The sequence below is a fragment of the Conger conger genome, chromosome 17, assembly GCF_963514075.1.
Source record: "Conger conger chromosome 17, fConCon1.1, whole genome shotgun sequence".
In the NCBI taxonomy this organism is placed as follows: domain Eukaryota; kingdom Metazoa; phylum Chordata; class Actinopteri; order Anguilliformes; family Congridae; genus Conger; species Conger conger.
Genome location: NC_083776.1, coordinates 15428362 through 15566616, shown reverse-complemented (window position 1 = coordinate 15566616; position 138255 = coordinate 15428362). Strand labels below are relative to the sequence as shown.

General features: G+C 41.7%; 2 protein-coding genes and 1 pseudogene across 2 annotated transcripts; all 3 read left to right on the top strand.

The window, feature by feature from the left end:
- Positions 1-25621: 25621 nt before the first annotated feature.
- Positions 25622-41851, top strand: LOC133116474 (deoxynucleoside triphosphate triphosphohydrolase SAMHD1-like). The gene is made up of 14 exons (XM_061226077.1): positions 25622-25916; positions 27664-27824; positions 28084-28199; positions 30657-30727; positions 30913-31068; positions 31412-31512; positions 34019-34127; positions 35046-35137; positions 35253-35368; positions 36576-36715; positions 36924-37016; positions 39162-39266; positions 39427-39535; positions 40095-41851. Exons 1-14 carry the CDS (start codon positions 25902-25904, stop codon positions 40136-40138), a joined length of 1428 nt encoding a protein of 475 aa, XP_061082061.1. The 5' UTR covers positions 25622-25901; the 3' UTR covers positions 40139-41851.
- Positions 41852-78821: 36970 nt separating this feature from the next.
- LOC133116926 (deoxynucleoside triphosphate triphosphohydrolase SAMHD1-like) lies at positions 78822-92494 on the top strand. Its single transcript, XM_061226940.1, has 13 exons — positions 78822-78836; positions 80512-80672; positions 81130-81245; positions 83713-83783; positions 83949-84104; positions 84448-84548; positions 87077-87185; positions 88443-88534; positions 88650-88765; positions 89451-89590; positions 89799-89891; positions 92100-92204; positions 92366-92494. Exons 1-13 carry the CDS (start codon positions 78822-78824, stop codon positions 92492-92494), a joined length of 1404 nt encoding a protein of 467 aa, XP_061082924.1.
- Positions 92495-100756: 8262 nt separating this feature from the next.
- LOC133116925 (deoxynucleoside triphosphate triphosphohydrolase SAMHD1-like) lies at positions 100757-131826 on the top strand (annotated as a pseudogene).
- The last annotated feature ends 6429 nt before the right edge of the window (positions 131827-138255 follow it).

The following is a 138255-nucleotide window of genomic DNA, read 5'->3' as shown; positions in this document are numbered from 1 at the left end:
TTTATGTAGTTGAAAGAGTGTCGGGATTTCCACCCGTCTGTTTATTGCGAGTCAAGGCAGCCGCTTTCATTCATTCATTGAACGTGCGCTGTGCTGTAAATACATGGAAACCTTATTGCGTAGCCAAGTAGCCTAAATGGAGTTAATTATTAATTTTGCCTGATTTACTTTTTATTAAATTTGTAGGCTGGAATGCCGCGCGGCAACAATTGTGTTTAAATGTATACTGCTTCAGCCTTTGGCAAGCTACTCAGAAGGGGGCGGCAAGCGACTGGTAGCTTGAGAGCAACGTGTTGGAGACCCATGGTGTAGGACAATGACCTTTCATTGGCAACAGTATTAAACCAACCAACAACATAAAATATTAAGAAGAGCTCTTTTATTTCATTGAGTTAAATCAAAACAATGTCTTCTAGTGCTCATGGACTGATAGCCCTACTGGTAGGCAATATTACCCCGGCTTGTATTTGGGGGCCGGCCTTTATTTGTCCGAATCGACCACGCCCCCGGCTATTATCCGAGGCCCAGCTTCAAATAGAATCCCGGACAAAATTTGAGGATTTACGGTATTCACGTGACTATCTAATCAGTCAATGGTGTGGCAGCAGCGCAGTGCATACAGTCATGTAGATACGGGTCAGGAGCTTCAGTTAATTTTCACATCAACCATCAGAATGGGGAATGGCAGAAATGTGATCTAAGTGACTTTGACCGTGGAATTAATAATTGTTGGTGGCAAACAGGGTGGTTTGAGTATCTTGTTAATGAGAGACGCCTTGTTAATGAGAGACATCAGAGGAGAATGACTTGTTCCACACAACAGTGGTATGCAGAAGAACATCTCTGAACACTCATCATAACTTTAAGTGAATAGGTCACAGCAGTAGAAGTCTAAACAATAAGTCTAATAAATACCTAAAAGTGCTCACTGGGTGTATATTGTGATTAGTCATATACTTTATGATGTGATTAATACATGGACGAGCTGGAGTAGTATTATCTGTGTTTAAGGATTGTTATTTGTTCCCCATGAAATGGCCATGATGAGGAGGTGATGTAAAACATTTTAAATAAGCTTCCGTTATGCTGTTACGCCAGGGCAAATTTATGTTCTAGTTTCTCTCAAATAATTGCAAGTTAATTATACATATTCCATATTCTGCTAGTTTAACAAGTTATCATGGTGTGTAACATCTTATATAGACTGTGCTGGGGCTCCTAGGCAGGGATAGAAGTGGAAATTATTTTTATGGGGGGAAATGGGGGGAGGGTATGATCATGGTGATTGGAGTACCATCATCAGTGGTAAGATTGTGGTCAGAGAACGGCACGGTTTTGTGGCCCCTGTAATCCCCATTTATCCTGTAATCCAGGATAAGTGGGGTGGATGAGGGCCTCTGGAGTCGACGAGGGCAGCATTCATGTTCTTTTTTACAGTGACAAACAAACACCAACATGGTGCATAAACAGTAGACCTGGGGGCTCATGATCAGTGCAGACTTTGGCGCCATGAGCCATGAGGAGTTTTATTTCCACTCACCTGCCAGGATGGTATTGTAGGATCCATCTTCTGCTTCAACACCTGCTGAGGAATGAAGAAAGCTAGTCAGATACAGAGCCACAAGCTCACAGAACAACACCTGCTGAGGAATGAAGAAAGCTAGTCACATACAGAGCTACAAGCTCACAGAACAACACCTGATAAGGAATGAAGAAAGCTAGTCAGATACAGAGCCACAAGCTCACAGAACAACACCTGCCGAGGAATGAAGAAGGCTAGTTGGATACAGGGCCACGAGCTCACAGAACATGAACTCAACTGAGGATGGAGGAATTTGGAATTTCAAGAGCCAGCTTCAAGAGCTGGGGTAGTCGATAGCCTAGTGGGTAAGATCCTTGACTGGGACCAGGAAGGTTTGGATAGAAGCTCAATAATAAACAAAACTAAAAATCACTAGCATTTGGCAAACAGTCCTCAGGCATAAAACCACTGATATTTCTCCCAAAAGAGAATGCTTTACTTCCCCCTTTTTCAGCACTAGCCGCCACTACATAGGCTAGGCCTACTGTATATATTAAATGTTACACAATTTTATGATATTTGTTATTCAGCCATTCATCTAATTGCATGATCGATCATCAAAAAGGCATTGGAAACAGGGTGAGTAATGATCTGTTTAGGTTACTGAATGCTTTTTGGTAAATACGATTGATATAGCCTACATTTAAGAACATTTAAATTCATTAAAGGGATTAACAATCAAAACATCCTAAGCAACACAATTATTTCATATCTACTGCTTATCAGGCAGGTTTGAAGCTCATTTCATACCTTGGAACCCTGATGACTTAAAGCTGAATCTAGTCCCACCCCCCAATTGCCATAGAGATCCATTCAAAATTTAGTAAACAACTTGGATAATAATCCATACTATATTTTATGTTCAAGCTATTTCAATACATGTATTCTCATATTTCAATGTTTTTTAATGAGGAATTCATGTCATTCCATCCCATTCCAGTCAGCATGGGAAAAGCCAAATAACTGTCAATTAAGAAGAGACAGATGGCAATTAGCCATCACAAGTCACAATTATAAGGTGCCCCTGCAAAATTCATGAGTGCCTCTGCAAAAAACATCCATTGTATTTGACAGGTATGAGGTGCTTCTCCTTGTATGCATTCCGTTTTGTTGCCAAAAATGTTGATGGTTCACTATGCGGCCTCATACAGGCATAACAGTTTTTTTCATAGATCAATCAATGTCTGAATTATCTGTTACACATATCTATTGCAATTATTCAGACACCTGCAGAGTTGAGGAAATGAGATTGCAATTCCTCAAAACAGCCACCAGATGGTGATGGAAATTGCATTTTGAACTTGAGTTTTGGTCTGTTGGGCGCATCCTATCTTGAACTGTAATATTACAGGTTTCTGAGAGTTCTGAGAGCTGGCCTTCAAATAGCTTGTCTCTAGATCCATACCCTCTGCTTCTGACTGTCACAGGCATCAGCATTACCCCCCCCCCCCCCCTCAGTAACCCCCCTGCCCCTCCAAAACAGAAAATGAAGTGATAGAATGACACAATATAGTGCCATTAGACTGAGATGAGCTAAATTAAGTAAAATTGTATTGCCAAAATAGGTCTAAACTTTGTTTGATTTTATTTACAAAAAATGTTAGGGGTGCCAACCTTATACCTGTGATTTTCAGAAAACATGAGATTCAGAAAACATGAGAGCAAATGCATTGAAATAAAAGGATATAGCTTTCCCCAACATAAGATATAGATAATCTTCTGTGTTGCTATGGAATCCCCGCCCTGCACGCATATGTGCAGCTCCGGTGTCATGGTTTTAACTGCCTACTTCAGGAAATTCCAGTATTTACCTCTCTAGACCTTGAGAGGGTGTGCCGGCCAGGTTCAGCAGGAAAAATTACCTCCCGCATGTGGAATGCCGATTGCAGTGAGCTGCGTGAAGAGCGATTTAAGTCTCTTCCTGGCACTGCTCTGAGTTTTGGTGTTTCATTTTGACACGTATAGAGATCTAGAGGTCGAATGATAGAGAGTTTTTGGAGGACTGCATTGCTTTTAGCCTTGAGAAGCATTCAGTTTAGAAATTAGTTAAGAGGTATTTATATCTTATATATATATATATATCTTGTTTCTCTTGGGTTGGTTGGTTCCCGTGGACCTTCCCTATTTTTGGTGCTTAGGTCCGCTTCTTTTTAGAGGAGCGAGTGGCAGAGTTCGCCACTAAGGTTTAGCACGTTTGAGACTGCCATTCAGAAATCTATTTTTTTTCTTCCTGACCGTTGTAGTTCAGGTCAGAGTTTTGGTTGGCCGGGGAGTTTGGTTCCCTTTTTCTGTTATTTTTTTCACACAGAAGTTGCCCGCTTCTTTGGGCATTCTGAATGGGTGGCCACTGAAAAGACAGCTCACAACCTGCACTTACCCTCCTTGCCTACCCCTGAAAGACTAGGATTCTTGTCGTCTGCCACAATTTTCCCCCATTTTGTCCCCATTTGTTTAGAAAAAAGACAGTATTTTGTGCACTACGTCTGCTTTGTCTGTGCCATGCCTCTGTAGTCCTGCAGTACAGTGGTGGAGAATGCAAGTAAATTACAGTTGATTGGGCTAAGCAGGGGCCAATCCCATCATACTGCTTCTTGATAAACACAAGGTCCTCTGGCAGAAATGAGCAATGTTAGCTTAAGGGTGTGGCTCAAGGGCAGTTGTGGCAGTTGTGGCAGTTGTCATGTTTCTTATACTTGTTACCATACAATGCAAAGAAGCTGGTTGAGCAGCATGCCTCCAACAGCCCTGGTGACATTAGATTAGATTCAACTTTGTCAATGCCTTCTAAGGCAATGAAATGCGTCCTTTGTATGAATGCATTACAGTAAGGGCGCAGCAGATATACCAACAGGAAGAAGGATTATACAGCGTTTAAAAAGCCGGTGGGAAGACTTTATGAATTTGTTCTGCATTCAAATGTTTTGGTGAAAATGTATTGAACAATACTATGGTAGGCAATGAGAACAAAATCATTCCCACAATTACATTGGCGGCGACATTGGCTCAGGTGGTGAGAGCAGTCGTCTGGCAGTTGGAGGGTTGCCGGTTCAATTCACATCTAACCCCCAAATGCTCCTGATGAGCTGGTTGGTGCCTTGCATGGCAGCCAATCGCCGTTGATGAATGACTGGGTGAATGAGAAAGCTTCAATTGTACGGCGCTTTGGATAAAGGCGCTATATAAATGCCAACCATTTATCATTTACATTGGGGTAAATGTACGGCTAATAAACAGAAACACTGAAAACGTAATTTTTTTACTTTTGCATAGCATGAATGCATGTTTGAAGGCTCATTCCATGATTGTTGATGCTAAACAATTTGTTTGAACTGGTTTGAAGCCACATTATTCCGCAATATTACTTCTGATGGTCAGCTGTCCCAGTATTTAAGGTCACACGTATGGGTGCAGAGAGCAGTGTCACAGTGTTAAACACGATGGCACGACAGAAGGAGCTCTCTGAGATTGTTCATAGTGTAAGGCGGAAATTATTAAAATCTGGCATTGTCACTCAGCTTGCTGGCTTCCTCTGGTACGGTGGAAATATGTGGCTGTAAAGTAATTTAACCCCAGGAGCATACACCATTAGCCCCCATCGTCTCTGCACCCATACGGGCAGGAGCCTGTGGGGGAAAAACTCATGCATTGTTCCGAAAACAGCTGTCTTCCTGAACCCCCATAAATCCCCCTCCTATCAGGGAGCGGCATCCTTTACGGCACGGGAAGGTTTCAGAAAGCACGGCCTGTTCTCTTCGACCCCCCTTCCTTACTCCCTCCCTCTCACATCTCCCTCATTCCTCAGTTTCCCTGAAAGTATGCATAAAGCATCAAATGTTTCATGACAAAGTCAGTTTACATAATATTCATGTTTGGTATTATTCTGATTGTTTCAGTGCGACTGGTGCAATGATTTCATTTCTGCAACAGCAAACCTTGGATATCATAACCAACCAGGAACCAAGGAGAAACTGTGTGGAGCTCTGCCCCAGTGAAAGACATGTGCCTCAACCCCCCTGATCAGATCACGTTTCCTGGGAGGCCTGGCTCCAAATTCCAAATGGTTATAAAACGCCAGATGGTTCATTGGTTCATTGCGGACCCATTTTTAGGGTCAAGAACAAAGGCCTGGATTTTGGATTTAAGGAGACCAAACCAACCAATCGGGGAGGATGCAATCAGACTCCCGTGCACACCGTGCACGTCACTTCTATGTACAGGGTGTCTGTAGCCAGACTCCCGTATGTAGCTTTTATTACCAGGTATGACTTTTAAAAGACTGTCATTTGGTTTCCTTTCTAATGCTTTTATATTTTATTTGGAACTAGTGTGTAATTACGTATGTAACCTGCCTGGTAAAATAAATTGTTGAAACTTGATCTGTGTGGTTTCGCTTACTGATACTCAATGTTACACAGGGAATGCTTGGTTACCCCCTCGAGTTGGTCTAGGGAGGATGTAAATTCACGCTTAATGTGTCACGGCGTATCGCACCCGTGGACCTCTGATGGTAAATCACTTGCCTCCGTGTGGTCGTGCATTCATGTCGAGAACAGCCGTAGCTAGTTGGTCTTTTGGGTCCCTAGGCTGTAAACAGATATACCCAAAAGTAACTATTCCTGCGACCTCTGTAATGACTGCAGATAGAGGACTGTTCAGAAGAGTAAATCTCAGTACAGGATTCCTATAGCGAGCAAGTCAAAATTATGAATAAGACATCTACCAAAGGTAGATAACTAATCTAAATTATTATTCTAAATGGAGTCAGATATAACGAAGGTGAATGCATTGGCCCTATTGTGGAGATTCTTGGTCAGCCCGGACCAGTAAAGAGCGGAAGGCAGAGTGGCACTACAGTCTTTGTATCGTGGTTTATTTATTGGCTGAACTAGACTCTCCGCATAGGGGCCACTAATATTTAACCCTACTAATATTCTTTCAGCAACACCAGAAGGACAAGCATGCTGATACCTTCAGCCCTTGCTAAATTCCGTCGTTGGGTTAGCGTGGGGTTTTACAAGGAGGAGGAGGAGTAGGAGGAGAACAAAGAAACATTAACAAAAAAAAAGCACTCATCCAAACTGTCTAAAACCCTTAAAGACATTCACCCCGCATCTCTCTGCCGCGTCTGCCCCTTACCTGCTTCTTTTAAGCACAGCCTAATCAGGACAAACATGAAACCGCTGCGTCACGCCCCCAAACCCGGTAGATGCCACATCACACACGCATGGATACCTGTGCACGCCAAGCCCCAATTAGTTCTCTGGCACATTCGGCACAGCTGTCAGGTTCCTGACACTACAGATCCCTGTAGATGCCAGGGAGGCTAAGAGGATGGAGTGGTTGACCATGTCAAACACTGCAGAGAGGTCAAGAAGGATCAGGAAAGAGGAGAGGGAGGTTGCTCGTGCAGCCTGAAGGGACTCATTGACGGAGAGGAGTGGGGTCTCTGTCGAGTGGCCAGGTCTGAAGCCGGACTGCTGGGGGTCCAGCTGGGGGTAACCTATTTTAACAGTTTGGAAATGTTCAATTAATAGCATTTTTAAGACAGTCGTGAATGAAGCATTAAACATAAAAATTATGCATTGAAAAATAAAAGCAGGGTATAATTTGGTAGCTCTTAATAGTGTCACAGTAAGTATATTTTTGAGTGTGGGTCAAGAGCTTATAGCACAGAGTAGCAGTGTGTGCTAGTTGTCAAGAAGGTGAGTTTGTAACCAAATGATTAGATTCCTTAAAATCCTATCATTGAAAATTGGCATCTAGCTGTGTAAATTGGGTGGATCCACTGGGTGGAGTCCATGCAATGGGTCGGTACACCAGCAAGCCGGTATATCATGGATAATCCAATATGATGTCAAAGTCACAGGCAAAGGGTTGATAACACATGGGCAGTCCAAACAAAAACAGAATCCGTAAACAAAAACCGAGAAGCCAAACAGGGCCGAAAAACTTTTGGTAAAATCAGTACAGAAGGATAAATCTTGAGCTGGAGGTCTAAGGCAAAACAGGCCGTAATGGCAATAAATCAGAAATAAGAGAGTATGGTCAGGACACATAACAATCTGGCAACGAAAGACAGAAACAAAGGGAGTTTAATACATGGACATAACAAGCATGATAACCAGGAAGTTAGTGGAATGACAGGAGACAGAAAGGAAATACATATAAGGACTGGGAAGGCGGAGACACGAAATAAAGCACAATTCTGACGCATTCAGAATCCTGTCCAGTCGAAACAGCCCTGTTGGTGCTGGGTGCGGTCATCTATCCAGACGTCGTCAAATCTGTGTCCGTGTCTGAGCCATAACATGCATCTTCTGTCAGGTTGAAACGGAACACTAATTAGCCTACACTGTCTGTTGATTTGCATCTCTTTCCTTATTGAAGTTGGAGGATAATGTAGTCACGTTATTGCTTGATTTTGTTGCTATCTTTAAATGTTGAAAAAAGTCTGCTATAAGGAGGGTCATCTTCCCTATTGTAATATATTTTATTATTCTTTGGGTTTTATTTTTCCCCAATTGTTATAGTATATATTTTTATTTTTATAGTGACAGTTCTTATCCCCTCTTTCATCCCTCTTGCTGTGGTCAGGACATGACCCTTTTTCCCACACGTTCGATGGAATGTTCATCACAAAAGCACGCCCGGGTTTGGGATGGAAGGTATTTTTCAACTTCTACTCTTTTGTGTCCTGTTCTTTTGTTGCCTATATTTTTGCTTTTACATTATTCTACAAACCACACAATGCGTATCGGTTCATGCTGGTGCTTATGCTTATGCTTATCCTTAATGCTGTCTGTCATGTCTGTCTGTCTGTCTGTGCGTGCTCTAGCATGAGACTGCATCTGTGCAAATGTTAGATCACCTGATCGTGGTAAACGGTCTGGAGCCAGTGATGACGCATCATGGGCTGGTGCTGCCTGAGGATTTGATGTTTATTAAGGAACAGATTGCTGGACCCCTGCGTCTCTACAACCCGGGGCGGCCTGTAGCGTAGTGGTTAAGGTAAATGACTGGGATAAGATCCACACAGCCATTGAACCCTTGAGCAAGGCCCTTGACCCTGCATTGCACCAGGGGAGGATTGTCTCCTGCTTAGTCTAATCAACTGTACGTCGCTCTGGATAAGAGCGTCTGCCAAATGCCGATAATGTAATGTAACCCAAACACACAGGCCTGCTCTGTATTCTTACAAATCTCTTCTCTAGGGGCTTTTTCTGTGCTAGGATCCAAATATTTTTCTTACTTTCTCATCTCTGCAGTGGCCATATGAAGGAAGACAGCAAGAAAAATCCTTCTTGTATGAGATTGGAACAGTGGAATTGATGTGGACAAGTTTGATTATCTTGCTAGGTGAGTGATTTGGGTGGAAGTGCACTTCATGGAAATTCTGGGGCTGATATCAATATCTTCTCATACGCGAGGCTGATTTCCTGCAACAAAGTTCCCACCTTCTGCACAACAAGAAAGATATAGTGGTGCTCGAAAAGGTTCAAAGAAGGGCAACCAGATAGACATCAGAAAGATTCAAGATGCTTAATCTCTTTAAGATTGGTAAAGGGAGACTTATGGGTGTAATAAGGATCCATTACTCAGACTTCATGTGGACTAATAAGGAAAGCTAGATCATGAGACTTAGGGGTGATTTGATTGAGGCTTTTACATTTCTTAAAGGGATTAACTAAGTGAAGTGCAGACAATTATTCAGGAGTTTGGTTAGCAGAACGAGGGGGCATATTTGGAAATTAGAAAATAATAAAAAAATAATAATAATTCACACAGAGAGTATGTGGAATAGCTTGCCAGGACATAGTGTAGTGGAGCCAGAAACACAGGGTTTTGAAGGCCAGGATTTATAAATAGATACTATTTAGTGGGACTATTTTCTGGCAGTCTGGAGTTGCTTGTGAAATTACAATGATTGGACTACTCATATCATCATACTCCATCATACACATTCCCCCCATTTTAAAAGACCTAAAGTAATTGGACAGTTGGCTTCTCTGCTTTTTCTGATTACTTGTGTGTTCAATCACTTCCTTAGTGCAGGTATAAGAAATCGGCCAGTATCTAGTCCTGATTCTAGGATTGCCATTGGAGTGACCATGAGGACCAGAGTTAATGAGCCAGCATGCGTGGCCACCATGCATGCCCAAATGGTAACACCGCCACCACCATGTTTCACAGATGAGGGGTTTGCTTTGGATCGTGGGCAGATGGTGGCCACTTTTGGCCTACTCCCTTTTTGCCATCATACTGTTACAAGTCAATCTTGATCTTATCTTTCCAAAATACCTTTTTCCAGAACGCTGCAGCCTCCTTTAGGTTCTTATTAGGAATCTGTAATCTGGCCATCTTGTTTTTGCTGCTTACTAATGGTTTGCATCTTGCAGTGTGGCCTATTTCTGTTTGTGATATCTTCTGCAGACAATAGTCACATCCACACCTGCCTGATGAAGAGTGTTTCTGACCTGCTAGACAGGTGTTTGCGGTTTTTCTTTATTTGGTCATCAACTGTAGACCTCTTTCTTCTTTGGCAGCTCCTTTTACTGAGCTCACCAGTTCTTAATTATGTTCCAAGTAGTTTATTTTGGTAAGCCTAATATATCTCTGATGGGCTTTTCCTATTTCTCAGCCTCATAATTGCTTCTTTGACTGTCAACTGTCACTGAAAACTCTGGTCCTCATGTTGGCAAATTCCAATGACAGACTCCAAAGGCAATCCAAAGCCTATAATCAAGACTTGATACTGAAATCTTTCTTATACCTGCACTAAGGAAGCGATTGAATACACCTATCACATCAGAACAGCTGAGAAGCCAACTGTCCAATTACTTTTGGTCTCCTAAAATGGGGGGACTATGTATAAAAAAGGATGCAATTCCTATATGGATGGCCTGATGATGTACTTACAGTACCTTCAAATTGAAGGTGACAGTCTGTATTTTAATCTCATTTTATTAATTATTTCATTTTAAATCCAATGTGCTGCAGAGCCAAAAGAAAATCAATTGTGCCACTGTCCAAATACTTACAGACCTCACTCTACATAGTTTATTCTTGGTGGGTCTCTGAGAAATAATTCAAAAAGTACTTGCTGTGTTTTACCAAAAATATAGCTTAAAACTAAATGAGTATTAAGCTTTAATCAGTTCATAACTATTCGACGATGATGTTATTGTTCATCCCCAATTTAGATAATTTTTTATTCATATGGAACTAGTACTTTTTGTTCCTGTGAATTTTTGGGTTTTGCTTCAGAAACTGCATTTTTAATGTCACACCAAGTTTTCAATGGAGTTGAGGATTGAGCTGGCTACTCCATTACCTCAATCATTTTTGTCTGGAACCAAGATGTTGCTCACTCACTCATGTGTTTTGGGTTGTTGTCTTGTTGAAACACCCATTTCTGAAGTACTGTCGATGACCACTAGACCAGAAAATAACAATTTTACTCTCATCAGTCCACAGAATGTTACGCCATTTCCCTTTGGGCCAATCGATGTGTTCCTTGGCTAATTTTTACCGATTCTGCACATGCGGTTTTTTCAACAATGGTGCCTTACGGGCGGCTTCTTGCTGATAGCTTAGCTTCGATCATACGTCTTCTGACTAACAGCACTTGTAATTCTAGATCATCTTTGATCTTTCTGGAACTGATGAATGGCTGAATCTTCGTCATTCTGACTACACTTCGATCAGTTTTAACAGTAGTTGCTCATTTTCTTCCACGTGTTTTGGGTTTTTGTTACCATTTTAAAGCATTTGAGATCATTTTAGCTGAGCATCCTATAATTTGCTGCACTTCTTTATACGTTTTCCCCTCTCTTTTTAATTAAATGATGTTGGTCCTCCGAACAATGTTTCTTTGCAATTCAGAAGGAAATATACTTTATAACAATGCGCGAAACATTTTCTTCCCTTCTTCCTTCATAAAGGACAATTAATGACATCTGTTTTTATTTAAATCCACACTGCTATTATTTTGAACACGCCCCTTTCAATGAATGTGTCAATTACTCAGAACAAGCAGTGTGACAGTTTGCCAGTTACTGATAAATTCTATTAAATTTTTTTAACCAATATCCAATTTCCATAATCTTTACAAACTTCTCTTTTTGTCATTAGAGACTCCTATTACCTGGGCATGCAAAATAGCTTCGACCGCCAACGCTTCCTGAAGTTTTTACGTGTGTGTAAGGCGGGCGGAATGAAGCACATCTGCCCTAGAGACAAGGTACTGGTGCCACCGTGCAGAGACCAGGACCCCACACACCACATTGTGAAATGGAATCTATTGTATCTGGAATAAATGTGTAAGCCTCACACGAACCCAACGACAGAATTTATCGAGGGTGAAGGTATCTGTGTGCATGTCCTTCTGATCTGAATGGGGTTAGTAGGGTTAAATGTTAATGGTTAATGACTAGATCAGCCAATAAATAAACCAAGTTACAAAAACAGTAGTACCACTCTGCCCTCCGCTTTCTACTGGTCTGGGAATCTCCATAATAGGGCCAATAAATCTACCTTTGTATTTATTATCTGACTCCATTTTAATAATAATTCAGATTAGTTATCTAGCTTTAGTAGATTTCTTATTTATTTATTTAGACTTGATCGCGCCGTCACCCAGTGCAAGGAACCTCGGCGTGGTGATGGACAGCAGACTGTCCCTTTCCGAGAACATTGCGGCGGTGACCCGGTCTTGCAGGTTCTTCCTATACAACATACGGAGAATCCGCCCCTTTCTCACCCCCTACTCGACCCAGCTCCTGGTCCAAGCGATGGTTCTGTCCCGCCTGGACTACTGCAATTCCCTCTTGGCTGGCCTCCCAGCGTCCGCCATCAGACCCCTCCAACTCATCCAGAATGCAGCAGCTCGTCTGGTCTTCAACCTTCCCAAATACTCACACGTCACCCCCCTGCTTACTTCCCTCCACTGGCTGCCTGTCATGGCTCGCATCAAATTCAAAACATTGGTGCTAGCCTTCCAAGCAGTTAAAGGGTCTTCCCCAGCTTATCTGCAAAAAATCATCAGACCCTACACCCCTGCCAGACCTCTTCGTTCAGCCTCCACAGGCCGCTTGGCACCTCCCCCTCTCAGAACCTCCACCTCACGCTCACGACTACTGTCTGTTCTGGCTCCACGGTGGTGGAACGATCTCCCCGTTGAGGTCAGAACTATAGAATCTCTCCCCACCTTCAAGCGCAAGCTGAAGACACACCTCTTCAAGCAGCACCTCTCCCCATCCCTCCCTACCTCCCTGTGAACCTTAATTGTTGTCTCTGTGACTTGATTTGTGTATCGGTATTTTTAGTTGGTTAGGTAAGCAGTGTTTGGATAGTTAACTTTGGTGACTTTTGCTCTGTTGTTTGTTTGTTTGTCTGTTCAAAAAAAAAAAAAAAAAAAAAAAAGGCCCTTGTCCTTATCTTTGTTGTACAGGTAGCAGTTGAAATTGTACTTACCTCTAGGGTCTTTCAGCGAACTTATCCCTGGTTATGGGTATGCACTTTGTTGTACGTCGCTCTGGATAAGAGCGTCTGCCAAATGCCAATAATGTAATGTAATGTAATGATCGCTTAAGGAATCCTGTACCATAACAGACTCCTTGAACAGTCCTCTGCATGCCTCACAAGCTGGCTAGATATCTACAGTCATTACAGAGGTCGCAGGAATAACTGCTATTGGGTGTAGCCGATGGCGGCTCAGGGACCCAAGAAGACCAACATTAGCTATGACTGTTCTGGACATGAATGAACTGACAAGCGGAGGCGATTGATTTACTGTCAGAGGTCTACAGGTGCAATATGCCATGATACATTAAGCGTAAATTTGCAATCTCCCTAGACCAACTCTAGGGAGTAACCAACAATGTATTTTACCAGGCAGGTTACTTACTTAATCACATTCAATTCCAAATTAAATATAAATAAAAGTTTTACAAGAGAAACCAACTTGCAGAGTCTTAAGAGTCATACCTGACAAAGGCTATATGCACTATGGGGGTCTGGCTATAGACACCACAACAAAAATCAACATGCATTATGTGCATGGGAGTCTGACTACATTCTCCAGTATATAAAAACTACACTAAATAGTGTTTTCATTTTACTGTGGAAAAAACCTAAAGGTGCTGAAGAAGTTAATATGAAGAGGTGAAGAAATGGCTAAACATAAGAATGCTCAAGGAATATGCCCACACATGAAATACTGTAATTATGGCTGACCCATATGCTCTTTGCATGTGAGGGCATTCACCAATACCTGTACCAATACCTGTCCATTCACCAATGTAACTGAAAACAATTACAACATTGAGTAATCCAGCAATAATGTACATTGTAAAAAAATGTTATACCATGTCAATGTGAATGGGAGGCATGACAAGTGTGTTCTATAATATTTTAACTTTGAAGCAAAATTCAAATTCTTTCCAAGTATCAGAACAACAATGCTACAATACATGCTTTTATAACCTCAAAATGTATTTAATCTCTGAGATATTTTTTTTTTTTTAAGTCCTATAGTTTTTTGTTTTTTTATATATATTGTTGGTCACTGTTCTTGGCAGTGTTATTTTTACAGAGACTGAAAATATATAGAGTCAATTCCTTATTCCTTATAGTCTCCGTTTCATGCTAATAACACTATTTTCCCTCCGGAGGCCAGAGACACCTTGTGGTGTCACAAAGGAATTTGTGGCTGCAAATGATAGTCTGTGGTCTGTGGACGGGGTCTGTAGTGTAGTGGTCAAGGTAGATGACTAGGACCTGCAAGGTCGGTGGTTCGATCCCTGTATCTGTGTCCAAATCCATGAATGCATCTTTGTAAACTTTGAAGATCAATGCATTTTTGAAGCAGCCTTAATTAGGCAACATAAATTGTATTGGTCGACGCTTGACAAGGCTGTATTAGGGATGTGAATCATGTATTAGGGATGTGAATCATATAACAGTCATTTAGTTTAATGCAGTAGAATAATTGCATCCCTCACTGACATTTTGTCACTCGTTTAGGATCAGCTTGGCCTGGAGCTGATGGAGAGCTGAGATGATGATGAAGATGAAGGTGGTAGTCTGAGGGGGAATCTTATTTACATATATATTTATTTGTGTTTTATGGGGAATAGTGCCTTGACTGCAAAAGTAAAACTCTTCTATATAGCAGGTGGTGGTGTTCAGATGGGAGATGGCTGTTCATAAACTAAACGGAAGATTATAAAGAAAATGTACTAAGCGACATATGACGCATTCTGCCCAGGAAACATGTGCCGTATGTATCAAACTGCCTCACGGGGCTAGAACCGCAGTACGCATGTGAGCTAGGTGACTCACCTCAAGCTGCGCTTATGTTAGTGCGTATGCATTCAATGGTGGATGGTGGATCCCGCCAATAAAGGGAGGAGATATTATACGTGTGGCTGATTATGTATTCCATTGAATTTACAAAAATTCACGCAAATTAGCGAATTGTACCTGAAATTTCTCCACCTCTAAAGAGCAGGCGTAGACTGAGACACAAGACAGAAACACAGACATAGGCTGCGAAGATATACTGAAATAATCTTCACAGCAAGAACACTATTTCAACCCCCAGAGCAAGAAATCACCAAACAGATTATTAATAGTAAATATTATTTAATGATGTCAGCCAAGCAATAATTAAGGCTGGGTGTTTGTCACAGAAAATATTTACAAAATAATTTATTAAATTAAGCAATATCTCATGCAAAGCAATTGGAAGCGACTGGAATAACGTGCTCAACTGTAGTGACAGTAACTGAAGTAAAAAAAAACAATGTTAATCACAGAAAGAACGTGTGTTTGTTTGGATTAGTTATCCTCGAAAACAATCGCGGAGAAGAAACTGGGAATTAAAGGGACCGCCAACAAAATAGAAAATCACCTGTGACTTCTATGATCAACACTAAATACGTGTTTTAACTGTGCGGTTTAAGATCTGCCTATTTTGCTAAATTCGGTTCCTAGGCAGTCCCGTTCACTGATTACGTAATGAGCTGTTGCTCATTTGTGTGTAATTTTGTTTTGTTTTTAAATCATTGTAATTCACAAAAACAGCAATATACTTTTTTTTTTTGAAACATTCAACTCACTCTCACAATTTTTTTGTCAGAGTGTAGGCTCCTAAAAAGGTAAAGGTTCTTTTCTACATATAGCTTTAAACTTTAAATTCTGCTAATAGGATAGTAAGCAATCCTTAAGAACATTATGTGTCGGCATCTTGAGATAAGAATAACTTAATTAATTTCAGCTAAAATCTGGTTTACATTTTGTGCATTTGGAGTGACCGTAATGTGGTGTTTTTGGTGTGTTTTTATTTTATTTATATATTCATTCTTTTATTCTTGTCCTCCTTGCTTTGAGGTCTGATTCATTGTTCTCATGTGGTTCTCATGCAGTTGATACTGATGTCCATCTAGGTTGAGATCCACAATAAGCTATGGTCAGCACTTGATTTTCCATGCTTGAAAACAAAGCTCCCTGAGATTTTTATTTAGAAAACCATGAGAATAAGAACTTTGTTGGGAGGCATCATTATCACACTTTCATGTATGTCTCAGTCTGTATTGACTCTGATGTACATGTAACTGCAGCTGGGAAATAAATAAAATTACACTGATTTAGATTAGACTGTCGCCTGTATTTTTATGTTTTTTCACTGTAAAACCCCACAGCTAACCCAATGACGGAATTTAGCGGGGGCCGAAGGGGGTTTTGCGTGATTGTCCTTCTGGCGTTGCTGGGAGAACATTAGTTGGGTTAATTATTATCCTCCGTACAAGAACAGAGCACAATTATATTTAAGAATATACTGGGTCCGTTGCCATGGGTCGGATATGGATTGACCTGCCCCATATCCCGCTTATAGCTGGCCAGAAACGGATCAGTACAATTCTTAATATTCTCCGTTCTCAAACGGGGTCGTATTGTACGCTTAGTGGTTACTATAGTTTTACTCGTTTATCTGACTCCATTTAAAATATAATTTAGAAATTTGGGTTTGCAACTTACACGGACCTCGGGAGTGATTACATTCGACTTGTACCTGCCCCACCATTACTCAATAGATGCTCCCGGGATTAGCATTACTGCTGAAATCTCAGTTCGGTGGAGAACTCAGAGGCTGAGGGTCCAATCAACACAATACATGCAAACCTGCCATGATATTTGCGAGCCCAGGTCGGCGTAGCATTGTCTGGGCTCCTTAGAGCTAATTTGGCAGGAACCAACGCCAACGTAACGCCCATGGGTTCCCTTCGCACCAGATTACAAGAGCCTTGCGTCGCCCGACCCTTTAAGGGACAGAAATTGCTGGCCTCACAACTTAGAACTATCACAGGTGTACCGCCCCGCCGATCGGTCGGTCTTTGGCCACCATTTCCCCCTGAGTATTTCAGTTGTAATTTAGGCTGAAAAGGTACAAGATGAATTAGAGTCATGGAGATCACGCAAGTTACAAGCAAAATAGTTTATTCGCAGACAGGTAGGGTATTAGCTTTAGAATATCACAATCAAGTATAAAATACACAAATTAAGAATAGAGATAGAGTAAATAATCATACCTAGCCTGCTTGGACTACACACAAACACAGAGTATAGAATATGCCGTATGGAAAGTCGAATACGATCTTCCTGATACTTACATACATGTACAATATGCTGTGTGGGAAGTCGAATACGATCTTCCACTGCTACACATACATACATACATACATACCCAAGACATGTTGTGTGGGAAGTCGAATACGATCTTCCCAGATTGGTCTGTCTCCCTTGCTTTTATGCCAAATCATACGTTTGGAACCAGGCGGCAGTGCCGTAAATCAACCTGGAGGGGTGGTCAAATCTGGAATTTAGACCCCCACCGTTGGGGGTTGTTGAGTAGGGAAAATGAGATGATTACCAAGAGAGGACGTGTAGGTTTTCCCTTGGGATACTGAAACTATAGTTTATTAAATTCCATTTGGTATGAAATGTATCTCATCCGATTCCTTGATTTTATCAGATCACATCCATACCAAACAGATTACCCTTAAGTTTTATTATGTTGCAGTTATCATGAACCTTCCCTCCTGATTATCCATTTTACATGCAATTCCTGTTACCATTACATAAGACTTAATGCAATAATACAAGGATCACATGGGCAATGTTTTCAAGGTGTGACCGGGTCTATTTACTATCTTAATAGCAGTTTTGAATATTTAATCTAAGAGAGCAGTCACCGGTGTAATGACAGCAGTGCCCAAATGAGGGCACTGTGGCATTGTCCGGAGTCTTCCCCCTTGGAAGTGACCAGGTATGGGGTCACAGGGAGGTCACCAATGTTCGGGAGGATTCTTTTCCCATGACCCAACTGGCCTTGGACCACTCATACATCTTAACTCCCCAACAGGTAGTCTAAACAACATTGGAACCCCAGCTCTCAGGCCCCTCACACATGGCAGCCCTTCCTGACTTTAACCACCATGCTACAGGCCGCCCCATCATATCTATGAATGCTGCAGTTGGGAGTTTTCATGATAACTGCATTATGCTGTAAATATGTTTTTGTGCCTCTCATGGTAATATACCTTTTGGATAAACCTGATTTGGGTGAACGAAAGGAAAGGAGACATCCCAGACTGTTTGGTTTCTTCTCCTTATCTCCGAAATCCAGGCCTTGACCCTAAAAGTGAGTCACCCATCTATAATTTACAGCCAGGCCCACCAGGCAGGGGGCTAAAACACATGGCTTCTACAGAGACAACTTTTGCCCAGTTTCCCCTCGGCTCCTGAATGGTTGTGATATCAAAGGTAGATTGTTACAAAAACTAGACCATTACACCAGTCGCACTGAACCAATCAGAATAACACCAAACATCACTATATTCTGACCTGGGATTATCATGAAACATCTTTATGCCCTCTCCAGTACTCCTGTACTCAAATCCTGTAGGAATGTGAGAAAAGGGGGGCCCCCAGGGCCTAAGAAGGTGCCTCTAAGAATCGTTCTCTAGCTCTCCCCCACAGGCATGTGTGCCAACGGTGGGGGCTAACAATGTATGCTCCAGGAGAGGGAAGTCAGCAAGCTGACCAGCGCATGAGACCAAATGTTACTTATGACTGGCTTACATCACTTTCATTGAATGCCTGACTGCTGTTTGGTTACACTCAGTTGTCTCTTTCACCATTACTAGACCTTGATATTATTTTAGCAGTTCAGCTTTCCCAGATTTCTAAAGTATTGTACCCTTGGTGTATTAAGGTTTCATAATTATTGGTAATCATTTACTATTTATAACAGCACAGAGTATTTTCCTGAAATGTTCACAAGGTTACGGAACACGTTTCTCTTTCCATACTTCACCACCTGGACCCTCCCTCCCGCTCCAGTTCCAGTTGGCGGTCTGTGTGTGCACTAGTTTTGTATATACATACGAACTTATAAGGTGTGGAACTTACTTCACTGCTATAACTGGACTTTGGCTATCACATGTACACATTGACAGCATCAAATGAGTACGTTTCCAATGTGTTTCTGTGCACGTGTAGGCTACTTTTTTGTATCTAAACAGTCGTGTTAGTTGGTATGGTTGAACGCTAATGTTTAAGCGTATGTGCCTGATGCCGTTTAAGTGCGGTAAAGTTCAATATTCGATTTTCGGACTTAATAGCTCTTCAACAAAACACTGTGCACAGTGCTCAAAATAACTGTTTGTTCATCAATGGAGCCCAGAGAATGCGGCACAACGCTTTTTTCATCGCACTTTTAATACAACAATATATTTCGTCAATAGCTTCAAAATGACAATGGTAACACATTCCAGAACAACTGCGTTATGACGTGGGACCGTACAACATTGAGGCATAACATTTCAGTTACCCATAAGGCACATTATTTATTTTTAACAGTATTTATATGTTCGCAACGAATTGTAATTTTTAGGCCATCTGAAAAGTGCTTTGTTGTCTGAAAAATGGTTATCAAGTAAAATAATAAAATAATCCACAGGGAACCACAGGGCTGAGAGTGTTCAGACAATGTATTTAGGATCAAGAGGATTCCCCCAGGAGTTCATGTTTGAGTTTTTACAGATATTTCAAGTATTATATAAATATTTCAATAGCTTAAAGGTCACATAACCAATTGACTCCAAACCAATGCCAATTAATTCAACTATTAATGCTACGTAGGGTACACCCCTTTATATTGTCAGTCTGTGTGTCTTTATGTTTTATTTAAAGGGAAATAATAGTATTTCAGCAAGCTGATTGGTTGGCTTCATAATAGCAGCCACAAGTTTCAAACACCCACAACCTTTTGAAGTAAAGCATCTTGTGTAACCCCAACTGAAAGCAAATGCTTTCAGGCATTGTCTTGCTGGTTGACGGCTTGCCTATTCTCATCTTATCTCCAAATGTCGGTGGAAGGTTGGTGGTTCAAGCCCCAGTATAGCCACAACAAGACCAGTGCAGCTGTTGGGCCTTTGAGCAAGGCCCCTAACTTAGTTTACCCCCCTGCTTAGTCTAATCAGCTGTAAGTCGCTTCGCATAAAAGTGTCAGCTAAATGACGGCAAACGTCAAATTTCCTTTGCAACCCAAATCTTGATTGATCTGCACTGCAGGAGACAGGTATGCCTGACATACTGCAGAATATCAGCCAGTGAGGGGATGATGATGATGATGATGATGATGATTGATGATGATGATGATGATGATGATGATGATGATGATGATTTCAAAAACAGGCATCACTTGACATTTGTCAGGAAATAAATCACAAAACAAAAAATATCGTACTACAAAGTCACAGACATTACATCTGTTGGTCATGTTTTTGGCACCCTTTGTCCCTCATGAATTTCCATTGCCAACACTGTGGTAGTGGGGCAGCAGTGTCTCCCACTGTCTGCACAGTGTGTGTGTGTGTGTGTGTGTGTGTATGTGGATGCCTCACTGTCTGCACAGTGCATTTGTGTGTGTGTGTGTGTGTGTGTGTGTGTGTGTGTGTGTGTGTGTGTTTGTATGTACTCAGTGAGCACTTTATTAGGTAGACCTGTACACCAGCTAAATGCATAAAAGCATGCTGATGTGGTCAAGAGGTTCAGCTGTTTTTCAGACCAAATGTCAGAATGGGGGAGAAATTTAATCTAAGGTGACTTTTTGACTTTTGACAATGATTGTTGGTGCCAGACAGGGTGGTTTGAATATCTGAGGAACTTCTGATCTACTGGGATTTTCACACATAACAGTCTCTAGACTTTGCAGCGAATGGAGCGAAAAACTAAAAATATGCAATGAGCAGCAGTTCTGCAGGCAAAAATGCCTTGTTAATTAGAGAGGTCAATGGAGAAGGGCCAAAGCTGACAGGAAGATGACAGTTACGCAAATAACAAAACATTACAACAGTTGTATGCAGAAGAACATCTGTGAACACACAACGTGTCAAACCTCTAAGTGGATAGGCTGCAGCAGCAGAAAAATAAAGTAATACCTAATAAAGTGCTCACTGAGTGTATATGTCTCACTGTTTGCACAATTGTGTGTGTGTGTGTGTGTGTGTGTTGCATTTTTGTAGGTGTCAAAAGAGCCATCCCAATGCCTCACATATGAGTGGAAGGAGTTATATGCTTGAACACTTGACATTTTCTGAAGTTAATATATCGCAATGTTAAATTAATTTTAGAATGTTCTGTTTTCTTTGTGCTATGGATCGAGGCACAGGTTGAGTCTCTAGCTTAGACCTGGCGCGGACACGCCATTTAAATGAAGTACTCCTTGTTGCCGTCATCCATGGAACCTTCCAGTCCTGGATCTCTCTTCAGTGCGGTGTCAGGAGTCTCTGCGCGCTCTGTGCCTTTGGCTTCGTTGGTGCGGTAGGTTCCCTTGCGCTGGTGTATGTAACAGAGGAGCATGATGGCCAGGCAGATCAGCACCAGGATCACCACGGCGATCCCCCCTGGGGAGGGTGAGGTCACAATTCAGGCTCAACATTGAACAGAACTGGAGGAACAGCCACTTCAGTCGACTGCTGATTTATATAACCTGCTCAATATATACACTCACCAAGCACTTTATTAGGAACATTTTTACTTTATTATACCTACTTATTCACATGACTATCTAATCAGACAATTGTGTGGCAGCAGTGCAATGCATACAGTCATGTAGATACGGGTCAGGAGCTTCAGCTAATGTTCACATCAACCATCAGAATGGGGAAAAAATGTGATCTAAGTGACTTTGACCATGGAATGAATAATTGTTGGTGGCAGACAGGGTGGTTTGAGTATCTTGTTAATGAGAGACGCCTTGTTAATGAGAGACGGCAGAGGAGAATGACCAGACTGGTTACACAAATTACAACAGTGGTATGCAGAAGAACATCTCTGAACACTCATCATAACTTTAAGTGAATAGGTCACAGCAGTAGAAGTCTAAAAAATAAGTCTAATAAATACCTAAAAGTGCTCACTGAGTGTATATTGTGATTAGTCATATACTTTATGAGGTGATTAATACACAGACGAGCTGGAGTAGTATTATCTGTGTGTAAGGATTGTTATTTGTTCCCCATGAAATGGCCATGATGAGGAGGTGATGTAAAACATTTTAAATAAGCTTCCGTTATGCTGTAACTGCTACGCCAGGGCAAATTTATGTTCTAGTTTCTCTCAAATAATTGCAAGATAATTATACATATTCCATATTCTGCTAGTTTAACAAGTTATCATGGTGTGTAACATCTTATATAGACTGTGCTGGGGCTCCTAGGCAGGGATAGAAGTGGAAATTATTTTTATGGGGGAAAATGGGGGGAGGGTATGATCATGGTGATTGGAGTACCATCATCAGTGGTAAGATTGTGGTCAGAGAACGGCATGGTTTTGTGGCCCCTGTAATCCCCATTTATCCTGTAATCCAGGATAAGTGGGGTAGATGAGGGCCTCTGGAGTCGACGAGGGCAGCATTCATGTTCTTTTTTACAGTGACAAACAAACACCAACATGGTGCATAAACAGTAGACCTGGGGGCTCATGATCAGTGCAGACTTTGGCGCCATGAGCCATGAGGAGTTTTATTTCCACTCACCTGCCAGGATGGTATTGTAGGATCCATCTTCTGCTTCAACACCTGCTGAGGAATGAAGAAAGCTAGTCAGGTACAGAGCCACAAGCTCACAGAACAACACCTGCTGAGGAATGAAGAAAGCTAGTCACATACAGAGCTACAAGCTCACAGAACAACACCTGATAAGGAATGAAGAAAGCTAGTCAGATACAGAGCCACAAGCTCACAGAACAACACCTGCCGAGGAATGAAGAAGGCTAGTTGGATACAGAGCCACGAGCTCACAGAACATGAACTCAACTGAGGATGGAGGAATTTGGAATTTCAAGAGCCAGCTTCAAGAGCTGGGGTAGCCTATAGCCTAGTGGGTAAGATCCTTGACTGGGACCAGGAAGGTTTGGATAGAAGCTAAATAATAAACAAAACTAAAAATCACTAGCATTTGGCAAACAGTCCTCAGGCATAAAACCACTGATATTTCTCCCAAAAGAGAATGCTTTACTTCCCCCTTTTTCAGCACTAGCCGCCACTACATAGGCTAGGCCTACTGTATATATTAAATGTTACACAATTTTATGATATTTGTTATTCAGTCATTCATCTAATTGCATGATCGATCATCAAAAAGGCATTGGAAACAGGGTGAATAATGATCTGTTTAGGTTACTGAATGCTTTTTGGTAAATACGATTGATATAGCCTACATTTAAGAACATTTAAATTCATTAAAGGGATTAACAATCAAAACATCCTAAGCAACACAATTATTTCATATCTACTGCATATCAGGCAGGTTTGAAGCTCATTTCATACCTTGGAACCCTGATGACTTAAAGCTAAATCTAGTCCCACCCCCCAATTGCCATAGAGATCCATTCAAAATTTAGTAAACAACTCGGATAATAATCCATACTATATTTTATGTTCAAGCTATTTCAATACATGTATTCTCATGTTTCAATGTTTTTTAATGAGGAATTCATGTCATTCCATCCCATTCCAGTCAGCATGGGAAAAGCCAAATAACTGTCAATTAAGAAGAGACAGATGGCAATTAGCCATCACAAGTCACAATTATAAGGTGCCCCTGCAAAATTCATGAGTGCCTCTGCAAAAAACATCCATTGTATTTGACAGGTATGAGGTGCTTCTCCTTGTATGCATTCCGTTTTGTTGCCAAAAATGTTGATGGTTCACTATGTGGCCTCATACAGGCATAACAGTTTTTTTCATAGATCAATCATTGTCTGAATTATCTGTTACACATATCTATTGCAATTATTCAGACACCTGCAGAGTTGAGGAAATGAGATTGCAATTCCTCAAAACAGCCACCAGATGGTGATGGAAATTGCATTTTGAACTTGAGTTTTGGTCTGTTGGGGCACATCCTATCTTGAACTGTAATATTACAGGTTTCTGAGAGTTCTGAGAGCTGGCCTTCAAATAGCTTGTCTCTAGATCCATACCCTCTGCTTCTGACTGTCACAGGCATCAGCATTACCCCCCCCCCCCCCCCTCAGTAACCCCCCCGCCCCTCCAAAACAGAAAATGAAGTGATAGAATGACACAATATAGTGCCATTAGACTGAGATGAGCTAAATTAAGTAAAATTGTATTGCCAAAATAGGTCTTCACTTTGTTTGATTTTATTTACAAAAAATGTTAGGGGTGCCAACCTTATACCTGTGATTTTCAGAAAACATGAGATTCAGAAAACATGAGAGCAAATGCATTGAAATAAAAGGATATAGCTTTCCCCAACATAAGATATAGATAATCTTCTGTGTTGCTATGGAATCCCCGCCCTGCACGCATATGTGCAGCTCCGGTGTGATGGTTTTAACTGCCTACCTCAGGAAATTCCAGTATTTACCTCTCTAGACCTCGAGAGGGTGTGCCGGCCAGGTTCAGCAGGAAAAATTACCTCCCGCATGTGGAATGCCGATTGCAGTCAGCTGAGTGAAGAGCGATTTAAATCTCTTCCTGGCACTGCTCTGAGTTTTGGTGTTTCATTTTGACACGTATAGAGATCTAGAGGTCGAATGATAGAGAGTTTTTGGAGGACTGCATTGCTTTTAGCCTTGAGAAGCATTCAGTTTAGAAATTAGTTAAGAGGTATAGGGACCTATCTTGTTTCTCTTGGGTTGGTTGGTTCCCGTGGACCTTCCCTATTTTTGGTGCTTAGGTCCGCTTCTGTTTAGAGGAGTGAGTGGCAGAGTTCGCCACTAAGGTTTAGCACGTTTGAGACTGCCATTCAGAAATCTCGTTTTTTTATTTCCTGACCGTTGTAGTTCAGGTCAGAGTTTTGGTTGGCCGGGGAGTTTGGTTCCCTTTTTCTGTTATTTTTTTCACACAGAAGTCGCCCACTTCTTTGGGCATTCTGAATGGGTGGCCACTGAAAAGACAGCTCACAACCTGCACTTACCCTCCTTGCCTACCCCTGAAAGACTAGGATTCTTGTCGTCTGCCACAATTTTCCCCCATTTTGTCCCCATTTGTTTAGAAAAAAGACAGTATTTTGTGCACTGTGTCTGCTTTGTCTGTGCCATGCCTCTGTAGTCCTGCAGTACAGTGGTGGAGAATGCAAGTAAATTACAGTTGATTGGGCTAAGCAGGGGCCAATCCCATCATACTGCTTCTTGATAAACACAAGGTCCTCTGGCAGAAATGAGCAATGTTAGCTTAAGGGTGTGGCTCAAGGGCAGTTGCGGCAGTTGTGGCAGTTGTCATGTTCCTTATACTTGTTACCATACAATGCAAATAAGCTGGTTGAGCAGCATGCCTCCAACAGCCCTGGTGACATTAGGTTAGATTCAACTTTGTCAATGGCTTCTAAGGCAATGAAATGCATCCTTTATATGAATGCATTACAGTAAGGGTGCAGCAGATATATGTAGCCTATTTATAGCCCATATGCAAATAAATTCATCTATAGCCACAGAAGCTCCTACCCAGGGGCATCACAGGAGCGAGATCCTCCCACCCTGGTATGAGGTAACCACTGGAAAGCTTGAGTTGACAAGGGACGCAGCATCTTTCGACGGTTACTCACCAGTCGACCAACAGGAAGACGGATTACACAGCATTTATAAAGCCGGTGGGAAGACTTTATTCATTCGACAAGACTTGTTCTACAAAACCCAAGCATTGGATTTGGCTGCCACAGACAAAGTCGTGTTGCTGTATGTGAATTAGTTAGTTAGCTTCTGCATTCCTTGGCAATCGACAATCAAGATGCAAGACAACAAGGTAAAACTGCACTTTTTGCTCAAATGAGCAGACATTTAATACACAAGAGAGGAGAGTGATTGTTTATTGTGTTTGAAATGGTTCAAATGTACAGTAATGTGCAGTGATGATTATACACCACCACGTTTGTCTAAAATGGGTCCTAATATATTACTTCTTCAAAATGTTTTGGTGAAAATGTATTGAACAATACTATTGTAGGCAATGAGAACAAAAAAATAAATTCCCACAGTTACTTTGGTGGTGACATTGGCTCAGGTGGTAAGGGCAGTTGTCTGGCAGTCGGAGGGTTACCGGTTCGATTCCCACCTTGGGAGGGTCGAAGTGTCCTTGAGCAAGACACCTAACCCCCAAATGCTCCTGACAAGCTGGTTGGTGCCTTGCATGGCTGCCAATCGCTGTTGGTGTATGACTGGGTGAATGAGAAAGTTTCAATTGTACAGCGCTTTGGATAAAGGCGTTATATAAATGCCAACCATTTACCATTTACATTGGGGTAAAAGTACGGCTAATAAACAGAAACACTGAAAATGTAATTTTCTTTTTAATTTTTTTTTTTAAAAATTAGAAAATTAAAAAAAAAAAAATCCATTTTTTTACTTTTGCGTAGCATGAATGCATGTTTGAAGGCTCATTCCATGATTGTTGATGCTAAACAACTTGTTTAAACTGGCTTGAAGCAACATTATTCTGCAATCTTACTTCTGATGGTCAGCTGTCCCTGTATTTAAGGTAACACAAACTTTGAGCAGTGTCACAGTGTTAAACACGATGGCACGACGGAAGGAGCTCTCTGAGATTGTTCGTAGCCGCATTGTAGCCTTACATGATGCCGGTTGGTGACTTGATGAAACAAATCATCTGGTGACATAAAAGTTATGACGTGGCCCCCAGTCAAGACCTTAATCCGATTGAGCAAATCTGGGATTTGCTGGATACCAAGATAAATACATCTGTTGTAACATCGAAAGAATCTCTTATCAATTAATTTCAAACCATATGGAATGGTTTAACAAGGGAAGAAATATAAAAAATATGTGAACGATTAAATGCAAAGCAAGGGTAAATGCAAGGGTTTTGGCCACACTAGACTATTTTTTGTTTTCACAATATATTGTTATCTGTTTACTTGTTTTCATCTACATGAACCAATATTACATTAAATAAATACTTGAATAGTACTTGGTTTATGATTTATCTTCATTGTGTTAAGTGTATAATCATCACTACACACTACTGTATTCATGACCTTCTACAGCACTACTTGTGTGTTACCCTTTCTCTATATTTGCTGTATGTACAGTGTTGTGCAAAAGTCTTATGCACTTGTAAAAAAACATCTGTAAAGCGAAGATGGTTTCAGAATAATGAAATTAAAAGTTGAAAAATTTATAGAAAAATGTATTATAAAGAGTAGTAAACAGTTAAACTAAATCAATATTTATTTTTACCACCAATAACCTTAAAACCCACATCAAATCTCTAAGGTAAACTGTCTTCTCAGAAAATTGGCTGGTAGGTTGTTTTGAGCAACCATTTAATCTTTTGGATAATTAATGTTTGTCTCAAATTTGTTATTTTCTACTGACAAACTAATGTAGAAAACAAGAAAATAAATTAGACTTTTTTTTTAATCTAGGCTTTTGCACACTACTGTATTTCATGCCAATAAAGCAAACTCAAGTTGAACTCAATATGGATTGGTCTTCAGCATTTTCCTTTGCTCTGATTCCTCACATCCTTATAGGTATTCAATGACCCTATCCACGGCTGTATTGAATTGCACCCTTTGCTGGTGAGCATTATTGACACACCTCAGTTCCAGCGTCTGCGCCACCTCAAGCAGCTGGGAGCCACAGACTTTGTCTATCCAGGAGCCTGCCACACCCGCTTTGAACACTCTATTGGGTACGTCATGTTCCCTTTAAAAGGGCTCAAGTGCCATTTAGGTCTTGCATGGCAAAGGTTTTTATTACCCTAACCAATTTTAACATTTTATTATTTCGGAAATGTTCAATTAATAGCATTTTTACAACAGTCGTGAATGAAGCATGAAACATAACAATTATGCATTGAAAAATAAAAGTAGGGTTTGATTTGGCTCTGGGTATCCACTTACCAAATAATGTCCTGTAAACAATGTAAAAGAATGTGGTCTTTCTGGCAGGGTGTGCTACCTGGCAGGAGAACTGATGAATGCCCTGAAACAGCGCCAGCCTGAGCTGAATATTACTGAGAACGACATACTGTGTGTCCAGATAGCAGGACTGTGCCATGACCTTGGTATGTTTCACAGCCCCTCCATCAATACATCTTCCTCTTACCCTAAACAGTTGGTATTGTCAGGGACCAGAACAGTAACCCAGTAGTGAAAACACAGGAGTAAGCTTTCAAGTCTTAATTTTCTTTGCAGCAGAGTAAACAGGCAAAGGTCGATAGCCAGCAAAAGGTAGCAACAGAGAACAGGCAGTTTGTAAACGAGAGTCCATGCAATGGGTTGGTACACCAGCAAACCGATATATCAGGGATAATCCAATACGAAGTCAAAGTCACAGGCAAAGGGTTGATAACACACCGGCAGTCCAAACAAAAACAGAATCCCGAAACAAAAACCGAGAAGCCAAACAGGGCCGAAAAACCTCAGAAGGATAAATCTAGAGCTGGAGGTCTAAGACAAAACAGGCCGTAATGGCAATCAATCAGAAACAAGAGAGTATGGTCAGGACACAAAACAATCTGGCAACAATCTGGGAGTTTAATACATGGACATAACAAGCATGATAACGAGGAACAGGTGAGTCGAATGATAGGAGACAGAAAGGAAGTACACATAAGGACTGGAAAGGCGGAGACACAAAATAAAACACAGATGAAATGAATGAATGAATGGAACAACCAGGAAACAGACTATGGTAAATACAGAGGGAATGAATACACGGAAAAGCTAACAACTAACAACAAAAACTGACAATGAAAAACATAGAACCTGACAGGTATTGGCTTTAGCCATAAGTAAATATAATGCAAGTCAGTTGCCCTCACCAGTACAGGGAATGTACTACAATACAATTCTGTTATTGTCCCTTGAAGGGCAATTTGCAGAAAGGTTTAAAAGAACACAGAACACACAAGTTAAAAGAACACTTAAAATGACAGCCGTAAGGGAGTCAACAAAACATACACTCACCAAGCACTTTATTAGGAACATTGTTACTTTATTACACCTACATACTCATGCGATTATCTGATCAGCCAATTGTGTGGCAGCAATGCAATGCATATTATCATGTAGACATGGATCATGAGCTTCAGGTAATGTTCACATCAACCATCAGAATGGTAAAAAATGTGATCTAAATGACTTTGACTGTGGAATTGTTGGTGGCAGTCAGGGTGGTTTGAGTATCTCAGAAACTGCTGATCTCCTTGGATTTTCACACACACTAGTCTCTAGAGTTTGCAAAGAATGGTGCAAAAAAATTATAATCCAGTGACCAGTTCTGCAGACATAAATGCCTTGTTAATGAGAGGATTGCCAGACTGGTCAAAGCTGACAGGAAGGTGACAGTAATGCAAATAACCACACATTATAACAGTGGTATGCAGAAGAGCATCTCTGAACACACAGCACTAAGTGAATAGGCTACAGCAGGAGAAGTCTAAAAAATAAGTCTAATAAATACCGTATAAAGTTCTCGGTGAGTGTAGACCTATAGCCATGAAGTGAATAAACTAAATATGTACCAGTTCTCAAAGTTAATATTAAGTTTATATAATATGTAGGGTGCATTATCAGGTTGAAATAAATAAAAAGTATGATTACTTGTGCTTGTTCGGCAGATTAATGGTTCTCTTGTACTTGAGCTTGGGTACCCTGAATCCACGCCAAGTTGGAAGGACCTCAAACTTACTGTTCACCACATTCTCAATTTTCATCTCCTGCAGCCCAACCATAGTTTTCATTCCATTCCAAGCCAATCTCAAATTTGATCCAAGCCTACCCTCAATTTTTTCCTTATACATTTATGATTTCTCTTTCGGCAGCCTCATCATTGGGATGCTCTTTGGTCAATAAACCCTCCTGTGACTTATTAACCTAAGGCTTATTGTTGGGATAAATCTTCACTAGTTTTGAAGAAATCACAGCATTCTCCCAAACAAACGACCCTGTTGGTGCTGGGTGCGGTCATCTGTCCAGACGTCCTCAAATCTGTGTCCGTGTCTGAGCCCTAACATGCATCTTCTGTCAGGTTGAAACGGAACACTAATTCGCCTACACTGTCTGTTGATTTGCATCTCTTTCCTTATCGAAGTTGGAGGATAATGTAGTCACGTTATTGGTTGATTTTGTTGCTATCTTTAACCCCTTCCCCGGCGGAGACGAGTATATACGTTTTTACCGAATGTGTTTTTTTCAGTCACGGACGAGTCTAAACACTTTTATTTTCAAAATAAAATTTCAACCACAAAAATGGGAAAAAAATGAAATACATAATCAGCATAAAAAATACTATATTAAATATAATAAAATGAAAATCATCTGAAAATGACAGGTTTTTTCCAAAATAATTGGCGGGGAAAGGGGTTAAAAGTTGAAAAAAGTCTGCTATAAGGAGGGTCATCTTCCCTATTGTAATATATTTTATTATTCTTTGGTTTTTATTTTTCCCCAATTGTTATAGTATATATTTTTATAGTGACAGTTCTTATCCCCTCTTTCATCCCTCTTGCTGTGGTCAGGACATGGCCCTTTTTCCCACATGTTTGATGGAATGTTCATCCCAAGAGCACGCCCGGGTTTGGGATGGGAGGTATTTTTCAACTTCTTCTCTTTTGTGTCCTGTTCTTTTGTTGCCTGTATTTTTGCTTTTACATTACTCTATAAACCACACAATGCGTATCGGTTCATGCTGGTGCTTATGCTTATGCTTATCCTTAATGCTGTCTGTCTGTCTGTCTGTCTGTCTGTCTGTCTGTCTGTCTGTGCGTGCTCTAGCATGAGACTGCATCTGTGAAAATGTTAGATCACCTGATCGAGGTAAACGGTCTGGAGCCAGTGATGACGCGTCATGGGCTGAACCTGCCTGAGGATTTGGCGTTTATTAAGGAACAGATCGGCGGACCCCTGACGAACCCTTTTGCTCCCGACCAGGTGCGTCTCTACGATAACCTGGGGTGGCCTGTAGGGTAGTGGTTAAGGTAAATGACTGGGATAGGCAAGGTTGGTGGTTCTAATCCCAGTCTAGCCACCATAAGATCCACACAGCCAGTGGACCCTTGATCAAGGCCCTTGACCCTGCATTGCTCCAGGGGAGGATTGTCTCCTGCTTCGTCTAATCAACTGTACGTCGCTCTGGATAAGAGCGCCTGCCAAATGCCGAAAATGTAATGTAACCCAAACACACAGGCCTGCTCTCTATTCTTACATATCTCTTCTCTAGTGGCTTTTTGTGTGCTAGGTTCCAAATATTGTTCTTACTTTCTCATCTCTGCAGTGGCCATATCAAGGAAGACAGCAAGAAAAATATTTCTTGTATGAGATTGTGGCCAACAACAACAATGGAATTGATGTGGACAAGTTCGATTATCTTGCTAGGTGAGTGATTTGGATGGAAGTGCACTTTATGGAAATTCTGGGGCTGATATCAATATCTTCTCATACGCAAGGCTGATTTCCTGCAACAAAGCTCCCACCTTCTGCACTACAAGAAAGATATAGTGGTGCTCGAAAAGGTTCAAAGAAGGGCAACCAGATTGACTTAAATAAAGATTGACATCAGAAAGATTCAAGATGCTTAATCTCTTTAAGATTGGTGAAAGGAGACTTAGGGGTGTAATAAGGAACCATTACTCAGACTTATAAGGAAAGCTAGATCATGAGACTTAGGGGTGATTTGATTGAGGCTTTTACATTTCTTAAAGGGATTAACTAAGTGAAGTACAGGCAATTATTCAGGAGTTTGGTTAGCAGAATGAGGGGGCATAATTGGAAATTAGAAAATAATTTGAAAAAAAAAAAAAATTCACACAGAGAGTGTTTGGAATAGCTTGCCACGACATAGTGTAGTGGAGCCAGAAACACAGGGTTTTGAAGGCCAGGATTTATAAATAGATACTATTTTGTGGTACTATTTACTGGCAGTCTGGAGTTGCTTGTGAAATTACAATGATTGGACTACTCATATCATCATACTCCATCATACACATTCCCCCCATTTTAAAAGATCAAAAGTACAGTTGGCTTCTCCGCTTTTTCTGATTACTTGTGTGTTCAATCACTTCCTTAGTGCAGGTATAAGAAATCGGCCAGTATCTAGTCCTGATTCTAGGATTGCCATTGGAATGACCATGAGGACCAGAGTTAATGAGCCAGCACGCGTGGCAGCCATGCATGCACAAATGGTAACACTACCATGTTTCACAGATGAAGGGGTTTGCTTTGGATCGTGGGCAGATGGTGGCCACTTTTGGCCTACTCCCTTTTTGCCATCACACTGTTACAAGTCAATCTTGATCTTATCTTTCCAAAATACCTTTTTCCAGAACTCTGCAGCCTCCTTTAGGTTCTTATTAGGAATCTGTAATCTGGCCATCTTGTTTTTGCTGCTTACTAATGGTTTGCATCTTGCAGTGTGGCCTATTTCTGTTTGTGATATCTTCTGCAGACAATAGTCACATCCACACCTGCCTGACAAAGAGTGTTTCTGACCTGCCAGACAGGTGTTTGTGGTTTTTCTTTATTTGGTCATCAACTGTAGACCTCTTTCTTCTTTGGCAGCTCCTTTTACTGAGCTCACCAGTTCTTAATTATGTTCCAAGTAGTTTATTTTGGTAAGCCTAATATATCTCTGATGGACTTTTCTATTTCTCATAATTGTAAACTGTCACTGACAACTCTGCTCCTCATGTTGACAAATTCCAATGACAGACTCCAATCTGACAGGCAATCCAAAGCCTACAATCAAGACTTGATACTGAAATCTTTCTTATACCTGCACTAAGGAAACAATTGAATACACCTATCACATCAGAACAGCCGAGAAGCCAACTGTCCAATTACTTTTGGTCATCTAAAATGGGGGGACAATGTATAAAAAAGGATGCAATTCCTATATGGATCAACTGATGATGCACATACCTTCCAATTGAAGGTGACAGTCTGCATTTTAATCTCTTTTTATTAATTGTTTCATTTTAAATCCAATGTGCTGCAGAGCCAAAAGAAAATCAATTGTGCCATTGTCCAAATACTTACAGACCTCACTCTACATAGTTTATACTTGGTAGGTCTCTGAGAAATAACAAAAAAGGACTTGCTGTGTTTTAACAAAAATATAGCTTAAAACTAAATGAGAATTAAGCTATTATCAGTTCATAACTATTTGACGATGATGTTATTGTTCATCCCCAATTTAGATTATTTTTTATTAACATGGAACTAAAGGGAACACATGTGGTTTTTTCAACAATGGTGCTTTACAGGCGGCTTCTTGCTGATAGCTTAGCTTCGATCATGCGTCTTCTGACTAACAGCACTTACAGTTAATTGTAGATCATCTTTGATCTTTCTGGAATTGATGAATGGCTGAATCTTCACCATTCTGACTACTCTTCGATCCGTAGTTAGTTGCTCGTTTTCTTCCGCGTGTTTCGGGTTTTTGTTGCCATTTTAAAGCATTTGAGATCATTTTAGCTGAGCATCCTATTATTTGCTGCACTTCTTTTTCGTTTTCCCCTCTCCAACCAACTTTTTAATGAAATGACGTTGGTCCTCCAAACAATGTTTGGAAAGGCCCATTTAACATACCAATTCAGAAGAAAATATATTTTATAACAATGTGCGAAACATTTGCTTCTTCTTCCTTAATAAAGGACAATTAATGACATGATTATGAATGAGAATGAATTAATTATCTAATTAAACTCCACACTGCTATTATTTTGAACACGCCCCTTTCAATGAATGAGTCAATTACTCAGAACAAGCAGCGTGCATGTCATGACAGTTGGGTCTGTTTGCCAGTTACTGATTAATTTAATTTAATTATTTTTACCAATATCCAATTTCCATAATCTTTACAAACTTCTCTTTTTGTCATTAGAGACTCCTACTACCTGGGCATCCCAAATAGCTTTGACTACCGACGCTTTCTGAAGTTTTCACATGTGTATGAGGTGGACGGATTGATGCACATCTGCTCTAGAGAAAAGGTACTGGTGCCACCTTGCAGAGATCAGGACCCCACACACCACATTGTGAAATGGGATCTATTGTATCTGGAATAAATGTGTAAGCCTCGCACGAACCCAACGACAGAATGTAGCGAGGGTGTATCTGTGTGCTTGTCCTTCTGATCTGAATGAGGTTAGTAGGGTTAAATGTTAATGATTAATGACTAGATCAGCCAATAAATAAACCAAGTTACCAAGGCAGTAGTACCACTCTGCCTTCCGTTTTCTACTAGTCCAGGCATCTCCACAATAGGGCCAATAAATCTACCTTTGGAGGTCTACGGGTGTTACATTAGACCAACTCTCGGGAGTAACCAAACATTCCCTGTGTAACAGTGAGTGTCAGTAAGTGAAACCAAACAGATCAAGTTTTAACAATGTATTTTACCAGGCAGGTTACTTACTTAATCACATTCAATTCCAAATTAAATATAAATAAAAGTATTACAAGAGAAACCAAATAGCAGAGTCTTAAAAGTCATACCTGACAAAGGCTATAAGCATTATGTGGGTCTGGCTATAGACACCACAACAAAAATCTACATGCATTATGTGCATGGGAGTGTGACTACATTCTCCAGTATATAAAAACTACACTAAATAAAAGCACAAACCAGGCCTTTGATTTTTGATAGGATTTGATCAGAGGGGTCGAGGTAAATGGCTTTCACTGGGACAGATACTCACCATTGCCATCAGAAGATGAAGACCTAGTTTAAGTATCTTTGTATTTTAGAATCAAACAAGTCTCATGCATTGCACATGGATTATACTTGCACCAATCTTCCCTTTTGCTGATATTATTTATTATTTTGATATTATTAGGACTTTTGATTTGCCATTATGATGTTAATTGTATGGTTTTGTGAGAAACTTGCCAATTTCTGTTGGTTCCAGGAAAGGGAAAATTTGTACGACATGTTTCACACACGGTATAGCCTTTATCGGCGGGCCTACCAGCACAAAGTGGGAAACATCATCGCAACAATGTGAGTACCTTCACACCTTTCCAAAAAGACCCCAGCTCATACTGGGGAACCATGTCCACTATTGCTTTGCCATAATGATATGAATGTAAACAGTGATGGCTTCTCTTGTCTACAGGATAACAGAGGCTTTTGTGATGGCTGACAACCACATTCAGATCATAGGCTCCAATGGCCAGACTTTCACCATCTCCACTGCCATTGACGATATGGAGGCTTATACAAAACTCACCGGTTAGGCACTTTACATACCTGTTATATAGTGATGGAAGGCTCTCATATTGCTGAGATTTAACAGAAGAGCAGCAAATTAAGTGCCTGTTAAAACACAATGATAGCTAATTTACTAAAGAGCAGGTGCTATCTGCATCGGCTATGTAAAACCCCACGCTAACCCAACGACGGAATTTAGCAAGGGCTGAAGGTATCAGCGTGCTCGTCCTTCTGGTGTTGCTGAAAGAATACTAATAGGGTTAAAAATGAGTGGCCCCAAAGCGGAGATTCTAGATCAGCCAATAAATAAACCACGATACAAAGGCAGTAGTACCACTCTGCCTTCCGCTCTTTACTGGTCTGGGCTGACCAAGAATCTCCACAATAGGGCCAATATATTCACCTTCGTTTATCTGACTCAATTTTAGAATAATAATTCCTGTGCACGGTGTGCACGGGAGGCTGATTGCATTCTCCCAGATTGCTTAGTTTACTGTCCTTAAATCCAAAATCTGGCCTTTGATGTTAACCCTAAAAATGGGTCACCCATCTGTAATTTGGAGCCACGCCTCCCCAGGAAATGCAGGGGGGTTGAGGCACATGGCTTTCACTGGGGCAGAGCTCCACACAGTTTCTCCCTGGTTCCTGGTTGGTTATGATGTCCAGGGTTTGCTGTTGCAGAAATAAAACCATTGCACCAGTCGCACTGAAACAATCAGAATAATACCAAACATGAATATTATCTAAACTGACTTTGACATGAAACATCCAATGCTGTACACATCATTTAGTGACTGAGGAAGAGGGAGATCTGAGAGGGAGGGAGTAAGAAAGGGGGGTCAAAGGGAATAATGGGCCCAACAGGCCGTGCCCTCTGAAACCTTCCCGTGCCGTAAAGGATGTTGCCCCGTCGTAACGAGTTTCACGGCTGGAGGCCTGAGTCTTCCCCAACAGGCTCCTGCCCGTATGGGTGCGGAGATAGTGGGGGTTAATGGTGCATGCTCCTGGGTTAAATTACTTTACAGCCACATATTCCACAATACCAGAGGAAGCCAGCAAGCTGACCAGCGCCCTGAGTGATAATGCCAGATGTTAATCATTTCCGCCTTACAGCTATATACAGCCCAAGTTGTTGAAAGTTGTGTAGCTTTTCAGAACATTTAGGCTTAAGAATTAAGACTACACCTGATAATAATAATAATAAGAACCCCCCCCAATCCCTTTTCAGACCACGTCTTCCAGCAGATCCTGTACTCCTCGTCTCCAGAGCTGGCTGAGGCTCGGGCCATCCTGCAAAACATCAATTGTCGCAAGATCTACAAGTTTTTGGGCAAGATCCGACCCAATAATCCTGTGGCAGACACATCGGTGAGACTAGATGAACCAGTCTATAGACGCTGTAAAAAGGGGGAGATAGTGAAAGAAGGAGATGGTGGGAATGACAGGGACCCTTGACGGAGCACATGAGTCCAGCATTTCTAACACAATCAGTGCCTTTATACCACAGTCTACTTTGTGTCACTGTTCTGTAGTAAGTTTTTCATCACTCTGACTCGGGTGGTCCATTTTTCTTCAGGATGTGCGCGCCGCGATAGCAGCCAGCATTGCTCAAGCCTTGCCTGACGGCAGCACAGGTGTAATACTTCAGGCTGAAGATTTTGAAGTCACTGTGAGTTAAATGTCTACAATAATACCTCTTTGCAACTGTTTTCTGATTGAAACCTTATGTACACCATGCAGGTCAGTTATAATTATTATAAGAATTCAATTTCCAAATACTTTGTCATATCAGTGACATTAACTTGGATCTTAATTGTGTGACATTGGAATAAACAACTATTCATGATGCCATACACACGTAATGACCACTGTATGCAACCTACAAATGTTCATGAAACAAAACAGCCATCCCCTGCCTTATAAAAAGTGACATCATCATGGCACTATTGTATTTAACAATGCAAATACCTGGCAACCATTTACTTTTACATTTCTGCTTGGCCTGCGTTTAACCATGTTTTGAAATGTTCATGTTCATTGTCAGCCTTGACTGTGGTTACCAGTCAAGATGCAAAGATGCTATGCTAAGTTTATCAAGATATGTTTATCAAGTATTGTGAAGCACACATTTCATCTCTGTTGGATTAGAGTTGGCTTTGAGCATACTTTGAGCAAGTTGAGAAACAATGTTTACATTGAGAATTGATTTCATGGCATACTACAGATTACAGATTACAGATTACAGATACTCTGTGCTGTGAAGGGTAGGTTGTCTGCATGAACACAGCCACACCACATTGTAAAACTGGGCTGTAATCGAAATCCAGCCCTGGTTTTCTTTTCTCATGGTTAATTAGTGCTACTGATTGGCCAGACTGTCTTCACACATGACTCCCAGGTAAAGGGAGGGTGGAAAACCAGGAATTGGTAATCCAAAACTGTCTGATGCTGCATCAGTAATGATATCACAGCATTGACTCAAATATCCAACACCAAATTTTCTGGAGATGGTGTTCACATTATATCCTACACATTGCAAATTAAATCTCAAAATTATAATCATTCATAACTCTGTTACCTTTCATTTTGGGGACAACATAAATGATAGAGCTGGTGACAACCTAAAATACATTGATCAAATATCTATCTCTCTACGTCCTACAGTAATGGAAGTAGAGCTCGTCAAATTCTCTGCCCTAGAGACAGAGAAGTGCAGAGACCAGGACCCCACACACAACATTGTGAAATGTGGTCTATTGTAACTGGAATAAATGTGTAATTTTGGTTCCAGGGCTTTCTTATAATGCCAAATCAGTATGATAAATATCATGAAAATCTGTGACGAAGTGGTCCAAATGTGTGTATGTGTGTGTATAATCGCTTTGTCATTAAACTGCCAAATTGTGGAGTGAGAGCAAATTTTCAGTTCAGCGCATGTCTGTCACATCTTGCCAATTATGTTTATTTTGTGCTATAGTATCCCATATCTTTTTAATGTTCACCTACCAGCCATATTTCTTTGTTTTATAATTGGGTGAATTCTCACTCTCTGTTTTCATCCGAGTGATTTTTAGAAAAAAAAAATTTTAATAATCATGGAAACTTGAAAGTGTTTACATTTTACTGTGGAAAAAACCTAAAGGTGCTGAAGAAGTTAATATGAAGAGGTGAAAAAATGGCTAAACTAAAGAATGCTCAGTGTTCTATAATTTTTTTACTTTGAAGCAAAATTCAAATTCTTAAGTCCTATCATTTTTTGTTTTTTTTATATATATTGTTGGACACTGTTCTTGGCAGTGTTATTTTTACAGAGACTGAAAATATTCAGAGTCAATTCCTTATCCGTCCTCTGGTTTTCTTTTTTGAGAATGTTGTTTGTTCACAATGCAGCTAGAGCCAGCCTTGGCAGAATAGTCTCCATTTCATGCTAATAACACTATTTTCACTCCGGAGGCCAGAGACACCTAGTGGCGTCACAAAGGAATGTGTGGCTGCAAATGAGAGTTTGTGGTCTGTGGACAGGGTCTGTAGTGTATTGGTCAAGGTAGATTACTGGGACCCGCAAGGTCAGTGGTTCGATCTCCGGTGTAGCCACAATTAGAACTGCACAGCCGTTGGGCCCTTGAGCAAGGCCCTTAACCCTGCATTGCTCCAGTGGAGGATTGTCTAATCAACTGTATGTCGCTCTGGATAAGAGTGTCTGCCAAATGCCATTAATGTAATGTAAAAATGACTTGTGTGAAACTCAGACCAGTCTTAGTACCTTTGGCATGCTTTCTGCTTGTGCTCTTTTGTTCCCTTTTTACTCCTGCAGATTATTAACCGGGATTATGGGATGAATAGTGAGGACCCGATCAATCACATGTATTTTTACACCAAGAATGGCCCCACAGAAGCCAGAATAATCAGGGAAGACGAGGTAGGAGGTTATTTGGGCTTCTGTATAATTACAGTTTTAGAATCAAAATGAAAAATTTTGGATAGACAGGAAGTACTCTGAGGATGAATCCTATTTTCCTTGAATCATGTCCGTCCATCATTTGTGCATGATGCCTGGCAGTGGACCGTCTTGCCCACAGGTGTCCCTGCTCCTTCCGAGGAGGTTTGCTGAACAACTGGTCCGGGTCTACTGCAGGAGGACTGACGAACAGAGCTTTGAGGCAGCCAAGACCTACTTCGAGATGTGGCGTATACATCCCCACTTTGAGCCATGGTTAAACATCTATCCTCTAGCACAGCCCTTTTCCCCACCAATATGGTGCCTTATCCACAGATTATCATTTGAAAATAACATGATAAATATAATTATCTTATGTATTCCTTTTGGGGGAATTAAGTGCTTTTAGTTGCTTAACTAGTGCTAGTTTCAGATTGGTCGGCTGTACATCATGACCAATGACAGAGTAGACCGGGCTTCTTAATTCCCTTGAAGATATGACATCACTCTGATGAATAGCCTGTTTGCGTGACACAGCACTCACATTGGTGATTTATTGAATGGGAGCCTTGCCTGTTGTTTGATTTGTAGTATCTGTGTCCAAATCCATGAATGCATCTTTGTAAACTCTTTGAAGACCAATGCATTTTCGAAGCAGCCTTAATTGGGCAACATAAATTGTATTGGTAGACGCTTGACAAGTCTGTCCTGGAAAAATTCTAGTATTAGGGATGTGAATCATATAACAGTCATTTAGTTGAATGCAGTAGAATAATTGCATCCCTCACTGACATTTTGTCACTCGTTTAGGATGTAGATGTGCCTGGCCTGGAGCTGATGGAGAGCTGAGATGATGATGAAGATGAAGGTGGTCGTCTGAGGGGGCATCTTATTTACATATATATTTATTTGTGTTTTTTGGGGAATAGTGCCTTGACTGCAAAAGTCAAACTCTTCTATATAGCAGGTGGTGGTGTTCAGATGGGAAATGGCTGTTCATAAACTAAAGGGAAGATTATAAAGAAAATGTACTAAGCGACATATGACGCATTCTGCCCAGGAAACATGTGCCGTATGTATGAAACTGCCGCACAGGGCTAGAACCGCAGTACGCATGTGATCTAGGTGACTCACCACAAGCTGCGCTTATGTTAGTGCGTATGCATTCAGTGGTGGATCCCGCAAATAAAGGATAGATATTATAAGTGTGGCTGATTATGTATTCCGTTGAATTTACAAAAATTCCCGCAAATTAACCAATTGTACCTGAAATGTCTCCGTCTCTAAAGAGCAGGGGTAAACTGAGACACAAGACAGAAACACAGATCTAGGCTGTGAAGATATACTGAAATAATCTTTGCAGCAAGAACACTATTTCAACCCCCAGAGCAAGAAATCATCAAACAGATTATTAATAGTAAATATTATTTAATGATGTCAGCCAATCAATAATTAAGGCTGGGTGTTTGTCAGAAAATATTTACAAAATAATTTATTAAATTAAGCAATATCTCATGCAAAGCAATTGGAAGCGACTGGAGTAACATGCTCAACTGTAGTGACAGTAACTGAAGTAAAATCAATGTCCATCACAGAAAGAGCGTGCGTTTGTTTTGATTAGTTATCATCGAAAACAATCGCGGAGAAGAAACTGGGAATTAAAGGGACCGCCAAAAAAATAGAAAATCACCTGTGACTTCCATGACAAACACCCAGCCATACAAATAATTACACTTCTGGGAGAAATAACAGATGTAGTGGAGCCTCCCACACGACGTTCCCATTCTATCCCGGCAATAGTGAAGCTCATTGCAAAGATACATGCAGAATACACGCTTTTACGATAAATGGTTATCACCATGAAAATATTCAAAGCACTAAACACGTGTTTTAACTGCGCGGTTTAAGATCTGCCTATTTTGCAAAATGCGGTTCCGAGGCGGTTCACTGATTACGTAATAAGCTGTAGCTCATTTGTGTGTAATTTTGTTTTGTTTTTAAATCATTGTAATTCACAAAAACAGCAATATACTTCTTCTTTTTTAAACATTGAACTCACTCTCACAATTTTAGCAAGCTTTTTTGTCAGAGTCTAGGCTCCTAAAAAGGTGAAGGTTCTTTTCTACATATAGCTTTAAACGTTAAATTCAGCTAATAGGATAGTAAGCAATCCCTAAGGACATTATGTGTGGGCATCTTGAGATAAGAATAACTTAATTAATTTCAGCTAAAATCTGGTTAACATTTTGTGCATTTGGAGTGACCGTAATGTGGTGTTTTTGGTGTGTTTTTATTTTATTTATATATTAAAATTTGTATTCTTGTCCTCTTTGCTTTGAGGTCTTATTCATTGTTATCATGTGGTTCTCATGCAGTTCTCATGTAGTTGATACTGACGTCCATCTAAGTTGAGATCCACAATAAGCTATGGTCAGCGCTCCTTGAGATTTTTTATTTTGAAAACCAGGAGAATAAGAACTTTGTTGGGAGGCATCATTATCACACTTTCATATATGTCTCAGTCTGTTTTGACTCTGATGCACATGTAACTGCAGCTGGGAAATAAATAAATTTACACTGATTACAGACTGTCGCCTGTATTTTTTTATGTTTTTTCACTTTAATTGAATGCCTGACTGCTGTTTGATTATACTCAGTTGTCTCTTCCACCATTACTAAACCTTGATATTATTTTAGCAGTTCAGTTTTCCCAGATTTCTTAACAAAAACTAAAGTATTGTACCCTTGGTGTATTAAGGTTTCATAATTATTGGTAATCATTTACCATTTATAACAGCACAGAGTATTTCCCTGAAATGTTCACAAGGTTAAGGAACACATTTCTCTTTCCATACTTCACCACCTGGACCCTCCCTCCCGCTCCAGTTCCTATTGAACTGCACTAGTTTTGTATATACATACGAACTTATAAGGTGTGGAACTTACTTCACTGCTATAACTGGACGCTAGCTATCACATCAAATGATCAGCATCAAATGAGTAAGTTTTCAATGTGTTTCTGTGCACGTGTAGGTTATTTTGGCATTTTTTTGTATCTAAACCGTCGTGTTAGTTGGTATGGTTGGACATTAATGTTTAAGCGTATGTGCCTTATGCCGTAAGTGCGGTAAAGTTCAATATTCGATTTTCGGACTTAATAGCTCTTTAAGAAAACACTGTGCACAGTGCTCAAAATAACTGTTTGTTAATCAATGGAGCCCAGTGAACGCGGCGCAACCCCTTTTTCATCGCACTTTTAATACAACAATATATTTCGTCATTAGCTTCAAAATGACAATGGTAACACATTCCAGAACAACTGCGTTATGATGTGGGACCGTACAACATTAAGGCATAACATTTCAGTTACCCATTAGGCACATTATTTATTCTTAAACAATATTTATATGTTCGCAACGAATTGTAATTTTTAGGCCATCTGAAAAGTGCTTCATTGTCTGAAAAATGGTGATCAAGTAAAATAATGAAATAATCGCTTTTTAACCACAGGGCTGAGAGTATTCAGACAATGTATTTAGGATCAAGAGGATGCCCCCAGGCGTTCATGTTTGAGTTTTTACAGATATTTAAAGTATTATATTAATATTTCAATAGCTTAAAGGTCACATAACCAATTGACTCCAAACCAATGCCAATTCAACTATTAATGCCACACAGGGTACACCCCTTTCTATTGTCAATCTGTGCGTCTTTATGTTTTATTTAAAGGGAAATAATAGTATTTCAGCAAGCTGATTGGTTGGCTTTATAATAGCAACCACAACTTTCAAACACACACAACTTTTTGAAGTAAAGCATCTTGTGTAACCCCGACTGAAAGCAAATGCTTCCAGGCATTGTCTTGCTGGTTGACGGCTTGCCCATTTTCATCTTATCTCCAAATGTCGGTGGATGGTTGGTGGTTCCAGTATAGCCACAACAAGATCAGTGCAGCTGTTTGGCCTTTAGCCCCCTGCTTAGTCTAATCAGCTGTAAGTCGCTTCGCATAAAAGTGTCAACTAAATGACAGCAAACGTCCTTTGCAACCCAAATCTTGGCACAATGTGATGTGCATTTGATTGATCTGCACTGCAGGACACAGGTATGCCAGTGAGGGAATTCTAATTTTGTGATAGAATTGATGATGATGATGATGATGATGATGATGATGATGATGATGATGATGATTTCAAAAACAGGCATCACTTCACATTTCTCAGGAAATAAATCACAAAACAAAAAATATCCTACTACAAAGTCACAGATTACATCTGTTGGTCATGTTTTTGGCACCCTTTGTCCCTCATGAATATCCATTGCCAACACTATGGTAGTGGGGCAGCAGTGTCTCCCACTGTCTGCACAGTGTGTGTGTGTGTGTGTGTGTGTGTGTGTGTGTGTGTGTATGCCTCACTGTCTGCACAGTGTGTGTGTGTGTGTGTGTGTGCCACACTGTCCACACAGTACGTTTGTATGTGTTTGTGGATGCCTCACTGTCTGCACAGTTGTGTGTGTGTGTTTGTATGTACCCAGTGAGCACTTTATTAGGTAGACCTGTACACCAGCTAAATGCATAAAAGCATGCTGATGTGGTCAAGAGGTTCAGCTGTTTTTCAGACCAAATGTCAGAATGGGGGAGAAATGTAATCTAAGGTGACTTTTTGGCTTTTGTCAATGATTGTTGGTGCCAGACAGGGTGGTTTGAATATCGGAGAAACCTCTGATGCAGCAGCAGAAAAATAAAGTGATACATAATACATGCTCACTGAGTGTATATGTCTCACTGTTTGCACAATTGTGTGTGTGTGTGTGTGTTGCATTTTTGTAGGTGTCAAAAGAGCCATCCCAATGCCTCACATATGAGTGGAAGGAGCTACATGCTTGAACACTTGACATTTTCTGAAGTTAATATATAGCAATTTTAAATACATTTTAGAATGTTCTATTTTCTTTGTGCTATGGACCAAGGCACAGGTTGAGTCTCTAGCTTAGACCTGGCGTGGACACGCCATTTAAATGAAGTACTCCTTGTTGCCGTCGTCCATGGAACCTTCCAGTGCCGGATCTCTCTTCAGTGCGGCGTCACGAGTCTCTGCGCGCTCTGTGCCTTTGGCTTCGTTGGTGCGGTAGGTTCCCTTGTGCTGGTGTATGTAACGGAGAAGCACGACGGCCAGGCAGATCAGCACCAGGATCACCACGGCGATCAACCCTAGGGAGGGTGAGGTCGCAATTCAGGCACAACATAGAACAGAACTGGAGGAACAGCCACTTCAGTCGACTGCTGATTTATATAACCTGCTCAATATATACACTCACCGAGCACTTTATTCGGAACATTTTTACTTTATTATACCTACTTATTCACGTGACTATCTATTCAGCCAATTGTGTGGCAGCAGCGCAATGCATACAGTCATGTAGATACAGGTCAGGAGCTTCAGTTAATGTTCACATCAACCATCAGAATGGGGAAAAAATGTGATCTAAGTGACTTTGACCGTGGAATGAATAATTGTTGGTGGCAGACAGGGTGGTTTGAGTATCTTGTTAATGACAGACGCCTTGTTAATGAGAGACGTCAGAGGAGAATGACTAGACTGGTTACACACATTAGTGGTATGCAGAAGAACATCTCTGAACACTCATCATAACTTTAAGTGAATAGGTCACAGCAGTAGAAGTCTAAAAAATAAGTCTAATAAATACCTAAAAGTGCTCACTGAGTGTATATTGTGATTAGTCATATACTTTATGATGTGATTAATACATAGACGAGCTGGAGTAGTATTATGTAGGATCCATCTGTGAGCCACAAGCTCACAGAACAACACCTGCTGAGGAATGAAGAAGGCTAGTTGGATACAGAGCCACGATCTCACAGAACATGAACTCAACTGAGAATGGAGGAATTTGGAATTTCAAGAGCCAGCTTCAAGAGCTGGGGTAACCGATAGCCAAGTGGGTAAGGTCCTTGACTGGGACCGGGAAGGTTTGGATAAAAGCTAAATAATAAACAAAACTAAAAATCACTAGCATTTGGCAAACAGTGTCAACTGCAATTTATTATTTCTCAGTCCTCAGGCATAAAACCACTGATATTTCTCCCAAAAGAGAATGCTTTTCACCCTAAGAAACACAATTATTTCATATCTATCTATATCAGGCAGGTTTGAGGCTCATTTCATACCTTGGAACCATGATTACTTGATTTAGCCAACAAATGTGTTCCATGCTGTATCAGCATAATTTACAGCTGAAAATAGTCCTGTAAGCCAGTCATAAGTAACATTTGGTCTCATGCGCTGGTCAGCTTGCTGACTTCCCTCTCCTGGAGCATACATGGTTAGCCCCCACCGTTGGCACACATGCCTGTGGGGGAGAGCTAGAGAAGGATTCTTAGAGGCACCTTCTTAGGCCCTGGGGGCCCCCCTTTTCTCACATTCCTACAGGATTTGAGTACAGGAGTACTGGAGATGGTATAAAGATGTTTCATGATAATCCCAGGTCAGAATATAGTGATGTTTGGTGTTATTCTGATTGGTTCAGTGTGACTGGTGTAATGGTCTAGTTTTTGTAACAGTCTACCTTTGATATCACAACCATTCAGGAGCCGAGGGGAAACTGGGCAAGAGCTGTCTCTGTAGAAGCCATGTGTTTTAGCCCCCTGCCTGGTGGGCCTGGCTGTAAATTATAGATGGGTGACTCACTTTTAGGGTCAAGAACTCTAAGGCCTGGATTTCGGAGATAAGGAGACGAAACCAAACAGTCTGGGATGTCTCCTTTCCTTTCATTCACCCAAATCAGGTTTATCCAAAAGGTATATTACCATGAGAGGCACAGAAACATATTTACAGCATAATGCAGTTATCATGAAAACTCCCAACTACAGCATTCATAGATATGATGGGGCGGCCTGTAGCATGGTGGTTAAGGTCAGGAAGGGCTGCCATGTGTGAGGGGCCTGAGAGCTGGGGTTCCAATGATGTTTAGACTACCTGTTGGGGAGTTAAGATGTATGAGTGGTCCAAGGCCAGTTGGGTCATGGGAAAAGAATCCTCCCAAACATTGGTGACCTCCCTGTGACCCCATACCTGGTCACTTCCAAGGGGGAAGACTCCGGACAATGCCACAGTGCCCTCATTTGGGCACTGCTGTCATTACACCGGTGACTGCTCTCTTGGATTAAATATTCAAAACTGCTATTAAGATAGTAAATAAACCCGGTAACACCTTGAAAACATTGCCCATGTGATCCTTGTATTATTGCATTAAGTCTTATGTAATGGTAACAGGAATTGCATGTAAAATGGATAATCAGGAGGGAAGTTTCATGATAACTGCAACATAATAAAACATAAGGGTAATCTGTTTGGTATGGATGTGATCTGATAAAATCAAGGAATCGGATGAGATACATTTCATACCAAATGGAATTTAATAAACTATAGTTTCAGTATCCCAAGGGAAAACCTACATGTCCTCTCCTGGTAATCATCTCATTTTCCCTACTCAACAACCCCCAACGGTGGGGGTCTAAATTCCAGATTTGACCACCCCTCCGGGTTGATTTATGGCACTGCCGCCTGGTTTCAAACGTATGATTTGGCATAAAAGCAAGGGAGACAGACCAATCTGGGAAGATCGTATTCGACTTCCCACACAACATGTCTTGTGTATGTATGTATGTATGTATGTAAGTATCAGGAAGATCGTATTCGACTTTCCATACGGCATATTCTATACTGTGTTTGTGTGTAGTCCAAGCAGGCTAGGTATGATAATTTACTCTATCTCTATTCTTAATTTGTATATTTTATACTTGATTGTGATATTCTAAAGCTAATAACCTACCTGTCTGCGAATAAACTATTTTGTTTGTAACTTGCGTGATCTCCATGACTCTAATTCATCTTGTACCTTTTCAGCCTAAATTACAACTGAAATACTCAGGGGGAAATGGTGGCCAAAAGACCGACCGATCGGCGGGGCGGTACACCTGTGATAGTTCTAAATTGTGAGGCCAGCAATTTCTTTCCCTTAAAGGGTCGGGCGACGCAAGGCTCTTGTAATCTGGTGCGAAGTGCCAAATTAGCTCTAAGGAGCCCAGACAATGCTACGCCGACCTGGGCTCGCAAATATCATGGCAGGTTTGCATGTATTGTGTTGATTGGACCCTCAGCCTCTGAGTTCTCCACCGAACTGAGATTTCAGCAGTAATGCTAATCCCGGGAGCATCTATTGAGTAATGGTGGCGCAGGTACAAGTCGAATGTAATCACTCCCGAGGTCCGCGTAAGTTGCAAACCCAAATTTCTAAATTATATTTTAAATGGAGTCAGATAAACGAGTAAAACTATAGTAACCACTAAGCGTACAATACGGCCCCGTTTGAGAACGAAGAATATTAAGAATTGTACTGATCCGTTTCTGGCCAGCTATAAGCGGGATATGGGGCAGGTCAATCCATATCCGACCCATGGCAACGGACCCAGTATATTCTTAAACATAATTGTGCTCTGTTCTTGTACGGAGGATAATAATTAACCCAACTAATGTTCTCCCAGCAACGCCAGAAGGACAAGCACGCAAAATCCCCTTCGGCCCCCGCTAAATTCCGTCATTGGGTTAGCTGTGGGGTTTTACAGTCCCACCCCCCAATTACCATAGAGATCCATTCAAAATTTAGTAAACAACTCAAATAATAATCCATACTGTATTTTATGTTCAAGATATTTCAGTACATGTATTCTCATGTTTCAATGTTTTTAAATGAGGAATTAATGTCATTCCATCACTCCTGGTTTCACTGGAGTCAGCATGGGAAAAGCCAAATAACTGTCAATTAAGAAGAGACAGATGGCAATGAGCCATCACAAGTCACAATTATAAGGTGCCCCTGCAAAATTCATCAGTGCCCCTGCAAAAAACATCCATTGTATTTGACAGGTATGAGGTGCTTCTCCTTGTATGCATTCCGTTTTGTTGCCAAAAATGTTGATGGTTCACTATGCGGCCTCATACAGGCATAACAGTTTTTTTCAGAGATCAATCATTGTCTGAATTATCTGTTAAACATATCTATTGCAATTATTCAGACGCCTGCAGAGTTGAGGAAATGACATTGCAATTCCTCAAAACAGCCACCAGATGGTGATGGAAATTGCATTTTGAACTTGAGTTTTGGTCTGTTGGGCACATCCTAGCTTGAACTGTAATATTACAGGTTTCTGAGAGTTCTGAGAGCTGGCCTTTAAATAGCTTGTCACTAGATCCATACCCTCAGCTTTCACTGGTCTGTCTGTCACAGGCATGAGCAGTTCTTTGGCTTTCCCCATGCTGATGGATGACAAAGGGATTTTGCATACATGTTACCTCATTTTCTAGTGAAACAGGAAGTGATAGAATCACACAATATAGTTCCATTAGACTGAGATGAGCTAAATTAAGTAAAATTGTATTGCCAAAATAGCTTTTCACTTTGTTTGATTTTATTTACAAAAATTGTTAGGGGTGCCAACCTTATACCTGTGGTTTTCAGAAAACATGAGATTCAGAAAACATGAGAGCAGATGCATTGAAATAAAAGGATATAGCTTTCCCCAACATAAGATATAGATAGTCTTCCGTGTTGCTATGGAATCTGGCCAGCTATAAGCGGGATATGGGGCAGGTCAATCCATATCCGACCCATGGCAACGGACCCAGTATATTCTTAAACATAATTGTGCTCTGTTCTTGTACGGAGGATAATAATTAACCCAACTAATGTTCTCCCAGCAACGCCAGAAGGACAAGCACGCAAAATCCCCTTCGGCCCCCGCTAAATTCCGTCATTGGGTTAGCTGTGGGGTTTTACAGTTGGTGACCCCGACGTGATCAAATTTTCATTCATATCAAATTCGGCTGCCGACGTGATCAAATTTTCATTCATATCTGATTTGTCCGACGTGATCAAATTTTCATTCATATCAAATTCGGCTGCCGACGTGATCAAATTTTCATTCATATCTGATTTGTCCGACGTGATCAAATTTCATTACGTGATCAAATTTTCATTCATTTAAGATTTGTCTGCCGATGTGATCAAATTTCATGCATGTGTGTGGAATCTGGAGTTTTACAGTTGGTAAGCTCGATTTGAATAGCTTTCATCCATGTGAGATTCGTCTGCTGAGGCTTACAATGGGTGAGGTGTCTGAAGTTTGCTCCTTCTGGTGGTGTTGTTGCATTCCGGCATGATACCCGTTACCGCGGGTGTGTGGTTTTTCTTCCATCTGGTTTTGCGGTCCTTGGTGTGGTGAGTAGCACAATTTCTTTCATATCGGCGTATGTTTGGGAGAGTTGTGTTATTTTACTGCATGTACACTGTTTAGGGAATCGACATATCCTGTACAGGGCTGGGACCGTAGAATCCAGTCATTTTTGCAGGTTACTACCTCTCAGGGTATGTAACGTAATTATTGGAGGAGGTAAAGAGAGAGAAATGTTGATGTGCATGTTTTGTAACGGCGCTGTGTTGCTGTGGCTATTAGCTTAGAGAGCAAGTAGGCTCCGGTAGCAACAGGTTTGCAAACAAGCATGTCACAGAGAAGGTAAAAGTGTTTAGAACTGTGTGAAGGGATGAGTGGTTTATGAGCTGGTAAGCTTTGAAAGTTGTATAATAATACATATATGTGTGCGGTCTGTTAGGATGCGCATATATAATATTAATTTTGGAGTAAGCTTGAGCTCCGTTAAAGGTGGCAAGTTTCTCCATTATAATTGCAGAAATCGTTATAAGTCACAACTGAGTGCTGAGTCAGGGGCATAGCCTACGTTCTAGGTTCCAGACCTAGAAACAGAGTCTGGAGAGTGCTGATACTGAACCCAGGGTGTCTGTGTTCCACGGCGGGTATACGTCTCAAGCCCTTTGATTGTAGTGGTTATAACAAGTGTGGTGTTTATAACAAGACTTGAGACTATCGGGTATCCGTCCGTAGGGAGCAGCAGTTTTAAATCTCAGTGATTGAGGCCTGTATCAGTGGTTGCAATATCTCTGTATACTAGGCCCGATGTTACGTCATAGGGCCGCTGGGTGCCACAGCAGATATAAGTCTCCACCCCTCTGATGCGCTGCTGCAAGGTTGGGGAATATGCTGCACGTGGTGCCTATGTCTAGACCTCTGAGACTGGTGTTGGGTGTCGCCTCACAGAATTTCTGTCTTTCTGAGCTGCTGGAAACTGAGTCCTCTGGCATGTGCTACCTGTATTGGCAACAGTTGTATACTTGTAATTAAATACATAGGCAATAGTTTGTGAAATATTTGTTATAGACATATGTAAAATTAAATCTACTAAATGTTCTATAATAGATGTCACATAGGCTTTGTCCTAGTGGGGATACATCTGTTGTAAAACAGGATGAAATCCCTGATTATATAATTTGTCCTATCAGATAAATTAAATTATTTAGGCATAGGCCAAATGTATAGTGCATGTTGGTGCACCATATTAGTTTCCTCTGCTTCACTTTGTGTGCTCTAGCTGCACCACAGTTAATGCAGAGGATTTATATTATTATATATGGTATACTGAATGTCTGTGCATGCCATTTAGGAATTGTTAGTTAATAATACTAATATACTTACTTAAATGCCAGTTAGATTAACTGAGACATGGGTGTACTTAAAAATCTAATTGTATGTTTGTGTGGTTTCTCCCACTAACACAAAATATATATATTAGAATCTTTTCTAGACCTTAGATAAACCAGTTAATGCCATGAAAGGAACCCTTTAAAGTTTTCACTGATTTACAGTGACCTGTGGCATCTGTACCTATACGGTGAGGTGTTTACAACAGGAGAGGTCTTTATAGCCCAGTAACACTGAATTGGCTTATATTTTGGAAGGTGTTCCAAATGCAAAATGCTTAAGTAAATTTAAGAGTAAAGGAGAAGAAGCAATTGCTCGTCTTACATCTCTGGGCATAAAACCTAACAAGGGGGGGTCATTTTCTGGCAAGGACTCATTTATGGGTCCTTCTACTCCCCCCACAGTTTCAAGCTTTTCAGTTTCTCACTGCCCCCTCACAGCTCCCTTCGTGCGTCTTGTCTCTCCTTCCCTAAGTGTTTGTCACGTGTGGTGTTTCTTGTTGTAAGAGCAGTGAACCTGCACTCTCAATGGTTTATCTTGAGAGAGTGTATGAATTGTTTTGTTTTGATGTATTGTTTTTAATCATTCTTTAATTTGACATATGGATTTATGCAGATATTCACCCTGCATAAATGTGTATATTTTTATTGTTTTTAATCATTCTTTGATTGGACGTATGGATTTGGGCAGATATTCATCCTGCATAAATGTTTATATTTTGAAGCAAATAGCTGCACTATACATCTTGTGTTTGGTATATGTTAGTTTTAACCGTCCCAGTATTCTGTTCTGCATGCGATATACTGCAATATAGTAGTATGCCTGGCTACAGGCACAGCTCGATAATTTAGTTCCTGAATTCTTAGGCAGACGTGCCATCCAAATACTTATAGGATAATTAATTATCCTAAATTTCATCAAGTTTGGGAAACCAGATGATCACTGGTCTCAAACATATCATTCATAGTTTACAAAAAATATATTCACGGCTGTTAGATCTGAAGCGCAGGCGCTCCATTCTATTAGCTGTTCACTTGTCCATCAGACCCATACCATCGAGCGTGTCTTAGCCTGCAGAACATATGCCAAGGGTTGGTTTGCTGCTGCCAGCAAGATATTCTGGACATTTGTCTGCACAAGAACCCTTGTTATGTCGTAAGGGAATTCATTGAGGCCTTAGGCTGGCATAGGTGGATTGTGTCAGAACAAAGATAAATGTTCTTTATCCACTTCATTAATGTGTCTATGTATTGTTTGTATGTTTACTATAAATAGTTGTACTGTCTATATTGGATTCTTGGTTTCTTCTCCTTTGATTCATCTAAGACAGGTCTATCTAAATTCCACTACCATACGCTCAACATGCGTAGTAGTGAAGAATCAGGTATTTAAATTAGATCACCGTATTGGTGCATATCTCTATAAGGGACATGAAGACCATATTGACTACTCGCACTGGTTGTCATGAAACATCTTGTCATTATTATATGTCTAACAATATTTTCCCATTTTGTGCCAAATGTATTGGTGTTCAGTTTTTGTCTGGCCATGTGTCTCACCCACAGTAGTACGTCATCAGCGAGATGAGCTCCTTCACGCATGAAGGTCTGACCTTTCCAGCGAGTCACTTGATCGACTGGAAGTGATTGAGGACTTCGTAATGGGTCAGATCTGCGTTCTGAGGAGAATTCCGCTGGAGGTGGACGTCTCTCTGGTGGAAGGACACTATTTCTGGACAGTGTGCGTGGTCTCTGACTGACCTAATGGACCTGGTGCAACGGGTCGTCCAGGGCTAGCTCCTCTACCTCTGCCCTGGATGCCTACATATGGTGGGACTGGGTATTCTGAGGGTCCGTCATCACCAGCCCCATTCCACTCCCTAAAATCTTCTACCCCTGCTGTTTCGGTGCTCAGCCCCCTGCAGGTGCCAACACTGTCGGGATTGAGACCCCAAGCATCCGCAGGGAATTACATGTACAGCCACGGCTTTCACAGTGACCCCTTGGAACTGTGTTGTTTGTCCCTCGGGGCCATAGGGGGGAATCTGTAAGCCAGTCATAAGTAACATTTGGTCTCATGCGCTGGTCAGCTTGCTGACTTCCCTCTCCTGGAGCATACATGGTTAGCCCCCACCGTTGGCACACATGCCTGTGGGGGAGAGCTAGAGAAGGATTCTTAGAGGCACCTTCTTAGGCCCTGGGGGCCCCCCTTTTCTCACATTCCTACAGGATTTGAGTACAGGAGTACTGGAGATGGTATAAAGATGTTTCATGATAATCCCAGGTCAGAATATAGTGATGTTTGGTGTTATTCTGATTGGTTCAGTGTGACTGGTGTAATGGTCTAGTTTTTGTAACAGTCTACCTTTGATATCACAACCATTCAGGAGCCGAGGGGAAACTGGGCAAGAGCTGTCTCTGTAGAAGCCATGTGTTTTAGCCCCCTGCCTGGTGGGCCTGGCTGTAAATTATAGATGGGTGACTCACTTTTAGGGTCAAGAACTCTAAGGCCTGGATTTCGGAGATAAGGAGACAAAACCAAACAGTCTGGGATGTCTCCTTTCCTTTCATTCACCCAAATCAGGTTTATCCAAAAGGTATATTACCATGAGAGGCACAAAAACATATTTACAGCATAATGCAGTTATCATGAAAACTCCCAAATACAGCATTCATAGATATGATGGGGCGGCCTGTAGCATGGTGGTTAAGGTCAGGAAGGGCTGCCATGTGTGAGGGGCCTGAGAGCTGGGGTTCCAATGATGTTTAGACTACCTGTTGGGGAGTTAAGATGTATGAGTGGTCCAAGGCCAGTTGGGTCATGGGAAAAGAATCCTCCCGAACATTGGTGACCTCCCTGTGACCCCATACCTGGTCACTTCCAAGGGGGAAGACTCCGGACAATGCCACAGTGCCCTCATTTGGGCACTGCTGTCATTACACCGGTGACTGCTCTCTTGGATTAAATATTCAAAACTGCTATTAAGATAGTAAATAAACCCGGTAACACCTTGAAAACATTGCCCATGTGATCCTTGTATTATTGCATTAAGTCTTATGTAATGGTAACAGGAATTGCATGTAAAATGGATAATCAGGAGGGAAGTTTCATGATAACTGCAACATAATAAAACATAAGGGTAATCTGTTTGGTATGGATGTGATCTGATAAAATCAAGGAATCGGATGAGATACATTTCATACCAAATGGAATTTAATAAACTATAGTTTCAGTATCCCAAGGGAAAACCTACATGTCCTCTCCTGGTAATCATCTCATTTTCCCTACTCAACAACCCCCAACGGTGGGGGTCTAAATTCCAGATTTGACCACCCCTCCGGGTTGATTTATGGCACTGCCGCCTGGTTTCAAACGTATGATTTGGCATAAAAGCAAGGGAGACAGACCAATCTGGGAAGATCGTATTCGACTTCCCACACAACATGTCTTGTGTATGTATGTATGTATGTATGTAAGTATCAGGAAGATCGTATTCGACTTTCCATACGGCATATTCTATACTGTGTTTGTGTGTAGTCCAAGCAGGCTAGGTATGATAATTTACTCTATCTCTATTCTTAATTTGTATATTTTATACTTGATTGTGATATTCTAAAGCTAATAACCTACCTGTCTGCGAATAAACTATTTTGTTTGTAACTTGCGTGATCTCCATGACTCTAATTCATCTTGTACCTTTTCAGCCTAAATTACAACTGAAATACTCAGGGGGAAATGGTGGCCAAAAGACCGACCGATCGGCGGGGCGGTACACCTGTGATAGTTCTAAATTGTGAGGCCAGCAATTTCTGTCCCTTAAAGGGTCGGGCGACGCAAGGCTCTTGTAATCTGGTGCGAAGGGAACCCATGGGCGTTACGGCTGGTTCCTGCCAAATTAGCTCTAAGGAGCCCAGACAATGCTACGCCGACCTGGGCTCGCAAATATCATGGCAGGTTTGCATGTATTGTGTTGATTGGACCCTCAGCCTCTGAGTTCTCCACCGAACTGAGATTTCAGCAGTAATGCTAATCCCGGGAGCATCTATTGAGTAATGGTGGCGCAGGTACAAGTCGAATGTAATCACTCCCGAGGTCCGCGTAAGTTGCAAACCCAAATTTCTAAATTATATTTTAAATGGAGTCAGATAAACGAGTAAAACTATAGTAACCACTAAGCGTACAATACGGCCCCGTTTGAGAACGAAGAATATTAAGAATTGTACTGATCCGTTTCTGGCCAGCTATAAGCGGGATATGGGGCAGGTCAATCCATATCCGACCCATGGCAACGGACCCAGTATATTCTTAAACATAATTGTGCTCTGTTCTTGTACGGAGGATAATAATTAACCCAACTAATGTTCTCCCAGCAACACCAGAAGGACAAGCACGCAAAATCCCCTTCGGCCCCCGCTAAATTCCGTCATTGGGTTAGCTGTGGGGTTTTACAGTCCCACCCCCCAATTACCATAGAGATCCATTCAAAATTTAGTAAACAACTCAAATAATAATCCATACTGTATTTTATGTTCAAGATATTTCAGTACATGTATTCTCATGTTTCAATGTTTTTAAATGAGGAATTAATGTCATTCCATCACTCCTGGTTTCACTGGAGTCAGCATGGGAAAAGCCAAATAACTGTCAATTAAGAAGAGACAGATGGCAATGAGCCATCACAAGTCACAATTATAAGGTGCCCCTGCAAAATTCATCAGTGCCCCTGCAAAAAACATCCATTGTATTTGACAGGTATGAGGTGCTTCTCCTTGTATGCATTCCGTTTTGTTGCCAAAAATGTTGATGGTTCACTATGCGGCCTCATACAGGCATAACAGTTTTTTTCAGAGATCAATCATTGTCTGAATTATCTGTTAAACATATCTATTGCAATTATTCAGACGCCTGCAGAGTTGAGGAAATGACATTGCAATTCCTCAAAACAGCCACCAGATGGTGATGGAAATTGCATTTTGAACTTGAGTTTTGGTCTGTTGGGCACATCCTAGCTTGAACTGTAATATTACAGGTTTCTGAGAGTTCTGAGAGCTGGCCTTTAAATAGCTTGTCACTAGATCCATACCCTCAGCTTTCACTGGTCTGTCTGTCACAGGCATGAGCAGTTCTTTGGCTTTCCCCATGCTGATGGATGACAAAGGGATTTTGCATACATGTTACCTCATTTTCTAGTGAAACAGGAAGTGATAGAATCACACAATATAGTTCCATTAGACTGAGATGAGCTAAATTAAGTAAAATTGTATTGCCAAAATAGGTTTTCACTTTGTTTGATTTTATTTACAAAAATTGTTAGGGGTGCCAACCTTATACCTGTGGTTTTCAGAAAACATGAGATTCAGAAAACATGAGAGCAGATGCATTGAAATAAAAGGATATAGCTTTCCCCAACATAAGATATAGATAGTCTTCCGTGTTGCTATGGAATCCCTGCCCTGCATGCATATGTGCAGCTCCGGCTCCTGACATTGTCCTTTCCCAATAGAGGGGGTTTGCACACCATGGAAACTGCTGGAGCTTTTGTGCAGAAGAAGAATAACGTTGTGTTTTCTCCTCCAGCAGAAAGTGAGGCCTGCTGAATGGGTGGCCACTGAAAAGACTCCAGCACAGCTTACAACCTGCACTTACCCTCCCTGCCTACCCCTGGAACACTAGGATTTGTGTTGTCTGCCACAATTTCCCCCCATTTTGTCCCCATTTGTTTAGAAAAAAGACAGTATTTTGTGCACTACATCTGCTTTGTCTGTGCCATGACTCTGCAGTACAGTGGTGGAGAATGCAAGTAAATAACAGTTGATTGGGCTAAGCAGGGGCCAATCCCAAAATACTGCTTCTTGATAAACACAGAAATGTTAGCTTAAGGGTGTGGCTCAAGGGCCTGTAAAACCCCACGCTAACCCAACGACGGAATTTAGCGACGGCTGAAGGTATCAGCATGCTTGTCCTTCTGGTGTTGCTGAAAGAATATTAGTAGGGTTAAATATTAGTGGCCCCTATGCGGAGAGTCTAGATCAGCCAGTAAATAAACCACGATACAAAGACAGTAGTACCACTCTGCCTTCCGCTCTTCACTGGTCCGGGCTGACCAAGAATCTCCACAATAGGGCCAATACATTCACCTTCGTTATATCTGACTCCATTTAGAAAAATAATTTAGATTAGTTATCTACCTTTGGTAGATGTCTTATTCATAATTTTGACTTGATCGCTATAGGAATCCTGTACTGAGATTTACTCTTCTGAACAGTCCTCTGCTGGTACTGCCGCATGTCACATCGCGCGTTATGTGCACGTCTCACAAGCTGGCTAGATATCTGCAGTCATTACAGAGATCGCAGGAATAGCTACTTTTGGGTATATCTGTTTACAGCCTAGGTACCCAAGAAGACCAACTAGCTACGGCTGTTCTCGACATAAATGAACGACCACGCGGAGGCGAGTGATTTACCATCAGAGGTCTACGGGTGCTATACACCGTGATACAATAAGCGTGAATTTACATCCTCCCTAGACCAACTCGAGGGGGTAACCAAGCATTCCCTGTGTAACATTGAGTGTCAGTAAGTGAAACCACACAGATCAAGTTTCAACAATTTATTTTACCAGGCAGGTTTCATACGTCATTACACACTAGTTCCAAATAAAATATAAAAGCATTAGAAAGGAAACCAAATTACAGAGTCTTAAAAGTCATACCTGGTAATAAAAGCTACATACGGGAGTCTGGCTACAGACACCCTGTACATAGAAGTGACGTGCACGGTGTGCACAGGAGTCTGATTGAATCCTCCCCGATTGGTTGGTTTGGTCTCCTTAAATCCAAAATCCAGGCCTTTGTTCTTGACCCTAAAAATGGGTCCGCAATGAACCAATGAACCATCTGGCATTTTATAACCATTTGGAATTTGGAGCCAGGCCTCCCCAGGAAATGAGATCTGATCAGGGGGGTTGAGGCACATGTCTTTCACTGGGGCAGAGCTCCACACAGTTTCTCCTTGGTTCCTGGTTGGTTATGATATCCAAGGTTTGCTGTTGCAGAAATGAAATCATTGCACCAGTCGCACTGAAACAATCAGAATAATACCAAACATGAATATTATCTAAACTGACTTTGTCATGAAACATTCGATGCTTTATGCATACTTTCAGGGAAACTGAGGAATGAGGGAGATGTGAGAGGGAGGGAGTAAGGAAGGGGGGTCCAAGAGAATAATGGCTGGGCCCAACAGGCCGTGCTTTCTCAAACCTTCCCGTGCCATAAAGGATGCCGCACCCTGATAGGAGGGGGATTTACGGGGGTTCAGGAAGACAGCTGTTTTCGGAACAATGCATGAGTTTTTCCCCCACAGGCTCCTGCCCGTATGGGTGTGGAGACAATGGTGGCTAATGGTGCATGCTCCTGGGGTTAAATTACTTTACAGCCACATATTGCCACCGTACCAGAGGAAGCCAGCCTAGAGTGACAATGCCAGATTTTTACCATTTCCGCTTACAGGCCCAACAGAGGTATGGAAATATTAAATATTATTTCCATATATATTATTTCCATATGCAAATAAGCATTGCATTTCTTGACAACTAGCACACACTGCTACTCTGTGCTATAAGCTCTTGACCCACACTCAAAAATATACTTACTGTGACACTATTAAGAGCTACCAAATCATACCCTGCTTTTATTTTTCAATGCATAATTGCTATGTTTTATGCTTCATTCACGACTGTCTTAAAAATGCTATTCCCTGAAGAGGGCCAGAGTCACTCCCCTGCTCAAAAGATCTACTCTTGACCCCTCTGCTCTGAACAACTACCTGCCTGTCTCTCTTCTTCCCTTTATTGCTAAAGCTCTGGAACGGGCGGTCTGCTCCCAACTGTCCATTTATCTTCTCCAGAACAATCTCCACGATCCCAACCAGTCTGGCTTCAAGAGTGGCCACTCAAGAGTGGCCCTGCTCGCGGTCACTGAGGCACTCCACTCTGTTAAAGCCAAATCCCTCTCCTCTGTCCTCATATTTCTCGACCTGTTGGCCGCCTTTGATACAGTCAACCATGAGATTCTGCTCTCATCGCTGACTGGGATGGGTGTCACAGGATCTGCACTGGCATGGTTTTCCTCCTACTCCTCTGGTCGTTTCTACCAGGTGACTTGTAGGGGCTCAGTCTCTGACCCTCACCCCCTACAAACTGGAGTCCCACAGAGCTCAGTTCTTGGCCCTCTCCTCTTCACATTACATTACATTATTGGCATTTGGCAGACGCTCTTACCCAGAGCGACGTACAGTTGATTAGATTAAGCAGGAGACAATACTCCCCTGGAGCAATGCAGGGTTAAGGGCCTTGCTCAAGGGCCCGACGGCTGTGCAGATCTTATTGTGGCTACACCGGGATTAGAACCACCAACCTTGTGTGTCCCAGTCATTTACCTTAACCACTACGCTACAGGCCGCTCTTCTCTCTATACCCCATGTCTCTTGGTTCTGTTATCTCTTCCCATGGCTTTTCTTACCATTCTTATGCCAATGAAACCCAACTCTTTCTTTCCTTCCCCCCCCCCCCCCCCCCCCCCCCAACACCCAGGTCACCACACAGATCTCTGCCTGCTTGGCTGATATCTCTGCGTGGATGACTTCCCACCAGCTGAAGCTTAACCTTGCCAAGACTGAGCTTCTCTACATCCCTGCTAAGTCCTCTCTGACTGTTGAGGACTTTGTAGTGTAAAACCCCACGCTAACCCAATGACGGAATTTAGCGAGGCCAAAGGGATTTTACAGTTGGTGACCCCGACGTGATCAAATTTTCATTCATATACGATTCATCTGCCGACGTGATACAAATTTTCATTCATATAAGATTCGTCTGCCGACGTGATCAAATTTCATTCATGTGTGTGGAATTTGGAGTTTTACAGTTGGTAAGCTGGACGTGAACAAATTTCATCCATGTAAGATTCGTCTGCTGAGGCTTAAAATGGGTGAGGTTACATTACATTACATTATTGGCATTTGGCAGACGCTCTTATCCAGAGCGACGTACAACAAAGTGCATACCCATAACCAGGGATAAGTTCGCTGAAAGACCCTAGAGGGAAGTACAATTTCAACTGCTACCTGTACAACAAAGTTTTTTTTTTTTTTTAACAAAGAAACAAACAAACAACAGAGCAAAAGTGACCAAAGTTAACTATCCAAACACTGCTTACCTAGCCAACTAAAAATACCGATACACAAAGCAAGTCACAGAGACAACAATTAAGGTTCACAGGGAGGTAGGGAGGGATGGGGAGAGGTGCTGCTTGAAGGTGAGTTTGTTCCTTCTGGTGATGTTGTTGCATCCCGGCATGATACCCGCTACCGCGGGTGTGTGGTTTTTCTTCCATCTGGTTTTGCGGTCCTTGGTGTGGTGAGTAGCACAATTTCTTTCATATCAGCATATGTTAGGGAGAGTTGTGTTATTGTGTTGATGTTTAGCGGATCGACATATCCTGGACAGGGCTGGGACCGTAGAAAACTTTCATATTTGCACAGGGTATGTAACGTCATTTTGGACAAGGCAAAGAGAGATAAATGTTGATGTGTATATTTTGTAACTGCGCGGTGTTGCTGTGGCTATTATCTTAAAGAGCAGGTAGGCTCCGGTAGCAAAAGGTTTGCAAAAAAGCATGTCACAGAGAAGGTAAAAATGTGTAATAAACCTTGTTGCCAATAGGAAGATGTAGAGAGCCAGACCACATAAAGTATTTGGGCTAGAAGCTACAATTACTGGAGGAGAAGGTTCAGGTACAAAACAGTTATCTTTATTATTAAAACACACGCATGGGCTACAGCTCAGACACTACACAGGCATGGGATATTGCGGTGGCTACCTTCCCCACCAGGTCCCCAACAGTACGCCGGAACCACAATAAAGACTCACCCCCTTAGGGCACGGCACACAGGTAGGCTACTCGGCCTCATGCACACTGCACATAATACTACACACAGGTAGGCTACCCACACGGCAACGGCACTGCACACACACCTAAGCTACTTCCACTACAAACCCCGTGCAAATCACGTGCAGCTGAGAAGGCTCAACACAGAGTCAGCAGCAATCATCCAACTCAGGTGAAACCACTAGTCCTTGATTACTGACCCACTCAGAACCACATTCACTACAAATGTTTAGAACTGTATGTAGGGATGAATGGCTTAAGAACTGGTATGTTTTTGTAGGGGTCCTCGCACGGGACTCCAAATTATGTAGGGTCCTCGCACGGGCCGCCAAATAACGCAGGGATTTTACTCTCTACGAAACCGGGGCGCCAGTTAAACGTTGTGTAGCAGTATAACTGCAAAAAGTAATCAGTCTCATAAAATTACTATTATCAGGAATATCTAACCACAAATTTAGTATTTTAATTAATAATTAAAATAACCAATATTAATGATTAAACATACCGATAACCTGAAGGTTGGAAGTTCTTCGAAAGACTGCTTTAACTCGGCTCTCATGTCTATGCGATTCCAAAACGGACACCGGGGTTTAATAAAATATTTATTAAACAAACATACAAACACATAACAGATAAACTAACGGGAATTAGTAGGGGAAGTTAGTAGTGTAGTGAATGTGGTTCTGAGTGGGTCAGTAATCAAGGACTAGTGGTTTCACCTGAGTTGGATGATTGCTGCTGACGGGGACTCTGTGTTGAGCCTTCTCAGCTGCACGTGATTTGCAGCGGGGAGGAACTAATAAATCAGAGCCGAGCGGGCGTGAGGGGAGGCCTGGAGAGTGGTGTTGCAAGGACGTGAGGCTACGGAGCTAAGCCAGCCGACCAAGACAAACATTGCACTCGCACATAGACGGGGGGGGGAGGTTCGCGTGCTGCCTAGAGCCGCCGGCCTGAAGATAGGTAGCGGGTTGTAGGGCGAGGTTCCTGCGGTAGGCAGGGCTAAGGGGAAAGCATAGCGGGGATATAGGAGTGCTCCTGTCCGCTCTACAGCTTGTGGAGAGGCTCTCCTGCCGTTTGTGGAGACGCCTCGCGGCGCTGGACCAAGGGTCACCTGTTGCTGTTGACCGACGGGGATCAGACCAGTGCCAAAACCCAGACCCCGTGGGAGGGTCTAGAACCCCGGGCAAGTTAAGTGTTTTAAGGGACTTTAAGAAGTGTTTTATGTCCTATGTCTGTGCACTATTTGTTGTGTGATTGGTGTTAGCATTTTAGCCCAGCACAGCCCAGCCATAGCACGGGGGTGGGGGAAGCAGTCGGCTCTCCACCTACCAGTGGCTTCTTGACAGGTGTGCCCATTATCGCACGGGGGGGGGGGTTTGTAGTGGAAGTAGCTTAGGTGTGTGTGCAGTGCAGTTGCCGTGTGGGTAGCCTACCTGTGTGTAGTATTATGTGCAGTGTGCATGAGGCCGAGTAGCCTACCTGTGTGCCGTGCCCTAAGGGGGTGAGTCTTTATTGTGGTTCCGGCGTACTGTTGGGGACCGGGTGGGGAAGGTAGCCACCGCAATATCCCATGCCTGTGTAGTGTCTGAGCTGTAGCCCATGCATGTGTTTTAATAATAAAGATAACTGTTTTGTACCTGAACCTTCTCCTCCAGTAATTGTAGCTTCTAGCCCGAATACTTTATGTGGTCTGGCTCTCTACATCTTCCTATTGGCAACAAGGTTTATTACAGTAGGTTAAGTTAGGGCGTGTATGTGTGTGTGTGTGTGTGTGTGTGTGTGTGTGTGTGTGTGTGTGTGTGTGTGTGTGTGTGTGTGTGTGTGTGTGTGTGTGTGTGTGTGTGTGTGTGTGTGGGCGCGCGCGAGCGTGCGTGTTGCTTGAACAAAGGAAAGGTGGGAGTAGCTAGCTTGAGTAAGCTAGAGTTCTGGGTGTGGTAATGAGTTAGAGTTAGCTGTGAGAAGGGACTACTTGCGTAGTTTTACTCAATATATGCGCAAAAGACGGCGAATCAATTCACGTACATATATATGTAGCTAACCAAACACATTACAATGGTTGGATGGTAAATATTGAAACACAGATTCACAAAAACAGTTAAGACTAAACTAAACACTGGCTATGCCTGAATGTTTGTTTTCTTACTGAGTCCATATGCATTGCTGGATCCAAAAGACATGCTGTCCTTGTAGAAGCGGCGATGGTGCTGTGAATGGTGTCCGGGAGAGATGCGCAGGCTGGGGTGTTCCCGTCTTAGCAGCGCGTTGTCGTCTGATCTGCTGGTCCTTTTCCAGGTGTAAAGGTTTGTTGCTGTTTCGTTGTTGAGCTTTATTGGGGTAAACTGATGTAGCGTTCCGTGTACAACAATTTCCACTCACTATAGGCCACGTAGTTACCGCGAGGTAACTGGGTGTGTCCGTAGGCCTGGTAGTGCGCTGTGCAGCATTCAGCCTCTGTCCGAGTCTCGAAGCAGATGAGCTGAAGCGAATGGCCAAAAAGGGTGCGTCGAAGAGGAGAAGCAGAGAAGCAGAGAAAGCAGAAGAGAGATCCCAAGAACGTGTCTTGCTCTTATACGGGACCGTTTATTGCTCCCGCCATTACGGGATTGGCTGAACCAAGTCAGACGTCATTCGTGGTGGACGTCGCAGAATTTTCCTGTGGCAATGTGGAAGTTGTAGTCCCTACATTTTGAAAGTTGAATAATAATACATATATGTGTGCGGTCTGTCAGGATGTGCATATATAATATTAATTTTGGAGTAAGCTTGAGCTCCGTTAAAGGTGGCAAGCTTCTCTATTATAATTGCATAAATTGTTGCAACTGAATGCTGAATCAGGGGCATAGTCTAGGTTCTAGGTTCCAGACCTAGAAGCAGAGTCTGGAGAGTGCTGATACTGAACCCAGGGTGTCTGTGTTCCACGACGGGTATATGTCTCAAGCCCTCTGATTGTGGTGGTTATAACAAGTGTGGTGTTTGCCACAAGACTTGAGACTATCGGGTATCTGTCCGTAGAGAACCGCAGTTTTAAGTCTCAGTGATTGAGGCCTGTATCAGTGGTTGCGATACCTCTGTGTACTGGGCCCGATGTTACGTCATAGGGCCGCTGGGTGCCACAGCAGATTCGAGTCTCCGCCTCTCTGATGTGCTGCTACAAGGTTGGGGAATCTGCTGCATGTGGTGCCTATGCCTAGACCTCTGAGACTGGTGTCAGGTGTCGCCTCACAGAATTCCTGTCTTTCTCTGTCCTCTGGCATGTGCTACCTGTATTGGCAACAGTTGTATACTTGTAATTAAATACATAGGCTATAGTTTAGAAAGCATTTGTTATAGGCATGTGGATAGTTAAATATACCAAATGTTCTGTAATAAATGTCAAATAAACTTTGCCCTAGTAGGGATACATCCTTAATAAAATACTTGGATGCCAGTTAGATTAACTGTGGAATGTGTGTACTTAAAAATCTAATTCTCCCACTAACATAAAATATATATATTCAAATATTTTCTAGACCTTAGATAAACTAGTTAATGCCATGAAATGAACCCTTTAAAGTTTTCACTGAGTTGCAGTGACCTGTGGCATCTGTACCTATACGGTGAGATGTTTACGACAGGAGAGGTGTATAGCCCAGTAGAACTGAATTGGCTTAGATTTTGGAAGGTGTTCCAAATGAAAAATGCTTAAGCAAATTTAAGAGTAAAGGAGAAGAAGCAATTCCTCCTCTTATTTACATCTCTGGGCATAAAACCTAACAAGGGGGGTAATTTTCTGGCACGGACTGGTTTCTGGGTCATTCTACTCCCCACACTTTCAAACTTCTCAGTTCCTCACTGCCCCCCTCACAGCTCCCACTGCTCCCTTTGTGCGTCTTGTCTATCCTTCCCTAATTGTTTGTCATGTGTGATGTTTCTTGTACAAGCAGTGAACCTGCACTCCCGATGGTTTATCTTGAGGGAGTGTGTGTTCTGATGGATTGTTCTGGAACAATTCTTTAATTTGATTACAGATTTATGCAGACATTCACCCTGCATAAATGTGTATATTTTTATTGTTTTTAATCATTCTTTAATTTGACCTATGGATGTTGATGGATGACAAAGGGATTTTGCTGCCACCAGGAGGGCCGGTGTATGTGGTCCGGCCTGAAGGAGGTCAGGACGAACGGACCCTATACCAGAACAACATGTGCGCCTGCCCGGTGAGCGACGCCTGGAGGGAGCCCCCAGGTGAGGAAGAGGCCGGCCGGAAGCCAGAGCCGGGGCCAAGGACGTGGGCCTGGGGCTGGAACCCGGTGTGGGTCCTGGCCCGGGGTCCTGTGGGTGAGCCTGGTGGTGGTGGCGGAACCCCCAGAGCAGCCGGAGGAGGTGCCCCCTCGTCGCTCCACCCGTGAGACGAAGGGACAGCCCCCGCGCCGGTACAGTGAGTTCCTGCTCTAGATATTCAGCGAGGGGGAGTGTCAGGAACCTGACAGCTGTGCCGATTGTGCCAGAGAACTAATTGAGGCTTGGCGCGCACATGTATCCATGCGTGTGTGACGTGCCAGCTACCGGGTTTGGGGGCGTGACGCAGCTGTTTTGTGTTTGTCCTGATGAGGCTGTGCTTAAAAGAAGCAGGTAAGGGGCAGAGAGACGCATGGTGAATGTCGTTAAGGGTTTTAGACAGTTTGGTTATTTTTCTGTTTGGATGAGTGCTTTTTTTTGTGAATGTTTCTTTGTTCTCCTCCTCTTCCTCATCCGTCGGTTTGGGCAGCTGGCTTCCGAATTTGCGGTGGCTGGTGTGGCTGCGAACCCGGACAATAGTACCGTTGCACCAAGGAACATTTGGAGCGAGCTGCGCCGGGACAGAGCCGCGGAATGTCGCGGGAGTTGGGGAAGGAGCGGCGCTGTGCAGGACCGGGCTGGCCTTAAGGACGTTGCGCTGTTTCGCCGGAACATTGCGAGGGGAGACGACAGGCCCTGACGAGGGCCGACAAACTTTCCTTCTCCCGCTCTGAACAACAGTAGGCGATATCCAGCACCGTGGCCGGCGCCGACTCACTTCCCAGAGGCTAGGCGCAGCCAGGGCTCTTCACTACCCAATTTTTGGGTAGTGAGACCCAGTCAGGAGGTGTGGGCTCACTACCTTATTTTTGCCTTATTTGTGTGTTTGTGTGTGTGTGTGTGTGGCAGTGTGAGTTGGGAGTGTGTGTGAGACCCCGTCTGAGTTCAGTGATTCCCCCCCAGTTAGAGGGTAGAGGTTCCTCCCCTTCTGAGCAGGGCTGTGGCGCAGGGGTGGCCTGAGTGGGACACTGGTTTAAATCTTTGGGCATGTGCACGTGTGAGGGATAACCTTTGTGGCTTGGTGTGTTGTGCTGTGTGTGTGCTCCTGCCTGCGTGGGGGCTTTGTGGGGGAAAGGGGGGTGCCTACTAGGTGGGACTTGGGGGGGTTGGGGCGAGGTTGTGGCGTGATCTATTTTTTTTAACAATAAATAAAATTAAATAATTGTCCTTTACCTGCTTTGTCCTGAGCTCCTTCTGGTGGGTGGGTTCTGCATAGAATAATAGGACCGTGGAGTCAGCTGGCGTTTTTCCCGCTCCTTATCAAGACCTATACACCAGCAAGACCCCTCCGTTCTGCCACTTTGTGCCATCTGGCGCCTCCCCCTCGCCACACCTGCACTTCTCGCTCACGACTGCTGTCTGTCCTGGTCCCACGGAGGTGGAATGACCTCCCGGTGGATGTCAGAACGGAGAGTCACTGACCTCTTTCAAGCGCAGACTGAAGATTTATCTCTTCAGGCTACACCTTTCCCTCCCTAACTCACCACCAGGATTAGCCTTATATATGCCGTAGACTGTAATACCAATAGAGCTCGCAGAACGATGCCACCAAGGAGGACTCAAAGGCCGCCCCGCGGTCAGAGAGGAGCCATTCGGGGCACCCCACCGATCCCCACAAAGCCCTCACCACTGCTCCGGCCGACTGGTCCCGTACAGGTACTGCCCAGCCGTAACAGGAAAACAAGTCGGTGAGGACCAGCAGGCATGGGTACTCATCCCCGGGGCGCCCAAATGTGAGATTGGCCACCACCTCCAGGGGATAGGAGGTGGAGAGGGGTACCAGGGGCCTTGGCCACCACACACTGCCTGCACTCGACGGTCCACTGCCGGACGTTGTTCCCCAACCCCGGCCAGTGGAACCGCCGTTGCAGGACAGCTTCCGCCTTACTGGCGCCCAGGTGGCCAAAGGCCTGATGGTACCGCTGCCACACGCTGCGCACCACCCTCCGGGGCACCAGCACCTGCCACAGCGGCCCATCCTCCACAGGATCGTCCACCCGGCAGCACAGGATTCCCCCTTCCACCCGTAACCGCTCCCACTCCCTCCACCACCTACGGCTCCTCTCGCCAAGGGGGCTCCCCCTGTCGCACTCGCTCAGCCAAAGCCCGCAGATGGTCGTCCGGTCGCTGCAGAGCCGACCAATCCCACGCATCCTCTACCGCTGGGCGGCCGGACACCTGACCCACTTCCCCCACCCCTGGGCCCCCGGGCAGCCGGGACAGCGCGTCAGCATTGGTGTTGCGGGCCCCCGGCCGATACTTGATTACCAAATCAAAGTTGGCCAGCTGACCCACCCACCGCTGCTCCGTCGCCGAAGCCAATACAGACAGTACAACTACTTATGATAAACAAACAAACAATACATAGATACATTAATGAGGTGGATAAAGAATATTTTATCTTTGTTTTGACACCATCCACCTATGCCAGTCTAAGGCTTCAATGAACCCCCTCACGACATAACAAGGGTTCTAGTGCATACAAAGGTCCAGAATCTCTCGCTGGCAGCAGCAAACCAACCCTCGGCATATGTTCTGCAGGCTAAGACACGCTCGATGGTATGGGTCTGATTGACAAGTGGACGGCTAATAGAATGGAGCGCCTGCACTTCAGATCTAAAAGCCGTGAATATATTTTTTGTAAACTATTAATGATATGTTTGAGACCAGTGATCATCTGGTTTAACAAACTTGATGAAATTTAGGATAATTAATTATCCTTTAAGTATTGGACGGCATGTCTGCCCAAGAATTCAGAAACTAAATCATCGAGTTGGGCCTGTAGCCATGCATACTACTACATTGCAGTAAATTGCATGCAGAACAGAATGCTGAGAAGGTTAAAACTAACATATTTATGCAGGGTGAATGTCTGCATAAATCTGTAATCAAATTAAAGAATTGTTCCAGAACAATCCATCAAAACACACACTCCCTCAAGATAAACCATCGGGAGTGCAGGTTCACTGCTCGTACAAGAAACATCACACATGACAAACAATTAGGGAAGGAGAGACAAGACGCACAAAGGGAGCAGTGGGAGCAGTGAGGGGGGCAGTGAGGAACTGAGAAGTTTGAAACTGTGGGGGGAGTAGAATGACCCAGAAACCAGTCCTTGCCAGAAAACCCTTGTTAGGTTTTATGCCCAGAGATGTAAATAAGAGGAGGAATTGCTTCTTCTCCTTTACTCTTAAATTTGCTTAAGCATTTTTCATTTGGAACACCTTCCAAAATCTAAGCCAATTCAGTTCTACTGGGCTATACACCTCTCCTGTCGTAAACATCTCACCGTATAGGTACAGATGCCACAGGTCACTGCAACTCAGTGAAAACTTTAAAGGGTTCATTTCATGGCATTAACTAGTTTATCTAAGGTCGAGAAAATATTTGAATATATATATTTTATGATAGTGGGAGAATTAGATTTTTAAGTACACACATTCCACAGTTAATCTAACTGGCATCCAAGTAAGTTAGTGTGATTAACTAACAGTTCCTAAATGGCATGCACAGATATGCAGTATACCGTATATAATAATATAAATCCTATGCATTCACAGTGGTGCAACTAGAGCACACAAAGTGAAGCAGAGGAAACAAATATGGTGCACCAAGATGCACTATACATTTGGCCTATGCCAAAATAATTTAATTTATCCTATAGGATAAATGATATAATCAGGGAATTCATCCTTTTTTATTAAGGATGTATCCCTACTAGGGCAAAGTTTATTAGACATTTCTTACAGAACATTTGGTATATTTAACTATCCACATGCCTATAACAAATGCTTTCTAAACTATAGCCTATGTATTTAATTACAAGTATACAACTGTTGCCAATACAGGTAGCACATGCCAGAGGACAGAGAAAGACAGGAATTCTGTGAGGCGACACCTGACACCAGTCTCAGAGGTCTAGGCATAGGCACCACATGCAGCAGATTCCCCAACCTTGTAGCAGCACATCAGAGAGGCGGAGACTCGAATCTGCTGTGGCACCCAGCGGCCCTATGACGTAACATCGGGCCCAGTACACAGAGGTATCGCAACCACTGATACAGGCCTCAATCACTGAGACTTAAAACTGCGGTTCTCTACGGACAGATACCCGATAGTCTCAAGTCTTGTGGCAAACACCACACTTGTTATAACCACCACAATCAGAGGGCTTGAGACATATACCCGTCGTGGAACACAGACACCCTGGGTTCAGTATCAGCACTCTCCAGACTCTGCTTCTAGGTCTGGAACCTAGAACCTAGACTATGCCCCTGATTCAGCATTCAGTTGCAACTTATAACAATTTATGCAATTATAATAGAGAAGCTTGCCACCTTTAACGGAGCTCAAGCTTACTCCAAAATTAATATTATATATGCACATCCTGACAGACCGCACACATATATGTATTATTATTCAACTTTCAAAATGTAGGGACTACAACTTCCACATTGCCACAGGAAAATTCTGCGACGTCCACCACGAATGACGTCTGACTTGGTTCAGCCAATCCCGTAATGGCGGGAGCAATAAACGGTCCCGTATAAGAGCAAGACACGTTCTTGGGATCTCTCTTCTGCTTTCTCTGCTTCTCTGCTTCTCCTCTTCGACGCACCCTTTTTGGCCATTCGCTTCAGCTCATCTGCTTCGAGACTCGGACAGAGGCTGAATGCTGCACAGCGCACTACCAGGCCTACGGACACACCCAGTTACCTCGCGGTAACTACGTGGCCTATAGTGAGTGGAAATTGTTGTACACGGAACGCTACATCAGTTTACCCCAATAAAGCTCAACAACGAAACAGCAACAAACCTTTACACCTGGAAAAGGACCAGCAGATCAGACGACAACGCGCTGCTAAGACGGGAACACCCCAGCCTGCGCATCTCTCCCGGACACCATTCACAGCACCATCGCCGCTTCTACAAGGACAGCATGTCTTTTGGATCCAGCAATGCATATGGACTCAGTAAGAAAACAAACATTCAGGCATAGCCAGTGTTTAGTTTAGTCTTAACTGTTTTTGTGAATCTGTGTTTCAATATTTACCATCCAACCATTGTAATGTGTTTGGTTAGCTACATATATATGTACGTGAATTGATTCGCCGTCTTTTGCGCATATATTGAGTAAAACTACGCAAGTAGTCCCTTCTCACAGCTAACTCTAACTCATTACCACACCCAGAACTCTAGCTTACTCAAGCTAGCTACTCCCACCTTTCCTTTGTTCAAGCAACACGCACGCTCGCGCACACATACACGCCCTAACTTAACCTACTAACTTCCCCTACTAATTCCCGTTAGTTTATCTGTTATGTGTTTGTATGTTTGTTTAATAAATATTTTATTAAACCCCGGTGTCCGTTTTGGAATCGCATAGACATGAGAGCCGAGTTAAAGCAGTCTTTCGAAGAACTTCCAACCTTCAGGTTATCGGTATGTTTAATCATTAATATTGGTTATTTTAATTATTAATTAAAATACTAAATTTGTGGTTAGATATTCCTGATAATAGTAATTTTATGAGACTGATTACTTTTTGCAGTTATACTGCTACACAACGTTTAACTGGCGCCCCGGTTTTCGTAGAGAGTAAAATCCCTGCGCTATTTGGCGGCCCGTGCGAGGACCCTACATAATTTGGAGTCCCGTGCGAGGACCCCTACAAAAACATACCGGTTCTTAAGCCATTCATCCCTACATACAGTTCTAAACATTTTTACCTTCTCTGTGACATGCTTTTTTGCAAACCTTTTGCTACCGGAGCCTACCTGCTCTTTAAGATAATAGCCACAGCAACACCGCGCAGTTACAAAATATGCACATCAACATTTATCTCTCTTTGCCTTGTCCAAAATGACGTTACATACCCTGTGCAAATATGAAAGTTTTCTACGGTCCCAGCCCTGTCCAGGATATGTCGATCCGCTAAACATCAACACAATAACACAACTCTCCCTAACATATGCTGATATGAAAGAAATTGTGCTACTCACCACACCAAGGACCGCAAAACCAGATGGAAGAAAAACCACACACCCGCGGTAGCGGGTATCATGCCGGGATGCAACAACATCACCAGAAGGAACAAACTCACCTTCAAGCAGCACCTCTCCCCATCCCTCCCTACCTCCCTGTGAACCTTAATTGTTGTCTCTGTGACTTGCTTTCTGTATCGGTATTTTTAGTTGGCTAGGTAAGCAGTGTTTGGATAGTTAACTTTGGTCACTTTTGCCACACACATGAATGAAATTTGATCACGTCGGCAGACGAATCTTATATGAATGAAAATTTGTATCACGTCGGCAGATGAATCGTATATGAATGAAAATTTGATCACGTCGGGGTCACCAACTGTAAAATCCCTTTGGATTTTGGATCCCTTTTGGTTAGCGTGGGGTTTTACACTACAAAGTCCTCAACAGTCAGAGAGGACTTAGCAGGGATGTAGAGAAGCTCAGTCTTGGCAAGGTTAAGCTTCAGGTGGTGGGAAGTCATCCACGCAGAGATATCAGCCAAGCAGGCAGAGATCTGTGTGGTGACCTGGGTGTTGGGGGGGGGGGGGGGAGGAAAGAAAGAGTTGGGTTTCATTGGCATAAGAATGGTAAGAAAAGCCATGGGAAGAGATAACAGAACCAAGAGACATGGGGTATAGAGAGAAGAGCGGCCTGTAGCGTAGTGGTTAAGGTAAATGACTGGGACACACAAGGTTGGTGGTTCTAATCCCGGTGTAGCCACAATAAGATCTGCACAGCCGTCGGGCCCTTGAGCAAGGCCCTTAACCCTGCATTGCTCCAGGGGAGTATTGTCTCCTGCTTAATCTAATCAACTGTACGTCGCTCTGGATAAGAGCGTCTGCCAAATGCCAATAATGTAATGTAATGTGAAGAGGAGAGGACCAAGAACTGAGCTCTGTGGGACTCCAGTTTGTAGGGGGTGAGGGTCAGAGACTGAGCCCCTCCAAGTCACCTGGTAGAAACGACCAGAGGAGTAGGAGGAAAACCATGCCAGTGCAGATCCTGTGACACCCATCCCAGTCAGCGATGAGAGCAGAATCTCATGGTTGACTGTATCAAAGGCGGCCAACAGGTCGAGAAATATGAGGACAGAGGAGAGGGATTTGGCTTTAACAGAGTGGAGTGCCTCAGTGACCGCGAGCAGGGCAGTCTCAGTGGAGTGGCCACTCTTGAAGCCAGACTGGTTGGGATCGTGGAGATTGTTCTGGAGAAGATAAATGGACAGTTGGGAGCAGACCGCCCGTTCCAGAGCTTTAGCAATAAAGGGAAGAAGAGAGACAGGCAGGTAGTTGTTCAGAGCAGAGGGGTCAAGAGTAGATCTTTTGAGCAGGGGAGTGACTCTGGCCCTCTTCAGGGAATAGCATTTTTAAGACAGTCGTGAATGAAGCATAAAACATAGCAATTATGCATTGAAAAATAAAAGCAGGGTATGATTTGGTAGCTCTTAATAGTGTCACAGTAAGTATATTTCTGAGTGTGGGTCAAGAGCTTATAGCACAGAGCAGCAGTGTGTGCTAGTTGTCAAGAAATGCAATGCTTATTTGCATATGGAAATAATATATATGGAAATAATATATTATTTCCATACCTCTGTTGGGCCTGTAAGGCGGAAAAATCTGGCATTGTCACTCTAGGCTGGCTTGCTCTGGTACGGTGGCAATATGTGGCTGTAAAGTAATTTAACCCCAGGAGCATGCACCATTAGCCCCCATTGTCTCCACACCCATACGGGCAGGAGCCTGTGGGGGAAAAACTCAAGCATTGTTCCGAAAACAGCTGTCTTCCTGAACCCCCGTAAATCCCCCTCCTATCAGGGTGCTGTCTGTTCTGGCTCCAAGGTGGTGGAACGAACTCCCCTTTGAGGTCAGAACTGTAGAATCTCTCCCCCCCTTCAAACGCAAGCTGAAGACACACCTCTTCAAGCAGCACCTCTCCCCATCCCTCCCTACCTCCCTGTGAACCTTAATTGTTGTCTCTGTGACTTGCTTTGTGTATCGGTATTTTTTAGTTGGCTAGGTAAGCAGTGTTTTTTGATAGTTAACTTTGGTCACTTTTGCTCTTTGTTTCTTGTTTTAAAAAAAAGTAAAAAAAATAAAAAATAATAAATTGGCCCTCGTCCTTATCTTTGTTGTACAGGTAGCAGTTCAAATTGTACTTCCCTCTAGGGTCTTTCAGCGAACTTATCCCTGGTTATGGATATTGTGGCGCCCCGTGGGGAGAGAGAGGCAGAGAGAGCAAGAGTAGTTCCTCAAACTGGTATTTTTAATGAGGTTCTGGGGTGCCTTCAGGGCACTTTTACAACGTCCCAAAAATAAACTTTCTTTCTCAGAAAAAACGAAAAAAAAGTCACCGGCCAAAAAATTAGGTTTCCCGGTCCGTCGGTGGTTCTGGGTGGTCCGTGCCGGCCGCGCCTTTTGGTAGGGCCTCCGAAGACCCGCTTCCACCGTGGTGTCGTTATTTGCTTTCCCGTGGCTGTTTCCCCCTCACTGGGCTTCGCCTCCGTCTCCCTCCGTACTCAGCCCCGCTCTGTGGTTGCGCCTCGTCTTTTGTACGGCTCCTCTCTCTCTCGGAGTCGGTCCGGCTGCGCCTGTCCAATGAGAAGGGTTAATTGTCTCTTCCTCACATTCCCCACGCGTCTTTCCCCGTGTCGCTGGCCATGGTTCTGACTCTCCTCGCCGGCTCTCTCTCCGGTGCGGCTCTGTTAGATACGACCTGGGGAAATACACGTGGTTAATAACTTTTCCTAGCACTTGCCCCCGGCGCACGGGCCGTTCCACTCCAGTGGTGTACCGATTTCCGATCGGGCCACCACAATATGCACTTTGTTGTACGTCGTTCTGGATAAGAGCGTCTGCCAAATGCCAATAATGTAATGTAATGTAAAAGGGTGCGGCATCCTTTACGGCACGAGAAGGTTTCAGAAAGCACGGCCTGTTGGGCCCAGCCATTATTCTCTTGGACCCCCCTTCCTTACTCCCTCCCTCTCACATCTCCCCCATTCCTCAGTTTCCCAGTCAAGTCCAACCAGTCAAGTCAGTTTAGATAATATTCATGTTTGGTATTATTCTGATTGTTTCAGTGCGACTGGTGCAAGGGTTTCATTTCTGCAACAGCAAACCTTGGACATCATAACCAACCAGGAACCAAGGAGAAAGTGTGTGGAGCTCTGCGCCAGTGAATGTGCCTCAACCCCCCTGATCAGATCTCGTTCCCTGGGAGGCCTGGCTCCAAATTCCAAATGGTTATAAATGCCAGATGGTTCATTGGTTCATTGCGGACCCATTTTTAGAGTCAACATCGAAGGCCTGATTTTGGATTTAAGGAACCAAACCAACAATCGGGGAGGATGCCATCAGACTTCTATGTACAGGGTGTCTGTAGTCAGACTCCCGTATGTAGCTTTTATTACCAGGTATGACTTTTAAGACTCCGTAATTTGGTTTCCTTTCTAATGCTTTTATATTTTATTTAGTACTAGTGTGTAATTACGTATGTAACCTGCCTGGTAAAATAAATTGTTAAAACTTAATCTGTGTGGTTTAAAGACAATCACGTGATTACAAATAACCTTTCAGTGATAATCCTTAACTCACAACCCCTGGTTTACAATCCACTGGTGTGTGGTTGCCGACCCATACTGTCATGCATTATTTTCATAGGACCCGTAAATTCTGGGTCTTGCCTCTTTGAACTCTTCAAGCTCACGGTTATTACCTTACCCCACTACTAGTCTGTACCTTATTATTCATAATATTCCCTTTAAATTATTTTAAGGCGCACGTTTTATTTTGAAAACCTTTTTTTTTTTTTTTTTACTTCATTACCAGTCATTATTTTAAGGTTAATTATTAAATGTAATGTAATGTAAAAAAAAAAAAAAAGGTGCACCAGAGTCGAATTCAAAATCCGTAAAAGACAATTTGTCTCCAATGTCGACACTTTCACACATGCCCGCACACACACACAGACCCGCTACACAACGCCTCTATCACACTGGCCTGTTTTCAACTTGCACTCTCATGGACACAACACAGAAGAAATATATTATTTAAAAGTCAAATATATTACCCTGCTTTTATTTTTCTATGCATAATTGTTATGTTTTATGCTTCATTCATGACTGTCTTAAAAATGCTATTCCCTGAAGAGGGCCAGCATCACTCCCCTGCTCAAAAAACCTACTCTTGACCCCTCTGCTCTGAACAACTACTGGCCTGTCTCTCTTCTTCCCTTTATTGCTAAAACTCTGGAACTGGCGGTCTGCTCCCAACTGTCCGTTTATTTTCTCCAGAACAATCTCACCAATCCCAACCAGTCTGGCTTCAAGAGTGGCCACTCCACTGAGACTGCCCTGCTCTCCACTCTGTTAAAGCCAAATCCCTCTCCTCTTTCCTCATCTTCCTCGACCTGTCGGCCGCCTTTGATACAGTCAACCATGAGATTCTGCTCTCATCACTGACTGGGATGGGTGTCACAGGATCTGCACTGGCATGGTTTTCCAGGTGACTTGGAGGGACTCAGTCTCTGACCCTCTCCCCCTACAAACTGGAGTCCCGCAGAGCTCAGTTCTTGGTCCTCTCCTCTTCTCTCTATACACCATGTCTTTTGGTTCTGTCATCTCTTCCCATGGCTTTTCTTACCATTCTTACGCCGATGAAACCCAACTCTTTCTTTCCTTCCCCCCCAATACCCAGGTCACCACACAGATCTCTGCCTGATTGGCTGATATCTCTGCATGGATGACTTCCCACCACCTGAAGCTCAACCTTGCCAAGACTGAGCTTCTCTACATCCCTGCTAAGTCCTCTCCGACAATCGAGCTCTCACTGACTGTTGAGGACTTTGTAGTGTAAAACCCCACGCTAACCCAATGACGGAATTTAGCGAGGGCCGAAGGGGTTCTACAGTTGGTGACTCCGACGTGATCAAATTTTCATTCATAAACGATTCGTCTGCCGACGTGATTCAAATTTTCATTAATAACGATTTGTCTGCCGACGTGATCAAAAATCTAATTGTATGTTTGTGCGGTTTCTCCCACTAACATAAAATGTATATATTCAAATATTTTCTAGACCTTAGATAAACAAATTAATGCCATGAGATGAACCCTTTAAAGTTTTCACTGAGTTGCAGTGACCTGTGGTATCTGTACCTATACGGTCAGATGTTTACGACAGGAGAGGTTTATAGCCCAGTAGAACTGAATTGGCTTATATTTTGGAAGGCGTCCCAAATGAAAAATGCTTAAGCAAATTTAAGAGTAAAGGAGAAGAAGCAATTCCTCCTCTTATTTACATCTCTGGGCATAAAACCTAACAAGGGGGGTCATTTTCTGGCAACAAGGGGGGTCATTTTCCGTGCCGTAAAGTATGACGCACCCTGATAGGAGGGGGATTTACGGGGGAACAATGCATGAGTTTTTCGCCCACAGGCTCCTGCCCGTATGGGTGCGGAGACGATGGGGGCTAATGGTGTATGCTCCTGGGGTTAAATTACTTTACAGCCACATATTGCCGCCGTACCAGAGGAAGCCAGCAAGCTGACCAGCGCACTGAGTGACAATGCCAGATTTTTATCATTTCCGCCTTACAGGCCCAACAGAGGTATGGAAATATATTATTATATTATATTATTTCCATATATATTATTTCCATATGCAAATAAGCATCGCATTTCTTGACAACTAGCACACACTGCTACTCTGTGCTATAAGCTCTTGACCCACACTCAAAAATATACTGACTGTGACACTATTAAGAGCTACCAAAAAATACCCTGCTTTTATTTTTCAATGCATAATTGTTATGTTTTATGCTTCATTCACGACTGTCTTAAAAATGATAAAGGTCATTTGATAAAGGTCCTCTGGCAGAAATGTTAGCTGAAGGTTGTGGCTCAAGGGCCTGTAAAACCCCACCCTAACCCAACGACGGAATTTAGCGAGGGCTGAAGGTATCAGCATGCTTGTCCTTCTGGTGTTGCTGAAAGAATATTAGTAGGGTTAAATATTAGTGGCCCCTATGCAGAGAGTCTAGATCAGCCAATAAATAAACCACGATACAAAGACAGTAGTACCACTCTGCCTTCCGCTCTTTACTGGTCCGGGCTATTCCCTGAAGAGAGCCAGAGTCACTCCCCTGCTCAAAAAACCCCTCTGCTCTGAACAACTACCGGCCTGTCTCTCTTCTTCCCTTTATTGCTAAAACTCTGGAACGGGCGGTCGGCTCCCAACTGTCCATTTATCTTTCCCAGAACAATCTCCACGATCCCAACCAGTCTGGCTTCAAGAGTGGCCACTCCACTGAGACTGCCCTGCTCGCGGTCACTGAGGCACTCCACTCTGTTAAAGCTAAATCCCTCTCCTCTGTCCTCATCTTCCTCGACCTGTCGGCCGCCTTTGATACAGTCAACCATGAGATTCTGCTCTCATCGCTGACTGAGATGGGTGTAAATGTAAATGTAAAATGTAAAATAACTGCTGTTCAGAGCAGAAACATGCGTGTCATTTGAAATGCTGGCTTTGGGAGGATTTTTGAGCCGGATATTATTTTATTATTATTGTTTATCAATATTATTTTGTAAATGCTCACTTGTTTTGTGTGTTTTGCCCTCAGAAAACATACATTCAAATTCCATGTTATGTATTAAGGCTTCAATATGATATTCATATGATTATTCACACTTTGCTGTGGTAAAGCAGATGCAGGTTTATCAGTAAGTACAATCGGGAATGGATGGAGCTTTAGGTTCTCCAATACCTCTTTGACCAAACTGAAACTTGAATAGATAATCCAACCATTGAGGCTATTGTAAAATTTTGATTTTCTTGGACATTTCTTGACATTCCCTTGTGACCTATCAAGTGAAGATCCACTTGTGGTCTGTTTTCATTCTCATATGAGTCTGTGTTTGGCTAAAATGTTGGGTTACCTGGGTAGAGTTCATGATGCTGTTGATTTTGACAAGGGTCCCAAGAACCTCATTTATCTGAACCCCAAGGGAATGATGGTTGTTTGGGAAACTGAAATGTTTGGTTAAGTGAAACATGAATGAATGTAGATTTAAGACTGTTCCTAAATCAATCCTAGTCATTTATTTTAACTTTGCCACAAAGAATCATACTTTGCATTCCGTAAGTATTTGGACATTGACACATTATTTCGTTTTTGTTCTGTACTCCAGCAAACAAACAGTTGAAATAAAATTATCAGTATGTGGTTAATGTGCAGACATTAATTTCAGGGTTTTTATATCCATAGTATTGAACAGTGTAGGAATTGTTATACACAGAAGAAATATATTATCTCCATATATATTATTTCCGTATGCAAATAAGACGGTCCTACGCAGGGGCATCACAGGAGCGAGATCCTCCCGCCCTGCTAGGAGTTAACCACTGGAAAGCTTGAGTTGACGCAGCATCTTTCGACAGTTACTCACCAGTCGACCAATAGGAAGACGGATTACACAGTGTTTAAAAATCCGGTGGGAAGACTATAAATTTGTTCTACAAAACCCAAGCATTGGATTCGGCTGTCACGGACAAAGTCGTGTTACTGTATGTGAATTTGTTAGTTACCTTCTGCATTCCTTGGCAATCGACAATCAAGATGCAAGACAGCAAGGTAAAACTGCACTTTTTTCTCAAATGAGCAGACATTTAATACACAAGAGAGGAGAGTGATTGTTTGTTTATTGTGTTTGAAATGGTTCAAATGTACAGTAATGTGCAGTGATGATTATACACCACCACGTTTGTCTAAAATGGATCCTAATATATTACTTCTTTAAAATGTTTTGGTGAAAATGTATTGAACAATACTATTGTAGGCAATGAGAACAAAAAAATTCATTCCCACAATTACATTGGGGGCGACATTGGCTCAAGTGGTAAGAGCAGTCGTCTGGCAGTCGTTGGGTTGCCGGTTCGATTCCCACCTTGGGCGTGTCGAAGTGTCCTTGAGCAAGACACCTAACCACCAAATGCTCCTGACGAACTGGTTGGTGCCTTGCATGGCAGCCAATTGCTGTTGGTGCATAACTGGGTGAATGAGAAAGCTTCAATTGTACAGCGCTTTGGATAAAGGCGCTATATAAATGCCAACCATTTACCATTTACATTGGGGTAAAAGCACAGCTAATAAACAGAAACTCTTTTTTAGAAAAATTTATTTTTATTAATTGACTTTTGCTTAGCATGAATGCATGTTTGAAGGCTCATTCCATGATTGTTGATGCTAAACAACTTGTTTAAACTGGCTTGAAGCAACATTATTCTGCAATCTTACTTCTGATGGTCAGCTGTTCCAGTATTTAAGGTAACACAAACTTTGAGCAGTGTTACAGTGTTAAACACGATGGCACGACGGAAGGAGCTCTTGTAGCCACATTGTAGCCTTACATGATGCCGGTTGGTCACTTGATGAAAATAATTCTTGGCCCGCTCAAAGTCCAGACCTTAATCCGATTGAGCAAATCTGGGATTTGCTGGATACCAAGATAAATGCATCTGTTGTAACGTTGAAAGAATCTCTTTGGAATGAGCTTCAAACGATATGGAATGGTTTAACAAGTGAAGAAATATAAAAAATATGTGAACGATTAAATGCAAAGCAAGGGTAAATGCAAGGGTTTTGGCCACACTAGATATTGACTTTTTTCTCCTAAAGAGAATTTTTTGTTTTCACAATATATTGGTATCTGTTTACTTAATTTGATCTACATGAACCAATATTACATGAAATAAATACTTGAATAGTACTTGGTTTATGATTTATGTTCATCATCTTTAAGTGTATAATCATCACTGCACACTACTGTATTCATGACCTTCTACAGCACTACGTGTGTGTTACCCTTTCTCTATATTTGCTGTATGTACAGTGTTGTGCAAAAGTCTTATGTCTGTAAAGTGGAGATGCTTTCAGAATAATGAAATTAAAAGTTTCTAAATATTGAAAAATGTATTTTAAAGAGTAGTAAACAGTTAAACTAAATCAATATTTATTTTGACCACCATTAACCTTTAAAACCGCATCAAATCTCTGAGGTAAAAATGGGCTGGTAGGTTGTTTTGAGCAACCTCCATAACATTTAATCTTTTGGATAATTAATGTTTGTCTCAAATTTGTTATTTTCTACTGACAAACTAATGTCGAAAACAAGAAAATAAATAAGACTTTTTTTTTGTAATCTAGGGTTTTGCACACTACTGTATTTCATGCCAATAAAGCAAACTTAATTTGAACTCAATATGGATTGGTCTTCAGCATTTTCCTTTGCTTTGGTTCCAATGCTTAGGTGTTCAATGACCCTATCCACGGCTCTATTGAATTGCACACTTTGCTGGTGAGCATTATTGACACACCTCAGTTCCAGCGTCTGCGCCACATCAAGCAGCTGGGAGCCACAGACTTTGTTTTCCCGGGAGCCTGCCACACCCGCTTTGAACACTCTATTGGGTATGTCATGTTCCCTTTAAAAGGGCTCAAGTGCCATTTAGGTCTTGCATGGCAAAGGTTTTTATTACCTTAACCAATTTTAACATTTTATTATTTCGGAAATGTTCAATTAATAGCATTTTTACGACAGTCGTGAATGAAGCATGAAACATAACAATTATGCATTGAAAATTAAAAGCAGGGTATGATTTGGCAGCTCTTAAAAGTGTCACAGTAAGTATATTTTTGAGTGTGAGCTTATAGCACAGAGTAGCAGTGCGTGCTAGTTGTCAAGAAGGTGAGTTTGTAACCAAATGATTTGATTCCCAGGGTGGGCCTCTAAAATCCTATCATTGAAAATTGGCATCTAGCTGTATAAATTGGGTGGATCCACTGGGTGGATACAATTTGCCTCTGGGTATCCACTTACCAAATAATGTCCTGTAAACAATGTAAAAGAATGTGGTCTTTCTGGCAGGGTGTGCTACCTGGCAGGAGAACTGATGAATGCCCTGAAACAGCGCCAGCCTGAGCTGAATATTACTGAGAACGACATAATGTGTGTCCAGATAGCAGGACTGTGCCATGACCTTGGTATGTTTCACAGCCCCTCCGTCAATACTTCTTCCTCTTACCCTAAACAGTTGGTATTGTCAGGGACCAGAACAGTAACCCAATAGTGAAAACACAGGAGTAAGCTTTCAAGTCTTAATTTTCTTTGCAGCAGAGTAAACAGGCAAAGGTCGATAGCCAGCAAAAGGTAGCAACAGAGAACAGGTAGTTTGTAAACGAGAGTCCATGCAATGGGTTGGTACACCAGCAAACCGATATATCAGGGATAATCCAATACGAAGTCAAAGTCACAGGCAAAGGGTTGATAACACACCGGCAGTCCAAACAAAAACAGAATCCCGAAACAAAAACCGAGAAGCCAAACAGGGCCGAAAAACCTCAGAAGGATAAATCTAGAGCTGAAGGTCTAAGACAAAACAGGCCGTAATGGCAATCAATCAGAAATAAGAGAGTATGGTCAGGACACAAAACAATCTGGCAACAATCTGGGAGTTTAATACATGGACATAACAAGCATGATAACGAGGAACAGGTGAGTGGAATGATAGGAGACAGAAAGGAAGTACACATAAGGACTGGAAAAGCGGAGACACAAAATAAAACACAGATGAAATAAATGAATGAATGGAACAACCAGGAAACAGACTATGGTAAATACAGAGGGAATGAATACACGGAAAAGCTAACAACTTAGACAAAAACTGACAATGAAAAACATAGAACCTGACAGGTATTGGCTTTAGCCATAAGTAAATATAATGCAAGTCAGTTGCCCTCACCAGTACAGGGAATGTACTACAATACAATTCTGTTATTGTCCCAATTTGCAGAAAGGTTTAAAAGAACACAGAACACACAAGTTAAAAGAACACTTAAAATGACAGCCGTAAGGGAGTCAACAATACATACACTCACCAAGCACTTTATTAGGAACATTGTTACTTTATTACACCTACATACTCATGCGATTATCTGATCAGCCAATTGTATGGCAGCAATGCAATGCATATTATCATGTAGATATGGATCATGAGCTTCAGGTAATGTTCACATCAACCATCAGAATGGTAAAAAATGTGATCTAAATGACTTTGACTGTGGAATTGTTGGTGGCAGTCAGGGTGGTTTGAGTATCTCAGAAACTGCTGATCTCCTTGGATTTTCACACACACTAGTCTCTAGAGTTTGCAAAGAATGGTGCAAAAAAATTATAATCCAGTGAGCAGCAGTTCTGCAGACATAAATGCCTTGTTAATGAGAGGATTGCCAGACTGGTCAAAGCTGACAGGAAGGTGACAGTAATGCAAATAACCACACATTATAACAGTGGTATGCAGAAGAGCATCTCTGAACACACAGCACTAAGTGAATAGGCTACAGCAGGAGAAGTCTAAAAAATAAGTCTAATAAATACTGTATAAAGTGCTCGGTGAGTGTAGACCTATAGCCATGAAGTGAATAAACTAAATATGTATCAGTTCTCAAAGTTAATATTAAGTTTATATAATATGTAGGGTGCATTATCAGGTTTAAATAAATCAAAAGTATGATTACTTGTGCTTGTTCGGCAGATTAATGGTTCTCTTGTACTTGAGCTTGGGTACCCTGAATCCACGCCAAGTTGGAAGGACCTCAAACTTACTGTTCACCACATTCTCAATTTTCATCTCCTGCAGCCCAACCATAGTTTTCATTCCATTCCAAGCCAATCTCAAATTTGATCCAAGCCTACCCTCAATTTTTTCCTTATACATTTATGATTTCTCTTTCGGCAGCCTCATCATTGGGATGCTCTTTGGTCAATAAACCCTCCAGTGACTTATTAACCTAAGGCTTATTGTTGGGATAAATCTTCACTAGTTTTGAAGAAATCACAGCATTCTCACAAACAAACGACCCTGTTGGTGCTGGGTGCGGTCATCTGTCCAGACGTCCTCAAATCTGTGTCCGTGTCTGAGCCATAACATGCATCTTCTGTCAGGTTGAAACGGAACACTAATTCGCCTACACTGTCTGTTGATTTGCATCTCTTTCCTTATTGAAGTTGGAGGATAATGTAGTCACGTTATTGGTTGATTTTGTTGCTTTGCTATCTTTAACCCCTTCCCCGGCGGAGACGAGTATATACGTTTTTACCGAATGTGTTTTTTTCAGTCACGGACGAGTCTAAACACTTTTATTTTCAAAATAAAATTTCAACCACAAAAATGGGAAAAAAATGAAATACAAGTTATTTTTCATAATCAGCATAAAAAATACTATATTAAATATAATAAAATGAAAATCATCTGAAAATGACAGGTTTTTTCCAAAATAATTGGCGGGGAAAGGGGTTAAAAGTTGAAAAAAGTCTGCTATAAGGAGGGTCATCTTCCCTATTGTAATATATTTTATTATTCTTTGGTTTTTATTTTTCCCCAATTGTTATAGTATATATTTTTATAGTGACAGTTCTTATCCCCTCTTTCATCCCTCTTGCTGTGGTCAGGACATGGCCCTTTTTCCCACATGTTTGATGGAATGTTCATCCCAAGAGCACTCCCGGGTTTGGGATGGAAGGTATTTTTCAACTTCTTCTCTTTTGTGTCCTGTTCTTTTGTTGCCCGTATTTTTGCTTTTACATTACTCTATAAACCACACAATGCGTATCGGTTCATGCTGGTGCTTATGCTTATGCTTATCGTTAATGCTGTCTGTCTGTCTGTCTGTCTGTGCGTGCTCTAGCATGAGACTGCATCTGTGCAAATGTTAGATCACCTGATCAAGGTAAACGGTCTGCAGCCAGTGATGACGCGTCATGGGCTGAACCTGCCTGAGGATTTGGTGTTTATTAAGGAACAGATCGCCGGACCCCTGAAGAACCCTTTTCCTCCCGACCAGGTGCGTCTCTACGATAACCCGGGGTGGCCTGTAGCGTAGTGGTTAAGGTAAATGACTTGGATAGGCAAGGTTGGTGGTTCTAATCCCAGTCTAGCCACCATAAGATCCACACAGCCAGTGGACCCTTGATCAAGGCCCTTGACCCTGCATTGCTCCAGGGGAGGATTGTCTCCTGCTTCGTCTAATCAACTGTACGTCGCTCTGGATAAGAGCACCTGCCAAATGCCGAAAATGTAATGTAACCCAAACACACAGGCCTGCTCTCTATTCTTACATATCTCTTCTCTAGGGGCTTTTTGTGTGCTAGGTTCCAAATATTGTTCTTACTTTCTCATCTCTGCAGTGGCCATATCAAGGAAGACAGAAAGAAAAATCTTTCTTGTATGAGATTGTGGCGAACAAAAGAAATGGAATTGATGTGGACAAGTTCGATTATCTTGCTAGGTGAGTGATGGATGGAAGTGCACTTTATGGAAATTCTGGGGCTGATATCAATATCTTCTCATACGCAAGGCTGATTTCCTGCAACAAAGTTCCCACCTTCTGCACTACAAGAAAGATATAGTGGTGCTCGAAAAGGTTCAAAGAAGGGCAACCAGATTGACTTAAATAAAGATTGACATCAGAAAGATTCAAGATGCTTAATCTCTTTAAGATTGGTAAAAGGAGGCTTAGGGGTGTAATAAGGAACCATTACTCAGACTTATAAGGAAAGCTAGATCATGAGACTTAGGGGTGATTTGATTGAGGCTTTTACATTTCTTAAAGGGATTAACTAAGTGAAGTACAGGCAATTATTCAGGAGTTTGGTTAGCAGAATGAGGGGGCATAATTGGAAATTAGAAAATAATTTGAAAAAAAAAAAAAATTCACACAGAGAGTGTGTGGAATAGCTTGCCACGACATAGTGTAGTGGAGCCAGAAACACAGGGTTTTGAAGGCCAGGATTTATAAATAGATACTATTTCGTGGTACTATTTACTGGCAGTCTGGAGTTGCTTGTGAAATTACAATGATTGGACTACTCATATCATCATACTCCATCATACACAGTCCCCCCATTTTAAAAGATCAAAAGTAATTGGACAGTTGGCTTCTCCGCTTTTTCTGATTACTTGTGTGTTCAATCACTTCCTTAGTGCAGTTATAAGAAATCGGCCAGTATCTAGTCCTGATTCTAGGATTGCCATTGGAATGACCATGAGGACCAGAGTTAATGAGCCAGCACGCGTGGCAGCCATGCATGCAAAAATGGTAACACCGCCATCACCATGTTTCACAGATGAAGGGGTTTGCTTTGGATCGTGGGCAGATGGTGGCCACTTTTGTCCTACTCCCTTTTTGCCATCACACTGTTACAAGTCAATCTTGATCTTACCTTTCCAAAATACCTTTTTCCAGAACTCTGCAGCCTCCTTTAGGTTCTTATTAGGAATCTGTAATCTGGCCATCTTGTTTTTGCTGCTTACTAATGGTTTGCATCTTGCAGTGTGGCCTATTTCTGTATGTGATATCTTCTGCAGACAATAGTCAAATCCACACCTGCTTGACGAAGAGTGTTTCTGACCTGCTAGACAGGTGTTTGTGGTTTTTCTTTATTTGGTCATCAACCTCTTTCTTTTTTGGCAGCTCCTTTTACTGAGCTCACCAGTTCTTAATTATGTTCCAAGTAGTTTATTTTGGTAAGCCTAATATATCTCTGATGGACTTTTCCTATTTCTCATAATTGTAAACTGTCACTGACAACTCTGCTCCTCATGTTGACAAATTCCAATGACAGACTCCAATCTGACAGGCAATCCAAAGCCTACAATCAAGACTTGATACTGAAATCTTTCTTATACCTGCACTAAGGAAACAATTGAATACACCTATCACATCAGAACAGCCGAGAAGCCAACTATCCAATTACTTTTGGTCATGTAAAATGGGGGGACAATGTATAAAAAAGGATGCAATTCCTATATGGATCAACTGATGATGCACATACAGTACCTTCCAATTGAAGGTGACAGTCTGCATTTTAATCTCTTTTTATTAATTGTTTCATTTTAAATCCAATGTGCTGCAGAGCCAAAAGAAAATCAATTGTGCCATTGTCCAAATACTTACAGACCTCACTCTACATAGTTTATACTTGGTAGGACTCTGAGAAATAACAAAAAAGGACTTGCTGTGTTTTAACAAAAATATAGCTTAAACCTAAATGAGAATTAAGCTATTATCAGTTCATAACTATTTGACGATGATGTTATTGTTCATCCCCAATTTAGATTATTTTTTATTAACATGGAACTAAAGGGAAATGGCGGTTTTTTCACATGTGGTTTTTTCAACAATGGTGCTTTACAGGCGGCTTCTTGCTGATAGCTTAGCTTCGATCATACGTCTTCTGACTAACAGCACTTACAGGTAATTGTAGATCATCTTTGATCTTTCTGGAATTGATGAATGGCTGAATCTTCACCATTCTGACTACTCTTCGATCCGTAGTTAGTTGCTCGTTTTCTTCCGCGTGTTTCGGGTTTTTGTTGCCATTTTAAAGCATTTGAGATCATTTTAGCTGAGCATCCTATAATTTGCTGCACTTCTTTTTCGTTTTCCCCTCTCCAACCAACTTTTTAATGAAATGACGTTGGTCCTCCAAACAATGTTTGGAAAGGCCCATTTAACATACCAATTCAGAAGAAAATATATTTTATAACAATGTGCGAAACATTTGCTTCTTCTTCCTTAATAAAGGACAATTAATGACATGATTATGAATGAGAATGAATTCATTCTCTAATTAAACTCCACACTGCTATTATTTTGAACACGCCCCTTTCAATGAATGAGTCAATTACTCAGAACAAGCAGCGTGCATGTCATGACAGTTGGGTCTGTTTGCCAGTTACTGATTAATTTTATTACATTTTTTTTACCAATATCCAATTTCCATAATCTTTACAAACTTCTCTTTTTGTCATTAGAGACTCCTACTACCTGGGCATCCCAAATAGCTTTGACTACCGACGCTTCCTGAAGTTTTCACGTGTGTGTGAGGTGGACGGATTGACGCACATCTGCTCTAGAGAAAAGGTACTGGTGCCACCTTGCAGAGATCAGGACCCCACACACCACATTGTGAAATGGGATCTATTGTATCTGGAATAAATGTGTAAGCCTTGCACGAACCCAACGACAGAATGTAGCGAGGGTGTATCTGTGTGCTTGTCCTTCTGATCTGAATGAGGTTAGTAGGGTTAAATGTTAATGGTTAATGACTAGATCAGCCAATAAATAAACCAAGTTACCAAGACAGTAGTACCACTCTGCCTTCCGTTTTCTACTGGTCCGGGCATCTCCACAATAGGGCCAATAAATCTACCTTTGTATTTATTATCTGACTCAATTTTAATAATAATTTAGATTAGTTATCTAGCTTTGGTAGATTTCTTATTTATAATTTAGACTTGATGGCTAAAGGAATCCTGTCCTGTAACGTACTCCCTGAACAGTCCTCTGTTGGTCCCGCCACATGTCACATCGGGCGTTATGTGCATGTGTCACAAGCTGGCTAGATATCTCCAGTCATTACAGAGGTCGCAGGAATAATTGCTTTTGGGTGTAGGCGATGGCGGCTCAGGGACCCAAGAAGACCAACATTAGCTATGACTGTTCTGGACATGAATGAACTGACAAGCAGAGGCGATTGATTTACTGTCGGAGGTCTACGGGTGTTACATTAGACCAACTCTCGGGAGTAACCAACCATTCCCTGTGTAACAGTGAGTGTCAGTAAGTGAAAGCACACAGATCAAGTTTTAACAATGTATTTTACCAGGCAGGTTACTTACTTAATCACATTCAATTCCAAATTAAATATAAATAAAAGTATTACAAGAGAAACCAAATAGCAGAGTCTTAAAAGTCATACCTGACAAAGGCTATAAGCATTATGTGGGTCTGGCTATAGACACCACAACAAAAATCTACATGCATTATGTGCATGGGAGTGTGACTACATTCTCCAGTATATAAAAACTACACTAAATAAAAGCACAAACCAGGCCTTTGATTTTTGATAGGATTTGATCAGAGGGGTCGAGGTAAATGGCTTTCACTGAGACAGATACTCACCATTGCCATCAGAAGATGAAGACCTAGTTTAGGTATCTTTGTATTTTAGAATCAAACAAGTCTCATGCATTGCACATGGATTATACTTGCACCAATCTTCCCTTTTGCTGATATTATTTATTATTTTGATATTATTAGGACTTTTGATTTGCCATTATGATGCGTATGTTAATTGTATGGTTTTGTGAGAAACTTGCCAATTTCTGTTGGTTCCAGGAAATGGAAAATTTGTACGATATGTTTCACACACGGTATAGCCTTTATCGGCGGGCCTACCAGCACAAAGTGGGAAACATCATCGCAACAATGTGAGTACCTTCACACCTTTCCAAAAAGACCCCAGCTCATACTGGGGAACCATGTCCAATATTGCTTTGCCATAATGATATGAATGTAAACAGTGATGGCTTCTCTTGTCTACAGGATAACAGAGGCTTTTGTGATGGCTGACAACCACATTCAGATCATAGGCTCCAATGGCCAGACTTTCACCATCTCCACTGCCATTGACGATATGGAGGCTTATACCAAACTCACCGGTTAGGCACTTTACATACCTGTTATATAGTGATGGAAGACTCTCATATTGCTGAGATTTAACAGAAGAGCAGCAAATTAAGTGCCTGTTAAAACACAATGATAGCTAATTTACTAAAGAGTAGGTGCTATCTGCATCGGCTATGTAAAACCCCACGCTAACCCAACGACGGAATTTAGCAAGGGCTGAAGGTATCAGCGTGCTCGTCCTTCTGGTGTTGCTGAAAGAATACTAATAGGGTTAAAAATGAGTGGCCCCAAAGCGGAGATTCTAGATCAGCCAATAAATAAACCACGATACAAAGGCAGTAGTACCACTCTGCCTTCCGCTATTTACTGGTCCGGGCTGACCAAGAATCTCCACAATAGGGCCAATATATTCACCTTCGTTTATCTGACTCCATTTTAGAATAATAATTCCCGTGCACGGTGTGGAGATAGTGGGGGTTAATGGTGCATGCTCCTGGGTTAAACTACTTTACAGCCACATATTCCACAATACCAGAGGAAGCCAGCAAGCTGACCAGCGCCCTGAGTGATAATGCCAGATGTTAATCATTTCCGCCTTACAGCTATATACAGCCCAAGTTGTTGAAAGTTGTGTAGCTTTTGAGAACATTTAGGCTTAAGAATTAAGACTACACCTGATAATAATAATAATAAGAACCCCCCCCAATCCCTTTTCAGACCACATCTTCCAGCAGATCCTGTACTCCTCGTCTCCAGAGCTGGCTGAGGCTCGGGCCATCCTGCAAAACATCATTCACCGCAAGCTCTACAAATATTTGGGCCAGGTCTGGCCCAAGGATCCTCTGCCAAACACATTGGTGAGACTAGATGAACCAGTCTGTAGATGCTGTAAAAAGGGGGAGAGAGTGAAAGAAGGAGATGGTGGGAATGACAGGGACCCTTGACGGAGCACATGAGTCCAGCATTTCTAACACAATCAGTGCCTTTATACCACTGTCTACTTTGTGTCACTGTTCTGTAGTAAGTTTTTCATCACTCTGACTCGGGTGGTCCATTTTTCTTCAGGAAGAGTGCACCAGGATAGCAGCCAGGATTGCTCAATCCTTGCCTGACGGCAGAGCAGGTGTAATACTTCAGGCTGAAGATTTTGAAGTCACTGTGAGTTAAATGTCTACAATAATACCTCTTTGCAACTGTTTTCTGATTGAAACCTTATGTACACCATGCAGGTCAGTTATAATTATTATAAGAATTCAATTTCCAAATACTTTGTCATATCAGTGACATTAACTTGGATCCTAATTGTGTGACATTGGAATAAACAACTATTCATGATGCCATACACACGTAATGACCACTGTATACAACCTACAAATGTTCATGAAACAAAACAGCCATCCCCTGCCTTATGAAAAGTGACATCATCATGGCACTATTGTATTTAACAATGCAAATACCTGGCAACCATTTACTTTTACATTTCTGCTTGGCCTGCGTTTAACCATGTTTTGAAATGTTCATGTTCATTGTCAGCCTTGACTGTGGTTACCAGTCAAGATGCGAAAATGGTATGCTAAGTTTATCAAGATATGTTTATCAAGTATTGTGAAGCACACATTTCATCTCTGTTGGATTAGAGTTGGCTTTGAGCATACTTGGTCATATGGCAAGTTGAGAAACAATGTTTACATTGAGAATTGATTTCATGGCATACTACAGATTACAGATTACAGATTACAGATACTCTGTGCTGTGAAGGGTAGGTTGTCTGCATGAACACATTGTAAAACTGGACTGTTATCCAAATCCAGCCCTGGTTTTCTTTTCTCATGGTTAATTAGTGCTACTGATTGGCCAGACTGTCTTCACACATGACTCCCAGGTAAAGGGAGGGTGGAAAACCAGGAATTGGTAATACAAAACTGTCTGATGCTGCATCAGTAATGATATCACAGCATTGACTCAAATATCCAACACCAAATTTTCTGGAGATGGTGTTCACATTATATCCTAAGTTTGGTGACAATTTAATTTTTTTGGCAAATTAAATCTCAAAATTATAATCACTCATAACTCTGTTACCTTTCATTTTGGGGACAACATAAATGATAGAGCTGGTGACAACCTAAAATACATTGATCAAATAACTATCTCTCTACGTCCTACAGTAATGGAAGTAGAGCTCGTCAAATTCTCTGCCCTAGAGACAGAGAAGTGCAGAGACCAGGACCCCGCACACAACATTGTGAAATGAGGTCTATTGTAACTGGAATAAATGTGTAATTTTGGTTCCAGGGCTTTCTTATAATGCCAAATCAGTATGATAAATATCATTAAAATCTGTGACGAAGTGGTCCAAATGTGTGTATGTGTGTGTGTAATCGCTTTGTCATTAAACTGCCAAATTGTGGAGTGAGAGCAGATTTTCAGTTCAGCGCATGTCTGTCGCATCTTGCCAATTATGTTTATTTTGTGCTATAGTATCCCATATCTTTTTAATGTTCACCTACCAGCCATATTTCTTTGTTTTATAATTGGGTGAATTCTCAATCTCTGTTTTCATCCGAGTGATTTTTAGAAAAAAATTCTTTGAATAATCATGGAAACTTGAAAGTGTTTACATTTTACTGTGGAAAAAACCTAAAGGTGCTGAAGAAGTTAATATGAAGAGGTGAAGAAATGGCTAAACTAAAGAATGATCAAAGAATATGCCCACACATGATGTCAATGTGAATGGGAGGCATGACAAGTGTGTTCTATAATTTTTTTACTTCGAAGCACAATTCAAATTCTTAAGTCCTATAATTTTTTGTTTTTTTATATATATTGTTGGACACTGTTCTTGGCAGTGTTATTTTTACAGAGACTGAAAATATTCAGAGTCAATTCCTCATCCGTCCTCTGGTTTTCTTTTTTGAGAATGTTGTTTGTTCACAATGCAGCTAGAGCCAGCCTTGGCAGAATAGTCTCCATTTCATGCTAATAACACTATTTTCAATCCGGAGGTCAGAGACACCTAGTGGCGTCACAAAGGAATGTGTAGCTGCAAATGAGAGTCTGTGGTCTGTGGACAGGGTCTGTAGTGTAGTGGTCAAGGTAGATTACTGGGACCCGCAAGGTCAGTGGTTCGATCTCCGGTGTAGCCACAATTAGAACTGCACAGCCGTTGGGCCCTTGAGCAAGGCCCTTAACCCTGCATTGCTCCAGTGGAGGATTGTCTAATCAACTGTATGTCGCTCTGGATAAGAGTGTCTGCCAAATGCCATTAATGTAATGTAAAAATGACTTGTGTGAAACTCAGACCAGTCTTAGTACCTTTGGCATGCTTTCTGCTTGTGCTCTTTTGTTCCCTTTTTACTCCTGCAGATTATTAACATGGATTATGGGATGAATAGGGAGAACCCGATCAATTACGTGTATTTCTACCCCAAGAATGACCCCACAAATCCCAGAATAATCAGCGAAGACGAGGTAGGAGGTTATTTGGGCTTCTGTATAATTACGGTTTTAGAATCAAAATGAAAAACTTTGGATAGACAGGAAGTACAGGATGAATCCTATTTTCCTTGAATCATGTCCGTCCATCATTTGTGCATTTCCTGATGCCTGGCAGTGGACCGTCTTGCCCACAGGTGTCCCTGCTCCTTCCGAGGAGGTTTGCTGAACAACTGGTCCGGGTCTACTGCAGGAGGACTGACGAACAGAGCTTTGAGGCAGCCATGATCTACTTTGAGGAGTGGCGTATATGTCTCGGCCTTTGAGCAAAGGTTAAGCATCTATCCTCTAGCACAGCCCTTTTCCCCACCAGTATGGTGCCTTATCCACAGATTATCATTTGAAAATAACATAATAAATATAATTATCTTATGTATTCCTTTTGGGGGAATTAAGTGCTTTTAGTTGCTTAACTAGTGCTAGTTTCAGATTGGTCGGCTGTACATCATGACCAATGACAGAGTAGACCGGGCTTCTTAATTCCCTTGAAGATATGACATCACTCTGATGAATAGCCTGTTTGCATGACACAGCACTCACATTGGTGATTTATTGAATGGGAGCCTTGCCTGTTGTTTGACTTGTAGTATCTGTGTCCAAATCCATGAATGCATCTTTGTAAACTCTTTGAAGACCAATGCATTTTTGAAGCAGCCTTAATTGGGCAACATAAATTGTATTGGTAGACCCTTGACAAGTCTGTCCTGGAAAAATTCTAGTATGAGGGATGTGAATCATATAACAGTCATTTAGTTTAATGCAGTAGAATAATTGCATCCCTCACTGACATTTTGTCACTCGTTTAGGATGTAGATGTGCCTGGCCTGAAGCTGATGGAGTGCTGAGATGATGATGAAGATGAAGGTGGTCATCTGAGGGGGCATCTTATTTACATATATATTTGTGTTTTTTGGGGAATAGTGCCTTGACTGCAAAAGTAAAACTCTTCTATATAGCAGGTGGTGGTGTTCAGATGGGAGATGGCTGTTCATAAACTAAAGGGAAGATTATAAAGAAAATGTACTAAGCGACATATGACGCATTCTGCCCAGGAAACCTGTTCCGTATGTATCAAACTGCCGGGCTAGAACCGCAGTACGCATGTGATCTAGGTGACTCACCACAAGCTGCGCTTATGTTAGTGCGTATGCATTCAGTGGTGGATCCCGCAAATAAAGGATAGATATTATAAGTTTGGCTGATTATGTATTCCGTTGAATTTACAAAAATTCCCGCAAATTAACCAATTGTACCTGAAATGTCTCCGTCTCTAAAGAGCAGGGGTAAACTGAGACACAAGACAGAAACAGAGATCTAGGCTGTGAAGATATACTGAAATAATCTTTGCAGCAAGACCACTATTTCAACCCCCAGAGCAAGAAATCATCAAACAGATTATTAATAGTAAATATTATTTAATGATGTCAGCCAATCAATAATTAAGGCTGGTTGTTTGTCAGAAAATATTTACAAAATAATTTATCAAATTAAGCAATATCTCATGCAAAGCAATTGGAAGCGACTGGAATATCATGCTCAACTGTAGTGACAGTAACTGAAGTAAAATCAATGTCCATCACAGAAAGAGCGTGCGTTTGTTTTGATTAGTTATCATCGAAAACAATCGCGGAGAAGAAGCTGGGAATTAAAGGGACCGCCAAAAAAATAGAAAATCACCTGTGACTTCCATGACAAACACCCAGCCATACAAATAATTACACTTCTGGGAGAAATAACAGATGTAGTGGAGCCTCCCACACGACGTTCCCATTCTGTCCCGGCAATAGTGAAGCTCATTGCAAAGATACATGCAGAATATACGCTTTTACGATAAATGGTTATCACCACACGCAGTGAAAATATTCAAAGCACTAAACACGTGTTTTAACTGCGCGGTTTAAGATCTGCCTATTTTGCAAAATGCGGTTCCGAGGCAGTCCCGTTCACTGATTACGTAATAAGCTGTAGCTCATTTGTGTGTAATTTTGTTTTGTTTTTAAATCATTGTAATTCACAAAAACAGCAATATACTTCTTCTTTTTTAAACATTGAACTCACTCTCACAATTTTAGCAAGCTTTTTTGTCAGAGTCTAGGCTCCTAAAAAGGTGAAGGTTCTTTTCTTCATATGGCTTTAAACGTTAAATTCAGCTAATAGGATAGTAAGCAATCCCTAAGGACATTATGTGTGGGCATCTTGAGATAAGAATAACTTAATTAATTTCAGCTAAAATCTGGTTAACATTTTGTGCATTTGGAGTGACCGTAATGTGGTGTTTTTGGTGTGTTTTTATTTTATTTATATACTAAAATTTGTATTCTTGTCCTCCTTGCTTTGAGGTCTTATTCATTGTTATCATGTGGTTCTCATGCAGTTCTCATGCAGTTGATACTGATGTCCATCTAGGTTGAGATCCACAATAAGCTATGGTCAGCGCTTGATTTTCCATGCTTGAAAGCAAAGCTCCTTGAGATTTTTTATTTTGAAAACCAGGAGAATAAGAACTTTGTTGGGAGGCATCATTATCACACTTCTCAGTCTCAGTCTGTTTTGACTCTGATGCACATGTAACTGCAGCTGGGAAATAAATAAATTTACACTGATTACAGACTGTCGCCTGTATTTTTATGTTTTTTCACTTTAATTGAATGCCTGACTGCTGTTTGGTTATACTCAGTTGTCTCTTCCACCATTACTAAACCTTGATATTATTTTATTACTTATTACTTACTTCACTGCTATAACTGGACGCTAGCTATCACATGTACACATTGACAGCATCAAATGAGTAAGTTTTCAATGTGTTTCTGTGCACGTGTAGGCTATTTTGGCATTTTTTTGTATCTAAACCGTCGTGTTAGTTGGTATGGTTGGACGCTAATGTTTAAGCGTATGTGCCTTATGCCGTAAGTGCGGTAAAGTTCAATATTCGATTTTCGGACTCAATAGCTCTTTAAGAAAACACTGTGCACAGTGCTCAAAATAACTGTTTGTTAATCAATGGAGCCCAGTGAACGCGGTGCAACCCTTTTTTAATCGCACTTTTAATACAACAATATATTTCGTCATTAGCTTCAAAATGACAATGGTAAAACATTCCAGAACAACTGCGTTATGATGTGGGACCGTACAACATTAAGGCATAACATTTCAGTTACCCATTAGGCACATTATTTATTCTTAAACAATATTTATATGTTCGCAACGAATTGTAATTTTTAGGCCATCTGAAAAGTGCTTCATTGTCTGAAAAATGGTGATCAAGTAAAATAATGAAATAATCGCTTTTTAACCACAGGGCTGAGAGTATTCAGACAATGTATTTAGGATCAAGAGGATGCCCCCAGGCGTTCATGTTTGAGTTTTTACAGATATTTAAAGTATTATATTAATATTTCAATAGCTTAAAGGTCACATAACCAATTGACTCCAAACCAATGCCAATTCAACTATTAATTCCACACAGGGTACACCCCTTTCTATTGTCAATCTGTCCGTCTTTATGTTTTATTTAAAGGGAAATAATAGTATTTCAGCAAGCTGATTGGTTGGCTTTATAATAGCAGCCACAACTTTCAAACACACACAACTTTTTGAAGTAAAGCATCTTGTGTAACCCCGACTGAAAGCAAATGCTTCCAGGCATTGTCTTGCTGGTTGACGGCTTGCCTATTTTCATCTTATCTCAAAATGTCGGTGGATGGTTGGTGGTTCCAGTATAGCCACAACAAGATCAGTGCAGCTGTTGGGCCTTTGAGCAAGGCCCCAAACTTAGTTTAGCCCCCTGCTTAGTCTAATCAGCTGTAAGTCGCTTCGCATAAAAGTGTCAACTAAATGACGCCAAACGTCAAATTTCCTTTGCAACCCAAATCTTGGCACAATGTGATGTGCATTTGATTGATCTACACTGCAGGACACAGGTATGCCAGTGAGGGAATTCTAATTTTGTGATAGAATTGATGATGATGATGATGATGATGATGATGATGATGATGATGATTTCAAAAACAGGCATCACTTCACATTTCTCAGGAAATAAATCACAAAACAAAAAATATCCTACTACAAAGTCACAGATTACATCTGTTGGTCATGTTTTTGGCACCCTTTGTCCCTCATGAATATCCATTGCCAACACTAGGGTAGTGGGGCAGCAGTGTCTCCCACTGTCTGCACAGTGTGTGTGTGTGTGTGTGTGTGTGTGTGTATGCCTCACTGTCTGCACAGTGTGTGTGTGTGTGTGTGTGTGTGTGTGTGTGCCACACTGTCCACACAGTACGTTTGTGTGTGTGTGTGGATGCCTCACTGTCTGCACAGTTGTGTGTGTGTGTTTGTATGTACTCAGTGAGCACTTTATTAGGTAGACCTGTACACCAGCTAAATGCATAAAAGCATGCTGATTTGGTCAAGAGGTTCAGCTGCTTTTCAGACCAAATGTCAGAATGGGGGAGAAATGTAATCTAAGGTGACTTTTTGGCTTTTGACAATGATTGTTGGTGCCAGACAGGGTGGTTTGAATATCGGAGAAACCTCTGATCTACTGGGATTTTCACACACAACAGTCTCTAAACTCTGCAGAGAATGGAGCGAAAAACTAAAAATATCCAATGAGCAGCAGTTCTGCAGACAAAAATGCCTTGTTAATTAGAGAGGTCAATGGAGAAGGACCAGACTGGTCAAAGCTGACAGGAAGATGACAGTAATGCAAATAACAAAACATTACAACAGTTGTATGCAGAAGAACATCTGTGAACACACAACGTGTCAAACCTCTAACTGGATAGGCTGCAGCAGCAGAAAAATAAAGTGATACATAATAAAGTGCTCACTGAGTGTATATGTCTCACTGTTTGCACAATTGTGTGTGTGTGTGTTGCATTTTTGTAGGTGTCAAAAGAGCCATCCCAATGCCTCACATATGAGTGGAAGGAGCTACATGCTTGAACACTTGACATTTTCTGAAGTTAATATATAGCAATTTTAAATAAATTTTAGAATGTTCTATTTTCTTTGTGCTATGGACCAAGGCACAGGTTGAGTCTCTAGCGTAGACCTGGCGCGGACACGCCATTTAAATGAAGTACTCCTTGTTGCCGTCGTCCATGGAACCTTCCAGTCCTGGATCTCTCTTCAGTGCGGCGTCAGGAGTCTCTGGGCGCTCTGTGCCTTTGGCTTCGTTGGTACGGTAGGTTCCCTTGCGCTGGTGTATGTAACGGAGAAGCACAACGGCCAGGCAGATCAGCACCAGGATCACCGCGGCGATCACCCCTGGGGAGGGTGAGGTCGCAATTCAGGCACAACATAGAACAGAACTGGAGGAACAGCCACTTCATGATTACTTAAAGCCATTTAGCCAACAAATGTGTTCCATGCTGTATCAGCATAATTTACAGCTGAATCTAGTCCCACCCCCCAATTGCCATAGAGATCCATTCAAAATTTAGTGAACAACTCAGATAATAATCCATACTGTATTTTATGTTCAAGCTATTTCAATACATGTATTCTCATGTTTCAATGTTTTTTAATGAGGAATTAATGTCATTCCATCACAGACAGATGGCAATTAGCTGTCACAAGTCACAATTATAAGGTGCCCCTGCAAAATTCATTAGTGCCCCTGCAAAAAACATCCATTGTATTTGACAGGTATGAGGTGCTTCTCCTTGTATGCATTCCGTTTTGTTGCCAAAAATGTTGATGGTTCACTATGTGGCCTCATACAGGCATAACTGTTTTTTTCATAGATCAATCAATGTCTGAATTATCTGTTACACATATCTATTTAAATTATTCAGACACCAGCAGAGTTGAGGAAATGACATTGCAATTCTTCAAAACAGCCACCAGATGGTGATATAAATTGCATTTTGAACTTTTGGTCTGTTGCGCACATCCTAGCTTGAACTGCAATATTACAGGTTTCTGAGAGTTGATATTGGTCTGACTGTCACAGGCATCAGCAGTAACCCCCCCGCCCTTCCAAAACAGAAAATGAAAAAAAATAAAAATAAAAACAATGTACTAATTACCAGACTTGTGATGGTCAAGCACCTCGTTTCTGTTATGAATTGACCGTTCTTTGGCTTTCCCCATGCTGATGGATGACAAAGGGATTTTGCATACATGTTACCTCATTTTTGTACTCTAGTGAAACAGGAAGTGATAGAATGATACAATATAGTTCCATTAGACTGAGATGAGCTAAATTAAGTAAAATTGTATTGCCAAAATAGGTTTTCACTTTGTTTGATTTTATTTACAAAAATTGTTAGGGGTGCCAACCTTATACCTGTGGTATTCAGAAAACATGAGATTCAGAAAACATGAGAGCAAATGTGTTGAAATAAAAGGATATAGCTTTCCCCAACATAAGATATAGATAATCGTTTGTGTTGCTATGGAATCCCCGCCCTGCATGCATATGTGCAGCTCTGGCTCCTGACATTGTCCTTTCCCAATAGAGGGGGTTTGCACACCATGGACACTGCTGGCTCTCTCTGGAGCTTTTGAGCAGAAGAAGAATAACATTGTGTTTTCTCCTCCAGCAGAAAGTGAGGCCTGCTGAATGCTCATAACTCATAGCAGGGCGGTAGGATCTTGCTCCTGTGATGCCCCTGTGTAGGACCGTCTTATTTATTTGGAAATAATATATATGGAAATAATATATTTATTTTGTGTTGCTTTGGAAATATGTTTCTATGGAAATAATATATACTCTGTTGGGACTTTCAGCCACACCCTTGAAAGCTTGAGTTGACAAGGGACGCAGCATCTTTCGATGGTTGCTCACCAGTCGACCAACAGGAAGACGGATTACACAGCATTTATAAAGCCGGTGGGAAGACTTTATTAATTCGACAAGACTTGTTCTACAAAACCCAAGCATTGGATTCGGCTGCCACGGACAAAGTCGTGTTACTGTATGTGAGTTACTTTCTGCATTCCTTGGCAATCGACAATCAAGATGCAAGACAGCAAGGTAAAACTGCACTTTTTGCTCAGATGAGCAGACATTTAATACACAAGAGAGGAGAGTGATTGTTTATTGTGTTTGAAATGGTTCAAATGTACAGTAATGTGCAGTGATGATTATACACCACCACGTTTGTCTAAAATGGGTCCTAATATATTACTTCTTCAAAATGTTTTGGTGAAAATGTATTGATCAATACTATTGTGGGCAAACAGAACAAAAAAATTCATTCCCACAATTACATTGGGGGCGACACTGGCTCAGGTGGTAAGAGCAGTCGAGAAAGCTTCAATTGTACAGCGCTTTGGATAAAGGCGCTATATAAATTCCAACCATTTACCATTTACATTGGGGTAAAAGTATGGCTAATAAACAGAAACACTGAAAATTATAATATATTTTTTAATTTACATTTTTCTTTTTTGACTTTTGCATAGCAAGAATGAAGGCTCATTCCATGATTGTTGATGCTAAACAACTTGTTTAAACTGGCTTGAAGAAACATTATTCTGCAATATTACTTCTGATGGTCAGCTGTCCCTGTATTTAAGGTAACACAAACTTTGAGCAGTGTCACAGTGTTAAACACGATGGCACGACGGAAGGAGCTCTCTGAGATTGTTCGTAGCCGCATTGTAGCCTTACATGATGCCGGTTGGTCACTTGATGAAAATAATCTTCTGATGACATAAATGTTATGACTTGGCCCACTCAAAGTGCAGACCTTAATCCAATTGAGCAAATCTGGGATTTGCTGGATAAATACATCTGTTGTAACATCGAAAGAATCTCTTTGGAATGAGCTTCAAACCATATGGAATGGTTTAACAAGTGAAGACATATAAAAAATATGTGAACGATTAAATGCAAAGCAAAGGGTTTTGGCCACACTAGATATTGAATCTTTTCTCCAAAAGAGACTAATATATTGTCTTATCTGTTTACTTATTTTCATCTACATGAACCAATGTTACATGAAATAAATACTTGAATAGTACTTGGTTTATGATTTATTCTTCATTGTGTTAAGTGTATAATCATCACTGCACACTACTGTATTCATGACCTTCTACAGCACTACTTGTGTGTTACCCTTTCTCTATATTTGCTGTATGTACAGTGTTGTGCAAAAGTCTTATGCACTTGTAAAAAAAAGTCTGTAAAGCGAAGATGCTTTCAGAATAATGAAATTAAAAGTTTCTAAATATTGAAAAATGTATTATAAACAGTAGTAAACAGTTAAACTAAATCAATATATATTTTGACCACCATTAACCTTTAAAACCACATCAAATCTCTTAGGTAAACTGTCTTGTGCTTGAATCAGAAAATTGGCTGGTAGGTTGTTTTTAGCAACCTCCGTAACATTTAATCTTTTGAATAATTAATGTCTGTCTCAAATTTGTTATTTTCTACTGACAAACTAATGTAGAAAACATTAATCTAGGCTTTAGCACACTACTGTATTTCATGTCAATAAAGAAAACTCAAGTTGAACTCAATATGGATTGGTCTTCTGCATTTTCCTTTGCTATGATTCCTCACATCCTTATAGGTGTTCAATGACCCTATCCACGGCCATATTGAATTGCACACTTTGCTGGTGAGCATTATTGACACACCTCAGTTCCAGCGTCTGCGCCACCTCAAGCAGCTGGGAGCCACAGACTTTGTTTATCCAGGAGCCTGCCACACCCGCTTTGAACACTCTATTGGGTACGTCATGTTCCCTTTAAAAGGGCTCAAGTGCCATTTAGGTCTTGCATGGCAAAGGTTTTTATTACCTTAACCAATTTTAATATTTTATTATTTCGGAAATGTTCAATTAATAGCATTTTTACGACAGTCGTGAATGAAGCATGAAACATAACAATTATGCATTGAAAATTAAAAGCAGGGTATGATTTGGCAGCTCTTAAAAGTGTCACAGTAAGTATATTTTTTGAGTGTGGGTCAAGAGCTTATAGCACAGAGTAGCAGTGTGTGCTAGTTGTCAAGAAGGTGAGTTTGTAACCAAATGATTTGATTCCCAGGATGGGCCTCTAAAATCCTATCATTGAAAATTGGCATCTAGCTGTGTAAATTGGGTGGATCCACTGGGTGGATCCAATTTGCCTCTGGGTATCCACTTACCAAATAATGTCCTGTAAACAATGTAAAAGAATGTGGTCTTTCTGGCAGGGTGTGCTACCTGGCAGGAGAACTGATGAATGCCCTGAAACTGCGCCAGACTGAGCTGAATATTACTGAGAACGACATACTGTGTGTCCAGATAGCAGGACTGTGCCATGACCTTGGTATGTTTCACAGGCCCTCCGTCAATACATCTTCCTCTTACCCTAAACAGTTGGTATTGTCAGGGACCAGAACAGTAACCTAGTCGCGAGACCACAGGAGTAAGCTTTCAAGTCTTAATTTTCTTTGCAGCAGAGTAAACAGGCGAAGGTCGATAGCCAGCAAAAGGTAGCAACAGAGAACAGGCAGTTTGTAAACGAGAGTCCATGCAATGGGTTGGTACACCAGCAAACCGATATATCAGGAGTAATCCAATATGAAGTCAAAGTCACAGGGAACGGGTTGATAACACATGGGCAGTCCAAAAAAAAACAGAATCCGGAAACAAAAACCAAGAAGCCAAACAGGGGCGAAAAACTTTGGAGGATAAATCTAGAGCTGGAGACAAAACAGGCCGTAATGGCGATCAATCAGAAATGAGAAAGTATGGTCAGGACACACAACAATCTGGCAACAAAGGACAGAAACAAAGGGAGTTTAATACATGGACAAAACAAGCATGATAATGAGGAACAGGTGAGTGGAATGACAGGATACAGAAAGGAAGTACATATAAGGACTGGGAAGGCGGAGACACTAAATAAAACACAGATGAAATTAATGAATGAATGGAATAACCAGGAAACAGACTAAGGTAAAGCTATGGAAAAGCTAACAACTTAGAGAAAAACTGACAATGAAAAACAGAGAACCTGACAGGTAAGTAAATATAATGCAAGTCAGTTTCCCTCACCAGTACAGGGAATGCACTGCAATACAATTCTGTTATTGTCCCTCGAAGGGCAATTTGCAGAAAGATTTAAAAGAACACAGAACACACAAGTTGAAAGAACACTTAAAATGACAGGTCTAAGGTAGTCAGCAATACATTCACTCACCAAGCACTTTATTAGGAACATCGTTACTTTATTACACCTACATACTCATGCGATTATCTGATCAGCCAATTGTGTGGCAGCAGTGCAATGCATATAATCATGTAGATATGGATCAGGAGCATCAGGTAATGTTCACATCAACCATCAGAATGATATAAAATGTGATCTAAATGACTTTGACTGTGGAATTATTGGTGGCAGACAGGGTGGTTTGAGTATCTCAAAAACTGCTGATCTCCTTGGATTTTCACACACACTAGTCTCTAGAGTTTGCAAAGAATGGTGCAAAAAAAAATAATCCAGTGAGGAGCAGTTCTGCAGACATAAATGCCTTGTTAATGAGAGGAGAATGGCCAGACTGGTCAAAGCTGACAGGAATGTGACAGTAATGCAAATAACCACACATTCTAACAGTGGTATGCAGAAGAGCATCTCTGAACACACAGCACTAAGTGAATAGGCTACAGCAGTAGAAGTCTAAAAAATAAGTCTAATAAATACTGTATAAAGTGCTCAGTGAGTGTAGACCTATAGCCATAAAGTTAATAAACTGAATATGCACAAGTTCTCAAAGTTAATATTAAGTTTATATAATATGTAGGGTGCATTATCAGGTTGAAATAAATAAAAAGTATGATTACTTGTGCTTGTTCGGCAGATTAATGGTTCTCTTATACTTGAGCTTGGGTACCCTGAATCCACGCCAAGTTGGACGGACCTCAAGCTTACTGTTCACCACATTCTCAATTTTCATCTCCTGCAGCCCAACCATAGTTTTCATTCCATTCCAAGCCAATCTCAAATTTGAACCAAGCCTACCCTCAATTTTTTTCCTTTGACATTGATGGTTTCTCTTTCGGCAGCCTCATCATTGGAATGCTCTTTGGCCAATAAACCCTCCAGTGACTTATTAACCTAAGGCTAATTGTTGGGATAAATCTTCGCTAGTTTTGAAGAAATCACAGCATCCTCACAAAAAGCAACTGTAAACCACATACAGTATGTGAGTTCATCAATATTGTCAGAAGAATCCTGACGCATTCAGAATCCTGTCCAGTCGAAACAGCCCTGTTGGTGCTGGGTGCGGTTATCTGTCTAGACGTCCTCAAATCTGTGTCCGTGTCTGAGCCATAACATGCATCTTCTGTCAGGTTGAAACGGAACACTAATTAGCCTACACTGTCTGTTGATTTGCATCTCTTTCCTTATTGAAGTTGGAGGATAATGTAGTCACGTTATTGATTGATTTTGTTGCTATTTTTAAAGGTCTGCTATAAGGAGCGTCATCTTCCCTATTGTAATATATTTTATTATTCTTTCGGTTTTATTTTTCCCCAATTGTTATCGTATATATTTTTATTCTGAGTGACAGTTCTTATCCCCTCTTTCATCTCTCTTGCTGTGGTCAGGACATGGCCCTTTCTCCCACACGTTCGATGGAATGTTCATCCCAAAAGCACGCCCGGGTTTCAGATGGACGGTATTTTTCAACTTCTACTCTTTTGTGTCCTGTTCTTTTGTTGCCTGTATTTTTGCTTTTACATTATTCTACAAACCACACAATGCGTATCGGTTTATGCTGGTGCTTATGCTTATGCTTATCCTTCATTCTGTCTGTCCGTCTGTCTGTCTGTCTGTCTGTCTGTGCGTGCCCTAGCATGAGGATGCGTCTGTGAAAATGTTAAATTACCTGATCGAGGTAAACAATCTGGAGCCAGTGATGAAGCGTCATGGGCTGAAGCTGTCTGAGGAACAGATCACCGAGACGGAGCCTTCCGATTTGGTGTTTATTGAGGAACTGATCGCCGGACCCAGGGTGGACTCTTCCAACGAGGTGGAACCTTCCAGCGAGGTGGACTCTTCCAGCGAAGTGGAACCTTCCAGCGAGGTAGAACCTGGGGCAGACTGTAGAAAAGTGGTTGAGGTAAATGACTGGGATAGGCAAGGTTGGTGGTTCTAATCCCAGTGTAGCCACCATAAGTTCCACACAGCCATTGGACCTTTGAGCAAAGCCCTTAACCCTGCATTGCTCCAGGAGAGGATTGTCTCCTGCTTAGTCTAATCAACTGTACGTCATTCTGGATAAGAGCGTCTGCCAAATGCCGATAATGTAATGTAACCCAAACACACAGGCCTGCTCTCTATTCTTACATATCTCTTCTCTAGTGGCTTTTTCTGTTCTAGGTTCCAAATATTGTTCTTACTTTCTCATCTCTGCAGTGGCCATATAAAGGAAGAGAGAAAGAAAAATCTTTCTTGTATGAGATTGTGGCCAACCACAAGAATGGAATTGATGTGGACAAGTTCGATTATCTTGCTCGGTGAGTGATTTTGGGAGAAGTGCACTTTATGGAAATTCTGGGGCTGATATCAATATCTTCTCATACCCGAGGCTGATTTCCTGCAACAAAGTTCCCACCTTCTGCACAACAAGAAAGATATAGTGGTGCTCGAAAAGGTTCAAAGAAGGGCAACCAGATTGACATCAGAAAGATTCAAGATGCTTAATCTCTTTAAGATTGGTAAAGGGAGATGTAGGGGTGTAATAAGGACCCATTACTCAGACTTCATGGGGACTAATAAGGAAAGCTAGATCATGAGACTTAGGGGTGATTTGATTGAGGCTTTTACATTTCTTAAAGGGATTAACTAAGTGAAGTACAGGCAATTATTCAGGAGTTTGGTTAGCAGAACGAGGGGGCATATTTGGAAATGAGAAAATAATTCCAAAAAAAAAAATTCACAGAGAGTATGTGGAATAGCTTGCCAGGACATAGTGTAGTGGAGCCAGAAACATAGGGTTTTGAAGGCCAGGATTTATAAATAGATACTATTTAGTGGTACTATTTACTGGCAGTCTGGAGTTGCTTGTCATCATATCATCATGGTCCATCATACACATTCCCCCCATTTTAAAAGACCAAAAGTAATTGGACAGTTGGCTTCTCCGCTTTTTCTGATTACTTGTGTGTTCAATCACTTCCTTAGTGCAGGTATAAGAAATCGGCCAGTATCTAGTCCTGATTCTAGGATTGCCATTGGAGTGACCATGAGGACCAGAGTTAATGAGCCAGCATGCATGGCAGCCATGCATGCCTAAATGGTAACACCGCCACCACCATGTTACACAGATGAAGGGGTTTGCTTTGGATCATGGGCAGATGGTGGCCACTTTTGGCCTACTCCCTTTTTGCCATCACATTGTTACAAGTCAATCTTGATCTTGTCTTTCCAAAATACCTTTTTCCAGAACTCCTTTAGGTTCTTATTAGGAAGCTGTAATCTGGCCATCCTGTTTTTCCTGCTTACTAATGGTTTGCATCTTGCAGTGTGGCCTCTGTATTTCTGTTATCTTCTGCAGACAGTAGTCACATCCACACCTGCATGATGAAGAGTGTTTCTGATCTGGTAGACAGGTGTTTTTTTGGTTTTTCTTTATTTGGTCATCAACTGTACACCTCTTTCTTCTTCGGCAGCTCCTTTTACTGAGCTCACCAGTTCTTAATTATGTTCCAACTAGTTTATTTTGGTAAGCCTAATATATCGCTGATGGACTTTTCCTATTTCTCAGCTTCATAATTGCTTCTTTGACTGTCAACTGTCACTGACAACTCTGGTCCTCATGTTGACAAATTCCAATGACAGACTCCAAAGGCAATCCAAAGCCTATAATCAAGACTTGATACTGAAATCTTTCTTATACCTGCACTAAGGAAGCGATTGAATACACCTATCACATCAGAACAGCTGAGAAGCCAACTGTCCAATTACATTTGGTTTCCTAAAATGGGGGGACTATGTATAAAAAAGGATACAATTCCTATATAGATCACCTGATGACGTACATACAGTACCTTCAAATTGAAGGTGACAGTCTGTATTTTAATCTCATTTTATTAATTGTTTCATTTTAAATCCAATGTGCTGCAGAGCCAAAAGAAAATCAATTGTGCCACTGTCCAAATACTTACAGACCTCACTCTACATAGTTTATACTTGGTGGGTCTCTGAGAAATAACACAAAAAGTACTTGCTGTGTTTTAACAAAAATATAACTTGAAACTAAATGATTATTAAGCTATTATCAGTTCATAACTATTCAATGATGATGTTATTGTTCATCCCCAATTTAGATTATTTTTTATTCATATGGAACTAGTACTTTTTTGGTTATTTCTCTGACAGTAATATTCAATTATAAACTATAGTTCTATCCATCCCAGAATAATCAGTTGATGACCACTTTAGAACCGCCTGTTTACAGTCCTCACTTAAAATATATATATACAGTTTTGTCCAAATAAATAGCAGTTCATTAAAAAAAGTGAATAAAGTGCAGATATTTTTAAATAGCTTTTAGTCCCATATTTCAAATGTATGCATTATTCTTTTACAAGAAGCAAAGAAAAGGAATATTAATCTGTCTACATTTTTCTCTTCAAACTCAACCACTTACTGTATAAATTGAAGAAATCATTCAAGATTTAACTTCACTTTAAATGACTGAACTAATATTTAGTTGCATAACCATTGTTTTTGATAACTGCTGTGCATCTGCGTTGCATCGAGTCAACCAACTTCTGCCACCTAGAAACAGGTATTTCAGTCTAGGATGAACAAACTACATTCCACAGTTCCTGTGAATTTTTGGGTTTTGCTTCAGAAACTGCATTTTTAATGTCACCCCACAAGTTTTCAATGGGGTTGAGGTTGGGGGATTGAGCTGGCCAGTCCATTATCTCAATCCTTTTTGTCTGGAACCAAGATGTTGCTCACTTACTCATGTGTTTGGGGTTGTTGTCTTGTTGAAACATCCATTTCTGAAGTACTGTCGATGAACACTAGACCAGAAAATAACAATTTTACTCTCATCAGTCCACAGAATGTTACGCCTTTCCCTTTGGGCCAATCGATGTGTTCCTTGGCAATTTTTTACCGATTGTGCACATGCAGTTTTTTCAACAATGGTGCTTTACGGGCGGCTTCTTGCTGATAGCTTAGCTTCGATCATCCTGACTAACAGCACTTGTAATTGTAGATCATCTTTGATCTTTCTGGAACTGATGAATGGCTGAATCTTCGCCATTCTGACTACTCTTCGATCCGTTTTAACAGTAGTTGCTCGTTTTCTTCCATGTGTTTCGGGTTTTTGTTGCTATTTTAAAGCATTTGAGATAATTTTAGCCAAGCATCCTATAATTTGCTGCACTTCTTTATACGTTTTCCCCTCTCCAACTTTTAAATAAAATGACGTTGGTCCTCCGAACAATGTTTCTTAGCAATTCAGAAGGAAATATATTTTATGACAATGTGCGAAACATTTGCTTCCCTTCTTCCTTAATAAAGGACAATTAATGACATCTGTTTTTATTTAAATCCACACTGCTATTATTTTGAACATGCCCCTTTCAATGAATGAGTCAATTACTCAGAACAAGCAACGTGCATGTCATGACAGTTGGGTCTGTTTGCCAGTTAATGATTAATTTAATTTAATTTTTTTAACCAATATCCAATTTCCATAATCTTTACAAACTTCTCTCTTTGCCATTAGAGACTCCTACTACCTGGGCATGAAAAATAGCTTTGACCACCGACGCTACCTGAAATTTTTACGTGTGTGTGAGGTGAAGGGATTGAAGCACATCTGCCCTAGAGACAAGGTACTGGTGCCACCGTGCAGAGACTAGGACCCCACACACCACATTGTGAAATGGAATCTATTGTATCTGGAATAAGCCTTGCACGAACCCAACTACAGAATTTAGCGAGGGTGAAGGTATCTGTGTGCTTGTCCTTCTGACCTGAATGAGGTTAGTAGGGTTAAATGTTAATGGTTAATGACTAGATCAGCCAATAAATAAACCAAGTTACAAAGACAGTAGTACCACTCTATGTGGTGGGAATTTTAATTTATTCCTGTAAGAAAACACTCAGAGACAGAGACAGTACATAAAATCCAATCTTTACTATGCGCATAGGGTCCAAGTTACATGCAAAAACAAGGACAAAGGTTTTTTCTGGATATATATGTATGTGCAGAGCGCAACAAATGTACGCCCCCTTTGAATATTAATATTCCCAATGATCAATATTCAAAGACAATCCACCACTCTTCTCCTTACAACAGATTGTTTATTCATATCTCCCCCTTCAAGGTACTGTCTATGCAGATACATGTTCTCAAAACATTCCAGCATGATGTATACGCAGGGGTCTGTGCAATTAACTGCGCGTCTGAGAAATCTCTTATCTTGTTTTAACTCCCTATTTCCAGGAAGATAATCCCCATGGTAGCTTCCGTCATGAGGTCTTATGTTTTTGGTTCTGCAGGCTCTCAGGCACCAAGACAAGATAGTCCAGAACACACAGTTAATGGCCGTGGCCTTGGAGGCCCATGGTACAGACAAGGAGAGACATCTCCACTCACACAGTTACAGAAAATAATATTCATTAGCACAAAGAAAGTTATGGTACTTTAACAATTATGTATGATCTGGATCACTCCAGCATAAGCAACAATAATAGGATAAGTAATTAATAATAAAATAATCACATGAATATATAATTTCAACAACACTCTGCCTTCCGCTTTCTACTGGTCCAGGCATCTCCACAATAGGGCCAATAAATCTACCTTTGTATTTATTATCTGACTCCATTTTAATAACAATTTAGATGAGTTATCTAGCTTTGGTAGATTTCTTATTTATAATTTAGACTTGATCGCTAAAGGAATCCTGTACCGTAACAGACTCCCTGAATAGTCCTCTGCATGTCTTACAAGCTGGCTAGATATCTACAGTCATTACAGAGGTCGCAGAAATAACTGCTATTGGGTGTAGCCGATGGCGGCTCAGGGACCCAAGAAACCAACATTAGCTATGACTGTTCTTGACATGAATGAACTGACAAGCGGAGGCGATTGATTTACTGTCAGAGGCCTACAGGTGCAATATGCCATGATACATTAAGCGTAAATTTGCAACCTCCCTAGACCAACTCTAGGGAGTAACCAACAATGTATTTTATCAGGCAGGTTACTTACTTAATCACATTCAATTCCAAATTAAATATAAATAAAAGTATTACAAGAGAAACCAAATTGTCTTAAAAGTCATACCTGACAAAGGCTATACGCACTATGTGGGTCTGGCTATAGACACCACAACAAAATCTACATGCATTATGTGCATGGGAATCTGACTACATTCTCCAGTATATAAAATCTACACTAAATAAAAGCACAAACCAGGCCTTTGATTTTTCATAGGATTTGATCAGGGGGGTCGAAGCAAATTACTTTCACTGGGACAGATACTCGCCATTCCCATCAGAAGCTGAAGACCAAGTTTAAGTATCTTTGTATTTTAGAATCAAACAAGTCTCATGCATTGCACATGGATTATACTTGCACCAAACTTCCCTTTTGCTGATATGATTTATTATTTTGATATTATTAGGACTTTTGTTTTGCCATTATGATGCGTATGTTAATCGTATGGTTTTGTGAGCACCTTGCCAATTTCTGTTGGTTCCAGGAAATGGAAAATTTGTACGACATGTTCTACACACGGTATAGCCTTCATCGCCGGGCCTGCCAGCACAAAGTGGGAAACATCATCGCAACAATGTGAGTACCTTCACACTTTTCCAAAAAGACCCCAGCTCATACTGGGGAACCATGTCCAATATTGCTTTGCCATAATGATATGAATGTAAACAGTGATGGCTTCTCTTGTCTACAGGATAACAGAGGCTTTTGTGAAGGCTGACAAACACATTGAGATCATAGGCTCTGATGGCAAGACTTTCTCCCTCTCCACTGCCATTGAGGATATGGAGGCTTATACCAAACTCACCGGTTAGGCACTTTACTTACCTGTTATTTAGTGATGGAAGGCTCTCATATTGCTGAGATTTAATGGAAGAGCAGCAAATTAAGTGCCCTTTAAAACACAATGGTATCAAATTTACTAAAGTGCAGGTGCTATCTGCATCACCTATATGCAGCCCAAGTTTTTGAAAATTGTTTAGCTCTTGAGAACGTTTAGGCTTAAGAATTAAGACTACACCTGATAATAATAATAAGAAGAAGAACCCCCCCCCCCCCCATTCCCTTTTCAGACCACATCTTCCAGCAGATCCTGTACTCCTCGTCTCCAGGCTCGGGCCATCCTGCAAAACATCAATTGTCGCAAGATCTACAAGTTTTTGGGCAAGATCCGACCCAAGAATCCTGTGGCAGACACATCGGTGAGACTAGATGAACCAGTCTGTAGACACTGTGAAATGGGGGGGAGAGTGAAAGAAGGAGATGGTGGGAATGACAGGGAGCCTTGACAGAGCATTTCTAACACAATCAGTGCCTTTATACCTCTGTCTACTTTGTGTCACTGTTCTGTAGTAGGTCTTTCATCACTCTGACTCGGGTGGTCCATTTTTCTTCAGGATGTGCGCGCCGCGATAGCAGAAAGCATTGCTCAAACCTTGCCTGACAGCAGCACAGGTGTAACACTTCAGGCTGAAGATTTCGAAGTCACTGTGAGTCAAATGTCTACAATAATGCCTCTTTGCAACTGTTCTCTGATTGAAACCTTATGTACACCATGCAGGTCAGTTATAATTATTATAAGAATTCCATTTCCAAATACTTCATACTACATCATGGCACTATTGTATTTAACAATGCGAATACCTGGAAACCATTTACTTTTACATTTCTGCTTGGCCTGCGTTTAACCATGTTTTGAAATGTTCATGTTTGTCAGCCTTGACTGTGGTTACCAGTCAAGATGCTAAGATGCTATGCTAAATTTATCACAATATATTTATCAAGCATTGTGAAGCACACATTTCATCTCTGTTGGATTAGAGTTGGCTTTGAGCATACTTGGTCATATGGCAAGGTGAGAAACAATGTTTACATTGAGAATTGATTTCATGGCATACTCTTTTCAAGGTTCAGATACTCACAGCCACACCACATTGCAAAACTGGGCTGTAATCCAAACCCAGCCCTGTTTTTATTTTTTTAATTATTTTTCTCATTTGGCAGACGCTTTTATTCCAAAGCAATTTACAAGTGCATAGGTTCTTCCACAAGATAAAGCATCACATCCATAACTAGTAAAATACACATGAATTTTAGAAGTTGTTCTAAACATATAGTCATCATTGAAGTGCAATTGTTTTTGTTTTGTTTTTGGGGGGCGGGGGTGTAGACAAGAGGGATAGGGATATCAGAAACGGGGGCGGGGGAAATCAGGAGGGAGGACTAAGGTACATTTTGAAAAGGTGTGTTTTTTGTCTGCATCGAAATAGGGGGAGGGATTCTGCTGTCCTGACAGTGGTAGGCAAGTCATTCCACTACTGAGGAACCAGAACGGAAAACAGGCGTGAACATGCAGCTCGACCACCAGGAGCTCGTAGTGAGGGAACCATAAGGCGACCAGAGCTGGCAACTGGGGACTTGGGGACTAGTGGTCTAGCTGGGGAGTAGGGAGTGATTAAGCATTGTATGAAAGGTGGGGCAGTCCCCTTAGCAGCCTGAAATGCCAATACTAGGGCCTTGAATCAGATGCGTGCGGCAATAGGAAGCCAGTGGAGGCCAATGAGGAGCGGGGTGACATGAGCCGACCTGGGCTGACTGGTCATCAGGCGGGCTGCAGCATTTTGGACCAGCTGGAGGGGCTTGATGGCATAAACTGAGAGACCGGCTAGGAGGGAGTTACAGTAATCCAGGCGGGAAATGACGAGTGCCTGGACTAGGAGCTGGGTGGCTTTCTCCGCCAGGATATGACGGATACGGCGTATATTGTAGAGAAAGAACCTGCAGGTTCTGGCAGTGGAGGATACTTGTGGAGCCAGGGTGAGGCAGTTCAAGAGTCACTCCAAGATTCTTTGCCGTACGGGAGGAGGTAACTAAAAAGTCCTCAACAGTCAGTGAGAGGACGATTGTCAGAGAGGACTTAGCAGGGATGTAGAGAAGCTCAGTTTTGGCAAGGTTAAGCTTCAGGTGGTGGGAAGTCATCCACGGAGAGATATCAGCCAAGCAGGCAGAGATCTGTGTGGTGACCTGGGTATCGGGGGGGAAGAAAATCAAGAGTTGGGTGTCATCGGCGTAAGAGTGATAAGAAAAGCCATGAGAAGAGACAGTGTATAGCGAGAAGAAGAGAGGACCAAGAACTGAGCCCTCTGGGACTCGAGTTTGTAGGGGTTGAGGGTCAGAGACTGAGCCCCTCCAAGTCACCTGGTAGGAGCGACCAGAGAGGTAGGAGGAAATCCAGAGCAGAGGGGTCAAGAGTAGGTTTTTTTAGCAGGGGAGTGACTCTGGCCCTCTTCAGGGAAGAGGGCATGGTGCCGGAACAGAGGGCGGTGTAGCAGCAGGGTTGTAGCAGCATCGTCGGGAGACAGTCGAGAGAAAGACTCCGCGGATGGTAGTGAGCAGAGGATTGTAGATGAGAGGGTGGAGGTAGACAGGTGGCATAGGTTCCGCCAACAGGTGATAGTGGATGGTGGGAGAGATGGATGGGTGTTAGAGGAGAGTGGAAGAGAAAAAGAGATGAAGGAGTGGTCAGATATATGGAATGGTGTTACAGAGAGGTTGGTTGTTGTGCAGCTTGTGAAGATGAGGTCAAGAAGGTTGCCTGCTTTGTGGGTGGGAGGGGAAAGTGTGAGGGTAAGGTCAAAAGAGAAAGGTGGACTGGGGGACTCGCCCCAGGTTGAAGTCACCCAGGAGGATCAGGGGAGTGCCATTGACTGGTGAGGAGCTAAGGAGGATGTCCATCTCATCCAAGAAGCTCCCCAAAGGACCCGGGGGGCGATAAACAACAATAATAAAGAGTTTGCATGGGAAAGTAACAGAAACCGCATGAAATTAAAAAGAGAAGAAGGAGAAGGATGAGGAGAAGACACTACATCTCCATGAGGATGAGATTAGGAGACCTGTGCCACCTCCTCTGCCAGAGGTTCTGGGTGTGTGGGAAACACAGAAGGCAGAGCAAAGGGCAGCCGAGATGGCTGTGTTCTCTGGTGAGAGCCACATTTCAGTTAAAGCAAGAAAGTCAAGGTTGAGGTGGGAGGCATAGGCTGATATGAAGTCTGCTTTCTGAACGGCGGACTGGCAGTTCCAGAGGCTACCAGCCACACAGATATCAACACCAGCGGATCTGGGAGGGAAGATGAGGTTCAAGATATTCCGGCCATGTTGGCGCGAATGTGTGTATGTGTGTGTATAATCTCTTTGTCATTAAACTGCCAAATTGTGGCATGAGAGCAGATTTTCAGTTCAGCGCATGTCTGTCACATCTTGCCAATTATGCTTTTTTTGTGCTATAGTATCCCATATCTTTTTAATGTTCACCTACCAGCCATATTTCTTTGTTTTATAATTGGGTGAAGTCTCACTCTCTGTTTTCATCCGAGTGATTTCACTGTTCTTGGCAATGTTATTTTTACAGAGACTGACAATATACAGAGTCAATTCCTTATCTGTCCTCTGGTTTTCTTTTTTGAGAATGTTGTTTGTTCACAATGCTGCTAGAGCCAGCCTTGGCATAATAGTCTCCGTTTCATGCTAATAACACAATTTTTAGTAATTTTGGCATGCTTTCTGTGTGTGCTCTTTTTTTCCCTTTTTACTCCTGCAGATTATTAACATGGATTATGGGATGAAAAACCATAACCTGATCAATAACGTGTATTTTTACACCAATAATGACCCCACAAATGCCAGAATCATCAACGAAGACGAGGTAGGAGGTTATTTGGGCTTCTGTATAATTCTGGAAAATTTTTGGAGAGACAGGAAGTACAGGATGAATCCTATTTTCCTTGAATCATGTCCGTCCATCATTTGTGCATTTCCTGATGCCTGGCAGTGGACCGTCTTGCCCACAGGTGTCCCAGCTCCTTCCGAAGACGTTTGCTGAACAACTGGTCCGGGTCTACTGCAAGAAGACTGATGACATAAACTTTCAGGCAGCCAAGAGCTACTTTGAGGAGTGGCGTAAACGTCCCTGCTTGAGCAAAGGTTAAACATCCATCCTCTAGCACAGCCCTTTTCCCCACCAATATGGTGCCTTATCCACAGATTATCATTTGAAAACAACATAATAAACATAATTCCATCCATCCATCCATTATCTTAACCCGCATATCCTGAACAGGGTCGCAGGGGGGCTGGAGCCTATCCAAGCATACATTGGGCGAAAGGCAGGAATACACCCTGGACAGGTCGCCAGTCCATCACAGGGCACACACACCATTCACTCACACACTTATACCCACTGGCAATTTAGACTCTCCAATCAGCCTAACCTGCATGTCTTTGGACTGTGGGAGGAAACCTGAGTACCCGGAGGAAACCCACGCAGACACAGGGAGAACATGCAAACTCCGCACAGAGAGGCTGACGGGGATTCGAACCCAGGACCTCCTTGCTGTGAGGTGGCAGTGCTACCCACTGCACCATCCGTGCCGCCTAATAAATATAATTATCTTATGTATTACTTTTGGGGGAATGAAGTGTTTTTAGTTTTTTAACTAGTGCTAGTTTCAGATTGGTCGGCTGTACATCACGACCAATGACAGAGTAGCTTCTTAATTCCCTTGAAGATATGACATCACTCTGATGAATAGCCTGTTTGCGTGACACAGCACTCACATTGGTGATTTATTGAATGGGAGCCTTGCCTGTTGTTTGACTTGTAGTATCTGTGTTCAAATCCATGAATGCATCTTTGTAAACTCTTTGAAGATCAATGCATTTTTGAAGCAGCCTTAGTTGGGCAACAGAAATTGTATTGGGAGATGCTTGACAAGGCTGTCCTGGAAAAATGCTAGTATGAGGGATGTGAATCATATAACAGTCATTTAGTTTAATGCAGTAGAATAATTGCATCCCTCACTGACATTTTGTCACTCGTTTAGGATGTAGATGTGCCTGGCCTGAAGCTGATGGAGTGCTGAGATGATGATGAAGATGAAGGTGGTCGTCTGAGGGGGCATCTTATTTACATATATATTTGTGTTTTTTGGGGAATAGTGCCTTGACTACAAAAGTAAAACTCTTCTATATAGCAGGTGGTGGTGTTCAGATGGGAGATGGCTGTTCATAAACTAAAGGGAAGATTATAAAGAAAATGTATTAAGCGACATATGACGCATTCTGCCCAGGAAACATGTGGCGTATGTATCAAACTGCCGCACGGGACTAGAACCGCAGTACGCATGTGATCTAGGTGACTCACTCCAAGCTGAGCTTATGTTAGTGCGTATGCATTCAGTGATGGATCCCGCAAATAAAGGGAGGAGGTATTATAAGTGTGGCTGATTCTGTATTCCGTTGAATTTACAAAAGTTAACCAATTGTACCTGAAATTTCTCCACCTCTAAAGAGCAAACGTAAACTGAGACACAAGACAGAAACACAGATCTAGGCTGTGAAGATATACTGAAATACTCTTTGCAGCAAGACCACTATTTCAACCCCCAGAGCGAGAAATCATCAAACAGATTATTAATAGTAAATATCATTTAATGATGTCAGCCAAGCAATAATTAAGGCTGGGTGTTTGTCACAGAAAATATTTACCAAATAATTTATTAAATTAAGCAATATCACATGCAAAGCAATTGGAAGCGGCTGGAATAACGTGCTCAGCTGTAGTGACAGTAACTGAAGTAAAAATAAATCAATGTCCATCACAGAAAGAACGTGCGTTTGTTTTGATTAGTTATCCTCGAAAACAATCGCGGAGAAGAAACTGGGAATTAAAGGGACCGCCAAAAAAATAGAAAATCACCTGTGACTTCCATGACAAACACCCAGCCATACAAATAATTACAATTCTGGGAGAAATAAAAAATGGAGTGGAGCCTCCCACACGACGTTGCCATTCTATCCCGGCAATAGTGAAGCTCATTGTAAAGATACATGCAGAATGTACGCTTTTACGATAAATGGTTATCACCACACGCAGTGATAATATTCAAAGCACTAAACACGTGTTTTAACTGCGCGGTTTAATATCAGCCTATTTAGCAAAATGCGGTTCCCGTTCACTGATTATGTAATGAGCTGTAGCTCATTTGTGTGTAATTTTGTTTTGTTTTTAAATCATTGTAATTCACAAAAACAGCAATATACTTCTTTTTTAAACATTGAACTCACTCTCACAATTTTAGCAAGCTTTTTTGTCAGAGTCTAGGCTCCTAAAAAGGTGAAGGTTATTTTCTTCATATAGCTTTAAACGTTAAATTCAGCTAATAGGATAGTAAGCAATCCCTAAGGACATTATATGTGGGCATCTTGAGATAAGAATAACTTAATTCATTTCAGCTAAAATCTGGTTAACATTTTGTGCATTTGGAGTGACCGTAATGTGGTGTTTTTGGTGTGTTTTTACTTTATTTATATATATATTTTTTTTATTCTTGTCCTCCTTGCTTTGAGGTCTTATTCATTGTTCTCATGTGGTTCTCATGTACTGTATACTGACGTCCATCTTGGTTGAGATCCACAATAAGCTATGGTCAGCACTTGATTTTCCATGCTTGAAAGCAAAGCTCCTTGAGATTTTTATTTTGAAAACCATGAGAATAACTTTGTTGGGAGGCATCATTATCACACTTTCACATATGTTTTGACTCTGATGTACATGTAACTGCAGCTGGGAAATAAATAAAATTACACTGATTTAGATTAGACTGTTGCCTTTTTTGTATTTTTGTATTTTTATGTTTTTTCACTTTCATTGAACTGTTTGGTTATACTCAGTTGTCTCTTTCACCATTACTAAACCTTGATATTATTTTAGCAGTTCAGCTTTCCCAGATTTCTTAACAAAAACCAAAGTATTGTACCCTTGGTGTATTAAGGTTATTGGTAATCATTTACTATTTATAACAGCACAGAGTATTTTCCTGAAATGTTCACAAGGTTAAGGAACACATTTCTCTTTCCATACTTCACCACCTGGACCCTCCCTCCCGCTCCAGTTCCTACTGACGGTCTGTGTGTGCACTAGTTTTGTATATACATACGAACTTATAAGGTGTGGAACTTACTTCACTGCTATAACTGGGCGCTGGATATCACATTTACACATTGACAGTACGTTTTCAATGTGTTTCTGTGCATGTGTAGGCTATTTTTTTGTATCTAAACAGTCGTGTTAGTTGGAATGGTTGAACGCTAATGTTTAAGCGTATGTGCCTGATGCCGTTTAAGTGCGGTAAAGTTTAATATTCGATTTTCGGACTTGAGCTATTAAGCTCTTCAACAAAACACTGTGCACAGTGCTCAAAATAACTGTTCGTTAATCAATGGAGCCCAGAGGACGCGGCGCAACGCTTTTTTCATCGCAACTTTAATTCAACAATATATTTCGTCAATAGCTTCAAAATGACAATGGTAACACATTCCAGAACAACCGCGTTATGATGTGGGACCGTACAACATTAAGGCATAATATTTCAGCTACCCATTAGGCACATTATTTATTCTTAAACAATATTTATATGTTCGCAACGAATTGTAATTTTTAGGCCATCTGAAAAGTGCTTTGTTGTCTGAAATGTTATCAAGTAAAATAATAAAATAATCGCTTTTTAACCACAGGGCTGAGAGTGTTCAGACAATGTATTTAGGATCAAGAGGATCCCCCCAGGAGTTCATGTTTGAGTTTTTACAGATATTAAAAGTATTATAGTAATATTTCAATAGCTTAAGGGTCACATAACCAATTGACTCCAAACCAATGCCAATTAATTCAACTATTAATGCCACACAGGGTACACCCCTTTATATTGTCAGTCTGTGCGTCTTTATGTTTTATTTAAAGGGAAAAAATAGTATTTCAGCAAGCTGGTTGGTGGCCTTTATTATAGCAGCCAGAAGTTTCAAACACACACAACCTTTTGAAGTAAAGCATCTTGTGTAACCCCAACTGAAAGCAAATGCTTCCAGGCATTGTCTTGCTGGTTGACGGCTTGCCTATTTTCATCTTATCTCCAAATGTCGGTGGATGGTTGTTGGTTCAAGCCCCAGTATAGCCACAACAAGATCAGTGCATCTGTTGGGCCTATGAATGCTTAGTCTAATCAGCTGTAAGCCGCTTTGCATAAAAGTGTCAGCTAAATGACGGCAAACGTCAAATTTCCTTTGCAACCCAGATCTTGGCACAATGTGATGTGCATTTTATTGATCTGCACTGCAGGAGACAGGTATGCCTGGCATACTGCAGAATATCAGCCAGTGAGGGAATTCTATTTTTGTGATAGAATTGATTATGATGATGATGATGATGATGATGATGATGATGATGATGATGATGATGATGATGATGATGATGATTTCAAAAACAGGCATCACTTCACATTTCTCAGGAAATAAATCACAAAACAAAAAATATCCTACTACAAAGTCACAGATATGATCTGTTTTTGGCACCCTTTGTACCTCATGAATATCCATTGCCAACACTGTGGTAGTGGGGCAGCAGTGTCTCCCACTCTCTGCACAGTGTGTGTGTGTGTGTGTGTGTGTGTGTGTATGCCTCACTGTCCACACAGTACGTTTGTGTGTGTGTGTGTGTGTGTGTGTGTGTGTGTGTATGCCTCACTGTCTGCACAGTGTGTGTGTTTGTATGTACTCAGTGAGCACTTTATTAGGTAGACCTGTACACCAGCTGAATGCATAAAAGCATGTTGATGTGGTCAAGAGGTTCAGCTGTTTTTCAGACCAAATGTCAGAATGGGGGAGAAATTGAATACTTATGTACATTTGATTTCTTAGTTGTTGTTTTTTTTTATAAATTTGCAAAAATTTCAAAAAATCTTCTTTCATGTTGTCATTACGGGGTGTTGTGTGTAGAATTTTGAGGGAAAAAATGAATTTATTCCATTTTGGAATAAGGCTGTAACATAACAAAATGTGGGAAAAGTGAAGCGCTGTGAATACTTTCTAGATGCACTGTAAGTCTCTTCCTGGCATTGCTCTGAGCTTTGGTGTTTCATTTGGTGTAAAACATTTCATATGGAATGGTTTAACAAGTGAAGAAATATAAAAAATATGTGAATGATTAAATGCAAAGCAAAGGGTTTTGGCCACACTAGGTATTGACTTTTTTCTCCAAAAGAGACTATTTTTTATTTTCACAATATATTGTTATCTGTTTACTTATTTTCATCCACATGACCCAATATTACATGAAATAAATACTTGAATAGTACTTGGTTTATGATTTACTACTTGTGTGTTACCCTTTCTCTATATTTGCTGTATGTACAATGTTGTGCAAAAGTCTTATGCACTTGTAAAAAGAAGCATGTAAAGCGAAGATGCTTTCAGAATAATGAAATTAAAAGTTTCTAAATATTGAATGTATTATAAAGAGTATTAAACAATTAAACTAAAGCAATATTTATTTTGATGACCATTAACCTTTAAAACCCACATCAAATCTCTTAGGTAAACTGTCTTATCAGAAAATTGGCTGGTCGGTTGTTTTGAGCAACCTCAGAACATTTAATCTTTTGGATAATTAATGTTTGTCTCAAATTTGTATTTTCTACTGACAAACTAATGTAGAAAACAGTAAAATTAATAAGACTTTTTTTTTTTAATCTAGGCTTTTGCACACTACTGTATTTCTTGCCAATAAAGCAAACTCAAGTTGAACTCAATATGGATTGGTCTTCAGCATTTTCCTTTGCTTTGATTCCTCACATCCTTATAGGTGTTCAATGACCCTATCCACGGCTGTATTGAATTGCACCCTTTGCTGGTGAGCATTATTGACACACCTCAGTTCCAGCGTCTGCGCCACCTCAAGCAGCTGGGAGCCACAGACTTTGTTTTCCCGGGAGCCTGCCACACCCGCTTTGAACACTCTATTGGGTACGTCATGTTCCCTTTAAAAGGTCTCAAGTGCCATTTGGGTCTTGCATGGCAAAGGTTTTTATTACCTGAACCAATTTTAACATTTTATTAGTTTGGAAATGTTCAATTAATAGCATTTTTAAGACAGCCGTGAATGAAGCATGAAACATAACAATTATGCATTGAAAAATAAAAGTAGGGTTTGATTTGGCTCTGGGTATCCACTTACCAAATAATGTACTGTAAACAATGGCAAAGAATGTGGTCTTTCTGGCAGGGTGTGCTACCTGGCAGGCAAACTGATCAATGCCCTGAAACAGCGCCAGGCTGAGCTGAACAGTTGGTATTGTCAGGGACCAGAACAGTAACCCAGTAGCGAGACCACAGGAGTAAGCTTTCAAGTCTTAATTTTCTTTGCAGCAGAATAAACAGGCGAAGGTCGATAGCCAGCAAAAGGTAGCAACAGAGAACAGGCAATGGGTTGGTACACCAGCAAGCCGGTATATCATGGATAATCCAATATGACGTCAAAGTCACAGGCAAAGGGCTGATAACACATGGGCAGTCCAAACAAAAACAGAATCCGGAAACAAAAACCGAGAAGCCAAACAGGGCCGAAAAACTTTGGGTCAAATCAGTACAGAAGGATAAATCTCGAGCTGGAGGTCTAAGACAAAACAGGCCGCAATGGCAATCAATCAGAAATAAGAGAGTATAGTCAGGACACATAACAATCTGGCAATGGAAGACAGAAACAAAGGGAGTTTAATACATGGCCATAACAAGCATGATAACCAGGAAGTTAGTGGAATGACAGGAGACAGAAAGGAAATACATATAAGGACTGGGAAGGCGGAGACACGAAATAAAACACAGATGAAATGAATGAATGAATGGAATAACTAGGAAGCAGACTATGGTAAATACAGAGGGAATGAATACACAGAAAAGCTAACAACTTCGACAAAAACTGACAATGAAAAACACAGAACCTGACAGGTATTGGCTTTAGCCATAAGTAAATATAATGCAAGTCAGTTGCCCTCACCAGTACAGGGAATGCACTGCAATACAATTCTGTTATTGTCCCTCGAAGGGCAATTTGTAGAAAGGTTTAAAAGAACACAGAACACACAAGTTAAAAGAACACCTAAAATGACAGGTCTAAGGTAGTCAACAATACATACACTCACCGAGCACTTTATTAGGAACATTGTTACTTTATTACACCTACATACTCATGCGATTATCTGATCAGCCAATCGTGTGGCAGCAGTGCAATGCATATAATCATGTAGATATGGATCAAGAGCTTCAGGTAATGTTCACATCAACCATCAGAATGATAAAAAATGTTATCTAAATGACTTTGACCGTGGAATTGTTGATGGCAGACAGGGTGGTTTGAGTATCTCAAAAACTGCTGATCTCCTTGGATTTTCACACACACTAGTCTCTAGAGTTTGCAAAGAATGGTGCAAAAATAATAATAATCCAGTGAGCAGCAGTTCTGCAGACATAAATGCCTTGTTAATGAGAAGAGAATGGCCAGACTGGTCAAAGCTGACAGGAAGGTGACAGTAATGCAAATAACCACACATTATAACAGTGGTATGCAGAAGAGCATCTCTGAACACACAGCACTAAGTGAATAGGCTACAGCAGTAGAAGTCTAAAAAATAAGTCTATTAAATACCATATAAAGTGCTCGGTGAGTGTAGAGCTATAGCCATAGAGTTAATTGGTTCTCTTGTACTTGAGCTTGGGTACCCTGAATCCACGCCAAGTTGGAAGGACCTCAAGCTTACTGTTCACCACATTCTCAATTTTCATCTCCTGCAGCCCAACCATAGTTTTCATTCCATTCCAAGCCAATCTCAAATTTGAACCAAGCCTACCCTCAATTTTTTCCTTATACATTCATGGTTTCTCTTTCGGCAGCCTCATCATTAGAATGCTCTTTGGCCAATAAACCCTCCAGTGACTTATTAACCTAAGGCTTATTGTTGGGATTAAATCTTCTCTAGTTTTGAAGGAATCACATCATCCTCACAAAAAGCAACTGTAAACCACATACAATATGTGAGTTCATCAATATTGTCAGAAGAATCCTGACGCATTCAGAATCCTGTCCAGTCGAAACAGCCCTGTTGGTGCTGGGTGCGGTCATCTATCCAGACGTCCTCAAATCTGTGTCCGTGTCTGAGCCATAACATGCATCTTCTGTCAGGTTGAAACAGAACACTAATTAGCCTACACTGTCTGTCGATTTGCATCTCTTTCGGTTGGAGGATAATGTAGTCACGTTATGATTTTGTTGCTATCTTTAAAAGTTGAAAAAAGTGCTATAAGGAGGGTCATCTTCCCTATTGTAATATATTTTATTATTCTTTGGGTTTTATTTTTCCCCAATTGTTATAGTATATATTTTTATTCTGAGTGACAGTTCTCATCCCCTCTTTCATCCCTCTTGCTGTGGTCAGGACATGGCCCTTTTCCCCACACGTTCGATGGAATGTTCATCCCAAAAGCACGCCCGGGTTTGGGGTGGAAGGTATTTTTCAACTTCTACTCTTTTGTGTCCTGTTCTTTTGTTGCCTGTATTTTTGCTTTTACATTACTCTATAAACCACACAATGCGTATCGGTTCATGCTGGTGCTTATGCTTATGCTTATCCTTAATGCTGTCTGTCCGTCTGTCTGTGCGTGCTCTAGCATGAGACTGCATCTGTGCAAATGTTAGATCACCTGCTCGACAAAAACAATCTGAGGACAAAGCTGCCGGATCATGGGCTGAAACTGCCTGAGGATTTGGTGTTTATTAAGGAACAGATTGCCGGACCCCTGCGGAACCATGTTCCTCCCGGCCAGGTGCGTCTCTACAATAACCCGGGGCGGCCTGTGGCGTAGTGGTTAAGGTAAATGACTGGGATAGGCAAGGTTTTAATCTAAGGTGGTTCTAATCCCAGTCTAGCCACCATAAGATCCACACAGCCATTGGACCCTTGAGCAAGGCCCTTGACCCTACAGGGGAGGATTGTCTCCTGCTTAGTCTAATCAACTTTCTCATCTCTGCAGTGGCCATATCAAGGAAGACAGGAAGAAAAATCTTTCTTGTATGAGATTGTGGCCAACAAAAACAGTGGCATTGATGTGGACAAATTTGCTTATCTTGCTCGGTGAGTGATTTGGATGGAAGTGCACTTTATGGAAATTCTGGGGCTGATATCAATATCTTCTCATACACGAGGCTGATTTCCTGCAACAAAGTTCCCACCTTCTGCACTACAAGAAAGATATAGTGGTGCTCGAAAAGGTTCAAAGAAGGGCAACCAGATTGACTTAAAGAAAGATTGACATCAGAAAGATTCAAGATGCTTAATCTCTTTAAGATTGGTAAAATTGGAGACTTAGGGGTGTAATAAGGACCCATTACTCAGACTTCATGGGGACTAATAAGGAAAGCTAGATCATGAGACTTAGGGGTGATTTGATTGAGGCTTTTACATTTCGTAAAGGGATTAACTAAGTGAAGTACAGGCAATTATTCAGGAGTTTGGTTAGCAGAACGAGGGGGCATAATTGGAAATTAGAAAATAATTTGAAAAAATATTTTTTTTTTTCACACAGAGAGTGTGTGGAATAGCTTGCCATGACATAGTGTAGTGGAGCCAGAAACACAGGGTTTTGAAGGCCAGGATTTATAAATAGATACTATTTAGTGGTACTATTTACTGGCAGTCTGGAGTTGCTTGTGAAATGACAATGATTGGACTACTCATATCATCATGGTCCATCATACACATTCCCCCCATTTTAAAAGACCAAAAGTAATTGGACAGTTGGCTTCTCCGCTTTTTCTGATTACTTGTGTGTTCAATCACTTCCTAAGTGCAGGTATAAGAAATCTGGCAGTATCTAGTCCTGATTCTAGGATTGCCATTGGAGTGACCATGAGGACCAGAGTTAATGAGCCAGCACGCTTGGCAGCCATGCATGCCTAAATGGTACCGCCTGTTTACAGTCCTCACTTAAAATATATATACATTTGTGTCCAAATAAATAGCAGTTAATTAAAAAAAGTGAATAAAGTGCAGATATTTTTAAATAGCTTTTAGTCCCATATTTCCAAATCAAAGCATTAACAAACAAAATCTGCATTATTCTTTTACAGGAAGCAAAGAAAAGGAATATTAATCTCAACATTTTTCTCTTCAAACTCAACCACTTACTGTATAAACAGAATAAACTTTTCAAGATTTAACTTCACTTTAAATGACTGAACTAATATTTAGTTGCATCACCGTTGTTTTTGATAACTGCTGTCCATCTGCGTTGCATCGAGTCAACCAACTTCTGGCACCTAGAAACAGGTATTTCAGCCCAGGATGAACAAACTACATTCCACAGTTCCTGTGAATTTTTGGGTTTTGCTTCAGAAACTGCATTTTTAATGTCACACCACAAGTTTTCAATGGAGTTGAGGATTGAGCTGGCCATTACCTCAATCCTTTTTGTCTGGAACCAAGATGTTGCTCACTTACTCATGTGTTTGGGGTTGTTGTCTTGTTGAAACACCCATTTCTGAAGTACTGTCGATGACCACTAGACCAGAAAATAACTATTTTAGTCTCATCAGTCCACAGAATGTTACCCCATTTCCCTTTGGGCCAATCGATGTGTTCCTTGGCAAATTTTTACCGATTCTGCACATGCGGTTTTTTCAACAATGGTGCTTTACAGGGGGCTTCTTGCTGATAGCTTAGCTTCGATCATACGTCTTCTGACTAACAGCACTTGTAATTGTAGATCATCTTTGATCTTTCTGGAACTGATGAATGGCTGAATCTTCGCTATTCTGACTACACTTCAATCCATTTTAACAGTAGTTGCTCGTTTTCTTCCACGTGTTTCAGGTTTTTGTTGCCATTTTAAAGCATTTGAGATCATTTTAGCTGAGCATCCTATAATTTGCTGCACTTCTTTATATGTTTTCCCCTCTCTTTTTAATTAAATGACGTTGGTCCTGCGAACAATGTTTCTTTGCAATTCAGAAGGAAATATATTTTATAACAATGTGCGAAACATTTTCTTCCCTTCTTCCTTAATAAAGGACAATTAATGACATCTGTTTTTATTAAAATCCACACTGCTATTATTTTGAACATGCCCCTTTCAATGAATGAGTCAATTACTCAGAACAAGCAGTGTGCATGTCATGACAGTTGGGTCTGTTTGCCAGTTACTGATTCATTTTATTACATTTTTTTAACCAATATCGAATCTTTACAAACTTCTCTTTTTGTCATTAGAGACTCCTACTACCTGGGCATGCAAATTAGCTTTGACCACCAACGCTTCCTGAAGTTTTCACGTGTGTGTAAGGCGGGCGGAATGAAGCACATCTGCTCTAGAGACAAGGTACTGGTGCCACCGTGCAGAGAACGACCCCACACACCACATTGTGCGAGGGGATCTATTGTATCTGGAATAAATGTGTAAGCCTTGCACGAACCCAACGACAGAATTTAGCGAGGGTGAAGGTATCTGTGTGCTTGTCCTTCTGATCTGAATGAGGTTAGTAGGGTTAAATGTTAATGGTTAATAACTAGATCAGCCAATAAATAAACCAAGTTACCAAGACAGTAGTACCACTCTGCCTTCCGCTTTCTACTGGTCTGGGCATCTCCACAATACGGCAAATCTACCTTTGTATTTATTATCTGACTCCATTTTAATAATAATTTATATTAGTTATCTAGCTTTGGTAGATTTCTTATTTATAATTTAGACTTGATGGCTAAAGGAATCCTGTCCCGTAACATACTCCCTGAACAGTCCTCTGTTGGTCCCGCCACATGTCACATCGGCCGTTATGTGCATGTGTCACAAGCTGGCTAGATATCTACAGTCATTACAGAGGTCGCAGGAATAACTGCTTTTGGGTGTAGGCGATGGCAGCTCAGGGACCCAAGAAGACCAACATTAGCTATGACTGTTCTTGACATGAATGAACTGACTAGCGGAGGCGATTGATTTACTGTCAGAGGCCTACGGGTGCAATATGCCATGATACATTAAGCGTAAATTTGCAACCTCCCTAGACCAACTCTAGGGAGTAACCAACAATGTATTTTACCAGGCAGGTTACTTACTTAATCACATTAAATTCCAAATTAAATATAAATAAAAGTTTTACAAGAGAAACCAAATTGCAGAGTCTTAAAAGTCATACCTGTCAAAGGCTATATGCACTATGTGGGTCTGGCTATAGACACCACAACAAAAATCTACATGCATTATGTGCATGGGAGTCTGACTACATTCTCCAGTATATAAAAACTACACTAAATAAAAGCACAAACCTGGCCTTTGATTTTTGATAGGATTTGATCAGGGGGGTCGAGGCAAATTACTTTCACTGGGACAGATACTCGCCATACTTGCACCAAACCTCCCTTTTGCTGATTTGCCATTATGATGCGTATGTTAATCATTTCTGTTGGTTCCAGGAAGTGGGAAATTTGTACGACATGTTTCACACACGGTATAGCCTTCATCGGCGGGCCTACCAGCACAAAGTGGGAAACATCATCGCAACAATGTGAGTACCTTCACACTTTTCCAAAAAGACCCCAGCTCATACTGGGGAACCATGTCCAATATTGCTTTGCCATAATGATATGAATGCAAACAGTGATGGCTTCTCTTGTCTACAGGATAACAGAGGCTTTTGTGATGGCTGACAACCACATTCAGATCATAGGCTCCAATGGCCAGATTTTCACCATCTCCACTGCCATTGACGATATGGAGGCTTATACAAAACTCACCGGTTAGGCACTTTACATACCTGTTATATAGTGATGGAAGGCTCTCATATTGCCGAGATTTAACGGAAGAGCTGCAAATTAAGTGCCTGTTAAAACACAATGGTAGCTAATTTACTAAAGAGCAGGTGCTATCTGCATCGGCTATATGCAGCCCAAGTTGTTGCAAGTTGTGTAGCTTTTGAGAATGTTTAGGCTTAAGAGTACACCTGATAATAATAATAATAATAATAATAATAATAATAAGAACCCCCCCCCCCCGCCAATCCCTTTTCAGACCACATCTTCCAGCAGATCCTGTACTCCTCGTCTCCAGAGGCTCGGGCCATCCTGGAGAACATCATTGATCGCAAACTCTACAAATATTTGGGCCAGGTCCGGCCCAAGGATCCTGTGGCAGACACATTGGTGAGATTAACCAGTCTGTAGACGCTGTAAAAAGGGGGAGAGAGTGAAAGAAGGAGATGGTGGGAATGACAGGGACCCTTGACGGAGCATATGAGTCGAGCATTTCTAACACAATCAGTGCCTTTATACCACTGTCTACTTTGTGTCACTGTTCTGTAGTAGGTCTTTCATCACTCTGACTCTGTATTCAACCTACAAATGTTCATGAAACAAAACCGCCATCCCCTGCCTTATACAAAGTAACAGCATCATGGCACTATTGTATTTAACAATGCAAATACCTGTCAACCATTTACTTTTACATTTCTGCTTGGCCTGCATTTAACCATGTTTTGAAATGTTCATGTTTGTCAGCCTTGACTGTGGTTACCAGTCAAGATGCTAAGATGCTATTCTAAGTTTATCAAGATATGTTTATCAAGTATTATGAAGCACACATTTCATCTCTGTTGGATTAGAGTTGGCTTTGAGCATACATATGGCAAGTTGAGAAACAATGTTTACATTGAGAATTGATTTCATGGCATACTCTTTTCAAGGTTCAGATACTCTGTGCTGAGAAGGGTAGGTTATTTTCTGCATGAACACAGCCACACCACATTGTAAAACTGGGCTGTAATCCAAATCCAGCCCTGGTTTTCTTTTCTCGTGGTTAATTAGTGCTACTGATTGGCCAGACTGTCTTCACACATGACTCCCAGGTAAAGGGAGGGTGGAAAACCAGGAATTGGTAATCCAAAACTGTCTGATGCTGCTTCAGTAATGATATCTCTGCATTGACTCAAATATCCAACACCAAATTTTCTGGAGATGGTGTTGACATTATAACCTAAGTTTGGTGACAATTTAATTGTTTTTTTCATTTTGGGGACAACATAAATGTTAGAGCTGGTGACAACCTAAAATACATTGATCAAATAACCATCTCTCTTCGTCCTACTGTAATGGAAGTAGGGCTTGTCAAATTCCCTGCCCTAGAGACAAGTGCAGAGACCAGGACCCCACACACAACATTGTGAAATGAGGTCTATTGTAACTGGAATAAATGTGTAATTTTGGTTCCAAGGTCTTTCTTATAATGCCAAATCAGTATGATAAATATTAAAATCTGTGAAAAAGTGGTCCAAATGTGTGTGTATAATCGCTTCGTCATTAAACTGCCAAATTGTGGAGTGAGAGCAGATTTTCAGTTCTGTCTGTCACATCTTGCCAATTATGCTTATTTTGTGCTATAGTATCCCATATCTTTTTAATGTTCACCTACCAGCCATATTTCTTTGTTTTATAATTGGGTGAAGTCTTACTCTCTGTTTTCATTTGAGTGATTTTTTGAAAGATATAGCACCTGATGTATGTGAAGTTTCCATTTTGAATAATCATGGAAACTTGAAAGTGTTTACATTTTACTGTGGAAAAAACCTAAAGGTGCTGAAGAAGTTAATATGAAGAGGTGAAGAAATGGCTAAACTAAAGAATGCTCAAAGAATATGCCCACACATGAAATACTGTAATTATGGCTGTCCCATATGCTCTTTGCATGTGAGGGCATTCATCAATACCTGTACCAATACCTGTCCATTCACCAATGTAACTGAAAACAATTACAACATCGAGTAATCCAGCAATAATGTACATTGTAAAAAAATTTGATACCATGTCAATGTGAATGGGAGGCATGACAAGTGTGTTCTATAATGTTTTTAATTTGAAGCAAAATTGAAATTCAGATTATTAAGTATCAGAACAACAATGCTACCATATATAAAGCTTTTAGAACCACCTTTTTAGAACTTCTTGAGATTTCGTTTTTTTCAGTCCTATAGTTTTTCGTTTTTATATATATATTATTGGTCACTGTTCTTGGTAGTGTTATTTTTACAGAGACTGAAAAATTCCTTATTCCTTATAGTCTCCGTTTCATGCTAATAACACTATTTTCCCTCCGGAGGCCAGAGACACCTAGTGGTGTCACAAAGGAATTTGTTGCTGCAAATGATAGTCTGTGGTCTGTGGACGGGGTCTGTAGTGTAGTGGTCAAGGTAGATGACTGGGACTCGCAAGGTCGGTGGTTCGATCCCCAGTGTAGCCACAATAAGAACCGCACAGCCGTTGGGCCCTTGAGCAAGGCCCTTAACCCTGCATTGCTCCAGGGGAGGATTGTCTAATCAACTGTATGTCGCTCTGGATAAGAGTGTCTGCCAAATGCCATTAATGTAATGTAAAAATGACTTGTGTGAAACTCAGACAAGTCTTAGTAACCTTGGCATGCTTTCTGCTTGTGCTCTTTTGTTCCCTTTTTACTCCTGCAGATTATTAACATGGATTATGGGAAGAAAAAGGATAACCCGGTCAATAACGTGTATTTTTACACCAAGAATGACCCCACAAATGCCACAAAGATCAGCAAAGAGCAGGTAGGAGGTTATTTGGGCTTCTGTATAATTACGGTTTTAGAATCAAGATGAAAAACTTTGGATCGACAGGAAGTACTCTGAGGATGAATCCTATTTTCCTTAAATCATGTCCGTCCATCATTTGTGCATTTCCTGATGCCTGGCAGTGGACCGTCTTGCCCACAGGTGTCCCTGCTCCTTCCGGAGACGTTTGCTGAACAACTGGTCCGGGTCTACTGCAAGAAGACTGACGAACCGAGCTTTGACGCAGCCAAGATCTACTTTAAGGAGTGGCGTCCCCCCTTTGAGCTAATGGTAAACATCCACCCTCTTGCACAGCCCTTTTCCCCACCAATATGTGCCTTATCCACAGATTATCATTTGAAAATAATATAATAAATATAATTATCTTATGTATTCCTTTTGGGGGAATTAAGTTTCAGATTGGTCGGCTGTACATCACGACCAATGACAGAGTAGACCGGGCTTCTTAATTCCCTTGAAGATATGACATCACTCTGATGAATAGCCTGTTTGCGTGACACAGCGCTCACAATGGTGATTTATTGAATGGGAGCCTTGCCTGTTACATTACATTACATGGCATTTAGCAGACACTCTTATCCAGAGCGACGTACAACAAAGTGCAAATTAAACACAAGAACAAGTGCAAAGAGGACCTGAGAGGACAGTATATTTCCGAGTCCTAGTGTAAACATGCAGAAAATCTGAACCCTTTAAGAGTACAATCAACTTTCAAACTAACATACCACAATTGCAGCTAGAATACAAAAAATAACAATACCTATACAAGTAACAATATCTATACAATCTATACATAAGTGCCATTACAGTCTAAGGCTAATCATGGTGGTGAGTTGGGGAGGGAAAGGTGTAGCCTGAAGAGATGGGTCTTCAGTCTGCACTTGAAGGAGGTCAGAAACTCTGTCGTTCTGACATCCACCGGGAGGTCATTCCACCACCGTGGGACCAGGACAGACAGCAGTCGTGAGCGTGAGGTGCAGGTGTGGCAAGGAGGAGGCGCCAGACGGCACGAAGTGGCAGAACGGAGGGGTCTTGTCGTGTTGTGTATAAGTCTTGATAAGGGATTGAATATATACAGGGGCTGATTGTTTAACTGCCTGGTATGCGAGCACCAAAGTTTTAAATTTGATGCGAGCCATAACAGGCAGCCAGTGGAGGTTGCGGAGCAGGGGGGTGACATGTGAATGTCTGGGAACATTGAATACCAGACGGGCTGCAGCATTCTGGATCAGTTGTAGGGGTCTGATGGCAGATGCTGGAAGGCCAGCCAGCAGAGAATTGCAATAGTCCACGCGGGACAGGACCATTGTTTGAACAAGGAGCTGAGTGGAGTAGGTGGTGAGAAAGGGTCGGATTCTCCGGATGTTGTACAGGAAGAACCTGCATGCCCGGGTCACCGTAGCGATGTTCTCAGAGAAGGATAGCCTGTTGTCCATCACCACTCCAAGGTTTATTGCACTAGGGGATGAGGTCACTGTGGTATCCCCTAGTGAGATGGAGAAATCAGAGAAGGGAGAGGTAAAAGCAGGGATGAAGATGACCTCCGTTTTACCTGGGTTGAGCTTTAGATGGTGGTTGCCCATCCAGCTCTGGATGTCTCTCAGGCAGGCGGAGGCCTGTTGTTTGACTTGTAGTATCTGTGTCCAAATCCATGAATGCATCTTTGTAAACTCTTTGAAGATCAATGCATTTTTGAAGCAGCCTTAATTGGGAAACATAAATTGTATTGGTAGACGCTTGACAAGGCTGTCCTGGAAAAATGCTAGTATTAGGAATGTGAATCATATAACAGTCATTTAGTTTAATGCAGTAGAATAATTGCATCCCTCACTGACATTTTGTCACTCGTTTAGGATCAGCTTGGCCTGGAGCTGATGGAGAGCTGAGATGATGATGAAGATGAAGGTGGTAGTCTGAGGGGGCATCTTATTTACATATATATTTATTTGTGTTTTTTGGGGAATAGTGCCTTGACTGCAAAAGTCAAACTCTTCTATATAGCAGGTGGTGGTGTTCAGATGGGAGATGGCTGTTCATAAACTAAAGGGAAGATTATAAAGAAGAAGTGCTAAGCGACATATGATGCATTCTGCCCAGGAAACATGTGCCGTATGTATCAAACTGCCGCACGGGGCTAGAACCGCAGTACGCATGTGAGCTAGGTGACTCACTGTAAGCTGCGCTTATGTTAGTGCGTATGCATTCAATGGTGGGTCCCGCGAATAAAGGGAGGAGATATTATACGTGTGGCTGATTATGTATTCCGTTGAATTTACAAAAGTTCACGCAAATTAGCGAATTGTACCTGAAATTTCTCCACCTCTAAAGAGCAGGTGTAAACTGAGACACAAGACAGAAACATAGATATAGGCTGCGAAGATATACTGAAATAATCTTCACAGCAAGAACACTATTTCAACCCCCAGAGCAAGAAATCATCAAACAGATTAGTAATAGTAAATATTATTTAATGATGTCAGCCAAGCAATCATTAAGGCTGGGTGTTTGTCACAGAAAATATTTTATTAAATTGACCAATATCTCATGCAAGGCAATTGGAAGCGACTGGAATAACGTGCTCAACTGTAGTGACAGTAACTGAAGTAAAAATAAATCAATGTCCATCACAGAAAGAGCGTGAATTTGTTTTGATTAGTTATCCTCGAAAACAATCGCGGAGAAGAAACTGGGAATTAAAGGGTCCGAAAATCACCTGTGGCTTCCATGACAAACACCCAGCCATACAAATAATTACACTTCTGTGAGAAATAAAAGATGTAGTGGAGCCTCCCACACGACGTCCCCATTCTATCCCGGCAATAGTGAAGCTCATTGCAAAGATACATGCAGAATATACGCTTTTACGATAAAGGGTTATCACCACACGCAGTGAAAATATTCAAAGCACTAAACACGTGTTTTAACTGCGCGGTTTAAGATCTGCCTATTTTGCAAAATGCGGTTCCTGAGCAGTCCCGTTCACTGATTACGTAATGAGCTGTTGCTCATTTGTGTGCAATTTTGTTTTATTTTTAAATCATTGTAATTCACAAAAACAGCAATATACTTCTTCTTTTTTAAGCCAACTCACTCTCACAATTTTAGCAAGCCTTTTTGAGTCTAGGCTCCTAAAAGGTGAGGGTTCTTTTCTACATATCAGCTTTAAACTTTAAATTCAGCTAATAGGATAGTAAGCAATCCCTAAGGACATTATGTGTGGGCATCTTGAGATAAGAATAACTTAATTAATTTCAGCTAAAATCTGGTTTATATTTTGTGCATTTGGAGTGACCGTAATGTGGTGTTTTTGGTGTGTTTTTATTTTATTTATATATTTATTTATTTATTCTTGCTTTGATGTCTTATTCATTGTTCTCATGTGGTTCTCATGTGGTTCTCATGTAGTTGCTACTGATATCCATCTTGGTTGAGATCCACAATAAACTATGGTCAGCACTTGATTTTCCATGCTTGAAAGCCATGAGAAAAATAACTTTGTTGGGAGGCATCATTATCACACTTTCATATATGTCTCAGTCTGTTTTGACTCTGATGTACATGTAACTGCAGCTGGGAAATAAATACAATTACACTGATTTAGATTGTTGCCTGTATTTTTATTACATTACATTACATTACATTATTGGCATTTGGCAGACGCTCTTATCCAGAGCGACGTACAACAAAGTGCATACCCATAACCAGGGATAAGTTCGCTGAAAGACCCTAGAGGTAAGTACAATTTCAACTGCTACCTGTACAACAAAGGTAAGGACAAGGGCCATTTTTTTTTTTTTTTTTTTTTTTTGAACAAACAAACAAAAAACAAACAGAGCAAAAGTCACCAAAGTTAACTATGCAAACACTGCTTACCTAGCCAACTAAAAATACCGATACACAAAGCAAGTCACAGAGACAACAATTAAGGTTCACAGGGAGGTAGGGAGGGATGGGGAGAGGTGCTGCTTGAAGAGGTGCGTCTTCAGCTTGCGCTTGAAGGTGGGGAGAGATTCTATAGTTCTGACCTCAACGGGGAGTTCGTTCCACCACCGTGGAGCCAGAACAGACAGTAGTCGTGAGCGTGAGGTGGAGGTTCTGAGAGGGGGAGGTGCCAAGCGGCCTGTGGAGGCTGAACGAAGAGGTCTGGCAGGGGTGTAGGGTCTGATGATTTTTTGCAGATAAGCTGGGGAAGACCCTTTAACTGCTTGGAAGGCTAGCACCAATGTTTTGAATTTGATGCGAGCCATGACAGGCAGCCAGTGGAGGGAAGTAAGCAGGGGGGTGACGTGTGAGTATTTGGGAAGGTTGAAGACCAGACGAGCTGCTGCATTCTGGATGAGTTGGAGGGGTCTGATGGCGGACGCTGGGAGGCCAGCCAAGAGGGAATTGCAGTAGTCCAGGCGGGACAGAACCATCGCTTGGACCAGGAGCTGGGTCGAGTAGGGGGTGAGAAAGGGGCGGATTCTCCGTATGTTGTAGAGGAAGAACCTGCAAGACCGGGTCACCGCCGCAATGTTCTCGGAAAGGGACAGTCTGCTGTCCATCACCACGCCGAGGTTCCTTGCACTGGGTGACGGCGTGAGTGTGGTATCCCCGAGAGAAATGGAGAGATCCAGATGGGGAGAGGTATTAGCAGGGATGAATATCATTTCAGTTTTACCTGGGTTGAGCTTTAGATGGTGGTTGTCCATCCAGCTCTGGATGTCCCTCAGGCAAGCAGAGATACGGGCTGAAACCTGCGTATCAGACGGCGGGAACGAGACGAAGAGTTGGGTATCGTCCGCATAGCAGTGGTAGGATAGCCCATGTGCAGTGATCACAGGGCCAAGGGAGCGAGTGTAGAGAGAAAAAAGAAGCGGGCCAAGGACTGAGCCCTGGGGAACTCCTGTGGCGAGGGGCCGAGGTGTCGATACCGAACCAGCCCAGGCAACCTGGAAGGAGCGACCAGAGAGGTAGGACTCAATCCAGTCCAGGGCTGTGCCACAGATGCCCGTTGCTGACAGGGCAGACAGGAGGATGGAGTGATCCACAGTGTCGAAGGCAGCAGAGAGATCTAGAAGAATGAGGATAGAGGAGAGGGAGGCTGCTCGTGCGGCATGAAGTGACTCACTGACGGAGAGGAGCGCAGTCTCTGTCGAGTGGCCCGATCTGAAGCCAGACTGATGGGGGTCTAGCAGGTTGTTGTTAGAAAAGAAGGAAGAAAGTTGAGTAGAAGCGGCTCGTTCTATAGTTTTAGAAAGGAAAGGAAGAAGAGATACCGGGCGGTAGTTCTGGATGATGGAGGGATCCAGGGTAGGCTTTTTTAGCAGCGGAGTGATGTGGGCCCTCTTGGAGGATGCCGGAAAACAGCCGGAAGACAGGGAGGAGTTGACAAGGGAGGTGACAAATGGGAGAATGTCAGGTGTGATAGTTTGGAGAAGAGAATAGGGGATAGGGTCAAGGGCACAGGTTGTAGGGCGGTGGCAGAGCAGGAGTTGAGAAACATCAGAGTCCGTAAGGGGGGAGAAAGTGGAAAAGGAAGGGATGGGTCTAGAGGGGGGGAAGGGCACAGTGAGGGGGGCGGTGGTTGTAAAGGATCTGCGGATGACTGTGACCTTCTCATCAAAGAAATCAGCAAAGTCATCAGCAGCGAAGGAGGACTGAGGAGGAGGAGGCGGTGCGTTGAGGAGAGAGGAGAAAATGGAGAAAAGTTTCCGGGGGTTAGAAGCAGAGTTCTGAATTTGCGTTTGATAGTATTTTGCTTTGGCGGCAGTGACATCGGAAGAGAATGCCGCCAGGAGAGACTGGTAAGTCATGAGGTCGGAAGCGTCTCTGGATTTCCCCCACTTCCTCTCCGCTGCGCGGAGGCTGGCCCTGGAGGTACGGAGGGTGTCAGATATCCAAGGACTGGGAGGGGATGTGCGAGGTGGTTTTGAGACAGGGGGACAGAGAGAGTCAAAGGCGGAGGAGAGAGATGAAAGGAGGGTGGCAGATGCAGAGTCAGCGGGGAGTTTGGAGAAGGATTCGAGAGGGGGGAGTGAGGCGGTGACGGTGCTGGCAAAGGAAGAGGGTGAGAGGGAGCGGAGGTTACGGCGGGCTGAGGAAGTGTGGGTGGGAGGAGGGGGAGGAGGATGGGGAGGAAGAGGGAGGGAGAATGAGATGAAGTGGTGATCAGATGTATGCAGAGGGGTAACCGTGAAATCGGTTTTAGTCTAATCAGCTGTAAGTCGCTTCGCATAAAAGTGTCAGCTAAATGACGCCAAACGTCAAATTTCCTTTGCAACCCAAATCTTGGCACAATGTGATGTGCATTTGATTGATCTGCACTGCAGGACACAGGCATGCCTGACATACTGCAGAATATCAGCCAGTGAGGGAATTCTAATTTTGTGATAGAATTGATGATGATGATGATGATGATGATTATGATGATGATGATGATGATGATGATGATGATGATGATTTCAGAAACAGGCATCACTTCACATTTCTCAGGAAATAAATCAAAAAACAAAAAATATCCTACTACAAAGTCACAGACAAAGTCTGTTCGTCATGTTTTTAGCACCCTTTGTCCCAATATCCATTGCCAACACTGTGGTAGTGGGGCAGCAGTGTCTCCCACTGTCTGCACAGTGTGTGTGAGTGTGTGTGTGTGTATGCCTCACTGTCTGCACAGTGTGTGTGAGTGTGTGTGTGCCTCACTGTCTGCACAGTGTGTGTGTGTGTGTGTGTGCCTCACTGTCTGCACAGTGTGTGTGTGTGTGTGTGTGTGTGTGTGTTTATGCCACACTATCCACACAGTACGTTTGTTTGTGTGTGCGGATGCCTCACTGTCTGCACAGTTTTGTGTGTGTGTTTGTATGTACTCAGTGAGCACTTTATTAGGTAGACCTGTACACCAGCTAAATACATGCTGATGTGCTCAAGAGGTTCAGCTGTTTTTCAGACCAAATGTCAGAATGGGGGAGAAATGTAATCTAAGGTGACTTTTTGACTTTTGACAATGATTGTTGGTGCCAGACAGGGTGGTTTGAATATCTGAGGAACTTCTGATCTACTGGGATTTTCACACACAACAGTCTCTTTGCAGAGAATGGAGCGAAAAACTAAAAATATCCAATGAGCAGCAGTTCTGCAGACAAAAATGCCTTGTTAATTAGAGAGGTCAATGGAGAAGGACCAGACTGGACAAAGCTGACAGGAAGAAGACAGTAATGCAAATAACAAAACATTACAACAGTTGTATGCAGAAGAACATCAGTGAACACACAACGTGTCAAACCTCTAAGTGGATAGGTTGCAGCAGCAGAAAAATAAAGTGATACATAATACATGCTCACTGAGTGTATATGTCTCACTGTTTGCACAATTGTGTGTGGGTGTGTGTGTGTGTGTATGTGTGTGTGTGTGTGTGTTGCATTTTTGTAGGTGTCAAAAGAGCCATCCCAATGCCTCACGTATGAGTGGAAGGAGCTACATGCTTGACATTTTCACTTGACATTTTCTGAAGTTAATATATAGCAATTTTAAATACATTTTAGAATGTACTATTTTCTTTGTGCTATGGACCAAGGCACAGGTTGAATCTCTAGCTTAGACCTGGCACGGACACGCCACTTAAATGAAGTACTCCTTGTTGCCGTCGTCCATGGAAACTTCCAGTGCCGGATCTCTCTTCAGTTCGGCGTCAGGAGTCTCTGCGCGCTCTGTGCCTTTGGCTTTGTTGGTGCGGTAGGTTCCCTTGTGCTGGTGTATGTAACGGAGAAGCACGACGGCCAGGCAGATCAGCACCAGGATCACCACGGCGATCACCCCTAGGAAGGGTGAGGTCACAATTCAGCACAACATAGAACAGAACTGGAGGAACAGCCACTTCAGTCGACTGCTGATTTATATAACCTGCTCAATATATACACTCACCGAGCACTTTATTCGGAACATTTTATTATTTTATTACTTTATTATACTTACTTATTCACGTGACTATCTAATCAGCCAATTGTGTGGCAGCAGTGCAATGCATACAGTCATGTAGATACAGGTCAGGAGCTTCAGTTAATGTTCACATCAACCATCAGAATGGGGAAAAAATGTGATCTAAGTGACTTTGACCCTGGAATGAATAATTGTTGGTGGCAGACAGGGTGGTTTGAGTATCTTGTTAATGACAGACGCCTTGTTAATGAGAGACGCCAGAGGAGAATGACTAGACTGGTTACACACATTAGTGGTATGCAGAAGAACATCTCTGAACACTCATCATAACTTTAAGTGAATAGGTCACAGCAGTAGAAGTCTAAAAAATAAGTCTAATAAATACCTAAAAGTGCTCA

Bases quoted from the DNA above. Each gene is read 5' to 3' on its own strand.
- LOC133116474 (XM_061226077.1), top strand. The intron at 35,369-36,575 runs GTTAGGCACTTT...ATCCCTTTTCAG, and splicing joins GGCTTATACAAAACTCACCG to ACCACGTCTTCCAGCAGATC. The intron at 39,536-40,094 runs GTATACATCCCC...TCACTCGTTTAG, and splicing joins GACCTACTTCGAGATGTGGC to GATGTAGATGTGCCTGGCCT.
- LOC133116926 (XM_061226940.1), top strand. The intron at 84,549-87,076 runs GTGAGTGATGGA...TTTTGTCATTAG, and splicing joins AAGTTCGATTATCTTGCTAG to AGACTCCTACTACCTGGGCA. The intron at 88,766-89,450 runs GTTAGGCACTTT...ATCCCTTTTCAG, and splicing joins GGCTTATACCAAACTCACCG to ACCACATCTTCCAGCAGATC.